This window comes from Trichosurus vulpecula, chromosome 1 (assembly GCF_011100635.1).
Source record: "Trichosurus vulpecula isolate mTriVul1 chromosome 1, mTriVul1.pri, whole genome shotgun sequence".
Taxonomy (NCBI): domain Eukaryota; kingdom Metazoa; phylum Chordata; class Mammalia; order Diprotodontia; family Phalangeridae; genus Trichosurus; species Trichosurus vulpecula.
In genome coordinates, this window is record NC_050573.1 from 358,152,491 (window position 1) to 358,291,058 (window position 138,568).

Here is a 138,568-nt window from a genome sequence, read left to right on the forward strand (position 1 = left end):
TTTTTCTGTCGGATTGTAAATATTGAAAAAAGTATAATATTAAGAAAAACTTAAAGTATGAGGCATTGCCTTAATCATAAGTAAATTCGAGGTGTCTTAGTGCCCCTTTAGTATGTTACAAAGAAATTTACTTATATGATAAAGCTTCTGGATATATTAGATGTGCCTGGCTTTTCTCTCTTTGAATTGGTAGTTGATATTATAAATCAGGAAGCCATGTGCACATTTCTTTGATGTTTGGTAGTGGGAGAGGTGGGATTGGAGGAGGAGGAATGTGAGAGGTTGTATAGGGTATATCAGTAGGCATTCATAGAAGAAAGGTTTGATGGTGTCTTTGATTTTGTGTTCTGCAGATAGCTATATCCATTATATCCATTTCAAATGATTTTGCTTATCTATATTTTGTTTTATATTTTTAGAATAAACATAAATGCATATATTATTTTTAAAGGTTTGTTGCTGCATGATTTTGGTGAGTATTAAATTACTATCAATAAATAAACTTTATTGTACTCAAAAGAGGGAAAGTTTTTGGTACCAGAACACTCAATTAGGAGAATTACACTTTGTTTTTAATGTAAGGAGTACATCTATATTTATTACCCTTTCCCTTTAATAGGTGCTTTAAAGCTTGGTTCTCCATTATCTCCCTTTTCTATTCCATCATATTAAGTGCCACAGTATATATGGTATATCTACAAGTGATTCTTGCCTGTTAATTAATTTTCTTTGTTTCCTTTTTTTTTCACATTGATGACCCACACAGGGAAAAGCTGAGAAGCTTGATAATATTTCATCATTCCCAAGTCTGTGCATAATTAAAGCTAGATCCCCAGTGGGACAGATGTCTTCAGTGGTGGCTAAAGAATCCAATGCCATGGGCCCCAAGGAAATGGAGCTCATTCTTGTTAAAGAGCAAAATGGAATGCAATTCACCAATTCAACCCTCATTAACCCAGCCCAAACCAGCATTGAAACAGAAGAAAGAGAGACTTGGGGCAAAAAGATTGACTTTCTCCTTTCTGTGATTGGCTTTGCCGTAGACCTTGCTAATGTTTGGAGATTTCCTTACCTCTGCTACAAAAATGGAGGCGGTAAGGCTCAGCACAATACTTCTGTGCATTTCTAATAACTATAACTTGGGTATTTAATGGATAAGAGTAAATAGATACACGACGTTCATGAGTTTTACGTAGTTTGTCAATAAAAAATAATGCCATTTAAATGGTGTAATGAAAAAAGCACTGGACTAAATGTCAAAAGACTTGGGTTCAAGTCCTAGATCTCTCACTAATTGGCTTTGCGACTTTGACCAAGTCACTTAACTTTTAGGGGTCTTGGTTTTTTCACCTATAAAATGGTGGGGAGGGACCTGATGACTTCTGAGGTTCTTTCTAATTTGAACCCTCTGTAATTCTATGAAGCTTCTGACCCATCATTAATAGGGCATATTTGAAGTTATTTTTATACGTCAATGTACTAGGATACTTTGAGTTATTTTTATTGGAAAGAGAATGGATTTGTGGTGATCACTATAGTTTTAGAATCTCAGAATGTTAGACATGAAAAGAACCTTACAGATCATGTTGAACCCAGAGAGATGAAGTGATTTGCCAAAGATCCTGCAACTAGCTAACAGCAGAGACGAGACTATTTTGATTTATCAAACTTATTCTCCAAATCTTATAAAGTTGGAATAAATGTACAATTCATATTGATTATATAAGGTCCCCAGTGTATTATAAATGATGTATGCAAATAAAAAGAATCCACATTCTTTAACCACCTAATATGTGTCAGATATTGATTGTGCTAAATACTTAGAAACAAATACCAAAAAATGAAACCATCTCTCTTCAGGAGCTAATATTTTCTCAGGGGAGACAAGATATATAATGTATTTACAGAAGAAATATGTGCAAAATAAATATAAAGTTTATAGTAGGCAACTATATTCAGGGTTGCTAAGGAAGGAGGCCGCTAGCATTTGGGTGGATTGGGACATAGGCCCTCCTCACCTCACACCTCAACTGTTACAATAACTTGCTGCTTCATCTCTGTGCCTTCTCTCTCCCCTCTCCTATTAATCCTCCATCTAGATGTCAAATTGATCTACTCAGGTCTGGCCCATGTCACATCCCCTATTCAACAAATTCCAGTGGCTCTCTATTACCTCTAGGATCAAATATAAAAATCCTCTCTTCTGTTTTTGCAGCCTTCTATAACCTGGCTATTTCCTACCTTTCCACTCTTTGTATACGTTACTCCTCTTTATGTGTTCTCCTATGTATTGACACTGGCCTCCTTGATATTCCTTGCACAAGAAATTTCATCTCCCAATTGCTCCTCTTCTCTCTTGGTCTCCTGGCATTAAAAACTCACTTATAAAAAGCCTTTTTCTAATCTCTCTTAAAGCTAGTGCCTTCCCTCTGAAACTATCATCTATCTATCTATCTATCTATCTATCTATCTATCTATCTATCTATCTATCTATCTACCTATCTACCTACCTCTCCATCTATCCATCCATCCATCCACTCATCCATCCATCTATCTATCATCTATCTCTATACATAAACATATATATGTATGTATATACACACATACACACAAATACCCATCTATTTGTATAGATGGGTATGTGGGTGTGAGTGATTATACACATCTTGTTTATCCATAATTGTTTGAATGTCATCTCCTTCATTAAACTGTCAGCTCCTTAGGATCATGGGCTGTACTTTGCCTTACTTTGTATCCCCAGTACATGTGCCTGACATGTCATAGGTATTTAACAAATGCTTTTGACTTGACTTCTTTGACCCATAATTTCCTCACACATAAACTGAGAGAGAGTTGAACTAATAGATCTCTGAGATCTATCACATACCTAAATCCTACAATTCTAGAAACTGGGATGCCTGACCCCCACTGTGAAGCTGCTTCCTCTATTAACTATTATGGCAGAAGGTATTGGACATGGATCTAATGTAATCTATGCCTCATAGGGATTAAACACTGATCTTGGCTCGATTGGTGAGGCATAATAACCAGTTTAACTAATGAGGCATAGACATCAGTTGTATATAAAGTATATGTTTATGTACACATATATGCATGTATACATACACATATACATATATATGTACCTATATTATAGACATGCATAATTTTACCCCCAAAGTCCCAACCTCATTTTCATCAGATATCTAAAAGCAATAATAAATGCAGGTATTAAAATTCTAATATGTGTACTACTTTACCTTCAATCATAAAGACTATATTATCATATTCAAGCCAATTTGATATAAGAACCACCATTTTTTAATTGCCTGAGTTTTATTCTGGATTTCAAAATAGAGATACCACTTTTTTTAGCAATGACTATTTTATTTTTATTAAAATATAAATATATTCAACTCTACTTTGAATTAGAAGGGCACTGCCTAGGTGCGGAATGCATCCAAAAGAGCAAATGGAGACAACATATTTAGACTGAACTTCCAGTTCCATGTTGTAATCAACAAATAACTGGACTACAAATTTAAGGGCCAATGATATGCTACGTGATCTTAGGAAAATTACCTATTTATCTCAGTTTTCTGATCTGCATTGGGGCGAACTCTATTTCTTCCTGAAGTTCTGTCTTGTAAACTCACATAACCAATTTAATTCCAGCTCTTCAAAGTAGTCTCCCTGTTTGCCGGCAATGGTGGCAGTGATGTTGCTACTGACAATAATGGCCTAATAATAGTAACTGAATGATGTCTACATAGCATTTAAAGATGGGAAAAGTGCTTTATATACATCATCTCATTTGATTCTCACAACCCAGTTAGATAAATATTGCAGCCATCATTATTTCCATTTTCCCAAGATTCAAAGATTGGAAGCTGACGGCTTGCTCCCCTGTGGAGTGTCTTCTAGGAGAATTACTTCATCCACCAACTGGCACTGTGTGAACTAGGTCAGGAAATACCAGTTATTTACTTCCCTAGATGCCAAGAAAGAACTTCTTGGGATCTCTACTTGCTTCCCTATGCGTGTAGTGATGTGAAAACTCATACCATCGCCCTGTGTTGTTGTTCAGTTGTGTCTGACTCTTCGTGACCCCATTTAGGGTTTTCTTGGCAAAGACACTGGAGTGGTTTGCCATTTCCTTCTCCAGATGACAAAATGAGACAAATAGGGTGAAATGACCTGCCCAGGGTCACACAGCTAGTAAGTGTTAAAGGCCAGATTTGAACTCACAAAGATAGTCTTCCTAACTCCAGGCCAGGCCCTCTATCAACTGCACCACCTAGCTGCCCTGCTACTGCACCACTTAGTATCCCCTACTGATGCTGTATAGAATTACCACTGCACCCTGGAGGACAAGGACCCATATCAACTGGTACTTCTCCCATATTATAGCAGGCAAACTGTCAGTTTCATTTCCCCTTATCCCTGCCATCTACTTCGCTCTACTACTTCTCCCCATAAACTCATCCTCACCCATCTCAATCACAAATGTCCACAATCTATATCCTCTTCTCCCCTCATGTTCAAGTGTGCCCTCTGGAATGCCCACTCTGTTTATAATGGACTTCTCTTCATCCTGAGTCTCTCACAAAAATGTACTTGTTCCTTCTTCTGGAGCTAACAGAAGCCTTCTTCCCTAGCCATCTTCCCCAGTAGCAGATGCACTTTCATGCTGCCCAATATCCTAGACCAGGAAGAAGAGCAGACATACTCTTTGCCTCTCACTGCCATTTCCAGACTCGTTTTCCCCATTATTGAGCGTCTTATCCTCCTTTGAGCTTCACTCAATCTGTCCATATCACCCAGCCACAACTCCAGGACAGAATTGTACACTGGAAAGAATGCTGGATTTGGAGTCAGAGAATCTAATTTGGAATCCTAGCTTCATTGTGTGATCTTAGGAAAGTCATCTAAACTCTCTGGACTTCTTCATTTGTAAAATGAGGGGGTTAGACTAAACGGACTCTGATGCTCCTTTTAACACCACATATATGATCTATTAGTCTCCAAGTCATTTTCTCTCTTATCTCAGGAAATATCACACCTGGCTTACATTCTTTCTCTCCACTCCAATATCTGCTTTCATACTCAAGGCCTTTGATAGTTCATCAGCCTTCTCAACTCCATGACCTACATCTTCACTTCACCTCAGCCACCTGTAGGAATGGATCACATCACCTATAACTGTGCTACCACCACTGTTTTTATTAGGAAATTCTTTTGTCCGATAATAAATTATTTTCTTTCATCTTTCCCTCTGCCTCACTCCCTCTAAACCTGTTCTTCATCCTGACCATAACCTCCCATCCCCCCAATTCACCTTTTTCATCTAATTCATCACCTCTATTCTGCCTCACTTTCTTTCTACACTGGGGTAGGAAGACAAGTGTTGGTAGTTCAGAGTTGTAAGACAAAGGGGACTACAAGGTCAAGTTAGATATTTTTGTCCTGGGAACATTAATAGGATATGGTTGTAGCAAGTGGAACAGGAGAAAAGTTTCCAATGGGAAATAAAATTTCTCATAGTCCTTTAGGGACTATGAGAATGTCTAGCGTACCTGTGGTCATTCACAATAATATCTAGCTTTAAAGTCTCAATTCTACAATCTTCATTTATCATTTTCCTATTTTGTATTTGCAAAGTGCTTTGAGAAGCACTGACTGGGTAATACCTTATAACATAGCCATAAAGTCAAAATGACTGACACCGTCTTGCTGATGAAATGACGTGCTTAGCACAATCAGGCTCAATGAATTGTTGAAAACTTAGAGGATGTTCGTGTCTGGCGATGGTGGTGTATGGTAGAGATATCAAACTTAAGGCATTTCAGCCACAACCACAAAACTCTCAAGTGCTGCCCAAACCAGATTAAAATGTAATTCAGCAATGTTTAACAAAATAAAAATTCAACATAGATAATGTTAATTTGTGGTTTTCTAAGTCACTATGTGGCTCTCAAGGATCTGTTTCTCTTTGATACATTGGTCTGTAATACAGACTCTATGCTCTAGACACATATGGCTACGACTCATGCCTCTATCCCCACAAACCAGTAATATTACATAGATTTCCACCAGTCCCAAGAAGTCTCAGCCCTGGCATATCTCTCCAATGGCCTGACTTCATGAGAATTTTCAGTAATTCAAATTCTTCTTTAGTTCATATGCCTATATATCCAATAGAGGGAAACATAGATGAGAACTCCTAATCCCCAAATAACCTCTTTAGCAACCTCACTTAATATTCATTCATCATGGTATAAGGGGAAGAGTGGATCAATGATTTTGATGCTGTTTAACACTGTCTCTGACACTGACCAACTGGATGATTACAGGCACCTTTGACTTTCAACTTCCTTACTTGTAAAATGAAGACAAGAGCTCTTGTGCTACTTACTTCACAGGATTGTTAGGAGGAATGTACATTTGGTAAACCTGAAGGCACTAAAAAAAGTGATCTCATTGCTTCAATGACAGGAATCTCAGCATATTGATCACCCTGGTGATCACATGTTATCCTTCTTTTACAGGAGCCTTCCTGGTCCCATACTTGTTTTTCATGGTGATTGCTGGGATGCCACTTTTCTACATGGAACTGGCATTAGGACAATTCAATAGGGAAGGAGCTGCTGGAGTCTGGAAAATCTGTCCAATATTAAAAGGTAAAGCTGCAGTTTGGGGAATGGATGAAGATCCTATTTCAATACATAGGCAGAAAGCAAGGAAGGAAGGAAAGAGAAGGAAAGAAGGAAGGAAAGAGAGAAGGAAGGAAAGAAGGAAAGAGAGAAGGAAGGATAGCAGGAAGGAAGAAAGGAGGGAAGAAAGAAAGGAAGCAGAGAAGGAAGGAGAGGACAAAGGAAGGAGGGAAGGGATAGAAGGAAGGAGAAAGGGAGAAATGAAGGAAGGAGAGAAGCAAAGAAGTAACAAAGGAAAGAAGGAAGGAGTGGAGGAAGCAAGGGAGTGAGAAGAAAGAAGAACAAGAGGGAGGGAGGAAGAGAAGGATTGATTAAACACAGTGCAGGTACAGTACTACATGCTGGGGACATAATACAAGCAAAAAAAAAGACAGTCCCTATCCTCAAAGAGCTCAAAATAAAATAGGGGAAGACAAGACCCAAAAGGGAGCTGAGAGGAGAGGTGGAAGAAGAGGTTGAAAGCACTGAATATGGAGGCAGCATGGTTTAAAATTCCAGAAGTCAATAACAGGGCTAGGAGGGGAATGAAGGTTGGCTTGGGCTCCTCCACAAAAAGGAGGACTCAGGAGGAATTTACCAGTGGGAGAAGAGGGAAAGACTTAAAAAGAAACATTCCAGGTTCTGAAGGCCATCAAGGTGATGGGATGTTGCAGGTCAAGAAAGCCCAGGTACTGAGGGAAGGTCCAAGATGAGACAGCAGCAGAGGTATAGTTTTGAGTCTGGAAGTCAGGCACAGGGCCAGAAAGCCATTTTGCAATCAATAAAAATATCAAACATTTATCTCTGTAGTAATTCAAAAAGCATGAATTTTTAACCTCATTTTACATGTATGCCCACTTGTTTTAGCCCTCTTAAAAAATTCAACATCTCTCCAAGATTTCAGCCCCTTAGCATTAAAATTCACATCAGTTTTGTTTATTGGGACGCCAAGTTAGAAATGTTCATTTGTTGTGGGTTTTTGGTTGTTCTTTGAAGTAAAGTACCATTTGCTTCCAAATCACCTGACTTTGTACCCAGAACCTTTAAATAAACTCTACTTTTCGAAAGAAAAATATGGAAATCAGGACCATCTGGGGAGAGAACCAAAAAGGGTACTCCCAGGAAAAGAGCAGTACAGAAAGAAACCATAAAGCAGAAAGAATTCACACTGGCCAGTTCTCCAGAGTATTTGGTGACCACAGGAGAACATTAATAGTTGCCTCAAACCTTACTTTTTTTCTGTGGAGACAACTTCATAGACCTCCTCCTTCCCAAGAACTGCTTCTAAGGGACAAATGCAAGGATCAAAAGGGTAGTGTAGTGTAATTGAAAGAACACTTGATTTAAAATCAAAGATTCTGGGTTTTCCACTTCCTTTTACATGGCCTTGGGCAAATCATTTACACTTAATGTCTCTGGGTCTCAATCTCCTCCTCTATAAAATGATTTCTAAGATTCCCTTCAGTTCATTGTTTTCATTGGGGATGAACATTCTTTACTCCTGACATATATCAATCTAACTGCAACCACCAATCCCAGCACTACTTTCACCTGAATTAATGAATAAACATCCAGGGCCTATATGTGATCTCCCAATTTGCTGAATAATAGCTCCTTGAGATCATGCTGTTCCTTGCCCTTGAAGTATTAACTATTTAGAACTATTTATTATTATATTATTAGTTATTAGAACTGTTTATCCATTTTAGTAAAGATGAGCATTGTTCAAAGATCAATATGGATATTTACTGAAAAGTTCTAAAAGCTACATGTGATCATCAGGAAAGCAGAAAGGCACACAGTAGGAGCCTAACAAATAGTGACTGATGGGTTGATTGCTTCTGTTTAGGCTTCTGTTCGTCAAGCTAATTATCTCTACTTCCTTATACCAATCTGGCATGGTTTTAAAGTCTATCCTGGTCACTCTTCTCTGTATACTCACCAACTTATCTATGTATTTCTTAAAATATGGCATCTCAAACTTGTCACGGGCTTCCAAAGCCTCGTGACTACGCTCGGGGTTCCCCCCAAGCCCCAGGCCTCTGCCTAAGCAAAGGGCCTGATCTCGCGGACAATGTACGGGGCGGGAGCTGAACAAGATGGTGAATGACTCCGTTTATTATTTCAGCAAGCAGCACATTTATACCTTTAGTGACGTAGGTACACTCTTTGGTTACGCGGGTGAAAGACAGGTGAAGCTAATACACCTGGGTCCTAGGACCGCCCTGACTCCGCCTACTCTCCTCCCACACTACCCAAAGCTCCCTGCGGGCAGACAGTCCAGGCAAAGACCGGAAACTCCACGTGGTCCAAGTTCCACATGCTCTGCCAGAGAGCCGGAAGTTCCACGTGGTCAGGCAGGTCCGACGTGGAATTGCCAGGGAGGCAACAAAGGCGAGACCCCTCCTCCTGGCTCCACCCACATCCCAAAGCCCTGAGTTTATCTCAGCAGGCCCTTGGGCCTGGAGGTCCGAGGAGGACAGGGCTTGGCTCTAACTCTGCCCGTAACACAAACTGAATGCAATTCTCTAGATATTATCCAACTAGAGCAGAGTATGGCAGAACTATCACCTCTCTAGTCATGGATATCATGGTTCTCTTCATGCTGTTGGCTAATACTGAACTTGAAGTTCATTAAGACCTTCAATTATTTTTCAAACCAGTGCCTGTCTAGCTATGTGTCTCCCATTTAATACTTCTGAAATTCATTTTTGAACCCAAGTGTGACTTTACTTATTTGCATTTTTTCTACTGTATTTCATCATATTGAATTTGGTCCAATGTTCTAGCTGGTAAAAATCTTTTTGGATCTTGACTATCATCCAACATGAATGTTGTCCCTTTTAGATTTTTGTCATCAGCAGGGTGGTCATGCATTGTCAACATGTACATCTGGCTGGGCCAATTCACCCCTTCCCTGCTGAAGACTCTGGTATCCCTGGTGATACTACTATGCTACTCTCCTCTGTTTTCTTCACTCTGAGCTGGGTGTCTCTCTTGACTTATGGTTAGTGGGCTGCTCTCTGCTACCATCTATTGGTCTTCAACTGTCTAACGTCTTCAAAGCCATCTACTACCCTCTGCTTTCATCTGCTATGGGTCCTAGTAAGTCTCTCCCTGGTAAGAAAGGCTCAAGTTCTTTTCATCACATAGTCTAGAATTATGAGCCACCACACCAAAAAGCCAGTAAAACTACCAGTATCAGATGAGGTATAGTCTTTTGACAAATTTTTCTTTAAAAAAAAAACCCCACACTTTAAAAAAATCAGTAAAAATTACCCTCTCTCCTCCCTTACCAGCCTCACTCTCCCCTAATTTAAAAGAAAAAAAAAAACCAAATCCCCTATTCATGAATAAACCACATATAGTCAAGCAAATCAAATCTCCAAAATGGCCATGTTTAAAAAATAATCTCTCAGATCTTTTGTCTCCCTATCAGGAGGCAAGTAGCATATTTCATCATCAGTACTCTGGAATTATGGTTGGTAATTACACCGATCAAAGTTCCTAATTCATTTATAGTTGTTTGTCTTTGCCATATTGTTGTCACCCTATAAATTGTTCTCCTGGTTCTGTTTACTTCATTCTGCATCAGTTCAAATGAAGCAGCTCCCTGGTGCAATGGATAGAACTTTGGTCCAGAGTCAGGAAGATCTGTGTTCAAATACAACTGTAGACATTTACTAGCTGTGTGACCTTGGGCCAATCACTTAACCTCTGTCTGCCTCAGTTTTCTCAGCTATGAAAGGGAGGTCATAATAGCAACTATTTCACAGGGTTACTGTGAGGATCAATTGAGATAATATCTGTATGAGGCTTAGCATTGTACCTGGCACATTGTAAGTGATTAAGAAACACTTATTCTCTTCTTTTCCCTTTCCCCAAATAAGTCTTCCCAGGTCTCTCTGAAACTACCTCCTTCATTGTTTCTTGCAATAATTTTCCATAACATTTATGTATTATGACTTGTTCAACCATCTCCCAATTTATGGGCTCAGAATTCCATTGTTTGCCACCTCAAAGAGTTATAAATATTTCTGCACATCTTTAGACTTTGCTCTGCCTAAGACTAATCCCTCCCTTGAACTACTCTCTCACTAACTCCCTTTCCCCCTTATTTTTTTTTAAATGCAATTTATTTATTTAACATATTTGGTTTTCAGCATTGATTTTCACAACAGTTTGAATTACAAATTTTCTCCCCATTTCTGCCCTCCCCCCCCCCACTCCAAGATGGCGTATATTCTGGTTGCCCTGTTCCCCAGTCAGCCCTCCCCTCTATCACCCCCCTCCCCTCTCATCCCCTTTTCCCTTCCTTTCTTGTAGGGCAAGATAAATTTCTACGCCCCATTGCCTGTGTATCTTATTTTTTAGTTGCATACAAAAAGTTTTTTTGTTTTTGAACATCTGATTTTAAAACTTTGAGTTCCAAATTCTCTTCCCTCTTCCCTTCCCACCCACCCTCCCTAAGAAGTTGAGCAATTCAACCTAGGCCACACATGTATTATTATGTATAACCCTTCCACAATACTCATGTTGTAAAAGGCTAACTACATTTTGCTCCTTCCCAACCCATCTCGCTTTATTGAATTTTCTCCCTTGACCCTGTCCCCTTTCCAAAGTGTTTGTTTTGATTACCTCCACCCCCATCTGCCCTCCACTCCATCATCCCCCCCGCCTTTTATTTTTTTTTTTTATCTTCCTCCCTCTTCTTTCCTGTGGGGTAAGATACCCAACTGAGTATGTATGGTATTCCCCCTCAGGCCAAATCTGATGAGAGCAAGGTTCCCTCATTCCCCCCTCACCTGCCCTCTCCCCTCCTCCCATAGAACTGCTTCCTCTTGCCACCTTTATGCGAGATAATCCACCCCATTCTATCTCTCCCTATCTCCCTCTCTCAGTATGTTACTCTCTCATCCCTTAATTTCATTTTATTTCTTTTAGATATCTTCCCTTCATCCTCAACTCACCCTGTGTCTGCTCTCTCTCTTTTACACATATATATATACACATACATACACATACATACATATACACATAGATACATACATACATACACATTCACTTATATATATACTTAAACATATATATATATATATGCATATATATATATGCATATTCCCTTCAACTACCCTAATACTGAGGTCTCATGAATCATACTCATCATCTTTCCATGTAGGAATGTAAACAAAACAGTTCAACTTTAGTAAGTCCCTTGCAATTTCCGTTTCTTGATTAACTTTTCATGCTTCTCTTGATTCTTGTGTTTGAAAGTCAAATTTTCTATTCAGTTCTGGTCTTTTCACTGAGAAAGCTTGAAAGTCCTCTATTTTATTGAAAGTCCATATTTTGCCTTGGAACATGATACTCAGTTTTGCTGGGTAGGTGATTCTAGGTTTTAATCCTAGCTCCATTGACCTCCGGAATATCGCATTCCAAGCCCTTCGATCTCTTAATGTAGAAGCTGCCAGATCTTGGGTTATTCTGATTGGGTTTCCACAATACTCAAATTGTTTCTTTCTGGCTGCTTGCAGTATTTTCTCCTTGATCTGGGAGCTCTGGAATTTGGCAACAATATTCCTAGGAGATTTCTTTTTGGGATCTATTTGCGGAGGCGATCGATGGATTCTTTCAATTTCTATTTTGCCCTGTGGCTCTAGAATATCAGGGCAGTTCTCCTTGATAATTTCTTGAAAGATGGTATCTAGGCTCTTTTTTTGATCATGGCTTTCAGGTAGTCCAATAATTTTTAAATTATCTCTCCTGGACCTATTTTCCAGGTCAGTGGTTTTTCCAAGGAGATATTTCACATTGTCTTCCATTTTTTCATTCCTCTGGTTCTGTTTTATAATATCCTGATTTCTCATAAAGTCACTAGCTTCCACTTGCTCCAATCTAATTTTTAAAGTAGTATTTTCTTCAGTGGTCTTTTGGACCTCCTTTTCCATTTGGCTAATTCTGCCTTTCAAGGAATTCTTCTCCTCATTGGCTTTTTGGAGCTCTTTTGCCATTTGAGTTAGTCTATTTTTTAAGGTGTTGTTTTCTTCAGTGTATTTTTCAGTATTTTTTTGGGTCTCCTTTAGCAAGTCATTGACTTGTTTTTCATGGTTTTCTCGCATCCTTCTCATTTCTCTTCCCAATTTTTCCTCTACTTCTCTAACTTGCTTTTCCAAATCCTTTTTGAGTTCTTCTATGGCCTGGGGCCAGTTCATGTTTTTCTTGGAGGCTTTGGTTGTAGGCTCTATGACTTTGTTGTCTTCTTTAGGCTGTATGTTTTGGTCTTCTTTGTCACCAAAGAAAGAATCCAAAGTCTGAGACCGAATCTGGGCGCGTTTTCCCTGCCTGGCCATATTCCCAACCAACTAACTTGACCCTTGAGTTTTTCAGTGGGGTACGACTGCTTGTAGATTACAGAGTTCTATGTTCTACGTTTGGGGGGGAGGTGCCAGCTCTGTCAGAGCCGCACTCCTCCTTCCCCAAGGACCCCCAGTCCAGGCTGGGCTCAGATCTTCGGCAGGCTGTGCACCCCTGCTGTGATCCGCCACTTAATTCCTCCCACCAGGTGGGCCTGGAGCCGGAAGTAACAACAGCTGTAGCTGCCCCACCTCTGCTGCCCCCGGGGGCTGGAAGCCGAACCGTGAACTCCTTCCACTCCCGCAGCTCTTCCCACTAACCTTCTCCGCAGTCTTTGGTGTTCGTGGGTCGAGGGGTCTGGTAACTGCCGCAGCTCACACACTCAGGGCGCCAGGGCCCCCTCCGCCCGGCTTCTCCCTTTCCCCCTTATTTTGCTGTTTAATGAAATATATTTTTGTACCCAGCTGTGTATGTGTGTCATCGTTCAAGTGTCAACTGCTCCCCTTACCCCTTCCTCCTTGTTTGTAATAGAAGTCTATTTGCAAATCTTAATTATGTGAGATAAGAGACTCTCTCTATGATCCCTATGATTCTAGGGTTCAGTGGGAACACAGGTATCATCTCTTCATATTAGAATATAAGAAGTTTATCCTTATTTAGAACTTTATCATTGTTCATTTGTATTTAACTTTTAATATTTCTCTTACTTTCTGTCTTTGAACTTCAAAGTCTCTACACAGCTTTGGTCTTTTCATCAATAAGGCTTGGAAGTCTTCTATTTCACCAAAGGTTGGGTTTTTTCCTCTTTAGGATTATATTCAGTTTTGCTTGACTACAAGGCTATATCCTTTACCTTCTGGAATATAGTATTCCAAGCTCTCTGACCCTCAATAGTACTGGCTACTAAATCCTTTATAAGTTTGACTTTTGCTCCTTGATATTTGACTTTTTGCTTTCTGACTGCTTGCAGCGTTTTGTTTTGTTACTTTTTTTTTTTACCTAGAAGCTTTGGATTTTGGCTAATGTGTTTTTGGAAGTTTTAAGTTGAAGGGGTTTTTTTCAACAGGTGACTGATGGATTCTTTTTTTTTCTACTTTGCCCTCTGATTCTAAGAGATCTGCAAATTTTTTTTTAGTTTCTTGGAATATGATGTTTTGGTCTTAAGTCATGTTTCGATCATGGCAGTTAGGTAGTCCAATGATTCTTCATTTTTTTCTCATCAATCTGTTTTCCAGGTCAGTTTTTTAGATACTTTACATTTTATTCTATTTTTTCAGTCTTTTGACATTGTTTTAGTATTTCTCATTGTTTCATAGAGTCATGAGCTTCTATTTGGTTCGTTCTAATTTTCAGAGAGTTTGTTGGTTGGGCAAGGTTTTGAACTTCTTATGCCAAACTGTTAATTTTCTTTTTCATTCTTTCTTCCATTGCTTTAATATTTTTTCAATTGTTTTTTCTTAAAAAAACCTCTCTCTTCATTTTTTCCAGAAATTTTAGTTAAATTTGTGTCCAAGCTGCACCTTTCTTTAAGGCTTACTTGATGCTTTGGAGTCATTCTCTTCTGGGTTCATGTCTTGAGTATATTGTCATCATAATAGTTTTTTATGGTGAGATTTTTTTTGTTTGCTCATTTTTCCAGCCTACTTTGTGACTTTGGACTTGATGTTAGGGACAGACTCTGTGTATTTCTAGAGGGAAAGTATTGGCTGGTCTTTTTGCTACTTTCTTGGAGTATTGATTGTTGTATTGTTCCAGAATTTCAGGGACAGCTCAGTCTGGGAACTTGCAAGCTTTTGGTGTTCCCAAAGTGGTCTGATCCAGGATAAAACATGGTTGGTGTTCCCTATCCTTGTCTGAGCTCTGCAATTTCCTGACCTGGATTTGAGTATGAGCAGCTGTAGACTGACTGGGAAGCTCTGTTGGTTCAGTGACAGAAATACAGGCTCCCCTTTGGTCTGAAATTCCTTCCCTCTACAGTCTTCAGGGACACACTGCTACTGCTTTCTACTGAACCTACTCCTCCCTTGGCACAGAGTGGAGGACCTGCTCTCAGACTGGAGGGAAAAGGGAGATTAGGTCTCTTTCCCAGCCTGACCTGTATCTATAACCCAGAACTGGGTAGTGGGTGACAAAGCTGCCAGTTGGCACCAGTCCCTGTCAAGGAACCCCAGTATGGATCTTGGGGTGCATAGTGTTGTTCTGGGAACTTTTGCATTGGTACAAACCTCTCCATGTGTGCTGGAGTCCTTAGCCCATAATGTGCTTTGTACTAGACCCCATCCCCAATGTCTACACAACTGTCTGCCTTCCTGTGCCGAACTGGGCTAGAAAAATTACTCATTGTGACTTTGTCTTGAATTTCTCCATCAGGGTTTAGTCAGGTATATTTTCTAGATCTTTTGAGGGGAGCAAGCCACTTCATGTTTTGGTGCTTTAAGCAACTCCATAAATAAAGGACAAAAAGTTGTAGAGAAAGTGCCAACTTGTAGTGGCAGAGAGTGTTTCCTCATCTGGGAGATTCTTATGCCTGTGAAATCACAGGTCCATTCCCTCCCCCCTGTACTAGCGAGAAGGAATGAGACAACAAAGTGGGGGCCAAGCTGTGAACTAGGATAGTTTCATAGGAGCTCCAAGAGAAAAGAACTTGCAGAAAACCCCCAAAGGTAGATAAAGAAAAGGAAGATGAAAGGAAAGCTGTCCCTAAACTGAAAACTGTCCTTAGAAGAGAAATAAAACCCACAGGAAGCCCTGGAGACCAAGCCCAGAACAGAAGAACCCATGTCAAAGGATTTGCTAGATCTTTCAACTGTCATTACTTTCCCATATACAGGCTATTATATTCCATGCTGTTTTGCTCTTTTTAGTATTGTAATCTGCATCTTTACAAACCTAGTAATTACAATTACAAATTACAATTACAAAATTGTAATACTGTTTTGCTCTTTTTAGTATTATAATCTGTATCTTTATAAACCTAGATTTAGGACTTGAAAGGACTTTAGAGTTTACCTATCTCTGGGATTCTTAGCCTTGTTTTTGTTTGTTTCAAGGACTCCTTTGGCAACTTGTGAAGCCAATTAACATTTTTCAGGATAATAGTTTTAAATCTTTGAAATAAAATATATAAAATTTAAAAAATAAACCAGTTATATTGAAATCATTATTAATATATTTGTAAAAACAAGTGCATAAACCTCAAGGGATGAATCCCTGATTCCTAGCTTCAGCCTCCTCATTACAGAGAAGGCAGTTCTGGAGCCCAGAGAGTTTAAGTTACTTGCCCAAGATTACCTGGACCACAAGTGGCAGAACTGGGACTGAAACTCAGATCTTCTCATTCACTCTCCAATTTTGCTCTTTCTATGGGGCCATATTGAAAAACAAAGTCATGACCATCAACGGTAGCATTCCATGGAATATCAAGAAGCAGTCAGCAGAAGAGAACCCATTGGTTTCTTAGGGGTGTCTGCTTCATTTCATCAAACGATTTGAGAAAAATAGTCACTCTTGAAAGTCACAGGGTCTTCTTTGTGTCTTAGTACCTTACTTTGATACTTGAAATAAGAGTACAATATTAGATTAGGGAGAGAATGAATGGGGAGGTGGACATCATGAAGATTTTCCTGCCAAGCATGGATTCCAGACACTTAGCACTTAGCTTGTTTTCATGGCGTTTTCATGGCTAGACTTGTTTTCACAATTATCTTTTATAACTGGGTCATTGTCTAACGGTTTTAAATGAAAATTTGTCAAGAAAGCACTTTGAGACTGGTAAGAGAACCTGAGGCAATCTGAATCTTGAGTCATGTGAAGTATTAGCTACAACAATAAGCAGGACTGTTTATTGAGAAAACATTCATTAACATTATTTATAATTATAGATTGTTAGAACCAGATGGGATCTTAGAGAGTGGCTCATCTAACCCATTCATTTTTCAGCAAATCCAAAGAGACAACTTAAAAAATTTAAAATCAGTTTGGTTGAAATACTTAGTAGAAATTTTCTCTTTTGAAAGAGAACTAAAATGTTAGGATTTTTACTTATTCCTTGTGAGTTTTCATTTTTATAGCACTTTAAAGTTTACAGAAGTTTGTTATCTCTATTGTATAATGAGGAAAATGAAGTTCAGAAAGGGTAATTGACCTGGGCAGCATTTAATTGGAAAGGGGTCATGGTTGCTCCCACTCTTAATGGATTGTAAATAATCAAACAATCCTCCAGGAATGAAAATGTAAATATATATTTAGGCTCTTATTTTAATGAACTTTTCTCTTGAAAAGCACATACCAAAATAAAAAAGGCCACAATCATCAAAGTATGGGTACCATTTTTTTTCTAGACCTATCATTTCATCAGTGTTGAGAGCTTCTGGTGAGGAACACTCTTTATCACTGCATACCATCACTTTCTCCATAACTTAAAGTTTTAGAGAGTTTCTTGCAATGCTAAGTGGTTCTGATCTGCCCAGGTACACAGACTATGTAGAGACAAGATCAGAACCCATGTCCTTCTGACTCTAAGACCAGCTCTCTACCCACTATGCCATACTTCCTGTCAATGTGAGAGCTACATTGAATTTGGTGTTGTCCTAAAGGCAGCTATTATATTGATTCATTTATAAAACCTTTCCAAAGTAAAACTATGACTTAAATTCTCTACAAAATGAAGCATATCTGGGGACTGGAGTGAAGTGGAAATTACAAAATTGGGAAACATAAAAATTCCTACCCTTTGTCCTCTAACATTCTAGAAATTCTAATCTAGACAAAAATTAGTCTCTTTCCCTTCCCCTAACCCCAGCCATAATTAGTAATTTGGTACCTAGAGCAATTCAGTTAGGGAGAGACAAAGACCCCAGGATACCATGAGCATAGACATGTGACCATGAGGCTGCAGGCTATGGAGGCTAATACTAGGAGAATAAAAAAGAGATAAGCTGAAATTTGGCCCAAGAAGATAGCTCTCAAATAACTTCTTATTTTAATTAATTATTCTTGTTAACTAGGTGCTAAACCCAATTGTTTCTATACTATAAGGAGAGTGCAAGTGCTCCAAATTTCAGCGCCCTGAAACAAACCACTAATTGTTCCACCCTAGTTATAGCCCTGCCTCCTCCTTTAATTAGTACCTATACTCAAATGGCTCATAATGAGATTTTTTTTTAAAGCTGAAAGAGCCCTTGAGAAACACTTATCGAAATTATGCCATTCAGCTATAAAAAAAAAAAATGTAATGACCGAGTTTGTAGCAACTCTAGCCATTTTTTTAACGTGTTTTTTGTTTTTTTGTTTTTTGTTTTTTGGAGGGAGGAAGGCAGGGCAATTGGGGTTAAGTGACTTGCCCAAGGTCACACAGCTAGTAAGTGTGTCAAGTGTCTGAGGCTGGATTTGAACTCAGGTCTTCCTGACTCCAGGGCCGGTAAACTCTAGCCATTTCTAAGGAATTACATAGGTTATTTCGCAAGCAGATATCAATCAGTATGGCTAGACTTTGGGTAAATAAAAAAAAGCCAATGTCTACATGCCTAAAGTGTAATTAATTCAGGCAGATGGGCCTGTTTCCTATTATAAAATGTGGAGATTGAATTGGATGTTTTCTAAAGTTGCTTCCAATTCTAAAATCTATGGCTCTATGACACTAAGTATTTTGGATAATTCTAACTAGTATAAAAGACAAATTCTGCAAAGAATATGTTACTATAAAACATTTGAGAAAATTTTAGTTTCTCTGTACAAAATCTTTAGTTTCTGACTACTTCAGAAATCAGAGCTAAGTGTGGGATTCTAGGGTTTAGAAATTCTTGGAATTTGGAGGTTGCTCAAAAAAAAATTAAAGGCAGACTAAATGGACATGGAGAATTTAAAATGAGTTTGCTTTGAACAATAAATTTAATTCAAAATAGTACTGTATTGGGATAGGTGGTGCTAGGTGGTGCAGTAGATAGAACATCAGGCCTGGAATCAGGGAGACTCATCTTCCTGATTTCAAATCTGGCCTCCAATACTTACTAGCTGTTTGATTCTGGGCAAGTCACTTAACTCTGTTTGCCTCAGTTTCCTCATCCATAAAATGAGCTGGAGAAGGAAATGGCAAACTACTCCAGTATCTTTTCCAAGAAAACCCCAAATGGGGTCAAGGAGAGTCAGACATGATTAAAAACGACTCTCTAACAACAATAACAACATAGTGGTCCTTTTCTCAAAGGAGAATATTTCTAAAATGTTACGTATATTACACAGAAAATGCTCAAGGTCATTTAGATTTCTCATGACATAAGTTTCTCAATAAAACATAAAATGGAAGCTTTTCATTTTTTTTCTGTGAGAAAAGAGAAGATTTGCAGCATTATATTTCTTGAGGTAATGAAGACATTTGGTGAGATGAGTAAGTTGCTAGTAGACTCAAAGGACTGATCATTTCTTTCATTCCTTTTTCCTCATTTTAGGTGTGGGCTTTACTGTTATCCTCATATCCCTTTATGTTGGATTCTTCTATAATGTCATCATCGCCTGGGCTCTCCATTACTTTTTCTCGTCCTTCACTATGGATCTTCCCTGGATACACTGCAATAACACCTGGAATAGCCTCAACTGCTCAGATACTCGTTTTTCCAACTCCAGTGGCAGCTTTGACATCAATGACACCTATAAAACCACTCCTGCTGCAGAGTATTTTGAGTAAGTAATCATGCGGCTGGTTCTGGGAGCAAAACACTTCATTTTCTTCTTGTGGAAACAGAAAAGATGTGACAAAATGGAACAGTCCCTAAAATAATTCTCACCCTCAGCTCCAACTTGATTCCTTAGCTGCTATTGGCTGACCCTTAGATTTCTATTTCTACCCCTTAAGGAATGGCACAATGCTTAGAGTGCAGGACTTGGAGTCGGGAAGATGCATTTTCCTGAATTCAAATCCAGCCTCAAACATTTACTAGCTGTGTGACCCTGGGCAAGTCACATAACCCTGTTCACCTCAGTTTGTATAAAATGAGCAGGAAAAGGAAATTGCAACCTACTCCAGTATCTTTGCCAAGAAAACCTTGAATGGGGGTCACAAAGAGTTGGACATGAATGAAAAATGACTGAACCACAAAGCAATATTTCTCATCCAAAGACCATTTGCCTGGATTCACAGCCTTTCCCCATGTTCTCCAAATTGGTACTATCTTTTCTTTTACCATGTTCAAGACAGTCACTGATTAGCTTATCCTTTTCTTCTCTCCCTGTTCTTCCTGTCCCCACAGTTTTTTTTTTGAGTGCTTTTTTCTTTTAAAGAAAATAGCAATCACTATTTTAGTGACCATTTTTTTGGGTGTGAGGTGAAACACCAAGATTGTTTGGATTTGCATTTATATTATTATTAGTGGTTTGTAACATCCTTTCATATGGATACTAATAGTTTATCATTCTTTTGTGAGCTCTTGGTCCATTTCTCTTGGGGAATGGTTTTTGGTTGTATATTTCTGTTACTTGTCTTTACATCTTGGACAGCCAATCTTTATCAGAGATATTTGATATGAATATTTTTCCCAGTTGACCTATTCCCTTCTTACATAAATTACATTGATTTTGCTCATGCAAAATCTTTTTTTATTTTTGTGTAATCACAATGATCTATTTTAACTTTCGTAATTGCTTCTATCCCTTGTTTGGTAAGGGATTCAACACACACCCACCCGCCCACAAATACTTATATCTATGAAAGGAATATAATCTGTTCCTTTTATAAATTCTGATGGTATGATATGATTTTGAATTTATTGTGAAATGACTGTTTTCTAGTTTTCATAGCAGTCCTTGGAAAATTAATAATTGCTTTCCTAAGTAGTTTATGTTTGGGGATTTATCGAATACTGGGTTATTGAGGTCAATTATGTCTAATTCCTTTCTTTCTACTCTATCCCATTGATATATTTGTCTTTTTTTAACAGTACTGGGTGGTTTTGCTGATTGCTACTTTATAATATCATTTGAGATCTAAAAATGCTGTCTTACCTTCATTACTACCTTTAACAAATACTTACCTAGATAATCTAGATTTTTTTATGCTTCCTAATGAATTTTTTTGTTATTTAATCTAGCTCTGTCAGGTATACTTTTGATAGTTTGGTTAATATACTCCTAGATTTGTAAATTAACTTTTCTGGTAATGGCAATTTCATGAAATTGTCAGAGCCCAGCCATGGGCACTGACTATTTCTCCATCTACTCCATCTACTTAAGTTGTTCTTTATTTCTTTGGTGAACATTTTGTAATTGTATCTATACAATATTGAATTGTTTGGTAGATTGGTTCTCCTTTTTTTCACGTTAATTGGTATTTTTAATATGGATGGAAATGACAGATTGAATCACAAACTGTTAAGCAATTACAAAAATGTTCAATATTTTATCTACATAGTTTTATGAAAAAAAACTATGAAAACCTATATATCAAATGGCTTTAACATGGAGCTTGTATTTTCTCTTTTTTGAGAGTTTTTATTTTTAGTTTACAACACTCAGTTCTACATAATTTTGAGTTCCAGGTTTTCTTCTCCCCCTCCCCATCTCCCTCCCCAAGATGGCACGGAATCCGATATATCTGCTATGTATAACACACTAGTCAAGTTGTGAAGAAGAGTTATGACCAGTGGAATGAATCATGAGAAAGAGGAAACAGAACAAAAAAAAACCCCAAAAACAAAAACAAAAGAGAAAAAAGGGAAAAAAAGGCGAGCATAAAGTGTGCCTCAATCTGCATTCAGACTCCATAGTTCTTTCTCTGGATGTAGATAGCATTCTCCATTGTGAGTCCTTTGGAGTTGTCTTTGCAAAGAGCAAAGTCTAGCATCTCCTTTTTTTTAAATTTTGTAGTTATTTTGAATGGGATTTCCACAGGAGTACTGTGAAGTTCAAACGAGATAATGATATAAGGCACTTTGCAAACTTTAAAGCACTATACAAATGCTAATTATTATTATTATTATTAGCCTACAGTCACTAGGTGTCCAGTCTGGTTATGATTTCATTTCCTGTGCCTTCTAGCACTCCTGCTGAGCTCAAGCAATGTTTATAGAACAATCAGGAGCATGCTGGTAAATGTTTAATAACTGAACTCTCAAAAAAATGTATACGCACACTTTTCAATTTAATCTATATTATTAACACTTTCCTAAGTCTTGACAATCAATAAAACAATAAACCATACCCAGATTTGTAGTGACTGCCAATTTCTGAGGTGCAAATGTTCACATGGAAAATTTAACGATTGGTCAGAGTCAGCTTCAGTGCACCCCTAGATTTCCATGTTTGTTACTACCTCCTTGATTGTTTTTTTCCTATGTGGAAGTACTGTTGCTTTTTGTGGGTTTATTTTGTGCACAGCAAATTTACTGAAACTATTTTGACTATTATCTAATAACTTGTTAGCTATTATTTTTGAGAGGGAGCTAGATGCATTAGTGGATAGAACACTGAACTTCCAAGTAGGAAGACTTGAGTTCAAATCCAGCTTTAAACATTTACTAGCTGTAGGACCCTAGGTAAGTCATTTAACTTCCTTGGGTTCTGTTTCTGCATCTGTCAAAATGAAATGGTTCCAGCTCTTAATCTATGCCATTGTTGTTTCAATTAGTTTTTTTGTTAATTACCTAAGATTTTCTAAGTAAATACGGATTATTTTGTCTCCTCTTTGTCTATCTTCATACCTTTAATTTCGTACTCTTTCCTTATTGCCATTGCTAGTCTAGTTAGAAATGCATCAAATAACTGCACAGTGAGGAGAAATTTTTGCTTTTCTCTCATATTTACTGGAGAAGCTTTCATTGTGGTTTATCACTGGACTTTTTAACCACTGTTGTCATGGAATTTGAAGCATAAAGTTTTTTTTTTCTCTTGGAGGAAATCTATGAATTCTTTTGATTAATACTTTGTTTTCGTATTCAAAAGTTCTGTGCAGTTTTCTTGTATTATTGTCTTCATTAGGATGTTCAGGGATTTTGATTTGTCATGTTCTTCTGAGAGAACTTTGAATCACTAAGTAGTCTCTTCACATCCTGTCTTTGAGATCAATGGCTTTGCCTGGTAGACAGATCATGTCTTGCTTTAATGATATTGTCCTTTGCTTCCCTTTTGCCACATTTTCCTCCACCTACCACATTTTCCTCTGCCTTAGTGTTTTGTATTGCAAATCTATTTATCTCTCTTTTCCTTCTTTGGTGAGGCTTTCTACTATTGATTTGATTTTTCTAGTTTTCTAATTGAGAGGTTTTTTTTATTTGTCTCTCTCTCTCTCTCTCAATCTCCATATACATATATGTATGAGGGTATATATACATAAAACTTTTGTCACATATTTATTACTAATTTCTTAGGCTTTCAATGCACAAATAGATTTTCTTTTCCTTTTGAATTATTTTGGAATTGTTTATGTTGTTTCAGGTTCTCTTAGGAGTCTACAGGATTCATCAGGCATTGATTCACTCTCCTTTGTATTGTAATATTTGCTGAGAGCCCTGTAGTCTCTTTGAGTGTTTAATACTCATCCTAGTTTTAGTATCTATTCTGTTATTTATCTGCTAGTGCTTAGGGTTTTTACTGTTTTCTTCCTCATAATCTTTAGTATTTCAGGTTTCCCCCCTTATTTTTCTCCATCCCTCCTTTCCTGACTTTTCTTCCTTTGCTGGTTCATCACTGAAGCTGAACTACGGAACTGCATCACTCTTTTCCCACATTGGGTGATTTGGGTTTTAGTGGCCTTGGTAACTCTACTACCCTTGGTAACCTCTGGAGAGAAAGGACTGGCCCCTGTCAGTGTTGTTTTTTTTTTCCTTTCAGGACCAGTGCAGTCACCCATGTTGCCTCAATTCCTTTCTTGGCTGTCATCCTTTCCTTCTCTGGCTGATCTGGATTAGTCTCCACCACTATGTTGGGGATTTGGGGAGGGCATGGAGGGTACTCCAGGCAGCATCTCTACATTCCTGGGGTTCCCTTTTCTTTTCTTCATGTGACTTGGCAAAACCAGTATCTGCAACTTGTTGCAGGGTAGGGGGTGGACAGGAGGTAAAAAGTGTGCTGGCAAATCTTTTGCAGCAGGAGACTATCCAAAAGTAGGCCATACAGATGTGTTTATGATCATTTGTCCCTGCTTGTAGTAGAGAGGTTGATGTGAGACTGGTGCTGAATGAGCATTTTGTAAAGATTAGCATTCTCTATGTTCATTCATAAGGATTTTATCTTGTCCTGGTTCTCTTTATTTTTTTTGGCCTGTGGATTCAGCTGTAATTGTTCTGCATTTGGCATGTAAATTCCCTTTATGAGGGTGTTTGAGAGTCAGTGGGTAATGGGGAAACTATCCTCATCTTGTTGGTCATGTACACAACAAATTTTTTAAAAATTGTATCCAATTTCTAGATGTCGAAAATATACATTATCTTGTTTTTATTTTTTTCAATCATCATCTGGCCCCAGGAGTTTGGGAATTATCTTTCTTTACAAATTTGTAAATGTTTGAATTTGATCAAAATATGCATCCATAATGTTTTGAGGGAGAGAGCTTGGGTGACCTGTTGAAAATTTAATAATATTTACATTATTCCAATAGAAATCTTCAATTTCTTTGATGCTATGAAAAAGATGGCATTTCCATTTGATATTATACTAATATAAACTGAATGCTATGTCTTGATCCACTCTTCCAAATGAAAAAGTATGCTTTCTGACCAGGAAACAATACGAGTTACAATATATCAAAAATCCCACCAAGCTCAAAAATATTTTTGGTCTCTGCTTGATTCCTGTTATATTATTCTATATATTGTTTGAATCAGCTTTCATTGGGTCTGTTCGACTGTATTTTATTAATTGACATATGCAGAAATATTTCTATTTTTCAAGTTGATAGATAGGACCTATCTATGCACAAAGAAAAACTTGATTCAGGCCTTTTAAAAAATGAAGTGAGTTTTAAAAGTTTTTACAGTTGAAAATCAGAGAGTTTTAAAAATTAACCAATAACTTCCCTGTTAAAATCAACTTAAGTACTTTTTGTTAATATTATTGTTTTTTCCTAATTTTGCCATTGATTCAGTAGTTTTAAACTAATTTTATTTTAAACTGTATTCCTTTTGAGTTTTTTTAATTTAATGAAAATATTTTAAAATTTATGGGTTTTTTTACACCCCTACATCATTTTGTTCTTCACTTGAGTATATCCTACTGCCAGATGAAAATGGGCCTCTTTTTTCATGAGGATTATACATATACATACATATATGTATATATATATATATGTATATATATATATAGAGAGAGAGTTGTATTTCATAAATATTACTCCTCTCAAGCAGATTTTGTACTTGTAATGAATCTAGGAGAACAGATGTGACTAGAGAAGGTGGAAAATGAAGGGGACCACACCTCCTCTTTGTTATAAGGGCTATCTGTCCCTCAAGGAATGTGCTGAGAAGCAAAGGAGAACACCTTTCCAAGCTGAATCTTATTCCCCCTGATGTTGGTTTGCCTTGAAGGAACTTATCCATGTCAGCCAGCTCACAGAGAGTGACTAAGGAGATGATCAGAAAAAAACGAAAATACCACATTTAGTTATCCAGATGCCAAAGAAAAGGGATTGGATTTTTTAAATAATCCCTATGTAGTGCAAGTATGAGGAAAAATTGTAAGATGTTGAAATTATTTCTGAAGGGACTTACAAAATACTCTGTATAATTTCAGATTTCTTAAAAACAAAGTTTCCCCAAGTTTTAGTTGTTTAAAGTTCAACTGTTGCATATCGCTTCTATAGCAGAGCTCTGAGGCCTGTCAACAAAAGAATCAAATTGGGGTCCTGATAGTGACCTATAATGACAGTGACTGTTCTGTTGTACACTTAGCGTGTGTAAAGGTGCGTACAGCTCATAATCCTTTTCCCTCCATATTTCTCTTCTAAAATTTTCTTTGCTCTTTTTCATTTTTTTATTTGTTATCATTCTTTCCGATATTTTTTCTTCTTGTTTTGGGAGAATGGTTCAAATAAGAATTGAGCAGCTGTATTACAAGGCCAGAACACTGACCTTGAAATCATTTGTCCCTGTGGGTTACCAGTGGGTACTGGGAGTCTGCCACATCTTATAGGGTCCTCCAATCTCACTAAGTCAGAGCTAGCAACCCAGACAGGCTCTGACAAAGGCACCACTCTGTTTGAAAAACCTTAAATATTTATTTGTTTCGTTGTTTTGTAGTAATTGACAGGATAAGTAAGGGGGAAGGGGTTTAAGGAATGAACATAGAGTCTCCCTATGTAAGTGAGGTAAATAGTATGAAATGGGACCAAAGATGACACATGTCACAATATTGCAGTTGAGGTTGAATAGCTAAGTAGAGCCTGGGTAAAGAAGATTATTTTTTATTTATCAAGTCAACTTTGCATAAAATAGTACAAAGTCATCTGACAATCCTTTCGTCCAGACTTCACAATAGGGAGCCAGGGGACAAAACTGAGCTACACATATCAGCCATGATTCCAGAGGACTAATGATAAAGAATGTGATTTACCGCTTGATAGAGCAGTGATAGACTAATATGCAGATACATTTTGGGACATGACCAATATGGGAATTTTTTATGCTTGCCTGTTCTTATTCATTGAAAGGTTTTTGTTTTTGTTTTGTTTTGTTTTTCCAATGAAGATAGGGGAGGGAAGATGGAAGGTGGGAAGGTGAAAAATAAATTCTTGATAATTTAAAAAATATTATTTTGAAAAAAATAACTACTCTTTGAGTGTTGCCCTTCAACCAACTCTGGGTCCTTCTAAATGTATTACCTACGCCATATCTCTCCATCTTCTCTATAAGAAGAGCATGAAATACTTTATGAAATGACTTGCTAAAATCTAGATGAACTATGTCCATGGCATCCTCTTCATCTAACAATTCAGCAACTCTTAAAAAAAAAGAAAAAAAGAAATGAGATTAGTCTGGAATGGATTGTTCTTGATGAGGCCATGGTTCCTCTTTGTAAGCACAACTACCCTTTCTAAATGTTCACTAACCATCCCTTTAATGATCCGTGCTAGAGTTTTCTGAGGAAGCCAGGCCAAAATCAGTGGTCTATAATTTTCAGATTAATCTCTTCACTTCTTTGAAAATCAGGTCACTTCCCTAGTTTTATGGCACCTCTCCTGTTTTCCACAGACTTTCAAATGTTACTGACAATGGCTCAGCAATCACATTTGCAAGTTGAACATATAACCTATCTGACTTAGGTGACTTGAATTTGTCAAGGGCATCAAGGTGGTCTTTTGCTGCCTCCTTACTTACAGACATCAGCTCCCTGTTAGACATTTGCATTCTGTCATTTCCAGTGCAAAGGTCATTCTCCTTGATAGAGAAAACAGAAGCAAAATAATTTAGTAGCTTTGCCTTCTCTCGGTTGGAAGTTATCCCATCTGCCCCAAAGCAAACTTCTCTGATCCTCCTCGCAATAAAGCTTAAAAAAAACCTTTTATTTTGGGAAGGGAAGCTAACCTTTCAGATCATTCCGAGCTTTAGCACTCTTGATGCTATTTTCACAAGATGTTGCAATACTCTTGTATTTCTCCTTTTGTTACCTGACTTTGTTTCCATCTCTTTTTTTGTACATTCCATTTTAAAATTTAAGTTGATCGAAAAATTCTCTGGGTATACACATTGGTCTCTTCAGACAAGTTTCATTTTTCCTTCTTGTTGGAATTATTTACCTCTATGTCTTTAGAAGTTTCCTTTCCACCCTACAATGACTCCCTTTGCAGATATTTAATCGATAGAAAATACCACTGATGCATGATGTATTGTATATACATATGATTTCTCAAATACCATTGATACATGCGTTTTATGCCATGTGTATATGTCAGTGCATGTTATGTGATACATGATGAACATATGCCCTCTGGAGGTGGAAGATAATCCATCTTCCTATTTCTTACCTATTGGCTGTGGTCCCTTAGGTCTGAACTCCAGAGTGTAGGTAGGTGAAAGGAAAGCAAACAAAACTCAAATCTCTCAATTCTACCACTTGTTTGCTGGTCTAGAGGGCCAGTTGAGACTATTGACTAAAATTGGGTCTCTGGTTCTATACAAATATAAGAAAGGTAATCCCTGCCCTCAAGGAGGTTACATTCTAAATGGAATATAATACATAAAAGAAAGCTCAAAAGGAAGTTTGGAAGAGAAGGTCCCCACATAGGAGCATGGTAGAAAAGTCTGGAGAGACAGGAGTGGAGCCTGGGAAGGAACGAAGACATGGCTGGCCTGGACAGTTTCTTTAAGTGGAGGTTTCAGAAGGAGCCCACCAAGCATAGGAAGGGGCCCCAGGGGCAGAGTACTCTTCCATTGTGATTAGTCTGAGAATGAAGAGGAGGTCTAGGGGGCAAAGTGAAGTTCCTGGGTGAGAGAAGACTGCTGTGGTGAGATGGATAAAGTCCAGAGGGGTAGCAGGAAAAACTGGAGATCAATGAAAGAGAAAGCTGTGATATAATGGGGAGAAGAAGATTGGAAGGGGAAAACAGAAGATCTTCCCTCTGAGGTTCCCTAAGGCGTTGGGTCAAAGTTGGTGAGCTGAGAGAGGGGAGGGTTGACTGAGGTTTCAAACCAGAGTAAGCAGGTGGTAGAAATAACAACTTATATTTCTACAGAGCCTGAGAGACTAGGAGAATGGCGAAGGAATTCCTAACTCATGTTTTTATATCTCCTTAGGATTGAAAAAGACTTTAAAAGAAATTGGGAAGTTGGAAGAAGGGGAAGACTTTGTAGGAGAAGGAGGGGAGAAATGATTACAGTTTGTAGCACATTAAGTTTGAGACCACCAAAGGAGAGAGTGTAGAGAGAGAAGAGAACAGATTTAAAAACAGAGTCTTGAGGGACACCCACAGTGGGGTTCAGAAGAGAAAAATAAGCCAGTAAATGAAAGTGAAGAGCTGTTAAATAGAAAGGAGAGAATCAGAAGAGAGCAGTGGATCTTAAACCAAGGAGGACACATTATCAAGAAGGTGTGGTTAATAGTATCAAAAACTGCATAAAAATAAAGGGAAGGTATGGGCTAAGACTGAGAAAAATCCAACCAGTTCACTGAATGAACCAAGAGGATTAATTTATCAAAGAGCTCACTCAGGGCAGCATCTTTTCTAATATGAGATGGGGGGCGGGGCAGATGGAGGATCACTGAACATTAGTGAAGTGTTCTCTTTATGCTTTGGATGCTTCCTCTTTTTCAGTTGATTGTTTTACAGATTTTCATTAGAGCAGGGCACCAGCATATGGTTATCTTGCCTATATTGGGCTTTGGGAGAGAGAGGATAGTAAATAATGTGTACATTTCTATTTCTAAAGCACTGATTTTATTCTCACATTGCCATTTTGTTCAAATAATACCTGAGCATGGGGAGAAAGGGAATGGAAAGAAAGGGAATAAGCATTTATATGAGGGAATAAAGGTAAGGGGTCTCAGTGGCCTTCTCTATTGTAATAGTATTCTGGTTAGTCTCCTAGTCTAAAGTCTCGCCTCACTCAAGTCTATTCTCCACTCAGCTGCCAAAGTGATTTTATTAAAATGCAAGTCTGATCATGTCATACACCCTTACTCAATAAACTTCAATGGCTCCCTATTACTTGCAGAATCAAATATGAAATCCTCTGATATTCAAAGCCCTTCCCAACCTTGCTGCTTCCAAAGTTTCCCAATCTTATTACACACTTTGCTCCACACTATGTACTCTATTATCTCTGACAATATGCTCCATCTCCTGACTACCTGTTTTTGCATTGGCTGGAATTCTGTCCCTCCTCACCTCTGCCTTCTGGTTTCCCTGACTTCCTGCAAGTCTCAGTTCAAATCACACTTACTGAAGAAAGCTTTTCTTAGTCTGTTTTTATCTTTTCCCTCTCCCAACTGCTAGTGCTTTTCTCCTGGGATTATCTTCCATTTACACTGTATAGATCTTATCTGTACATAGTTATTTGAATGTTATCTCTCCCATTAGAACGTGAGCTTTTTGAGTGGAGAAGCCATGTTTTTAACTTTATTCATATCCCCAGAGTGTAACTCACTGCCTAGAACATAGTAAATGCATGCTAAATACTCATTAACATGAATTTGGAGATATTGAAGTGGTCTTTACCCTGATCCTTTATATAGGGAATTCCCAAACAATAGTATATGTTAACAGAACAGTACCTTTTTTCTACTATAGAGTCCCCCATGTTCACAACTTCATATGAAAATCTAATCAAAAGACTTGAAAGGTCATGTTTGTTAAATTTCTTTCAGGCCAACTAGATTTTGCAAAGATCTATGGACTTATTTGATTTCCTTTATGTCCTAGACCAGGTGTGGGGAACCTGCAGCCTTGGGGCCACATGTAGCCTCCTAGGTTCTCAAGTGCGGCCCTTCGACTGAATCCAAACTTCACAGAACAAATCCTTAATAAAAGGATTTATTCTGTATAACTTGGACTCAGTCAAAAGGCCGTACCCAAGGACCTAGAAAGCCACAGGTTCCCCACCCCTGTGAACTTTTTAATTTATATGGTTAGTAACTGTACTGTTAAAGGGAGATAGAACTGTGATTATTGTATTGGAAGCAGTAGAAACAAACATACACATAGCAGGGATTCCCCAACCTTGGGGTGATAATGCCTCTCCAAAGAATGTGTCTAATTCACTCAAGGATTGTTATGAAACCCAAAATTTAAAAAAAAAAAACTCCTTGGCTCTGTTTTTTAAAATTTCCATAAGTTATTTGTCATTTCTGTGATAACTGGAGAGAAAACTTTGTTATATTAAACAAACTTTGTTATATTAAACAAAGAAAGCTATGCTGTTAACAACTCCAGAAAAACATGAAAAATCACTGTTGTGTTCTTGCATAACCATTGGCTACAATACTTGGCGTACTGCTTAGTCAGCTTTAAAAAAAATTAACTTAAGGCTATACCAGCTCACAATTTTCCTTCTAACCACCTCACTCCAAGACCTACCCAGAAAAGGAAGTGAAGGAAAATCATGTTTTTTAATACTCCTTTTGCAAATAGATGAAAGGCTATTTGTCATGTGGTTCAATTGTATCGCTTACATGTATGTTTGCACAAAAGTCACTATGATGCTCATCTAACGTATTACAGTGTCGATATGGTGATTATCAAGACTGATCTTTTTCCTTATAATTTTTTACTTTTACTTACAAATTCTAATTGAAGAGTCTCCGTATTCATTGAACATGTTTCAGTGCAGAAGTCATAAAAACTCATCAGGTATTTTCTTAAACAAATTTTCTCTTTAGTTGACCTAAATAAGGTAAAGATATGTGAAGTACAGCAGAGACATCAAAAGGGAAACAAGAATTACTGTTTACAACTATCTGTGAGTCAGTGGCAGTCTTAGGAAGAAGCAACATGATAGAATCTCTAATCACCTTCAGTTGGTAAAAGTGCCCCCTTCCACACAAAGTCTTCTCTGATTCCCTCGGACTTCTAGCACCCTCTTCCACAATATAATCTAAGCTTCATGAAGGTGAACACTATTTTATTTTTGTCTTTGTATCCCCAGTGCATTTGTTGTTGTTCAGTCCTGTCCGACTCTTTCTGATCGCATGAACTTGGCCAGGGGATTCTTGGCAAAGAATCTGGAGTGGTTTGCCATTCCCTTCTCCATTGTGTCCACCAGTGAGCTATCCATTGCACCATCTAGCTTCCTTTGACACCGAGGATGCAGAGATAAAATAAGATGCATATTTTGCCATCAAGGTGCTTATAGATACACCTGTTCAATCATGTCCAACTCTTTGTGACCTCATGGACAATGGGGTTTTCTTGGCAAAGATACTGTAGTAGTTTGCCATTTCCTTCTCCAGGTCATTTTACAGATGAGGAAACTGAGACAAATAGGAGTGACTTACTCGGGATCACACAACTCACAGATATCCAAGACTGGATTTGAGCTCATATCTTCCTTACTCCAGGCCTCATGCTTTACCCACGGCACCACCTAACTGGCCCTAAAAGTTCAGGATTGGGCTAACACTAAATTACTAACCATTATATATCAGGCTTTTACTGTATCTCATCGTTGTGTAGAGGTGCTGTGATATAGTAAAAAGAGAAGCGAGAATTGGTCCAACTGTTCTGGAAGGTAGTTTAGAACTATACCCTCCTAAGCACTAAACTGTGACTACTCTTTGGTCCAGCAATTCTACTACTAGGTATAAGTCTCAAAGAGATCAAAGATAGAGGGGAAAATCTTATATGTATGAAAATAAATATAGCAATCCTTTTAGTTATAGCAAGGAACTCCACATTTCCTAATATATCCCTTCTCCTCCCACAGAACTTTCCATTAAAACAAAGTATAAAAAAGAAAGGGAAAAAGTTTAGTAAAACTAACAAACATAGAAAAATGTCAAACCTTGTATGAGGCATTCCACCTCCCATATGCAATCTCCCAATTCTGCAAAGGAGGTATGGGGGAAAAACTCCTTCTCATATCTCTTCTTTGGGGCCAAGCAGGCTCACTGTAAATGAGGAAAATGGGGCCCACAGAGGTTATGACTCATTGAGATTTCATGCAGCCATTAAGTATTAGCCAAGATAAAAACCCAAGTCATCTGACTCCAGATCCTTCACTTTGCCGACGTAGAAGTAACAGAATTGTGTATGATCTCTTCCTGATTTTTCAGACGAGGAGTGCTGCATCTTCACCAGAGCAAAGGAATTGATGATTTGGGCCTTCCTCGGTGGCAACTAACCTGCTGCTTGGTTATTGTAATTGTGCTGCTGTATTTCAGCTTATGGAAAGGAGTGAAGACTTCTGGGAAGGTGAGGCTCATCAACAGCTAGACGTTATGGAATCAAAGAGTCACATGAGCTTGAGACATTTTTAATAATGATAGAATAGTAACGGTCGGAGCCAGGATTCAGTGTTGTTTTCTTTTTGGAAAGATGATTATTAATTAGCTTAAGTGGAACTCTATGCCTTCATTATGGATGTCAGTATAAGGAAGGGTTATCTGAATCAGCACCTATACTCTGAAATGAAAGACATATGAAATGTAAATACAACTATAGAAATGAAAGAATTTTACCTATTTGTGGAGAAAATATCAAGTGATTGTCTAGGTTATGAGGTTCTGTGATGGACAAGCCATATGGGTTGTCCATTACCACATATGTCTTGGACAAGAACTACAGATGGATCATATCTGGGGCCTAGAATTAAACAGGAAGAGGAGAGCAGGCTAGATTGCTTTTGGGAAATTACAACCCTCCTTTAATAACCCCAAACTTCTCATTGAAATAAAGACCAATCTTTTTTATAATTAATTTATTTTTAGTTTTCAGCATTCACTTCCACAAGATTTTGAGTTTTAAATTTTCCCCTTTTTTCTCCTTTCCCTCTCCCCAAGATGAGGTGTAATCTGATATAGGCTCCACTTATATATTCATACTGAACATATTTTCACATTAGAAAGACCAACCTTTTGAGGCAGCTAGGTGGCACAGTGAGTAGAACACGTAGTCAGGAGGACCTGAGTTCAAATTCGGCCTCAGACACTTGACACACTTAATAGCTGTATGACCTTGGGCAAGTTGTAACCCCAATTGCCCTGCCTTCCTCCCTGAAAAAAAAAAGAAAGACCAACCTTTTTAGTACAAACATTCTATCAGTGATGTTATATTACGGAGTCATGGAGCACTATAGTCTCCAAAGAATTCAAAATTAACATTACCCAGGGCAATGCAGAGGCATGTAGTAAACAGGCTGCAAGACTTAAAAAAAAGCAACTAAGAGGAACCAAAGCAAAGGTATCAAAGAAATACATGATCAAAAAAAGAAGCCAAGAAGGTCTTGTGGTCAGAACTAAAACTAAACAAAGCCTTTGTGCTCACTCACACACTTAAAGTGTGAAGAAGGAATGCCTCCTCCTTCCCCAAACATTGGGAGGCCCCTCTGTGGTGAACTTAAGAAAAGATAGAATAAAACTCTTACAGGACAAGCAAGCATGGATGGGTCATCATTTGCCTCCTTGGAAGGATCACAGATCCACTTCATTATTCGAGTATAAAAATTAAAACATTCTCATTTGTCGATAAATAGCAATGGCTTTAATGGAGGAAGGACGCTTTATTTAAGACAGACCAATGGCTATCCTTTACATGCAAAAGAAAAAGTAAAAGTAAAGAGGTCCCCAATTAATGACTGCGTCAATCATTTCTGTGCTGTGGAAATTATCTTGGTATTTGGTGATGAGAGAGAACACAAGCAAACATTGACCTTGGTGCCAGGAAAATCTATTTTTGTGGATTCTCTAGCTTTTCACCATGTTCTGGATAGATAAGTTTGCAGTGTAACTGAATCCTGGATTGACAAAGTATTTTTATATTGGAATGTTTCCCCATGTGTGTGTGTGTGTGTATATATATATATATATATATATATATATATATATATATATACTCTTTAAATCTAAAACAGGAACATATCTGATAAGAATTTTATCAAAACTCAAAATGGTTTAGAGATATTTGGAGGAGAAAATGCTGTCAGTTATTAGTCTATGAATCAAATGTTTTCAGTTATTTTATTTATAATCTGCCCTTCAATTTCCCCATCTGCAAATAGGTGTAGTATACTGGCCTCACAAGGACAGTAGGAGACCTTTTAATTATAATAATGTTTCTAAGTCTTTCCCAGTGTTTCTTAATCTTAGTACTTTTTCTTTGAGATTATTTCCTACTCTATATACATCCTATTTTTATATAACTATTTTATGTTGTCTTCCCTCTTAGACTGTGAGCTTCTTAGACTGTGAGCTTCTTGACGGCAGGGACTATCTGTTGTCTTCCTTTGTATTTCCAGTGCTTAGCACAGTGCCTGGCATATAGTAGAAGTTTAATAAATGCTAGGTGATTAACTGATTTTGATAACTGGGCCCGCTGTAACCTTGTTTACTTCCTCTAGTCAAAAAAAATCATCAGCATTTTAAAGGGAGAGCTAAGAAATTACCATGTACTTTCAACTTCATATGCTAGGGATGAATGATTAAATTAAATCTGTGGTCTGATCCTGCCCAAAACATTTTGTCAAATGTGGTTTTTGGCACTCCCATAAATGAAAATACCAAAAACATAAGCCAAAAATTTTCCATGTTTTTGTTGGAAGATGCATATATCTATTGAAATGGTTTAGTCAGTAGTTCACTGGACTTTTAAGAAGTTGCTAAATATGGGGGAGCAACCTGAGATGCTAAAGATTAATTGCTTGAGGCTAAGTATGTTATTTATAAAGACATCATTTATAAAACCTTCACAAAAAGAAAATCCTCATGGTTAAAACAAAAGCAACTAACTATGTCTCTGAATCAAGAATAGAGCATGAGAGCCAAGATGAAAGGAGAATGTGGTTACTTTTATTTCATTGTCTTAACGTGGCTGAATCCTGTATTTTTTTTCAGTTAAAATATGTTGGACATCTTAATAGTCACTAAATTAAAAAAAAAACCTTTTTTTCACTTTCAAAACATTTTGGGATACTGTGTTCATAAACTTGGTGCCTACTTGTTTTTAGTGGGCCAAGTTGTGAGTGTACATACCTATAGTACACACTATACTTAATCTCATGCACTCTCTATATGTATTTGTGTATGTATGTGTGTGTATGTGTATGTGGAAAGAGAGAGAGAGAGAGGGAGAGAGAGAGAGAGAGAGAGAGAGAGAGAGAGAGAGAGAGAGAGAGAGAGAGAGAAACTAAAGTGATACCAAGAACAAAAGTGGAGGATAACTATCACAATTTTCCATTCAGGTGGTATGGATTACAGCTACCATGCCGTATGTAGTCCTCACAGCCTTGCTACTACGTGGCGTCACCCTTCCAGGAGCCATCGATGGCATTAAAGCCTACTTGAGTGTTGATTTCTACCGTCTCTGTGAGGCATCCGTGAGTGTGTGTTCCTTATTCTTTTATAAATTCATCTTCTGCCACCTAGAATGCTTATGTCAAAGATTTATCTGTTCTAGGGTTAAAGATTCATAAGGGAAGCAGGATGATGGGGTGTTTTCTATTTCATCGCAATATATTTGTTGAGCCCCAACTATACACAAGACACTGGGTTAGGTAGGAAATTCAGAGAAGTACGATACCGTGCTTGCCCTGTGGGACTTCTAATCTTGTTGAGTATCTAAGGCATATGGACAGGGAGTTATGATAAGAGGCTCTATATGACAAATTCTTTAGAAGAGTTAGAAACATGAAGTGCTCTAGAGTCTAGGAGAGCAGAGGAAGGAAAGATTATGGTCACAGTCTTTGAAGAGAAAATAACACTGGTATTAAACCAAAAAATCTAGTAGTAAATGTAGGCTCTCCACAAACATCTAGGCATCATTAACCCATATTAATGCTGGTTCAGAGGAATGTATTACTAGTAAACAACTCATTTCGGCAGAACAAACTTGTATAAATCACCTGATAATCTTGTTGGAATTATAAACAGCAATCCATAACCCTAGACTACTGTTATTTCCACTGTGGTAGGTGTTATAAGCAAAATAAATAAAATTTTATACAAATGTAGCACGTAGGGCACCTTTCTCCCCATGGACTTACAGAAAGTGAAGTGACCCCAGGTTTGAGGGATTTTATGGGTCAGCAGACATTTAAACTTAGAGATCATAAGACCCCACTGATGGGTTTATTTTACTAGGCTAGCTAGAGGACACAGTAATTCACAGCAAAAAACACTTAAGCAGCATAGAAAAATCATGGACAAGATTCTCCACATAAATACATAGATCTGCTCTCCTACAAGTTACTACACCACAAGTTGGGGAAAGGTACACGTAATGAATCACCAAGGAATACATTTGGAGAAGCACACATGCAGAAAATGTGCATGGAGACAGGCTATGCATGGAGGAAATGCATGTTCTATGAGTTATAGCCCTAGAAGCTATCTTTAATTCTTTGGGGATAAAGATTCCAACCAATGACACCCATTGGCTAGCTGGAGAATCCCTCTAACATTTTAGGTCTGCACTTAGAAATCCATTGATTCTCTCTAAGCTGCCACTCTGTGATTTAGATTGAGAAAATTCTGCTCCTTTCAGTTCCCATGAGGACAGTGTTGGCCTGTGCAAGTTGTCTTTCCAGAAGTGTTACTTAGTAAAACTAGAGGGATAGGATAGGGCTTGGCAATTAAACTATTGCTCTGCACAGATAGCAGTGTGTTTTTTGTGTGTATATATATATATATATATATATATATATATATATATATATATATATATATATATACACACAATACATACATGCATATAAGTGTATATGTATATATACACACATGTATATGTGATATATGTGTACATGTATATAAATTTATACACATGCATGCAGATGTATATGTGTATATATACATAAATGTATAATGTAACATACACACATATATATACACACATGTGATTTCATCAGTGTAGGGGACTTCCAGTATAAATCTCATTCTACCATAGAAGACTGGTAACTCATTTATAACTTTAGTCTTAAAAAGTTGCCTGGTATACACATACACATATACGTGTGTTTGTGTAGTTAGGTAGGCAGGTAGATAGGTGGATGGATGGATAGATAAATGGATGGATGGATGATGGAGAGACAGAGATAGATAAGTAGATAGATAGATAGATACAGACAGACAGACAGATAAAGATAAGTAGATATTTATTTGGAACCAGACCTGTGATTTCAAACATTTTCTTAGATGACAGAAGTGCTGCCTTGTCCTTTGTGGCTAGTGGCAGTCTCCTTTCTTGTTGTTAAGTTGGTTTTCAGTCATGCCTAACTCTCTGTGACCCCATTTGGAGTTTTGGCAGAGATACTGGAGTGGTTTGCCATCTCTTTCTTCAGCTCATTTTGCAAATGAGGAAACTTAGGCGAACAGGGTTAAGAGACTTTCCTAGGGTCATACAGCTAGCAAGTGTGTGAGGCGAGATTTGAACTCAGGAAAATGAGTCTTCCTGACTTGAGACCCAACACTCTATCCACTGTGCCACCAAGCTGTCTACTAAGTATGCCTTATTTTCCTTGTCTAGGAAAGACCAAACTCATCAACATAGTAGGGGATGTTACTGTGACAAGTTTGATCTTCTCAGGAGGCAAAGTCCCCATTATTATGAGTCAATGTTTTGTGCACCATGAATAACACTAGTCCAAGTCGCTCCCTTTCCCCCTATCAATTGCCTTCTTTTAAGGAAAGTGATCCCATGAATTCGGGAATTCCCTCTATCAGTTCAAATTGAAACCCCTCTCTACTTTATCCTACATGAACCCTGTCCATATTCATATATAGTTCCTCCATAGAGGGCCTACCCAATACACTGAAGTCCTTCCTGTAGATCTTTTTCAATTTCATATATGTCAAAGTAGCATTTAAGCTCTCTCCACTCTCTCTCTTGTTTGCCTAATAGGATGAGCCCACATCCTTTTATGATTATACATTTCCTCACTGGTATACACACACACACACACACACACACACACACATATATATTGTATATATATATATGCATACACATGATCATTTTTTGAATATGGGGCATAACTGGAAAAATGATATAGCCTACCCATGTCCACACTATGTTTCTCTCTGTGGCTCTTTGGATTGTGCACAATTTTGGTCTTTCAAAGGTTGTGGTAATCCAAGGTTCTCAACCATACACTATTTCTGGGAGGATATGTTAAAAAAAAAGATGGTGTTTTACTCTGGAAAGCAGCCTGTGATTGTTAAAAAGCACTGCCCATTTTACAAATAAAATCCAGCCCTTTCTTCTCTCTGTCTCATTTTGGCCATAACTCATATGTCCATATGCAGTTCCTGTTTTGGATATTTGTACCACCCTATGACCTCAACGAATGGTTCATTCAACTGCAATTTCTACTCTGGACAACAGACATTTTTCATCCAAGAAAATGGATTCTTGGGTCAATCTCTTTTGAGCACATGAAGGAGGCTTGGTAGTGTTCTGGGACTTGATGCAATTAGCCCAATATTATCCACAGAAAGGAGCATCTGGTCCCTCACCATCAGTTGAGAATCCGTCTTCCATTTGGATCTTTGGGAAGACATTAAAGGCAGAAAAGGCACTGGATTTGGAGACAAAAGACCTGAGTTTGAATCCCAGTTCTACTGGTCATCTAGATGATAAGCTAAGCCACCCTTTGGGACTCAGTTTCCTTGTCTGTAAAATGATAGGAGTGGACTAGATGACCTCTGAGGTTCCTTCCAGCTAGAAATCTATAATATGATAATCCTCTTTTACAATAGTGAAAACCTGCGCTGAGAAGATCTTTCTGTTTTATGTCTGAATTAACGTTAACGACCAGAGGGCAGACACCGTGTACAGCCAGAAAATATAACACACCAATAGTAGCACATGGGAGACACAGACACACTACAATTATCTTGATCTCCACCTACCACTCCACCCTCTGAAGCTGCTTTCCCAGGCAGTCACCACCCAGAGCAGAGCACTACTAAGAATAGATACCAAGGGAAGTTTCTGTGTTCTTCCTCAAGACTTTTCATTCAGTCTTCTCTCTGCTATTACACCAATTCTGCACAAAAGATAGTTGTGGTCATTCTCATGTCCACCAACAAATGGAACCACCATATCTCTTCCTTCAATGCCCTCCACAACATACTGCTTATTCATGTTGGAGTGGCAGCAAAATCCCTCACAAGCATTCTGATTGGTCTTCTAGCTTCCAACTAGCTTCTCCTAGTTGCCTTACTACTATAGAGGTACTATCCATTTAGGAAAGGAATCATTTTTACTTCATAAAGGCTGAACCTCTTTCAGATGGCAGAGGACCATTTTTGCTCCTTGTAAAGGACATAACACTTTGAGTAGGCTCATTTATCCCTGGTAGTGGATGTGAGGATTCAAGTGGCTCATTTGCATAGGAAAAAAGCCAAAAAAGCTTTGGAGCAATTAGCAGATGCAACCATCTTTCCTTCAAGGCATAGATTGCCCCTATACCTTTTCTCCACTTGAATGAATCAATAAGAGAAATTTAGAGTTTATAAAACTGGACAAACCTTGAACCCTAGGGCTACTGGTGATAATTGGGCAAATGATCATTATCTAGTTATGACCTAGCCTGCAGAGATAAAGTTTGAGAAAGTACTGGTTAGGTCACCCTAACCTGGAAGAGGTGTTGAAATAGAAGGCACAAGGTCCTTAGTCTGAGGCGGCAGGTCTCTGAGTCTAGTCCCTTGGGGAACAGAAGTAGAGAAATTTGTTATTTCTAAGACCAGGAGCCCGCATAACAATAACCCAGCCAAAAACCATTGAGATGCATCTCTTAATTCATATTTTTGAGCATGCGGTGATAGCTTTCTTCCTTCATTTCCTATCTGATCAGAGTGACCACTTAACCGAATCTTGTTACTTCTGAGAGGGTTTGGTGAGTACAGTTGAATCCTCTGGTCTTTTGAAGTAGAACTTGACAACAATAAAGTCATAGATTCTTGGGTCAGTAAAAGACCTCTAGAGTCATTTATAGATGATTTGGAGCAAGAAGATTTAAGTCCAGATCCTGGTTCCTGTGTGACTTCTGGCATGTGACTCTAGTTCTCTGGACCTCAGTTTCCTCATTTGTAAAAAAAGGAGTAGGCCTAGATAGTTGTTACATTCCTTTCTAGCTTTAAATATGTCCCAATTCCACACCCATAAGTTAGTTTGCATCTAGCCTTTCTTTTCTAATCCCATTGACACCACACTAGTATAGGTTCGTCTTACCAACCATGCCAACTACCATAATATCTTCTCTATAAAGGCAGCATTTTGTAATGAATAAAGAACTGACCTTGAAATCAGGAAGGCCTGAGTTCAAATCCTTCTTCTGACCTATACTGACTGTGATTCTGGGCAAGTCACAACCTATAAAGGCAGCATTTTGTAATGAATAAAGAATTATTTCATTCTTTCTGACCCCATTTGGGGTTTTCTCGGGAAAGATACTGGAGTGGTTTGTCACTTCCTTCTCCAGCTTATTTTACAGAGGAGGAGACTGAGGGAAATAAGGTTAAGTGACTTGCCCAGGGTCACACAGCTAGGAAGTGCCTAAGGCTGAATTTGAGCTCCGTAAGATGAGTCTTCCTTACTCCAGGCCTAGCACTCTATCCACAATGTCACCTAGCTGCCCCATCATGCTATTACTATCTGCATTTAATAGATGAGGGTCATATACCTGCCCCTTGGCGTGCAGGGTATGCTGAATCTCTTTGAGGGTGAAGTGAGTTTGGATCCAGAGAGTGGAAGGACTCCTCTGCTATAGCTCCCTTCAGGAGGATAATCAGGACTGCTTCAAGCACATAGTTGCTGCTGCCATTCCTCGCCACCCCCAACATTCACCTCTCTATCTGAGGAGAATGATAGCAGCTGACTGACAAGTCATGAAGAGTTTGGTATAAATTGAGGGAGAAAAGTTGTGCTTTGCCTCCAAAAGAACATTGAATAAAGAGGCTGGAAGAATACTTACTATCAAGGCTTCCTGGTCTCTTCTTCTGATATCTTCCCAGTCTTCTATCTACCCAGTGGACTCCATGTATTTTTAGGCCAGGACAGTGGATAGGCAGGGAAAGTAAGCAGTTATCTACATAGGATTAATTAGAAAGAATGCTCAACCACAGGGTCAGCTTTGCACAGAGAACAAGAGTCCTATGAATTTGTTTTGTTTTTGTTTTGATTTAATTTGATAACTGTATTCTAACCCAAATGGTTTCCTTGGTAATCCCATGTATTTTATTTCATGTATTTAAGAGCATCATTCTGAGAAGGGGTCCATAGGTTTCACCAGCCTGCCAAAGGCAGTGCTGCCAAAGGGGTCCAGGGCACAATCTAGGTTAAGAGCTCCTGATGTAGAGAATGAGGACAAGCTTTGCATGGATAATGAAGAGTTGACTACCACCCATTGTATTTGGTTAGAACCAAATTCTTGAGAATATCTGTAAGTGATGACTCACTCTGTCAGTGTAGAAACTGATCCATGACATACCTGCACAATATCTTTCATTGAAGTATACTGACATTTCACCTAAGTATAGCATTAAAATTCCTATTCCTATTCCTTGCATAGGCAAGATAGATATGATATGAATATATATGCAAATTAGTAGTTGACCTCAAGGAGCTTACAACCTGACAGAAGAGAAAAGATGGTCAAGTAAATAACTTTCTATCTAATGGGGAATAGGATGAATACAAAAGAGGGAGGGAAGGTGTCATTAGAAGTGTGAGCCAAAAGACTGTGAACTAGCTAAGCTGGGTTTTATAAAAATGCCTTAATACACACACACACACACACACACACACACATATGTATCTTAGACCACCTCTTTTTAACATATTTTTATTACTATCTTTTGTTTTTATGTCATCTTCATTTCTGAAGATATCCCTCTACACACACACACACACACACACACACACACACACACACATACACAAGCAAAGAATAAAAAAGGAAAGTTAAAAAAAAAGCCAAAACTAAACAGCACATCCAACATTATAGGCAGTGCTCAACACCCATAGTCCATCAGTTCTGTAAAGAATTAAGAGGGAGATATTCTCATAAAACAAACCAGCACATCCAACATTATATGCAATGCTCCATACCCACAGTCCAACAATTCTCTAAGGAATTAAGAGGGGTATATTCTCATATCCAGGGGTGTGCTGGAGCGAGCTTGAAGGCAATTGTTAAATTTTCAATATGAGCCTTTACACCTTGGAAATGGCAAAAGCTACAAATTAGGACTTGGTTTATTATTCTGTTGATTGTTTAGGCTTAAGAAAGTATTAATACTATAGAATAGACTTAAAAGTGGGTTGTGTACACATTCCCTCCACCTCCCCCAAGAAATAGTTATTAAACATTTACCAGCACACCCCTGCTTCTGTATTTTCTGGGTCAGGCTTGGTTATAGACTATCTGTTTCTTCAAGATGCCAATGAAAAGTATCTCATTCAGATTTTTAGGACATGTATATTCAGTTTATGAATGGACAGATTAACCTGGGTTTCATAAATTCTTATTCTTGCAAATGTTATTATATTACTGTTTTGTTTTTGAAACCTATTTTTAATAGCATAGTAAAGTGCTATTAAACTAGCAATTGAAGGTACTGATAAATGACACCTCTTTTTAAGAATATTCTCTTTTATACTAAGGCCATAGGAAATATTTATTCCTTAAAGTCTAATTTGCTACTGATCATATTTTGAATACCATTTTCTTTTTGATAATGAGTTGAGTCTGAACTCATGCCTCTTTCCATAAGAAAGGACAGGACACAGACACAGGCACAATTCCCCTCAGCAAGAACCCGGGACATCATAACTGAAAACAATAATCTGAGGGGCAGGATTGGGTACATGCATGCATGCAGTAGTAATTTGCAAAATTACCTTGTATTCAGCTCTTATCTTTCATCTTTGAGCTGAATGAGTTTCCTGCAATTATCTCTAATAACAGCTTTCTCTCTTTCTTGCTCTCTCTTTCTCTCTCTCTCTCTTCTTTTGTGTATCTGGTTCTGGATCTGTTTGTAGGTTTGGATAGATGCTGCCACTCAAATATGCTTCTCTCTTGGTGTTGGGTTTGGTGTGCTAATAGCATTCTCCAGTTACAATAAATTTACTAACAACTGTTATAGGTAAGCTCTGAACTCTTATCTTTGAAAGTGTTTGAATGATCAAATGGTGGGTCACTTATTTTCTCTATTGAGACTTTAAAATAATGATACAGAAGTCACTGTCTGGAAGAAAAGAAAGGGAAAACTGTTTATAAAACCTAGAAACTAGGCCTTCAATTTACCCTTTTTGTGTATCATGAACTCTGGTAAGCTGGTGAAACCTATGGACTCCTCAGAGTAATGTTTTTAAATGCATGGAATTAAAAAAAATAACCCATAGAGTTATAAAGGACATAAATCACATTGAAGTACAGTTATCACACAAATTTATGGACCCCACGGTCCATAAGCCTATCTTTTTTAATAAATTAAAATTAGAATAAGGAGAGAACAGGTGAAATGTTTGTCTTAAATTGATTAAAACACACATATTACATATGAAAAACAAAGAATAAAATCAAATAACCTCTCTACTTCTGTGGGATTTTCATTTTTCTAGAATTGATGAGTCTAGACAAGAGTTGAGAGTGCCTATATGCAGGAATTGAAAACTTTTATTTAAAAGCTCTCTGTTAAGACCTACATTTTCTTTCTTTACAAGTTCAGCCTTCTCTATTACCCCTTGCCCTGTCACTTTCTACCCCCTACATTTTCCTGATAAGTTTCCTCCTAACGGAGGGGACCATCTCCAGTCGTCCTGATCTGTATCTGGCCACTGGACGCAGACAGCTCCAGAGGAGAAAGTGAGGCTAGTGACTTTGCACAGCCCTCCCTCACTTAAATCCAATTCAGTTGCAGAGCATCACCTCCCTGATGTCATAGTCCTCTTTGAGAACGAAGGACCAACAACAACAACAACAGCCTCCTAATGGTAGTCAGCAGCTTTGCATCATTATATTCATATAAATCTCTTCTAAGGGAGCTAGGTGGTTGAGTGGATAATCGTGCACTGGGCTTAGAATCAGGAAAACTCATCTTCCTGAGTTCAAATCCAGCCCCGGATACTTACTGTGTGACCCCAGGCAAGTCACTTAACCATGTTTGCCTCAGTTTCCTCACTGGAAAATGAGCTGGAGAAGAAAATGGCAAACCACTCCAGTATCTTTGCCAAGAAAATCCCAAATGGGGCCACGAAGAATCAGACACAACTAAACAGCAAGAAGGTCTCTTCTAGATCACAGAACCATATTTGAACTAAAAGGGACTTCAGAGGTCATCTAGTCCAACTTCTTAATTTTATAAGGTGATTCAACTGGGCCCTAGAGAGGTTAGGCGACTTGACCAAGGTCACACAGCTAGCAATTAGCAGAGCCAGATTTAAACCTGAAACAGAGATTTGAACCTGATGCACTTCCCTGGCTCCTTAAACAAATGATTCTAAGCATAATTTAACATTTTATTAAAGACTAAGTGTTATAAGTAAGACAATCATATAATACAATGATGCCCTCCGAGATCATTCTTCTTACAGTAAGTGACCTCAAAAGGGATCTCCCTGGCCCATGCTTTGATGTTAGCTACCATTTCTTGTCATTGCTAAGTGTTTCTCCTAGCTGCTTCACCCCCTTTCTAATTCGCAGAAATGTGATCAAATGCCAATCAATCAACCAACAAGCATTTATTAAGCTACTATGTGCCAGGCACTGTGCTAGATCCTAGGGATATAAAATCAAAAGTGAAACAGAAATATAATCTGAAACTAAAACCAATGACATTTAACCTCAGTCCAAAGGAGTAAAGCTAGAAAAATCCAAAACTAATTGAAAGCATATACCAAATTAAGGATTTTGACAGCATCCAAAATAGATATTCATAACATATTATGAAAATGATCTTTAAACTCTTATTCACAATCTCCTCTACTATGCTCACTTGTGCAGAAGAATATCTGAAATATGTTCAAAAGAGCATTGAGTGATTCTGAGCAGCACTAGACGTGTCCCTGGATGAGTCTGTGAAGTAGAACAGGGAATTTGACTGCCTTCTACTGCCATATCACCAAGTGTTTCTTCTTTCAAATGAGATCAAATTAAATGATGTCTGTGGTGACCAAATGAGATAATATTGTTAGTGCTTAGCACAGTGTCTGCATATAGTAGGTGCTTAATAAATGCTTGTTCCCTTCCCCCTTCCCTTCTCTCCTCCCCAGCAGCAATTAGGTAAGTTCATTTTGGGCTGTGTTGCCTATAGAAGCAGCTTGTTGACATGAATTCACTGGCCAAAGAATCTGACTGCAAATAACCCAGGGATTTTATGTGGAGATGCTGGTATCTTTGACCTTTATAGACTGATTGTTTACCTTCTTTTGTATCAAAAGAGAGACTGTAGACACGAATACGGGGAGGCCAAATAAATAGGAGGGAAAAATCAAAGCTTGATTTCTGAACATTGTGATTGTTTCAAAGAATGTTTATGGGGTAAAAACTTAAAGTAATAATACTATATTGAGGTTAAAAATCCCCTCCCTCCAAAAAATGATTAGCAATCAGTTCATACAATCTCCTTCCAAATTAATTATCAAGACCACATATATATATATGTGTATATATATATATATATACACACACGCATACATATATATGTATATGTGTATATGTATATATATGTATACACATGTATATATACATACACACATACATATATATATTATATATATGCATATATATATATACTTTTTTAACTAAACCATTTTTGGTCTGAATTGTCACATTTGGATTTTCATCTCAACAATAATTAGCCTTTCTAAGAAGCTAAATAAAAATAGCATAATATGTCCAAGTAATAACAGTGGCGATAGGTACCAGAAACCAAGGTTCTTCCTGTGAAATTGTGTGTTGCTTTATACCCTTCCTCCCGGCATACAAATAAGTGATTGACCAGAGGCTTGTTGAGTGAGGATGGCATAGAAGAAAGTTGTGCATTGAATTAAGGATTGGACCAGATCGCTTCTAAGATGCTTACCAACTCTACAATGGTTTGGTTCTATGATTCATGTTTCTGGGCCTCCCCATGTCCCCTACTATTTGTAGAATGAATTATTTAATTCTGGAACCTTCATTTAAGAAATGCATAACAACTCGAATATTATTTTCAGAGCATGATATAAATATACATATTGAATGTCATCAAATTACTCAAATGGATCTGTGATCTCGTTGATTTGGAAGTTTCCCCCAACAATTCAGATTGCAACCCTCTGGCTGCTCCCTGTTATCCTCTACTCTCGCCTTGGGACTAGCCATTTTTCTTTTCCAATCATACAATTCCTTGAATGCCGTTAAAATCCTTTAATTTATTCTCTCAGTCAATAAACATGTAAATGCCTACTATGTGCCAGACGTGCTTTAAATAAATTCAGGAATTTCTAGCTTTATTCCTTTGGTTTAAATATTACAGATTTTAACTTTTGTATCATACCCCTGGCATAGGGGCTGGAATGATGATTTCATTGGCATAGAGAACTCCTGGGTGGGGAAACTACCTCTATGAATACTGGTTGGCACCTTCTCTGGGACTTACAGTCTTAGAGAGTTGACCAGAAGACTGAAAATTTAAGTGAATTGCTCTGGGTTACACAGCCAATATATTTCCAAGGACTTGAACTTACGTCTTGGCTCTTAAAGCAGCTATCTATACATTATGCCAGGCTTCCTCTCTCTCCAGTTACTGATTACATCCTCTTGCTGCCTAATATTGTATGCAAATAATAATTTTCATTAGGAGACCTTTTGAAAGCTAATTTAGTTAAGGAGAAGCAGTACATTGGCTGATGTTGGTATCATTAAAACTTGGGTTCAAGTCCCACCCCTGTGGTCCACTGTCTGTGTCACCCTGAGAAAGTCACTTTACTTCTCTGTGTCCCAGGCCACTCTCTAAAACTTTAAGTCATAGAATAGTTGCTAATCTGTATTAGTAGAGACACTTTCCTACCCCAATGAAATCATGGGTCTGGTCAAAACAAGGAAAGTCCCATGAAATACTATGTTTCCAATATGACTTCATAATCTACCCAAACTCAATAATTCATTGCCACTATAAATGGCTCCCAGAAATGCCTTTTCTTATTGTCATTTTTGTAGCATGTGTCTAGGCATACTTTGTTTTCTACATACTAGGCCAAATGAAGTCATAAAACAAAGTTTCTCTAGATGTATCAGCTAAATATTATTGAATGGAAATCACAGAAACATTTTTTTCGATGTGGGTATGTGTGTATGCATAAATCAACTTAATATATGGATTAGTTAACTGGTGGCACAATGGATAAAGTGCCAGGCCTCGAGTAAGAAAGACTCATCTTCCTGAGTTCAATTCTGGCCTCAGACACCTACTAGCTGTGTGACCCTGGGCAAGTCACTTACCCCTGTTTGCCTCAGTTTCCTCATCTATAAAATGAGCTGGAGAAAGAAATGACAAAACACTCGTATCTCTGCTAAGAAAACCTCAAACAGGGTCATGAAGAGTTGGACAGGAATGAGCAACTGTTTTCTCACATGCCTTAATAGGTGAAATTTACCTAAAGAAAATGTATGTTCCCCTGAAAAAAGCCAATATGCTTGACATGTTGTTCCAAGAGAAAAACCAATGGTCAAAATGTGGCATTCCCAAAAACCTTTTGGCACAGGGGTTCTTTAATTAGCAGTGTTTGGTTAACCAGGGAGATAAGCTCAATAGCTGGCCAATGGTTCTTGTGGTGGAATGGAGACTTCCAGTCTTCCATCTTGTTGGCTTTATCTCATACTCGAGATATGGGAGTGAGAAGGAGAGTTTTTCTTTTTCCTTTTCTTTTGACACTGGCTTTGGGTTTTCTCCTGAATGTCTGAGCAGGTTGCAGTCAAGACAAAACCTGCTTTCCCTGATCCCTCTTTCCTCCTACACTCTTCCCTTCCCTTGCCTTCCTTCACCTCTTCTCCCCTCCTTCTCCGCTTTCCCTTTAATCATCTCATTTCTCCTCAGCCCCCAAGGAGCGGGTAGAGGAAGCTGTATGGTCAGGGTTGGTTAGGGACAACATTTTGGTTCATTTTGTTCCTCCCTGCTGCAAGCCCAAATTTTGCTTAAAACAAAACACTGATGGACTTTGCCATTGAAGAAGAGGAGGTTGTGCAGAAGAGTTCCCCATCTGCCCTCTACTAAGTAATAAGCAGGACCACGAGACCCTGACCTGCTCAGACTCTTGTTTGTTTGACGCCCACTTGAGCGTATTCATCAGTGGGTCAGGGGTGTCAGAGAGGCCCCTAGAGGAGAGGCTGGTACTGGTCTTCTGTGCAGTTACTCTAAGGACAAGAGAGCTGCCCTGGATAAAAAGCTTGCAGAAAACTGCTCTGTTAACCACAGAGTCAATAGGTTGATAATTTTCTTTCTGAAAAAACAGGCTCCTTTACAAAAATGCTTTAAATAATGGCCCTGCCCTCCCCCTTGGCCCCACTTCTTCAAGTCCCGGCAAATTAAGAATAATGAGTATAAAATTACATCTGCTCCCATAATCTTCCCCTGCTTCATGATGACTTGTTTTGTGTTTTTCCAGAGATGCAATCATCACTACCTCTGTCAACTCCCTGACGAGCTTTTTTTCTGGTTTTGTCATCTTCTCTTTTCTGGGTTACATGTCACAGAAACACAATGTGCCCATTGGTGATGTGGCCAAAGATGGTGAGTATATGATGATTACTAGTTCTTACACGTTAAAGTGGCTTTGGTCTGGATTCCTCAGCCATAATCTTGTCCTGACACACTTAGACTCAGTTCTCCACATAAGCTACTCTGAGAGGAAGGTGACAGACTTCCCAAAATTGGAGGAGAAATTTTTAATGTGACAAAAGGGTCTTTGTTTGAGTTATTCATTAGAATGGTTGAGAACCCTCCTAAAATACTTTCAAACTGTAGCATGGTTAAATACTCTTAAAGATAAATGGCCTCTTCTGAAAGCTTCCCTGTCCATTCCTCAATGGCCTGTACTATATTTATTCTGGAAAACAGAGGCTCAAGACTGTTCCCAGAGAATGGGATGTCTATATTATAAGAATACATTATTTTTAAAATGAATGCTGCTTTTGGGGTTAATGGGGTCAGATAAAAGGGATTCAATCAATCAACTAATCAATGAGCGCTTATGAAGTGCCTACTATGTGCCGGGCACAGTGCTAGATAGGTCCTTGGCATACAAAGACAGAAATTAAACAATCCCTGACTTTCACTCAAATAACTTCCATTTTGTAGAAGGGGAACAAAGCATACACATATACAAAATAATTACAGGTTAATTTCAGTAAAGAGGTGCTATTAAATGGAAGAATCAGGAAAGACCAGGCACAAGCTGTGAAGGGAAGTAGGGATTCTAAAGGGTGGAGGTGAGGATGAAGTTCATTTCAAGTACGGGCACGCATTTGTACAGAGACATGGAAATGGGAGGTGGAATTTTATGTATGAGGAACAGTCAGAAGATCAGTTGGGCAAGATCTTAGAATGCATGAAGGGGAGCGATGTATCAGAGTGGACTGTGGAGAACTTGAAATAATAAAGGAGTTTGTGCTTGACCCTAGAGACAAAAAGGGGGTACTAGCTGGGCTGGAGAGTGACCTGACAATAGATTCCAGTGCTCTTGTGCCCAGAGTCAGTCTGTTCAAATTCTTTGTCAGCTGAAAAGTTCAAAAATAAATGTAAATCCAGATGAAGTCACTTGACTGTATGTCTGTGAATTTCATATTTTGCCTCTGATCATCTAGAAGGTCAGCTATGTGGCAAAGTGGATAGAATACTAGGCCTGGAGTCAAGAAGACTCATCTTCATGAATTCAAATCTAGCCTCAGTCGCTTTCTGGCCATGTGACCCTGGGCGAGTCACTTAACGCTTTCCCTCAGTTTCTTCATTGTAAAATGAGCCGGAGAAAGAAATGGCGAATTACCCCAGTATCCTTGTCAAGAAAACCCCAAATGGGGACACAAATAGTCAGACACAACTGAAATATGACTGAAAAGCCACAACAAATCTAGAAGGTCATGGCAGGGAGAAGGCAAAATGGCAGGAGAGGGAGAATTCTTCATATGCTCAGATAAAAATTAAATTGGTCAAGTGGACGGAATACTAGCCTTGAAATCTAAAGGCCTGAATTGTTTGAGTGAGGCAAGCTTTAACTCCCTTCCATCTTTAACAATCTATGTATCTCTTGCGTAATTAGAGAAAAAAAGGGAAAAGAGACCGTATCAGGCTTTCAGATGTATATATGAAGAAACACAATGTCAGCTGGCATGATTTATTCCACCAGCACTTCATGAAAGGGAGAATGCTAAGCTTTGGAAAAAAGCCACCATTTCTATAAGACAACAATGATGACTTTGCCATTAATTAGCATATTCTGATACAGTGGTTTGGTAAGACTAGTAGCCCTAACCCATGTCTTAATTTGGACCTTCAGAAAGTCTCTAGAAAATTCAGTTACATCTTGAATAATTTATTTGCTTGTGGAGAGTTGGATAATGAGGTCAGGTCATCCTAAGTCTGATTTCACCCTGGGACCTTTTTTTTTTTTCCTATGTCACCACTAATTTAACAGTGTAGGCTTGGCCTTAAAGTCCTCATTCTTCTTATCTATGATGCTTGTCTTCAATGTCCACTTCAGGGCTGTTCCCCTAGGGTGCTATTTGTAGCAAGGATAATCCTTTCCACCTTAAATTCATTTAGGACCCTATACCTAAACGTGGCCAGCTGAACAAAGATTGTTTGTGTCCATGTAAATCATAGAACATTTGAAAATCTTGGGGCAGAATGAGAGAGGGAAGTAATTAAAAATAAAAACCAGGGGTGGTGGAATTTACTCACTATTGCTTTTCTGCATCTTTACTGTTGGTTTTGCCCTTTATTATGATAAATAGCAAGTGCTTACAAAAACCTCCATTAACCCCTGATAGTAAAGGTTAAAATCTTTCATCCGCTTCAGTGACAAGTTAAGTAAATGTCATTTATGCTTCTAATTCTCCAGAAAATATTAACCCACCTAAAAAAAATGAAAGAAGAGGATGTTGATATTGCATTCGGCAAAGCTTACTGATATCTTCCTGTGCGTCGTTTGTGGCATTTAAAATCCGCAGCGGTGTCTGAAGGCAAAGACTCTATTTGAAAATGTGCCTCTGTTCAATCAGGAATGGTGAGAAAGCTTAGTTTAGAATGACGTTATAGCCTAATAGGAAGCTTCAGAAATCTGTAGATGGATCAGTGTGGGTTCTGCTTCTTAAGGAAGAAAATGAAATGACTTAGTGTTCCAGCAGAAGCTTGTTCAGTTTTAGGAGACAGTTTGGTACAGTGGAAAGAAGACCTATGTTTAAGTCCTGGCTCTTCTACTTCTTACCTAGGTGACCTCACTTTCCCCATCTGCAAACTAGGGAGTTTAGAATTTTTTACTTCTGGGCTCCTTCCACTTCTAAATATGAGATCCTGCAACACCATGTTTAGGTTTGAGAAAGTTTGAAATAGAAAAACATTCATTCTAGAATCTATATATCTTTGTGAAAAGTAAAAACATACCAGGTGACTTCATGTTCTCTGTATGAAAAGCATTTTAGAATTATGGTCAATTTTTTAAAAATTATCTTTGATGAAACTGTCTGCTCTGTGGATTATATATCCATGGGTATAATTTACATCCTGATCTGGCTTCTGTTTCTTTCAATATGTCTAATTATGTTCCCTCTAATCCATTAGTGTGTGTCTACAAGGAATGGAAACCTCTTATTAATAATAGTTAGCATTTATATAGTGCTTTAAGGTTTGCAAAGTGCTTTGCATAGGTTAACTCATTTGATCCTTAAAACAACTCTGTGAGGTAGGTGCTGTTAATAGCCCTATTTTACAGATGAAGATGCTGAGACAAAGAAAAGTTGAGTGACCTGCCCAGGGTCACACAATTAGTAAGTGTCTAAGGCAGGATTTGAACTTAGATCTTTCTGACTCCTAGTCATACATAGGCCCATTATGCCACCTAATTGCCTAATATTCAAAATTTGAAAAGATGTGTGATATAACTGGTGGATATTCTTTCTCCGTGCCTTAAATAAGGGAAGGGGGCAAAAGTGGAGAGAAAGGTAAGGAGGATAAGCATTTATATAGTGGCCACTATGTGCCTGGTACTGTGCAAAATAGTTTCACAAATATTACTTCATTCGATCTTAGTACTCCATGAGTTGTTGGACCTCAAAAAATTCATCATCTGGTAACCAACATTTTATTGTTGAACCTCTGCTAGTCTTTAGACAACAGTCAGAGAGTCCATTCAGCAGCCTGTGTTCAAAGTCTTTCCTAGAACCTATTGATATGGCCCTGAGGAGAAGAAGGGGAGAGGAAGGAATAAGCATTTATGTAGTGCCTACTAGGGGAACAGCTAGGTGGCATGATGAAAAAAGCACTGGGCTTAGAAACAGGAAGATCTGAGTGAAAAGTTGGCCTCAGGACACTCTTAGCTGTGTGACCCTGGGAAAGTCACTAACTCCTATTTGCCTCAGTTCCACAATCTCTAAAGTGAGCTGGAGAAGGAAATGGCAAACCACTTCAGTATCCTTGCTAAGAAAATCCCATCATGAAGAGTCAATACAATTGAACAATAACAACAAAGTGCCTACTATGTGCCAGGCATTGTGCTAAGTGCTTTTTACAAATATTATCTCATTGGTCACCTCATTTGAGAAGTCATAATGCCATGCATGATGAGGCATTGAAGTAGGACCTGAGGGATTTTCTTTCTTAAATTATACCCAAAAAATTATACCAGACATACAAAGAAATAAATATAAAGGATCATTTAATTTTCTTCTATCTGAGGTTATTTGCACCATACTTCTTTTTGATTCCTTCAGACAAATGAGCTTCAGCATAGAGCTTACAATCTACTTCCAGAGAATCACTGGAAGTGTGTGCTCTGAATTTTTAGCCTAGGCTCAAGCCCTGCTCCTCCTTTGGATTCTACTGGAATCAGAGCTACAGCTGGAAATGATACCTATATGATAAAGACCCTGATTTTTTTACCCTGTAGGAATGGATAGGTCAACTTGGAGTTGGAAGGAGGCAAAATTGTAGGGTTTTTAGAGTTGTTTGGCACTGGCTTAGGGTAGAGAATAGGACTATTAATATAGCATTTATATTTTGTTTTCTGTTGTCCACGACTAATAGTCACATCTAAATTAATCTTCACCATAACTCTGAAATAGATGAATGACGAGTACAGTTCTCCCCATTTCACAAAGCGGGAACTTAAAGTAGAGAATGGTTAACTGTTAATATTTCTTGCCTTTTTACCAGGAGTTCAAAGGGCTTTACGGGACATCCATGAAGTCTGATTTTACTCTCCTCAACACTGTTTCCCAGTCTGAAAAGGGAGAGCTTGCCTACCTAATATCATGCTTTATTATGGCTTGGGTAGGCTTATATGGGGAGCAAAATTTTCTTTCCCAGGCTTTTGCCATCACAAGTCGAGTGACTCCAATTAAGAATAATGCATCTGTTATAGGGTAGAGGGTAAGGAGAAACAAGGAAAAACCGAGTTCAAGAACATGTTATAATGATTCTGACTTAGACCTTATCCTCATTTTGCCTCCAGGCCCACTTTTCTGTATACTCAAAGTCAGGCCATTGTTTTCTAAGCTGCCACCTCCTGGTCATATTACTATGTGATAGTGGTTCTCCAGGGTGTTGATACTCTGAGAAAATCTGGAAAAGGTTAGCGGTCATGTTTCCTCACATTTATGCCCAGGAGTTCAGATGACTGAGGGAAGAGTCACAATTCTTTGCATTCATTTCTAGTGATACCTTTTCTGTATTCTGCCACTTATAGAAACAGAGCTCCCTCCAGAAGATAATACAGTACCAGCCATCCTCTCTAGTATTGGGAATTCCTTGGGAAGGCTGCCTGGTACAGTGGAAAGAAGACTGATTCTGGAGTTAGAGGACCTAGGTTCAAAATCTCATTTCTGTCATTTACTACCTGTGTGACTTTGAACAAGTCTGTTAACTTCACTGGGCCTCAGTTTCCTTTTCAGTAAAAATGAGGGAGTTCAATTAAATGACCACTCACTTCCCTTCTAGCCCTAGATAGATGACCCTATGATTCTCTCGTGCCACCTCAAAATTCTTGGCTAGAAAGAATCATTTTCCTTGTGTTTTGCTTTTGCCTCCATACCATCCTTTTGTTATCACCCATCAACAACTTTTCCTCCTTAGAGATTCATTCTGTCTATCTTTGTCAACTGAGTCAGATCTCTGTCATAGTCATCTAGTCAGTAGTCGTTGTCAGTAAACGTTTATTAAGCTCCTACTACCTGCCAGGCACTGTGCTAAATGTTAGGGATATAAATGTTGAGAAAGAATGACAGCCCCTGCCCTCAAGGAGCTTATAATCTCATGGAAGAAGACAACATTCAAAAGGAAGCTGAAAAGTAGGGAAAAGAGCCCCCCAAAGGTGTCAGCCATAGAGGCATGCATGGTGGAGAAGTCAGAGACGTTTGAGAGTAATACAACCTGGGGGGAAAGGATTCTTTCATCTACTGGCCTTCAGGCCATTCTGGCCTCTTCCTGGGGGAGTTCAAGACCTGGCTTATAGTCTTGCTCTCTTATTTTCAGACCTCTCAGAACCCCTTTACCTCATCCAATATGATCCAGTGTCTAAGGAATATGTAGTCCTTCTCCTTGCCACAGGCAACACCCTCTCCTCCCATTTCTGCCAAGAGTTTGCTGCCTTGATCAAAGAATCAGAGTCTCAGAGTTGGATGAGATTTCAGTGACCATCTATTCCAAACCCTACCTGAAAAAGAATCCCCTCTGCAACTACTTGTTGGGTAGTCATTCAAACTTTGCTTTGAAAATGTCTAATTTGAAGGGAACCCACACCTCTTGAGGAAGAACATTCCACTTTTGAATAGCTCTAATTGTTAGGTAGTTTTTCTATATATCAAATCTCTTTGCAACTGTTTACCTCTATCTTCTAGGGCAAAGCCAAACAGATCTAATCCTTCTAGGTGACAAATTCTTGAAAACACCTATAACGTCATGCCTTTGAGCTGTAATTCTGTACCTCTACTTCTTTCACAGACAAATTCCTGGGAGTCATCTGTACTAATGCATTACTCACCTCTTGTTCACTTTTTTTTTGGTGGAAAATTTGTTGTAGGAAGAATGGGCTAGATAAACATGGCTTATATGGCTCTTATTTGTTTTTTGAAGGTACACAGCATCCAAAGCAACGAAATAGCTAATGAAGATGGGAGAGATTGAAGATGACAGTAAGGGGTGATTGATGGGTCGTGCTCTTATAATAGATGGGGAAGGTTGGAAACCAGGACATGAGTAGAAGAATTAGTTTTGACATCTTTTCCTCAGTGACTAGAACAAAAACACAGAAAAAGGCAAAGTTATAGTGGGATATTGAGGCATAGAATTGGGCATGTTGTAGGAGCTTATGATAGGTAACCATCAATTGTTTTTCTGTAACATAGGAGGTGAGAGTAACAAGGGAGGAGAAATGAAACCTGGTGTTTAAGGACAAAGGAGGAGCATAGTTAATCAGAAAAAAATAAAAGGATTGCCAGTAATGGCCTGAGATTAGATAACTTGAATTGGTCTTTCAATATGTGTCAACTTATGTAACGATCATGATGGCAATAATTAAATGGTACATAGCTTCAAGAAAAACACTTGACTGAATGATTATAGATACTAGGGAAATAGAATGAGAAAAGAACTAAAAATTTAGTTTGTCTTTTTCTAAAGTATTATTAATTACAGACAATTGTGAGAACTGCTTATTATTTATGCTTAGTTCCTATGCAGACAATAACAGTTCAACATGTCAATACACATATCAGAGAAACTTTTAACTCTTATGATGACCATAAATGTGAAATACTAATGCCCAGCCTTAAAGACATTGCTCATGTAAAATGGTTATTCTGCCTATAACTTGAATAAACTAGAGAAGACATTGCCTTTGGAGAGGAGTATCTGTCTCAGAGACAGGTAAAAGAGTGTAGAACAGGGAAGTTAATAATGAAACTGGTGATTAAATTAGATCATTTCAGTGACTGTTGGGTCTAATCTCATTTAATAGTCATTTGAAATAGCAGTCTCCATTTTATTTGTCAAATTTACTTTTAATATTTTTGAAAGTCAGGAAAACAATTTATTATTTTGGCTAAATACTGCATCTGTTTAAATAATACCAAGTACAGTAAACTTGTCTGAACAAATAGTACTGACTGAAAGATGAGTTGTGGTTGTGTTTATTTCAAAATAAGAATAAATTTAAATTGCCAAATAGACGTAAGTACATAAAAGAAATAGAAGGAAGAGGAGAGTATCTTATGTCTTTTATGCTACCTTGTTTCTAGTATAGTTTATATATAAAACATTTATTAATTTTAAAGACATTGTGAATGAGTGTCCCCAAGTCACAAAAAATATAAGCTTTCCATATCGCCTGTATCCCTGCCTGGTTTCCTCTCCCTCTACCACCTTGAACCCTTCTGTCCTCCTCTGCTGATAGTATTTGTGCAAGAAATGCAAAGTGATTTTGTATTATTTGATTAAGAGAAAGGAGAAGATAGAGGAGGATGAGGACCCAGAGTGGTTGTGAACTGACTAAATAACCCCTCCTAGAAGCCAGCTGTTCTCAGCTGCTCTTTGAATTATGACTTTGGCAAGAGGCTGCTAAAGGCCAATCAAAGGCAGTCCAACAAGCTAGCCTCATCTCTTGAGAAAAGTCCAGAAGACCATCCTCGGTCAGGAATCTGCAGGGAAAGAACAATTGGTACCAAGGGAAAACTTATCACATTGGTTCTCCACCAGTTGGCCACAAGGTCTACCAAGCAGAATAAGAGAAAACAAAGGATCTTGCTTTCAGCAAGTATAAAGGGCAAGAGTAATTTTGAAGTACACACTTTATAGAGTATGCTGTACCTTTCCACTGTGACCACATGACTGCTCTCTAGGCTTAATATGCAGTATGTTTCTCCCTTCTAGAAAAAAATGTAAAAATATTGAAGCAATGTTTCTCTACTCTCCAGGCTTTTAGGGGAAAAAATAGTTGTTCCTCAAAAAACAGAAAAGAAAAATGAAAGGACTTTAAGGTAAAAAGGGTGAAATAATTTAACACAGAGAATGAAGGGGAAAAAGTATGACCACTGAACACTTGGAATTAAATATATTTAATAGGCTCTCCTTTCTGCTAAGGAAAAACCAGCTACTTGTGGTCCTTAAAATGACAATATAGACCCATAGGTATCATCAAAAAAGAGATAATACTGAAAGAGTTAGTGGAAGAAGAGATAAGTAGTGGTGGTTGGTGACTCTCTGCTGAGGGATTAATACCAGGCAATTCTTTGTCAACCTGATGAGGTTTGCTCTTTTCTAGGGCATGTATCTGGGAAGTGATGAAGCACTCCCCAACCCTTACCCCCACCCCTACCAAGATTTGTCAAACACAATAACCATTATCCACTGCTTACTGGTGATTCAAGGGGTGGGTGACAAATAATACTGTCAAAAGAAATCTAGGAATTATTGCTAGGGATTATGAAGTCCTGGAGAAAAAAATGAAAGCTTTATGGGAACCAGGGTTTTTTTTTTCCTTTACTGCTGCTGATTGAAAACAGGAGCTTTGGAAGAGAAAACCAGATTTGAAAAGTGAGCAGCTGGATTAAAAAGATGTTGTCTGAAAATCAATCAATCAACAAGTGTTTATATAAGTACACACTGTGAGCCAGATACTGTGTTACTGAACAGATTAGTAAATGGATTGCTGAGCCAGTGACAGCAACCTCTGAGAAATCATAAAGAATGGGAGAAGTACTATAGGACTAGAGAAGAGCAAACGTACTGATTTTTAAAGAGGGAGCATGAAGATTGCCTACAATAGTCAAGTGAGATTAACTTGATTTCTGACTCTCCCCTCTAAGTTCATATATATACTGTAGTATATATATGACCTCTAAGAATCTAGAAAGTGATCACGAAGAGCCATGAAGCATGGCTTCATAGCAAGTCATGATAGAAAAATGTAATTTCCTTGCTTGACAGAGTCACTAGATAAGTGTCAAGGGAATCCTGCTGATACAGTTTACCTTGGTTTCAACAAAATATTGGACAAAATCTCTCATACTATTCTAATAAACAAGGTAGAGAGATGTGGGATGAATCATAGTACAGTTGGGTGGATTTGGAATGGATTGAATGATTAGACCCAATATTTTGCCATTAATGAGTCATGTTACCTGAAAAGAGGTCTCTAGTTGAATTCCACAGGCATCAGTGCTTGCCCCTGTGATGTATTTTTTTAATATTTTAATTGACATGTTTTGTTTTCACATTGTAAACATTTGCAGATTACCTCACTCTGTGAGAGGTCTTATAACAAAGAAAAAGAGGTGCTATAACAAAGAAAAACAATTAAACAAAACTAACAAAAAAGTGACTTCATCCGAAAGCGTATGTAATCTGCATGCAACACACCCATCACCTGATATTTTTAAATGTTTTTAATTACCAAAAATTTCTTTCTTCGTCTTCCTACTGCCCATCCCATTTAAAAATAAAAGAGAAAAGAAAAACAGCTCCTTGTAACAAATATGTATAGTCAAGCAAGACAAATTCCCTCATTGGTTGCATACAAAAATATTTTAAGTCTCATTCTGTGCCTTAAATCTATTCGCTCTCTGTAAGGTGACTAGTATGTTTCACCATCAGTCCTCTGGAAACATGAATCATCATTGCATTAATCATAGCTCTTGCAGCTTTCAAAATTGTTTGTCTTTACAGTGTTGTTATTGTATAAATTGTTCTGGTTCTGATCATTTCATTCTTCATCAGTTTATAAAAGCCCTTGAAATTATTTGTTTTTACAATATAGATGTTACAGTATGAATTGTTCTGGTTCTGCTTGCTTCACTCTGCATCAGTTCATATATGTCTTTCCATTTTTGAAATAGTCGATTTCTTCATTTTACAGAATACTAATACTCCATCATATTCATATAGTACAACTTATTCAGCCATTCCTTAATTGATGGACTTCTCAGTAATGTCCAGTTTTTTGCTACCACTAAGAGGGCTGCTACAATTTTTTTTTATGTAAAGCATCTCTCCCTCTTTCTTTGATCTCTTTTGAGGATAAAAATTGCAATGGTATAGCTGAGTCAAAGGATACACACTCTTTCATAATATTTTGTGTATAATTCCAAATTGCTTTCCAAAATGGCTACATCTCCCATCAATAATATGCCTATTTTGGGGAAGCTAGGTGGTGCAGTGAGTAGAGCACCAGCCCTGGAGTCAGGAGGACCTGAGTTCAAATCCAGCCTTAGACATTTGACACAACTACTAGCTGTGTGACCTTGGGCAAGTCACTTAACCCTAATTGCCCTGCCTTCCCCCCTCCAAAAAAAAATAATATGCCTGTTTTTCCATAGCCACTCCAACATTTACCACTTTCTTTTTTTAATATTTGTCAATTTGATGGATATGAAGTAAAATCTCAGAATTAATTTTAATTTGGATTTTTCTAATTAGTAATGACTTGGAGCATTTTTTTATATGCCTACAGATAGCCTGAGTTTCTTCCCTTGAGAAATGCTCATTTATATCCTTAAATCATTTCTCAGTTGGGGAATGACTCTTATTATTATAAATTTAAATCAGTACCTTATATATCTTTATAAGAGACACTTGCTAGATTTTCCCCAATTAACTTTATTAGATTTCTTTGTGCAAAAAATATTAATTTTATGCAATTAAAATTATCCATTTTATCTTCTTTGATCCTCTCTATCTTTTATTTGGTCATGAACTTTTCTTCTATCTGCAGATCTGTGAGGCAATTTTTTCTATGTTTCTCTAATTTTTTATAATGTGCTTTATATCTAGGTCACTTATACACTTATAGGTTATCTTAGTATAAAGTGTGAGGTATTGCTCAAAATCTCCTTTCTTATATACTCCTGTCCAATTTTCCTAGGAGTTTTTGTCAAGTAGTAAGTCCCAATAGCTAAAGTCTTTGTGTTAACTGAATATTAGGGCACTAGGTACATTTTCTTCTGTTGGTTGTAAACCTAGTCTGCTCCATTGATCAACTTTTCTATTTTTTAGCCAGTACCAAATTGTTTTGAGAATTACTTATCTGTAGTATAATTTGAGATCTGGTACTGCCTGACTCCCTTTGTTCTCACTTTGTTCATTATTTCCATTGAGATTCTTGAACTTTTTTGCCTTCTTATGAATTTTTTTTTAAAAATTCCCAATTCTATAAAGTAATCCTTTAGTAGTTTGATATTTCATTAAATAGGTAAGTTAAGTGGTATTGTCATTTTTATTATATTGACTTGTCCTGCCCAGTACAGTTAATATATTTTCCAATCATTAAACCTGTCTTTATTTCTACAAACAGTTGTTTGTAGTCATATTTACATAGTTTTGGCATGTCTTGGTAGGTAGAATCGTAAGCATTTCCTATAATCTGTAATCCTTTCAAATGGAATTACTCTATTTCTTCCCGCTGAGTTTCAGTGGTATTATATAAAAATGCTGACAATTTCTGTAGATTTGTTTAATATCCTGCAAGTTTGTTGAAGCTATTGTTTCAATTAATTTTTAGGGTTTTTAAAAATTCTGTAAGTACACTATCATATCATCTGCAAAAATGATCATTTTATTTCTCCTTCACCTATGCTCATTCCTTTGGTTTCTTTTTCTTGTGTTGTCTAGTATTATATCAGATGGAAGTATGGACAATGGGCGTCCTTGTTTCACTACTTTTAGACTTTGTTGGAAAGGACTCTAGTTTGTCTCCATTACATGTAATAGTAGCTTTTGGATTTACATATATACTTTTTGTCATTTTAATGAAAGATGCATTTATTCCTATATTTTCTAGTATTTTTAATGGAAATTTATTTTGTCAAAAGCTTTCTTTACTTATTGATAAAATTATATTATTTTTATTAATTTTGTTATTAATATCATCAATAATGGTAATTTTTCTAATATTAAACAACACTGCATCCCCCGCATTAATTTAATCTGGTCAGAGTGGATGTATAATCTTCGTGGTATATTTAGCCTCTTTGATAATATTTTATTTAAAATATATGCGTCAATGTTCATTAGGGATTTTGGTCTATTTTTTTCTGTTTTAACTCTGCTTTATATATCAAGACCATATCTTCGTCATAAATTGAATTTGGTAAGAATTTATTTTTGCTGTTTTTGCAAACAGTTTATGTAATATTTAGAAGTCATTGTTCTTTGAATTTTTCTAAAATTGTTTGGTTTCTTCCTCTGAAATTTGTTTGCATTCTCTATTTCTTTTTCTATTAATTTAGATATTTCATATTTTGTAAATATTCATTTATTTTGTTTAAATCATTGATCTTATTAAAGTATAGTTGATCAAAATGGTTTCAATAATAACTTCTATTTCTTCTATGCTTTTTAGGATTTTTTTATCAAAGGCTTGTATAAAGGCATGGATGATATTCTTATTAAATTGGAAGATAACACAATGCTGGAAGGAATAGCTAATATTGGATGACAAAATCAGGTTACGAAATGACCCCGGGGAAGGTCAAAATAATGGGCCAAATATACTGATATGGGATTTTAAAAACCAGATCTAATATTTCATTGATATAAGAAACTTCCAGTAAAAAAAAAACCTCTATTAATGAAGATTGGCATCTGGTCTGCAACTTATAGTCTTAGAGAGTTACCTGGGGGCACTGAGAGCTTAACTGATACTCCCAGTGTCACTCACCCAATGTGCACATGAGGCGGCAAGAGACCGTAGGTCTTCCTGATTCCAAGGCCAGCTTTCTGTCCACGATGCCATCCTGCCAGTCTTCTATGGCACTTAATAGAAATAAATGTAAAATCCTACACTTGGGTTAAAAAATCAACTTCTAAAATGTAAGATGGAGGACACATGACTAGACAGCCATTCTATCTGAAAAGATATAAGGAATTTAGATGTCTCTGTATCTTATGAGTCAACAGTGTGACTTAGTATTAAAAAAAATACCTCATGTGATCTTAGACTATATTAAGAAATGTAATGTCTACAATGCTGAAAGAGACAATCTCATTTGGCCTGTCCTGGTCAAATCTCATCCAGAGCATGGTTTTCAGTTCTAGGTGCCATCTTTTGGGAAGGATATTCACAAGATGAAGAGGTTCCTGGGCAGGAGTGTGCTGGAGCCAGCTCTAACTGGCTTGTGAGAGCTGATTGTTAAATTTTCAGTGTGAGCAGAAATCCACAAACACTACAAATCAGGGTTTGATTTATTATTTTGTTTATTGCCTAGACTTAAGAGAGTGTTGATAATACAGATTAGACTAAAAACGATGCCTGTGCATACCACCACCACCCCCAGCCCAGTTGTTAAAGATTTACCTGCATCCCCTGTATTACTCTGTAAACATTGCTTCAGTTTACCAGAAGTTCAATAGAAAGCTCATGGAATGAAGTCATCACCAGACTGGTGGTCTGGTCACTGTAGGCTAACAATCATAAGAAGAACTCGTATTAATATAAGGTTTGCAATATGCTTTGCATCCATTGTCTCATTTGAGCCTCACAACCCAGAGGTTCTGTGGAGGGTAAATAGGGTGGTGAAGGGCTATGAGGATACTTAACCTGGAGCAGAGAATACCCTATTGGCCCCTGATAACTATCTTTTAAAGAGAGATTCTACTTGGCTTCTTGCCTTTGGGGTTGGAAGAGCTAGAAGCAGTGGGTGGAAACTACAGACAATCAGATTTTGGTTTGTTGTAAAGAAAGACTTCCTAAAATCAGAGATATCTAAAACAGAAATGCTTACTTTATAAGGTAAAAGATTCCCTGTCCTTTAAGGTTTTTTCAGGAAAGATCTGTATAACCATTTGTCAAGTATATATAGAAAGGATTCTCATAGATACATTGGACTAGATTGCTTTATAGGTCCCATCCAACTCTGAAATTCTAGGATTTACTTGAACATCACCCTAAGCAAAACATTACTGTGTGTGTAAATGGTTTAAAAACAACCAGCTGTTTTATGTACCTACGCCTTAGTTCCCTTCCATCAATGTAGATAGCCAGATGTTCATTACATTAATTTTGTCATGTTTCATCAAAACAATGTGGCATCAAGAATCCTCCTGGTAGTACAAGGTTGCAGTTCTGTATATCAAACTGTCAATGCTAGATGATAAACTTAGGTGGCAGTAGAGAGTAACTGTGTTTGATATGTCCATTATGTATCGACTACAGAATGCATCTACTTGGCTTGGACCTTCCCCAGGTGCACCACAGATATTTAAATTAATAATTTTCATCATCTGTTCTCTCTATATTTATGTTTTTTTAATTTTTTGAATGAAGTTTGAGTTGCTCAATTCAAATACCCAAATGGAAATGGGATCTCATTGATTTGGCTCTTCCCTATATGCTCCATGCATACCTACATATCCAGGTGACTCTTATGCACGTTCTCCAATGCTCACTGCAAAGGACCTGCCCAATATATTGAAGGTATTCCTTGATATCTCCCAATACATAGATGGAAGCTAGGTGGTGCCATAGTGGTGAGCCTGGAGTTAGGAAGACCTGAGTTCAAATCTGTCCTTAGACACTTACCAGCTGTGTGACCCTGGGCAAGTCACCTAACCCCTGTTTGCCTCAGTTTCCTCATCTGTAAAATGATCTGGAGAAGGAATTGGCAAACCACTCCAGTATTTTTGCTAAGAAAACTCCACGTGGGGTAATGAAGAGTCAGACATGACTAAAACAACAACCAAGTGGATCACTCAGGCTGTGCACCTGTCATTCCCTCAGTGAGATCCCTCAGTCTTTCACCATGTGATCAGCCCAGCTTTTTTTTTCTATCCATTCATTTTCCTGATGACATCTTTTATTTCTATTCTTTCGAAGTTCCTCCTTTGTCATATGCTAGATTTAGGCCCACCCTATGCCTCTTCTTTGCACTCTGTGTGATATTTATTTTCATTTCTTCAGAGAATTTAAGGTAATCAGTGAAATAGCATTTTAAATATTTTATTTTTATTTACATTACTTTGATTTTAAATAGATCCCTTACTCTTCTGCTACCCAGTGAGCCAGTGCTTGTCATAAAGAATTTTTAAAAAAAGAAGAGAAAAAAGTAGTTCTGCAAAATGAATCAGCACATGAACCAAGCTAGTGAATGCAATATTTCACAACCTTTATTCTTTACCTCTACAAAGAAAGGAGGAAGATACAGTTTCTCATCTCTGAGGACAATTGTAATTGAGTAATTATAATTACACAGGTCAAGTTGAACAAATAAGCATTTATTAAGTACCAACTATGTGCAATGTTATGAAGGTAAGACTGAAAGAACTGGGCAACATATTGGACATGGGAGTAGGGGTGGGAGCGGGGTCATGATGGGGTGAGACAGAGAAGCTGATGATGACTCCTAGATTGTGAGTCTGGGTGAGTGGGAGGATGGTGATAGCCTCTATAGTAATGGGAAAGATAGAAAGAGAGGGGGGTCTTGGGAAAAGGATGAGTTCAGTTTAAGATTTCTTTTTTAAAGTTTTTTTAAAATTTATTTATTTGTTTTTTGTTTTCAACATTCACTTTTACAAATTTTGAGTTCTAGATTTTCCCCCCTCTTTTCACTTCCCCCTCCCGAAGATGGCATGCAATCTGATATAGGCTATACATGTATGATCATATTAAATATATTTCCACATTAGTCATGTTGTGAAAGAAGAATCAGAACAAAAGGGGAAAACCATGAGAAAGAAAAAACAAAGAACAACCAAAAAAGAGAAAATGGTATGCTTCAATCTTCATTCAGACTCCATTCTCTGGATGTGGATAGCATTTTCCATCATGAGTCTTTTGGAATTGTCTTAGATCATTGCATTGCTCAGAAGAGCTAAGTCTAACAAAGTCAGTCATCAAACTGTGTTGCTGTTACTGTGCACAGTGTTCTCCTGGTTCTGCTCACTTCACTCAGCATCATCTCATGCAAGTCTTTCCAGGTTTTTCTGAAGTCAGCATGCTCACCACTTCTTATGGAACAATAGTATTCCTTTACATTCATATACCACAACTTGTTTAGTCATTCCCCAGTTGATGGGCATCCCCTCAATTTCCAATTGCTGGCCACCACAAAAAGAGCTTCTATAAATATTTTTGTACATGTGGGCCCTTTTCCTTTTTATGACCTCTTTGGGAAGCAGACCTACTAATGGTATTGCTGGATCAAAGGGTATGCACAGTTGGGTTATCCTTTGGGTATAGTTCTACAATGTTCTCCATAATGGTTGGATCAGTTCACAACTCCACATTAGTGTTCCAATTTTCCCACATCTTCTCCAACATATATCATTTTTCATGTTAGCCAATCTGATAGGTGTGAGGCGGCACCTCAAAGTTGTTTTAATTTGCATTTCTTTAATCAATATCGATTTAGAGCTTTTTTTCATATAACTATAGACAACTTTAATTCCTTTATCAGAAAACTGCCTGTTAATATCCTTTGACCATTTATCAATTGGAGAATGACTTGTATTCTTATGGATTTGACTCAGTTCTCTATATATTTTAGAAATGCATCCTTTATCAGAGACACAGGCAGTAAAAATTGTTTCCTGGCTTTCTGCTTCCCTTCTAATCTTGGTTGCATTGGCTTTGTTTGTGCAAAAACCTTTTAATTTAATGTCATTTAAATTATCAATTTTGTATTTCATAATGTTCTCTATCTCTTGTTTGGCCATAAACTCTTCCCTTCTCCATAGACCTGACAGGTAAACTATTTTTACTCTCCTAATTTGCTTATAGTTTCATCCTTCGTGTCAAAATCACATATCCATTTTAACCTTATCTTAGTATACAGTGTAAGATGTTGGTCTATGCCTAGTTTCTGCTATACTGTTTTCCAGTTTTCCCAGCAGTTTTTGTCAAATAGTGGTTATCCCAGAAGCTGGAGTCTTTGGGTTTGTCACAGTTTAAGTTTTCCATGGGAAATCCCATAGGAAAAAGAATTTCTATGAAAGATCCAATTGACAGTTAGAGCTGTGAATCTGGAGGTTAGGATATAGGTTAGGGCTGGATATGTAGATCTGAAAATCACCAGCATATAGATGACAATTGAATTCATGGGAGCTGATGAGCTCGCCAAGTGAAAAGGTACAAAGGGAGAAAAGAAGAGAGGTCCCAGGACAGAACCTTGGGGCATACCCACCATTAGCAGATGTGACTTGGATAAAGATTCAGCAAAGGAGAATGGAAAGGAGGGGTCCAACTGGTGGGAGGAGAAATAGGATGTAATGTCACAAAAACATGTAATGAACAGTGTCAAGGAGAAGAGAGTGGTCAACAGTGTTAGAGCATTCCATTTTAAGTTTCTTTGTTCTTTCATTTGTTGTAGTCATTGTGTATATTGTTTTCGTAGTTCTACTTATTTCCTTCTTCATGAATTTATCTCATTCTTCTGATGCTTCTCTGAATTATTCGTATTTGTATTTCTTGAAGCACAGTAATATTCCATTGTATTCACATACCACAATATGTGCCTATAAACTACCTCCCTTTCAACAAGGATCCACTTTGTTTTTACTTCTTTATTACCAAAAAAAATGTGTTGCTATGAATGTTTTAGCGTACATGGGACCAGTCTTTGACCTCTTTGGCATATATGCGTAGCAGTGGGATTTCTGTGTGGGTATGGACATTTTAGTCACCTTTTTAAAAAGCATAATTCTACATTGCTTTCCAGAATGGGCGGGTAATGCACAGCTCCGCCAACAATGTTATGCCTGTCTTTCTGAAGCCCCTCCAACATTTGCTATTTCCATCTTTTGCCATTCTTGCTTATTGTTTTTCTGCACATTTCTCTTAATGATTTAGGGAGATTTTATATATGAATGTTACTCAAAAATTCAAATGGATCTCTGATCAATTGATTCAGAAGTTGCCTCCAAAGATGTGAGTCATGACTCATTTATGCCTGCCTATCTTAAGCAACTCTGGTTCATAGCTTTTTTTTCTTTTTACTCCTGACATTGCAAGGTTACTAGTGAAACACTCTGGCTATGCAGAACTAGCTAGTGTTGTAGTGGATGAACACTGGACCCAGACTCTTGAAGACCTGGGTTTAAATCTGAATTCAGACACTTAATAGCTGTGTGACCCTAGGCAAGTCACTTAACCTCTGTTTCAGTTTTCTCAACTATAAAATAGGGATGGTGATAGCACCCATCTCTTAGGATTGATGTGAGAATCAAATGAGATAAGATGTGCTTAACAGTGCTTAGCACAATACCTAAGCATTACACAAATGCTTATTACCTTCCCGCCTTCTACCTGTCCTCTTTTGTATCTGCCACATAACCAGCCCATCATCTTTTCTCAGCCTACGAATACTGGATGACATCTTTTACTCTGGGTCTTCTTTAGGGCTCCTTGTCAAGTTATATGTTGCAGCCTGCTCACACTCACCACTTATCTTCCATTGAACTATGTGTTACACTCCTTTTTCATTTTTCAGAGGTACTTTGGATTCCATGCCTTTCTGCCATATAGCAACACCAGTAACATGTTAATATTAAAAATTGAGCCTTATCTTTCAGAACATGTTGCAGGCATGAGGGACATTCAGCTCAAAGTCTCATAGAAGGAAGATGAAGTGTCATGGAACTCTGACAATTGTGAAGATGACCTATTAGAATAGGGAGAGTCTGGAGGCAAGTAGATCAATTAGGAAACCATTGCTATACTTGAAGCAAGAGTCAATGAGGACTCAAACTAGGGTCACAGTTGTGTGAGTTGTAAGAAGAGAATGCTTGGGAAAGATGTGGTGAAGGTAAAGATAGTAAGATTTGACAACTAATTGGATTGTGCGTTTGTGTGTGTATATGTGTATATGTAAGGGAGATGGAGAAGTCAGTGATGATATTTAGGTTGCAAACCTATCTGACTGGAAGGATGGAAGTGTCCTGGGCAGTTACAGGGAAGTTTGGAAGAGAGGTGGTATTATTTTGGCGGGGGCGGGGGGAAGAGAAAATAATGAATTCTGTTTTGGATATGTTGAGTTTGAAGTGTCTGTGGAATGTCCATTTTGACATGTCCAGTAGAGAGTTTGTGATGCAATGAAACTCAAAAGAAACACCAGGCCTATAGATATAGATATAGATATAGACATAGACATAGACATAGACATAGACATAGACATAGACATAGATACAGATATAGATATATAGGTCTGGGAGTTATGTGTAATAGCCCGTGGGAGCTGATGTGATCCAAAGTATGATAGTATATATAGAGAGAAAAAGACCCAGGTCAGAATTTTTGGCTATACCAAAAGTTGAGAGGATGTGATATAACAAAAGAGCCATCAAAGGAAAAATAAGGAAAAAATGGCCAGACAGTGAGGAGAACCAGAAGAGAAATCTGGTAATCACAAAAACTAGACAAGAGATATCTAGGAAGAAAGCAAGATATCTACGTAAATTGCTGCAGAGAGCTCAAGAGGGGTGAGGACTGGGAAAAGACTATCAAATTCATCCACTAAAAAAATCATCAGTAGGTTTGGAAAGAGAAGTTTTAGTTACATGAAGTTAGAAGCCAGATTATAAAGGGTTACAAGTGTGTGAGAGGAAAGGAACTGGAAGCAATGAGTAAAGACAGCTTTTTCTAGGGATTTGAGGAGAAAAATAGGACAATAACTTAAGAGGATGATTGGATCCAGGAAAAGTCTATTTATGGATGAAGGAGATTTGGGAATGTTTATAGGCAGCAGGAGAGAACCAGTAGATAGGGAGAGAATCAATAAAAAGAGGTAGAGAGATGACTGAGGAATCTAATAGAGAAGATGGGAGGGGATATGATCAAGGGTACACATAGAGGGATTGGCAAAAATAAGGCCTACTTCAGTAGACTGGAGCAAAAGTGGAGAGAGTGGGGGATTATGTCAATGGGGTTTTTCAATTAAGAAAAGAAAGAGCTCACAAAATCTATTTTCTCAATAAAGTATGAGACCAGGTCCTCAACCGAGAAGATCGGGGGATTGGAAATTATGAGAGGTTTGAGTAGAGAAGTGAAAGTTTGGATCAATTTCTGTGGGGAGTAGGCCAGAGAATAAATTAGGGAGATGTAAAAAGGATTGCCTTGCTGTAGTTAGGGTCCAAATGGGTTTATATAACATCAATTTATAGTAGACCCAGTCAGCTTGACTGTATGACTTCTTCCAGTTCCATTCACTAGCATGTGAGCAGGCACAAAAGAGACATATGGTGAAGAAATCCAGGGTCTAAGGTTTGTTTTTTTTTTTAATTTTGTTTATTTTATTCTGGACTTAAGAAATTAAACAAGCATTTCTGTAACATAGTAGAATAGGGGAAAAATGATGATTGTACATGATGTACAAATCTATTATGTACAGTTTGCTAATTCATTTTAAATATATAATGTAACTTTCTTTTTTCCCTTTGTTTTCTTCCCTCTCTCCCCTCCACATAGAGATGGCTGCCATCTGAATGCAGACAGCATCTTCCTTCATAGGTCCTTTATAATTAATTTGAGTATTTATGATAGTCAAAATGACTCAATCACTCAAAGTTGTTCTTAAAATAATATTGCTGCAACTATATGCAATGTTCTCTTGGTTCTGCCCATTTTGCTCTTCATTATTTCATGCAAGTCTAGTAACTTTGTGTTTGACAAGTGTAAAAGACTTAAGCTTGGGGGATAATTCATTATTTGGTAAAAAATGGTGGGAAAGCTGGAAAGCAGTCTGGCAGAAATTGGGCATAGACCAGTATCTTATACCATTTACCAGGGTAACGTCAAAATGGTTATATAATCTAGATATAAAAAGAGCTATTACAAGAAAATTTGGAGAGCATGGAACATATTACCTATCAGGCTTATAGATAGGCAAACAATTTATGAATCAACAGGGTTGAAGTTTGATGAGTCATGAGTAACAATAGGACAAGGAAGCCAGAGATTTGAGAATGCAGGTCAAAGTAGACTTGAACTGATTAACTATTGGGTCCAGATTGGTAAGGTAAGAAAGTGAAGTTAGAGAAAGGGTAATGGTTTGAAGCTAAGGAGTGGAGGTATTGAAAGCCATGATGGAGAGGAAGGCTTTAGAAGGGGTAAAACAGACTCATGATTTGGATATTTGGAAATTTTAGACCAGCTGATCCAAAAAAAATTTTTTTCTCAACATTAGAAATACACAAGACCATTTTCTCCTATCAGTTACAGATGAGTTAATTAGAATTTGCAATTGTTCTATTAAATATGCATTCTGTCATCATTTATTTTTAATAAGATCTTTCCTAGATTACTCGCTCCATCTAAGAGAAGGCTTAAGTTGTAGACAGTGATGATAACTAAATGTTTGGGAAAAATGGGAGCTATAGGAGAGATTAAAGGAACAAAAATGTATCAACTTGGGAAAGTTCCCAAATAAAAGGCCTCATGCAAAGAAAGGGTTGTGATTAGTTCTGGGGAGAGGAAGCGCTCAGTTTTCTTTTTTTGTACATTTAATTCCACTTTCCCATTTTTAAATAGATGTAAGTCACCTGAAGATGAGCCTCTTTACTCTTTCCTTTTCTTTTCTCTTTCCCTTTTTGTTTAAGTCTATTCCCAACCCCCAAATCCATCACCTTTTCCAGATTCTGTATGTGTGGTCTGGGAGAAGAACATTAGTTCTAATTAATGGTGATCCAAAAAAGCATTCTAACTCCTTTTCCCCATCCCAAGCTCAGTGTGATGTTTTAGAAGAAATTGTAGTTGTAGAAATTTAAAAATTAATTTCTTAATAATGTAAGGAGGTGGGGAGAATTGGAGGGAAGGGAAAAAAGAATGAGTGACAAAGAGTAGAGAAAAGGAAGACTATGTACAGAATATTTTCAACTGGAAATCTTTACAAATAAGATAACTGTCCATTTTTTTCAGGATGGCTTAGGTGAAATCAAGAGGAAAGATTATCATTCAGTGACCATTTTTCTTTCTCTTTAGGACCTGGACTTATTTTTATCATCTACCCTGAAGCAATTGCTACTCTCCCTTTGTCCTCTGCTTGGGCTGTGGTTTTCTTCATCATGCTCCTCACATTAGGAATCGACAGTGCTGTGAGTAACCTTGGAGTATCATACTCAGAGAGAGGGCATTAGCAAGCTGACATAAACTAGATATAGCTTTTTCAGTGTCATATAAGAGGAATTCGAATTAACATTGATTAGGGCACCCTTTCTCGAGATTCCATACAGACTGCTGTCCTTTGATCACTACAATATCATGCTTTGTCATTACAGAATATTTTCATAATTGTTATCATATTCAAACTCACTATTTATTTTATATTGATCACATTTGAGGTTGTTTTTTTTTTCTACTGTGCTTTTATCTCAGAGGGACTATATATCTCTAAATAACACTATAAGATAGATTATTTCTGGAAGGTTTCCTTTAGATCTTGTTCATCATGTGTGGGTTCTTACAAGCCTCTATGAGAGGATGCCCTTTCCCTGTGTAAGGTTGCCTGTTCTCTTTCTGATTGTTTTGCCTTAATCTTCTGTTATCCTGGATCTTGGAGACTTGTGCAGTTCAATTTAATATTATTTTAATAATATTGATGTTAATTAATAACTTAATGTTATTAAGTTCAAAGCTAATTAAGCCTTTACTATGAGTAAGGCACTATTTAAAGTCATGGCAACACAAAACAAAATGAAAAACAGTCCCTGCTATTGAACAGTTTATATTCTAATTGGAAAATACCACATGTATACAGCTAAGTATATCACACAGTAGGGAAGGAAAGGGACAAGGAAAAAATAAGGCAATGACTCTAGTGTGAGAAACGTGGTTTTGGGGATCACTGGACTTCCCCAAATTGTGAGAAGAACACGCAGCTTTGGGGATCATTGGACTTCCTAGGCAGGGCCAAAGTCCTGAGGAAGAACCCTGTGATAATCCCTAGGGAAGGCTGTACAGACCACAGGGCTCCCAGAGGGAGACCAAGTGGTAGCCCCCCCCCCCTTAATCTGTGGAGATCACAAGGCTTCCTAGAGGTCAGACCCTAAGGAGGACCCCAGTGATGGCCCCTTAGGACAGCGGTAAGATCACAAGGCTCCGGAGACAGAACTGGAAGTCCCAAGTGATGTCCCCTTAAGAAGGCTATGCAGGCCACAGGGTTCCCCAAGGGAATCCGGAGTGGTAGCCCTCTTAACACTGCAGTGGGGAATCACAGGACACCCCAAGGCAAGCCCTGCTGCCTATTGCTTTCCTTCACTTGACCTTAGGAAGGTCCATGTGATTTGCCCATTCTCACCCAAAGAACTCAAGACCAGAGTGGGCAGAGGAAGGCATTTTATTATGCTAGTGGGTGTAGTGATCACGGGAACACTCACACACTGATACAGCTGCAGGAGCAGGGGTAACCATTCGCTCCACTCCTGCTAGAGTTATGGTTAGTTTACAGTCTTTGTTTTTTACATAGTTTTCCTAGGTTATACAGTTTATACAGGCAGGATAATAAGGATACAAAAGCAAAAGTGAAGTTAATTAGATTTTCCTTGTCTTAGTTTAGGATTAAACTATATTCCTTTACTTCCCCTACTTTCCCTCTTTAACATATGCAAATTATGCAAATCAGTAGGCCTGGATTCTTGACCAAGACCAGACCCTAGATAAGCTTGAACTGGTTCAAGTGGGTTTGGCCTCTCTAATTCCCCAGACTGCCTTCTCAAAAAGCATGCACATGCGTACAAGCCTCTGACCTCTCACCTGACTGACCTTGAGGCCTGGTCTCTGCTAAAGCTTGGGTGGGGGAGGGCGGGGAAGCACACCTTTGGTTCTGTGGAAACAAAATCTGCCTCCCATTTCTTACATCTAGGAACATTGGAGAAGGGAAGGAACACTAGCAAAATTGAGACCAGCATGCCTTGTGGTCTCTGGTCCATAGTCACTATGTATCAATGACCAGGCTAGTACCACACTGGAAAACAAAACAGAACTCTGTTATATGTGCGTGTGTAGTGTATGTACATGTGTGTATGAAACCTTACTTAAAGAGGTCAGGCAACAGCTACAAAGCTGAACAATTATAACCTAATAACATAGTTATTAAATTTTTTCCATCAGTGAACTAATTTTTGTCCACCCAAGGGAATTTTCCTGTCATCTGAAACAACTGAGAAACCTGTTATTATCCATGTGCCTGCATATTCCACAATCATTTTGTACCTAGAGGGCACTAAATAAATATTTGTTGAATTGAGTATATGGTGAGATTTTCAGTGAGGTGGGGGAAGGGGCAGACTTGGGGGTTAGGGTGATAAGGAGGAAGAAGGAGCTCCATTGCTTTAGGGCAGACAATCATGGATCAGTATAGAATTATATGATTCTGTTTTCATCATTCCTATTCAAATCTGGTATGTAAAAGACAAACCCTGCGGGGCATAGGTAGCTTCACATATTAATTTATTTCACATTCTGTTTATTCCATTGTAGATGGGAGGAATGGAGTCTGTGATCACTGGACTGATTGATGAATTTAAGTTTCTCCACCGGCACCGAGAGCTCTTCACCCTGTTCATTGTCTTGTCAACATTTCTAACCTCCCTCTTCTGCGTCACCAATGTATGTCACCAACACTTTAAATGTTAATCTGCCAACTTGATTCTCGAACTAGGTCTTCTGCTGACGAGAGCCCCCTTTAAGCACGAGGGTATCTTTCCTTGGTACACAGTGTTTACATATTACATTTGGTTCTGCCAGATCAAATTTAAGCCCCAGAATTTACAGAAAGCAGCAACTTCTAAGGTGCCTGTGGCTTATCATACCACTCATTACTATCTCACTTGGTCACTGAACTAACTTTAACATCAAAACATTTTATTTTTTTCCACAGCATTAGAGATTTATTTTATTTTATTAATATTTAATTTATTTTCAGCTTTCAACATTCATTTCCATAAGTTTTAATTTTTCTCCCCCTTCCTTCCACTTTCCCTCCCCAAGATGGCATGCAATCTAATATGGGCTCTCCACATACATTCCTACTAAACACATTCTCACATTAGTCATGTTGCATAGAAGAATTATAATGAATGGGAGAAACCATGAGAAAGAAAACAAAACAAAAGAGAAAAGAGTCTGCTTCACTCTGCTTTCAGACTCCATAGTTCTTTCTCTGGATGTGGATGGCCTTTTCTTCCATCATGAGTCCTTTGGAAGAGTTTTAGGTCCTCACATTGCTGAGAAGGGCTAAGTCTATCAAAATCAGTCATCCCACAGAGTGGCTGTTACTGTGTACAATGTTCTTTTGGTTCTGTTCACTTCACTCAGCATCAGTTCATATAAGTCTTCCCAGGTTTTCCCAAAGTCCACTTGCTCATCATTTCTTATAGAACAATAGTATTCCATTACATTCATATACCACAACTTGTTCAGCCATTCCCCAATTGATGGGCATTCCCTCAATTTCCAGTTCTTAGCCACCACAAAAAGAGCTGCTATAAATATTTTTGTACGTGTAGGCCTTTTTCCCATTTTTATGATCTCTTTGGGATACATCCTTAGAAGTGATATTGCTGGGTCAAAAGGTATGCATATTTTTATAGCCTTTTGGGCATAGTTCCAAATTGCTGTCCAGAAAGGTTAGATCAGCTCACAGCTCCACCAACAATGAATTAGTGTTCCACTCAGAGTTGTTTTGATTTGCATCTCTCTAATCCATACTGATTTAGAGTATCTTTTCATATGACTATAGATAGTTTTAATTTCTTCCTCTGAAAACTGCTCGTTCATATCCTTTGACCATTCATCAATTCGGAAGTGACTTGTATTCTTGTAAATCTGACTAAGTTCTCTATATCATCAAGGCATTTTATTGAGAACTGCATTGCATTAAAGTGGGCTTTAGAACTTAGGAGGGATTGGAGTAAAGTCAAGTTGTTGTGTTGTGAATGAGACACACGTTTTCGGACACGGCCAATGACAGAATTTGTTTTACTTGATTAAGAATATTTGTCATGAAGGTTTTATTTTTCTTTTTTCCCCCATGGGAAGGAGATGCAAGGAAAAATAAATATTTGTTAATTCAAAAAACTTAACCCTCATAGTATTTGGCCCATTCTACTCTTAAATTTAATTTCAAGTGTTTGGAGAGAACAATGCAGATAAAACTCAATTTGAAGAATATCTGTTCCTAAAAGTTTTCATGTAAATTGAGTTCTTGTAAGCTGAATGATGATTTAATTAGTGTAGATTGCTGTTTAATGACATTCTGTTATGAATCCTTTTGTAAGTAAACAGTGACTTTTGTGAAATGAGTAATCATTAACAATATGATGTGGAAAGATCAATGAATTCAGAGAGGCCCTGTGTTCTGGTCTCTACTCAATTACTTATTAGCAGTAGCTTGTACCTGGGACAACACATTTAACCTCTTTGGGCCCAAGCTGCCTCATACATAAATTGAAGGAACTAAGAATAAGCTCCAAGGTCCTTAGATTCTGTGGTCTTTAACAGAAACAATAATAACTGACATGCTTATAACACTTAAATTTTGTATCTCATTTACTTATGACAACCTTGCGAGGTATGTAATGTATTCATTTTTACACTCATTTGGCAGATGAGGGAACTGGGTCCAAGAGAGGTGAAGTAAGTATCCGCCCAGGTCATCCTGATTTCACATTCAGTGTTCTAGCCATTATAATTTCCTTCCTCTCAATCCATATTTAGTACAGTATCTAAAGCAGGGTAGACCTGAACCCTTGAGTATTAATATATTGACCATTGATTGTTCTGAGTATCTTGAGTCTCTGAAATTCTCTTACTTCTTCCCCAGGGTGGCATCTATGTCTTTACGCTACTGGACCATTTTGCTGCAGGGACATCTATTCTTTTTGGAGTACTCATTGAAGCCATTGGGGTTGCATGGTTTTATGGTAAGGAGAGATGACACATTTTATGGTGGCATTTATGGTTGGGAGTGGGTCAGAAAACCCAGTTTCCCTGACTTCTTTGTGACCAGGCCTGAGCTCCCTTCAGCATGTTTATTAGTTGTGCTGACGTTTTCATTGACAAAGTTAACCTGAAGATGTAATAAATGTTAGCTCATGAAATTTAGTTTCTGACTCCCTAAAATATGATGGAGCGTAGACCTGGCAATTGTTTAGTTGGATAAGATCAATATAAAGAGGCTGGCTAATCAAGGCATGCAAAACAAAATTCTACTACATTGATTGAATTACCCACATAATTATTAAATTTCCACTGGACTTTGTGCTGTATCAATAGTCTAAATATGTTTCTAAGTATAGTTTTTTGGGGAAATGTAACTACAAATACTGATGGAAGTTTGAAGGTAATAAATAAATGTCAAAAGAGTAAGCTAAAAGTTCTTACTCGTCAACTCTAAGGCGGCTTGGGGGTACTTTCACAGTAGCTTCTGGCTTACCATTTATAACCCCTGGCTCAGAACCCACAGTTCCGACCTCAAACAGACTGGGTTTGGAGGAAACCTCTTGGAGGTTTCTGCATAATTAATGGTATCTGTAACGTAGGTTTGCCTCTGAATTTACCTTTCACAATTCCCCAAAAAAGTTCCCAGCTCCCATATGAACATCAGCTTTCCAAGGCATAGGATGTTGAATGAATTATTAAAGAACAAAAATTATAGAAAGGACTTCTCTCTAATCCCACAGTCAACCAACCAAGAAAACTATCCCCTCTGGTAAGAGCCATGTATAGACTCTGGGTATCACCCTGGGTTTGAAGTCTCCCCATGTGGGAAAAGAACTAAATATTCCCAGAAAGTTTAGCAATTTATTCCTTTGTTGAGCCCCTTTCCCAAAAGACTTGTGTAATTTCTCCAGGCTTGTAATGCTATCCCCAGGTTGAGGTTGAGGTCCCCACATATGAGAAAAGAACTTAGGGTTTCTACAGAATTAATTCCTCTCCCCTGGACCTGCCCAGCCCTCATGACTCAGTACCAGTGAAAGGCAAAGTCTGGGTTTTCTCCTTTTCTTCATGGCTCTTTGCCTCATTGTGCTTCAGTTACTCTGTGACTGCCTCCAGCACGCCACCCTCCCCCCACCTCCCAGCATCATTCTTTCTTTGGGGCCATCATGCAGAACAAGGTCTCGTCACTCCACTGCATTGTTAGTGCAGCATCTGTAGCTGCCATCTGCTTCCAATTGTCTGACTTTCTCAAAGAGAATTATAGCTCCTTCCCCCACCACTAACCTGCCTCTGAGTTAGTTAACAAATACCCAGCTCTTTTGTTACCCAAAAGCTAGCAGACAAGTGGATCCCTACATAGCTATGAAAACCTGGCTCACCTGATTCAGCTTGTGGTTTCCAGAATTCATCCTAGTCAAGTTAGGTGACTGCATCCTTGTCACTTCTCTCCAGACTCAGGGTGCAGTGGGTTGACCATCTCCTCAACCTTCATGGTGCTGTCCTCTGTTAAATCTTTGTGACTTTAGGTAAAAGCACTTGTGCCCTACTTTCCAATTACATTTCTAACTCCCTTCATCCTCAACCTCCACTAGGTCATATGATTACCCTGATGCTCCAAGAAGTATCAAGAAAACACTACAAAAATCTGAGGGGAAGGAGCAAACCTGAACCCCCAGTGAATGCTCACCCACCTACTGGGATGTCAATGGCTTATATCCCCATTATACTTCTACTAGTCAAACAGGCTGAGACTGTTCCTTTATATTAGAAAAATAACAGAAAATGGGCTCTTGCTTTCCAATAAGATTTTCCTTCTCTCTGACCTCCTGACATAGTCCAGTCTCTTCATTTCCCCTTTAGCCTATATTATATGTATAGAGCTAAAAAGCCCTTGCATGTTTTAAGGAAATAAACATGGTTTCTGAGGAGCAGTCGGAAAGTGGACCAGAATATTTATATGTTTGATGTAAAAAGTTCTCGCCAGGGAAGTTTTTCTGATTTCTCCCATATTTCCAGGACAAAAGTTTCACAATAGGACAGCAACATTTATACAGTTTTGAATTTGAATTGTGTTTTGAATTTGTGTGCCAAGAAGAAACTGCCAAGGTTCTTTCTCCTTCTTCCCTCTCCCTCTCCCTTTCCCTCTCCCCCCACCCCCTGCTCTCTCTCTCTCTCTGTCTCTCTCTCTCTCTGTCTCTCTCTCTCTCTGTCTCTCTCTCTCTGTCTCTCTCTCTCTCTCTACCCCCCTCTCTCCCCCTATCTCTCTCTCTTTCCCTCTCCCCCCCCCAAAGAAGATTATAGAAACATGTCTGATGTTTAATGACACTTTCAAATTCAGCAATAATTGATATTCACTATTGGGGAAAATAATTGTTTTAATCACATGCTAAGCTCAGCATTTAGCACAGTGCCTAGCACATAGTAGATGCTTAATTAATGTTTATTAATTGATTGATCATAAAGATCTTTATTTGACAAAGAGCTATTTGGTCTGGGCAGTTATTTTTTTTTGGCTCCAAAATATCACCTAGACTTCCTGCTCTTGAATAGTATATTCCTACATTAACTCAATACACTCATCTCTTGCCATCAGCCAGTAAAATCAGAACATTCCAAATGGACCCCACCACACAAGGCCCCTTAAAGACTAGCATGCGAGCAGCACCTTACCTTAGTAAAAGCCTAAATATGCCAAGGAATCAGGCCTGTTACATATATTCTAATTGCACCTCAGCTAGTTGGAAGTCTACACATGATTGATTAGGTAAATACATGATGCAGACATATTGAGGCCATGTGCCTAGGGTGTTTCTCTTTAGCTTTCCACCATAAAACAACAAGAGAAAAATTCTTGCCAAAAGATATAGTTCTATAGTTCTAGATCCACTAAAGTTGCTTCATCTTTTCGATATTTTTCTGGGGAAAATGTTTTTTTTCTTAGCATGCAGCAATTATAGTTTAAAATTAAAATATCATTTAGAATATCTAAGAGAAACGTGTGGTTGTTAATGATGTGAATTTAGGGTTATAAGAACATTATAAAATGTAAGATATAGGACCTGTAAATACTAAAAGTTCTGCATACTTCTAAACCTAGGACTCCTTGATAACAACCCGAGTGGCAGGTTTGGGGCCTCCAGAAAGAACCCCTGAATATGCCCTTTAGTGTGCCTGAAATTCTTATTATTAGCTAATCCTTGGATTAAAGCTATAATGAAATGCAAACGTTACCATAAGGAGAATGCATTAAGATTTTAATACCTCAGTTTGAATTATTTGATTGTTAGTTACCTGACTAATTTAATCCCATCAATGATCACAGTGGATGTGAATTTGGGGTCATGATAAGTGTCTACATTGGTAGGGGCCCTCCCAAGGCCCTCTGGGACTCAATCCCTGACTAAACCTAAATTTAACTCTTCTGACAGCTGCCATATGACCCACTATCTTGAATTGTGGAGGGAAGGAAAATATTTAGATTGGGATGACCCAGTCACTGTTGGGATTTAATTGATGGGAAGGGACGTGTTATAGGTAAGATTTAATGTAGGGAGAGGTGAAGGAAAAGTTTAGAGCATAGGACTCTCCCCAAAGTGGTGAAATCTCACAGGGCTGGCCCCAGGGAGCTGGGGGCGAGCATTAGAGTTCTGGATTCTTGCAAAAGGTGGGGATGGCAATGAAATGGCAGAAGAAAATACAGCAAAGGAGATAAAGGAGGACTAAAGATAGACCTTGCTTGTTTCACAGTTTTGCCTCAGAGTTGCACCTGTGAGATAGACTCAATATTCTGCCTTTCAGAGGAAGAATGAAAAACTGAGTGACACCTTCAGAGAGGATCTTAAAAACTGGTGCTTCAGATCCCCAAATGAAGTAATTGTTGGTAGAGGAAATGTACTGCATGGTCTCATCACCACAAGCTGATTAATTTCTGAGATCTGTTCCAACTCAGTTCATAAATAGGTGTGTTTGGCCTGGGTCCTCCCCATCCCAGTTTAGTTTGGATTCAGTCAAGGATGGGGGTTCCAAGATGCCTTCAGAGGGCCCCAACCAAAGTGGGCAGCTCTCAGGACCCCAAATTCATATCCACTATGATCATCAGTGGGCCCAGTGAACCTTCATTATATCTCATGACGATATTCTTGGTTTCGAATATTTTTCTCTCTTTTTCAGGGGTGGGTCAGTTCAGTGATGACATTAAACAAATGATTGGTCGGAGACCTGGCTTGTATTGGCGGCTTTGCTGGAAATTTGTCAGTCCTTGTTTTCTCTTGGTAAAATAATGTTCTTTTAGTATTTTTAAAGGATAATTGTTTTATTTTTATTTTTAAAGGATATTTTTTATTATTTATATGTTAATATATAATAATATTTAATAAATGTTTGTATTTATATATTTTCTATATTTAATATATAATTATAATAAATAATAATATATAATATTATTATATTTTATTTTTAAAGGATAATTAAAGGACAATTTAAAAGATAATTTTAAAGCACAATTTTTTATTCTTCACAGGTCTTTATCAGTGTTTACCATTTACCCTTCTTCATTGCCTTCCACAACACACACCTTCCTTTGCATTTTAAAGAAGAGGCAGGTTTTATGTAGGGAAAAGAGTATTTAGAGAGCCAGTAAACCTAGGTCCTAGATCCAATACTGCCTTTTTGATCATGGACAAGTGATTTAACCTCTCTTGGCCTCAGTTTTTTCCTCTGTAAAATGAGTACATTGGAATAAATTATCCCTAAAGTTCCTATAAGCTCTCAGATTCTCTATTAAGTAAACTGAAGGAAGTTGGAGTATATAATAAAGAAGGGTTACCAGGGCTGTTTTATAAGGAGTGAATTTATAGGTAGAATTTGTCACATGATTCCTTAGTGATATCTCCAGAAATGGTGTAGTTTTGGTATTTTTTTCAAAGCCATGCATCCTGGATCCTTCTGAGCTTTTTTTTTTCCTAATTTCTTCCTTTTGTGCCTAGCTAGAAGAATACAAATTTTTAAATCTTAAACGAGATTTACCTTCCTAATTTGACAAGCTTGTTTAGTAGTTACTGGCCATACTCTTGCTACTTCTGTTCCTATTCCTTCTTTATTAGAAATAACTGATACTGAATTGTCATTGAGGGGGAGGTGAGACAGAGTAGAGGAGTACCTTAAAACATGGTCATTTACGATCAAAATAGAAGGATTTAAATCTTCAGAATGGACCATAGTAAACTTGGAAAATCATCCTTTAATGCATAAGTAACTCTAAAATCTCAACACCTTTATCATTTCCTTTTGTCAGGGCAGGTTAGTTCCCATGGTTTCATTGTGCTTATAATGAAATAAAGGTCAATGGTTCAATCCTGGTACTGTCCAGTTTGTTTTATGCAAACAACAAAATGCTTTCATCCTTTGCTGCCCTGTGGAGTTCTAACCCTGGTCCCTCCAGCAGTCACAAAGAGAGGGTAGATGGGTCAGTGTAAACCTGTCAACATTATGAAAATAACTCAAAGCATACTTCTGCTAATGAGTCAGTAGTGTTGTTTTTGTAAGGTATTTATTCAGTGTCAGTTACCTAAATGCTCCACACCATACTAAATTCTTGGAGGACTCAAAGGAGAATTCTTACGCTCTGTCAGGAAAATAAAATTAACATAGGTGAAGCAATTAGGGAACAATTCAGAACAAGGATTGTCTTTGTTTTTGTGTCCCCCCTCATAGAGCTTAGCATGTTAACATGTTCGTAGGAGGCACCCAATAAGTATTTGTAACTGAGTGAGTTAGTGAATAAATACCATGGAATGCTCTGTGTGATGGTAGTCCAGAGCCACACTAATTTTATTTCTAAAATGATGACCATTTAAAGCAATTTCACTAAAAGCCATACTATAATTAGTGGAACAATTCTAAATTTCTCCTGTACCCTAGCTTTTTGTTTCACTGTTGAAACGTTTCATACGTAAACTCTTCGTGACTCCATTTGGGGTTTTCTTGGCAGAGACAGTGGAGTGGTTGGCCATTTTCTTCTCTACCTCATGTTACAGATGAGGAAACTGAGGCAAACAGGGTTAAATGACTTGCCCAGTTTCATGTAGCTGGTAAGTATCTGAGACCAGATTTGAATTCAGGTTTTCTTGACTCCAGGCCCAGCATTCTGTTCACTGTGCTACCTAACTGCCCTAGTTTCAGAAAAATTCAAAAGAAGAATGAAATACTCCTAAAACTTCTCATTTGAAATTCCCTTCTCTTTTTATTAGCTCTCCTTTGTATTTCTCAGTCTAAACTCTTAAAATGATTTTGCCTGACAGAGCTTTTCTGTCCCCTTTAAGAAATAACCCATCAATACCTGAGAAGTTATAGTAATGTTTTTGAGACTTATTTGAAATCAAGGGGATCTTCATATGTGAGAAATAGAATTCAGGTCACACTTTACGAGGCACATGAAAGACAGTATCAGGAGATTTTGGTAAGCCTAACAGGATGAATTTATCAGCCATTCATTTCCAAAACTTAGAGGAAATCTTAATAATCTTGCTTGTTGTAGACATATAACACAAATTTCAAAACTGCAGTCTGTAGGATGATATGATTGTTGTGCAGTAGAAGGGGATAACAATCATTATTATTCAATATTTATTATAATTATCTATGTGGCTGATCATTTGAGATTTTCAAAAAATCAAACTTACTGAGAATGGTGCACATGTGGAACAAGTCTCTCCCAGATGGTTTCTCTGACTTCAATCAGAGTCACAATTGCAACTCGTCTGAAAGATAATTTACACCAGATCAAAGCTGTTTGACATGTGAAATTACAGCCCTGTGGAAAACAGTTCTTTTTCATAAATGTAGTGCTTAATGAGTAACTAGTCAAATGAACCAAGAAAAATTGTTACAATAACAACTGATGTGAAATTCAGCTGTACCACAACCTCATCTATCCAGAACATAGTCAAGAACAAGGAAGTAAGCCAAAACAGTTTTTGAGCAGCCAAAATAATTGCAAAATCCAGGCACTAAAATTCATGCACTTTACTCCCAAACAAGCTTCTCGGGCTCTTATTTACATTTATATCAATCTGGAAGCATTTGATATAGAACAAGCAGACACATAGCATATGGCAAAGAACACTGGACTTGAGATCAGAAGACCTAGATTCAAATCCTAGGCTGTCACTGCTAAGCTGTATGACTTTGGATGAGTCACTTAACTATATTGAATGTCAGTTTCTTCATCTGTTAAGTGAGGTTGATTATAGCTCACATAGTAGAAAGAGTGCTAGACTTGGAGACAGCAAGGACCTGGGTTCAACTACCATTTCTGACATTAGCCAGACAAATATAGGTCAATCACTTAGTCTCTCTGAGCTTCAGTATTGTGAAATGGGAACAATATTACCCATAGTACCAACTTCATAGATGCTTCACACTATTGTGCATCATCATCAAACACATGAGTTCTTGGCCAACTTTCCTATTCACTATTTTTTATATTTTATAAGTAACTTTCTAGGAACTTGAAAAATTGATTCATGTAGAGATTGCTTGAATAAGTGGTCTTGTTAAGAAATGAAGAGCAAAAAAGATATTTTGTTTTTAAATATTATTGATAGCTTTTGTTTCTATGAGATCTTCATTTTTAAAAATCTCTCTCTTGTCCTTCCTATCTTAACGTATCTTTAGTCCTTCTTCTATCCAAAGAGCCATTCCTTATAAGAGAGATTCAAAAGGAAAGGAGGAAGGAAAAGGCAGTTTAGCAAAACTGAGTAACTCATAACCTGAATCTGACAGCATATGTAACATTCTACATTCATAGTCCCCTAGCACTGCAAAGAATAGAGAATGGTGTATTTTCTCATTTCTTCTTCAGAACCATGCAGTGTTTGGTTTCTTTTTTTTTTTTTACAAAGGATATTTAATTAAATAATCTCATGATTATTGAAAATTTGCTTAAGGAAAAAAATCTAACATGTTCTAGCAAGTAAAGTGAATTTCTCCTGCTAAATAATCAGATAGTGAGGCAGTGTGGCATACCGAATACAGTTCTGGTCTTTGATTCGGGCAGAGCAAATTCTGATGAGTATAGCTATGTGACTGTGAACAAGTCACTCTCTGACCTCAGTTTTCTTAAATGTACAATGGGGATATAACAATATCTGAAATACCTTTTTTTTAGGATTATTGTGTGATTTAAATGAGAACATATGTAAAGCACTGTGTAAACTTTAAAAAGTGACAGTCAGCTATTTATTACATTTTTCCAGTGTCTTGCACACAGTAAGCACCTAATCCATGCTAATTGAATTAAACAAAATTGGTTATCTCTTAACTTTTCCTCTCTCCCTCCACTGTTTTCAGTTTGTGGTGGTTGTCAGCATCGTTACATTCAGACCACCCAACTATGGAACGTACATCTTTCCAGACTGGGCCAATGTGGTGGGCTGGATAATCGCTACTTCTTCCATGGCGATGGTACCAATTTATGCCACCTACAAATTCTGCAGCTTACCTGGATCTTTCCGTAAGGTGTGTATTTGGTTAAGGGCACTGCACTGGGTACTTTGGTGCATTCCAGAAGTGGCCATGGTCTTCATATCCTGCGTTTCGGTACTCCCTTTGGTCAGGAGGGTAAAGAATAGAGATAATTGGAATGGTAGAAAGGGGAGGGGATGTTTGTGAAGGGGAATATAGAATGCGTACTTTGCATGCATGTGTGTATATGTGTATCTGTGTCTGTGTGTGTGTCTGTGTGTGTATACACATATATATACGTGTGTGTATACACATATACACACACACGTGTGCGTGTGCGTGTGCGTGTGCGTGTATGTGTGTGTGTGTGTGTGTGTGTGTGTGTGTGTGTGTAAAATGAACTTGGCAGTACTAGTATGGATGGACAGATGATTGAATGCAGGTGGGGGTGAAAGTGGAAAGAAAATGATTACCACCTCACCCTCTAGGCCCATTGGTATGACACAGATTGAAAAATATTTGAGAAACATTGGTCTAGAGAATTCTATACACACATTTTTCAACACTAACATTCTTCAACACATCTTGGACTAAAACTGGGTTCTAATCTTGGGTCTGACAGTTGCATATTCTTGGGCAAATTACTTAACTTTACTAGACTTCAATTCACTTATTATCAGTTGAGCAGAATAGATCCAATTGTCTTGAAGGTCTCTTTCTGCTGTAAAATTCTATGAATACATAATTCTTAGGGGAAAAAGCAACAACATTGAAGCCCAATATCCTCTTTAAAGGAACATGAAACCCATTTTAACATGCAGGAAGATTAGAGATTCCTAGAAATAATCCTGAGTTTTCACACTGGGATATTTCTTGGAAATTGTTAAAAATTGCCATAAGCATTGAAATAATGTTGCTCAACATCTGACAAATGGCAGGGTAGTGTCTCTAGAAGAGAGAGGGAATGGGGGAGAAGAGGGGCAAGATTTGCAGTGACCTGAGGAGCCTCCTTAAAGGGACAATGGGTTTCTTATAGGGCTTAGATATAATTTATAAAGATTGAAACTAAAATTTGGTGTCCCAAAGCTTGATTTTTAATTACTCGAACCATCTACCTAGCTGGTGTAGAATAGAAACAGCTGTGTTATTGTTTTGTGTGACTTTCATTTTCGTTGAACTGATTTGAAGTTTTATTGGAAAACAAACTGCATGGGTTAGACTGTTTGAAGTGACAGAACTGTCTAGAGCAAGGATTTCAAATCACATGTGCAAGGGCCATTTCCGGTTTGTAGCAAATTTGTGCCAATCTACAAAACTTTTGGGATAGCTAGGTGGCACAGTGGATAGAGTGCTAAGCCTGGAGTCCAGAGGACCTGAATTCAAATCTGGGCTTGTAGACTTACTAGCTGTGTGACCCTGGGCAAGTCATTTAAAACCCTGTTTGCCTCAGTTTTCTCATCAGTAAAATAAGCTGGAGAAGGAAATGGCAAACCACTCCAGTATCTTTGCCAAGAAAACCCCAAATGAGGCCATGAAAAATCTGACACCACTGAAAACAAAAACAACAAAACTTTTATTGCTAAAGGCTCTTCTAAAAACCTATGAACTCAAAAAAACAAGTTTGTTCCTTCTCTACAAATTCTGCTTATCCCACTCCTGCCTTCCGTCTCTTCTTGGGTCTCCATACCTAATCATTGCACCCCTTCACAGAGAGAGAGAGAGAGAGAGAGAGAGAGAGAGAGAGAGAGAGAGAGAGAGGCGCTGAACTGAAGCTAAATGGGGAAGGAATAAAACAGCATAAAATTTAAATATTTTACCAGACCAAAGCATAATCAGAGTTGGGAAACACTGATCTGGAGCGGCTAGAGTATCGTCTTGGGAATTACATTTGTCTCTTCCACATACTCTTCCCACCTTTTCCTTTTCCTCTTACTATTCCTAAACAAATAAGTATGGAAGCAATACCATGACAAAAGAAAGAGAAAGAGCTCAATGGCTCTTATACAGTCACTCAGAAAGTATGCTGCCCCCACTTTATAAAAGGGAGGGAGACAGATATCAAAATTGAGGAATAACACTGAAGATTATTGATTTTAAAAGCACTTTGTGTATCCGATAGTTACCTGCCATAATGCTGCATGATTTAGATGAATTGCAAGCACTATAGCTTGGAAATCTGAGCCTCAGGAAGGTCAAGTCCAAGATTAGCCAGCAATAAGAAGTAAAGCTATGGACTTAGGAATCTGCCACTCTTGCGACTGTTTAGCAAGGGAGGTCACTGTCAAGCTGTGTCTGGCTTTCCTAGAAAAGTGGGAAGAGTAATTGCTTCTCCCTCAGAAGACTAAGTTTCTTGACAAGACAGCTGTCATTTCCAAAGAACTGTATAAGGGGAAAACTGGAAAAATCTTCACAAAGTTTTTGACAAATGGAAGTGTAGGCTTTGCTTTGTGATTTGTCTATGTCCAATTTGTGTTAATAGTGATGCACAAGATGATGTGTAGTGCTTTCCAGTATGCAGTTCTCATTTTGAGCTCAGGAACCCTTACCCAGAGGAAAAAAATCATCTAAGCCAGCTAAATTGTAGTAGATGGTAGATTAAGGGAGGCCCTTGGATGGGTTCCTTTGAATTCTTCCAATAATCCACAACCGTTTCTACAAAAATCCAATTATTGGTCAACGTGATAATTGTTTTCTATGTTTTCATTCTGTTTCAAGCCTATCATTTACATGTATTTATTTAGTAGTCTCAATGATATCAGAGAAAACCTTTAAGCCAAGAGGTGTCAGCATTTTTAAACAGAATACCCAGAGAAAGTTATTTATATCAAAGTCAGGAGTCACTAGTGATAGAATTTTAGGTTAATAAGAAAGGTATTGTGGAACAAAAGTCATAAACTTTAACTACATGAATGACTATTCTGTTCATACAAGTACTATATTATAGTAGAAAATGTTTCACTTTACCTATAAAATGACTTGTAAAATCATGACATAGGTTAAAAAGAAAAGTTACAGGGAGGACTAATCTTAAATATAATTAGTTGAATTGTACAAGGAACTAGGTCCATCAGCTCTGGAGTGAGAGGACCTGGGATCAGATCTTAGTTTTACCACTTAGTACCTATGTGACTTTGGGCAAGTCACTTCTCCTCTCTGGGCCCAAGCTTATCAACTATAGAATGAAGGCTTTTGACTAAATGTCCTGTAAAGTTCCTTTAAGACAAAAATCTATGGACCTATAATCCATTAAACTGTTTCTATGAGGCTGACAATCTACTGATTTGATCAATTCCTAGACCAATAGTAATCTTTTGTTTGCTTTTTCAGAAAAGACATTGGTATAAAAATTGAGCCAAATGCAATCCAGCTCTGGATATCTTCTAATACTAACTAGTGTCTTCCATGGATTTCTTTCAGAAACTAGCTTATGCAATCACTCCTGAGAAAGAACATGGCCTGGTAGAGAATGGGGAAGTGCGTCAATTCACCGTAAGTAATTGGTGCTTGGGGGAGAAGGGTTTTTAACCCTGGGTGGTGGCAGAATTTTCAGTGCCCCCTGACCCTGAGCATGTACTGACATAGAAAGCAGCCTCTCTACTGACTTTCATGAAGTACAGCTGATGAAAACGTCTATCGCCTGATGGCCCACTTTCTGATGACAAACCCATCCACAGTTAGGGTAAGCATATACCCAATGCCTTTCTAGCTTGGTGTAGGACTTGCCAGAACTTGTGTGCCTCTGAGAACCCAAGATCACCTTTAAACTATCCACCATGAGGCATCAGGCTTCAGAGGGGGCTAGGGTTATGTATTAAATTAATAAAAGCATATTTATGTAAGATCAAACACAATGATAAAATTCCTAAAAATGGATAATTAGTTATCCATAATCTCAACTGTTTGAAGTGGAATATAATTCCCTAATAGAGATGACATTTTTTAATGCTCATCTATACAAGCCACAAGAGCAGCACATCAAATCAAAGCTACAGGACATCTTGCTGGAATCACTTGCACATATAACGATAGCTGCACCAAGTAGAAAGAGCAATGACCTAACTTGCTAATTATTGAGAAACTTTCCATTCCTGTGATTAGATGTACAATTCTGGGCCATTTAAACTCAGGAAATTTACCCTGTTATTCCCTTGACTTAAAACATTCCATTTTAGCCTCTTGAGAGAAGTCGCAGGGATGCATCTGAGTTAGAGGCAGCTCTGGGACCCACGTCACTCTGGTAGACTTTTAATATTTAAGACAGAATTGCACACAGATACCACCCTCCTGACTTCAGAGACAGCCATTTTGGATTAAACCACTATTAGTAAAAGAGCAAGAATTTTTCTCCCTTTCCATTCCCCAGGTAAGGCATGAGAGGGTGAATGTGTGTTCTACAAAGACTTAGGTTCTACATAAAAAGAACCATGGCTACTGCTTTAAACATTCCTGTAGCCAGAGCAGCTGGGCTACAGCGAATGGAGCTCTGGGCCTGGAATCAGGAGGACCTGGGTTCAAATCCAGTCTCAAACACGCACAAATTGTGTCTTGAGCGAGTCATTTAACCTCTTTGACTCAGTTTCCTCAACTGTAGAATGGGGGATATAATAGCTCCTGGCTCTCAGGGTGGTTGTAAGGATCAAACGAAATAATATTTGTAAAGCACTTTGCACAGTGCCTGGCACCTAAGAGGTACTATACAAATGCTAGCTATTATTATTAACCAACAACTGTGCATGCACCGATTTGCTGAGGTCCTGACTACATGGCTGTTGTCAAATGGATAAGGTTCAAAATTAGACCGAACCAAGAAGTGCCATAATAATAGGGTATGACATGTCACTTGAAGCCTAAATAGCTATTTGTTCAAATGCATCAATCCCGAGAAACTGAAACAGGCAGGCAGATAGTCATTATCGCTGGTTTGTATGCCTGAGATTTTTTTTTATCCATAAAATCAAGATAGAGATGTAGATTTTAAGCCTCTCCTGTTATCTGGTTGAAGAGTTAGAAATCCTTTCCGGGTCTACATCCTCAGATCCCAGCCACGCAGTAACCGGCCAGCCCTGTGATTTGACTAGTCAGGACAAAATGAGATTGAGAACTGTTATTTGGTCCTTACAGCAACCCTGTGAAACAAGAGGTCTAGTTTTTTGGTATCCTCATGTACAGATGGGAAAATGGAAGCTCGGAGAGATTGACTTGCAGTGCCGGTAATGAAATGTTAGAGCTTGGATCCAAACCTAGGTCTATTCTGACTGCAGATTCAGAGTCCTATACCACCTTATCTACTGCACTAGACCATCAGCCAGCCAGGGGTGGGGATGAGGGGCTTCTGTGGATAGAGCTCTTGGCCTGGAGTCAGGAAGTTATAGTTGTTCCATCAAGTCCAACTCTCTGTGACCCCATCTGGGGTTTTGTTGGCAAAGATACTGGAGTGGTTTGCCGTTTCCTTCTCCAACTCATTTTACAGTTGAGGAAACTGAGGCAAACAGGGGTAAGTGACTTGCCCAGGGTCACACGGCTAGTAAGTGTCAAGCTAGATTTGAACTCGGGTCTTCCTGACTCCAGGATCACCTAGCTTCCTGGAGTCAGGAAGACCTGAGTTCGAATTTGGCCTCATTTAGCATCTGTGTCACTTAATATCTGGGCAAGTCACTTAATATCTGTCTTCCTCAGTTTCCCCAGCTGTAAAATGGGAATAGTAATGGCACCTATCTCTCATGGTTCTTGTGAGGACCACATGAGATATTTGCAAAGTGCTTTGGGAACCTTAAAAGACTATGTAAATTTTAGCTATCATTATTATTATCAGCTGCCGCCCTATGATATATATGCCTTGCACTAGACTAAGGGTTCTCAAAATGTGGTCTGGGGGCCGGTGCTAGTCTGTGAGGTTCCCCCGAGTGATCCAAACAATGCTCAGAATAGATTTAGAGCTGGAAGGGGCCTTGGAGGTCATTTAGTCCAACACTCTCTTTCTGCAGATAACGAAACTGAGGCCAAGAGCGGATAATCTGAGGGGGTAGCAATGCAGCGCTGGGTGGTGCAGTGGATAGAGCCCTAATCCTAAAGTCAGGAGGACCTGAGTTCAAATCCAGCCTCAGATACTTTCTAGCTGTGAGAATCTGGTCAAGTTGTTTCACCCCAATTGCCTCAGAAACAAACAAACGAAAAAAAAAGTTAACCTAAGGCCACTCTAGAGATCGACTGTCACAAATTTATGAGTGCCCCTATACTTTTGTTTATGAATTAATAGCTAACATTTCCATAATATTTATATTATGTATACATAATTAAAATATATATGTATTTATGTGTATATGTATATGCTTTATGTGTTTATACATAGGTGTATATATACATATATGCATGTATGAATACATATATATGCATATATATGGAAATCTCATTTGACTACAATAAATAAAAGATTTTCTTTTTGTTACTTCACCAAAAACAATGCTAGTCTTTCCATATATTTCAGCTGTGTGACCTTGGTGTTCTGAGCCAGGCCTAATCCACATCAGGATAATATTTCTGAGACATCTGTAGATGATAAAATGTGATTTAAAACAACTTTACTAAACACAAGAAATTGAAAAGACTACAACTCCTAGTTTAAAAGGATAGAAAATGCTACTCTCCTCCAGCTCCATGATCGCCATGGCAACCAGCACCACTAGGTCAGGAAAGCATTCCCTCAGGCAGTAGGAGCTTTGATAAACCTTCTGACACCAATTCTCCCTCAGGCTAGGCCTTCTATACTGTAGACAGCAAGAAAGTCAAATAGCGTCCTCATCTTAAAGCACCAGCCTGCCCTAAGTTGAGGGTATTGGATGAAGTCATTGAAGAGAAAAGGGAAGAGGGGGGAAGGAATGTGGGATGGAAAGAATAAAGAGTCAGAGAAGCTCCTGCCTGGCAGTGGAAGCGTGGATATCATGCCATCTTCTCCTGCGCTCTGACCCTGCAGCTGGGCCACTCTTTCTCAGTGAAGGCACCTAATATCCCACTCAGCAGAGGCACAAAACAATAAAGTCCTACCATACTTGGGAAAGGCCCTTCAACTCTTTGGACCACAGTATCCTCAAACCTAGAATGAAGGATATGAACTGGTATGCTGAAACCAGGTTCTAGTAGCAAGCCAATTGGCAAATTGTCGATGTGAACATTTATGTCTTTGAAATCAACAAATGCTATACAGCAGGGCTTGATTTGTTGTTTTGTCGATAAATTCTAGACTTAAGAAAGTGATAGAGAAAATATTAACCAGGCAGACTAAACTTAAAAGGGTGTAGTGGGTCCTTTTTTTGTGGTGAACTGGTCATTAAACGTCTACCAGCACTCCCCTGACTAGGTCCCTTCGTGCTTTAATATTCTGTGATTTCATGAAGCTTCCTTTTACAGTTGGCAGGTAGGAGCAGAAATAGGGGAAGTGAATAGAAGGAAGCTAAGTGACCCATTGAGTGCTTAGCCTTGTTGCAATGGTTTATAGACTGAAAAAGACTGAGAACTATTGGCATCAACTACTTCCACCCACTCCTTAGAGTCCCTATGTAAAGCACTGTTCAATTTCAACGGAAATCCATTTTCTCTTTTTCCAGCTCCGCCATTGGCTAATGGTGTAGAATGATGGGAAGAAAGAAGACATGTAAGGATTATCTTAGGGAGAAGAACCAAAACATGAACTGATGGAGAAAGGAAGGCTATTTTTATTATATAACCTCTTCTTTACTGCAAAGAAGAAAAAAGAATAAAAAAGACTTTTCTCTTCTGACTGTTTACACAGTGTCTGCACCAAGGGATAAGTTATTGTCATTGTCCTATTCTGGTTAAATATAGCATACAATTAGTGTGGTGAGTTCTTTGGTTCAAATGCTTGATCACTACTAGGAAGAAAGAGTAAATCATGCTATTTATGCTATTCATGCAAAGCCCTTCCCCCAAATCACACTTAAAGTCACAGAAATATAACCTGCTGCGTCTTGTTTGTGTTTTCTTGGTGAATTTAGAGAGAAAGGAATGTCTTAGTCAGTAGCTATCAGGTACATGCTATGCTGCAAATCTGAGTGTCTATTATCAAGTTCCTAGATGATTTCTGCTCACCTACAGAAACCAACTATTTCATTTTTTATAATTGTGGAGAACGTGAAACAAAAAAAGTAATTCTTGATTTTAGAGCACTTTAAAAATCTCTAGTTCAAAGTTAAGGCTACAAAAAAATAAGAACTATGATTGTGTATAACAATAGTGGTATATTTAGGAAACCATCAAGGTCAAACATATGCTAAGTATGATCAGGGATAAAAATTTATTTTCATTTAGTTGAGAGAAAAAGATAGGTTGAATCAGCTTTATGCAACTGTACTCCTGGTAGGCTGGGGAATTCAGAACAATTCAATCTGACTTGGCTCTGAACTGAGTTGACAGAGCAGCAAGTCATATTTACTGAGCATCCTCATGGACAGAGCAAAACAGAGTTTCTGGACCGGAAGAGGCATGCAGTTGACAAATGCAGGTACAGCTGTGTGGATCTCACAGCTGTGCATCATCATAGGGATATCTAATTATGAAGTGGTCAGCCAGTCTATGCCCAGTTTTATAATATGGCCAGAAACATGGTCTGGAATATTAACTGTTCATATAACATGTGTCTTAATTTCCCAACCACAACCTCTCCTCAGACAAGGGGTTCCATTTTTGATTGATTCATTCCTTGCATGTCTGTCTTTGTAACAGTAATGTTACCATGCTACAGGCTTTAATGTGCCAATGGAATGAGACAAAAATCTTGAAATGCCACATAAATACACTTCACCTTTTGGGCATATTGATTAAAAAGTACTGTATTGTAATAGTTCAGCTTGATTGGTGGAGCCTGTCTGAAATTATGACTTTGTAGTCTTTCAGAGATGAAGTAAAAATCATTAATTGACACTGAGTGCCATGATCCTACCAAGGAACACAGAATAGCACAACCTATATCCTATAGTTTCTTTTTTTGGCTGAGCTATCTGCCAATAGATTTGTGCCTGACAGCTCAGAAATATATTTTCGTCCTTTATTGCTAGAGCAGTAATTTAGCTTGCATTTTTTTACACTGGTCTTAAGATGGTTAACCAATCCCAGACTCATCCACGTTGGAGAGTCAAGACAGGTTGTAGGGAAAACTAAAAGGACAACCAGGAGACTGATAGATGCCTTATAATCTAGCCTTGCACAACAAAGCCAGAACCCATATAATTCATGTTGCTCTAAACCAGGAGTTCTTAACCTTTTTGTGTCGTAGATCCCTCTGGCAGTCTGGTGGAGCTGACAGATCCCCTTCTTAGAATGTTTTTAAATGCATGCAATAAAATACACAGGATTACAAAGAAAATCAGTTATGTTGAAATACAGTTACCAAAATTTTTTTAAGTTAATGGAACCAGGTTAAGAACCTCTATTGTCTAGTCACAATTCACATCACAGAACATCACTTCATGTCACAGATTCACAAATGAAAACTGGATTCGAAGATCTGAAAGAAAAAAAACATTGACCTAGGAGAACAATGACTCTTAAAGAGCAATACATTCATACATTATAACTATATAAAAACAAGCAATCCTAGAACACACTCAAAATATGGGATACAATAGAGTATTTGTATTGTGTTAAAAGATGTGGATTCTAGTTTTTGCTGCATCTCTTGCTATCCTGTGAAATTTTAATAAGTTATAACCAGAGTCTCACCCATATAATATAGGGCAGGTACCTCTAAAGAGTTGTGAGAACCAAATAACTTACTTGTATACCCACTATTCATTGATTTGTGAGCAGAGCTGGATTCTAACATAAAGTTAAATGTAGAACATGCTACCTTGTAACTAGTAATGGGAAGAACCCTTTGTATTAAAAAATACCTTATATTGGTGCTGCACAATCTGAAAGAAAGGAAGGGGGGATAGAGAGAGAGAGAGAGAGAGAGAGAGAGAGAGAGAGAGAGAGAGAGAGAGAGAGAGAGAGAGAGAGACAGAGAGACAGAGAGAGAGAGAAAGAGAGAGAGAGACAGAGAGAGAGACGGAGAGAGAGACAGAGAGAGAGAGAACAAAGGAAGGAAGAAGGGAGGGAAGGAAGGAAGGAAAAGTAATGAAAGAAGAAAACCTCTATTCTAGACTGAACAGCTTTGACTTAAGGCTAAAGGTAATAATTATTAATTTTATTTCTTTTAAATATACACACTAGGCAACAATACTACTTTTAATGTTAGGAGAATGTTTTTAGAAATCATATTAGAGAGAAATACTACATAATGTGTTTGGTGGGTCTAAAAGTTTAGCACTTATTATGGCTGCTTCCAATCCTTATTTACTTAAATGTCCCTAACAAGAATATCTTATCATAGAAATTTTTCAAGAATTGTTGGGCATTATATGTGACATTTTCCGTGGAGGGAATACATGTGTCATTATTCTAAGCACATGCTGAAAGCTTTTGAGTCTGATCTGTATGAGGATTTGAACAATAGCTGTTGAAAATCGAGGTGCTGTTAATGAATGTGGAAAAATACCAATGACTTTTTTTTAAAGCAACTTCTAGCTATGTCTTACCTGTGGATTTCTGAATCCATGAGTCTATTTCTCAGCTGTCTAATGCATGTGGAGGATGGAGTCTGACCAATGCCTGTAGAACTTTGTGCGACATCATAGTTTGTTATCTACAACTTTGTTTTGTGCTTGTGGTAGAAGGGAATCCAGTTTATATATTCTTCTCAGTTTTAAGTTGATTGTTTCTGTGTACTTAATGTAGAAAACTTGATGTCATAAATGTTGATTCACATTTCACTGCTCAGTAAGTATCTTGTACGGGTTACTACTAACAATAAAATCCTGAATTGGAAAAACTGCCTTAGGAAAATACGTACTGTTTGTTTCTGTTGATTCCATTTTTCATTGTTTCTCTTATGCCTAAAAATTCTCACAAGTTCAGCGAGCCAAGGCTTTTAATAAACCGTAAGGCCTTTGGTAATTAAAGATAGGCCGCACCTGAATATAAGACATTGCACTAAAACGAGATTTCTTAGAAAAGAAGGAAAGCTTAAATATGGAGAGGTTGATACATGATGGCAGCAGAGGGAGGGCCTACAGGTGGCAGTGAGGAAGGAGCAAGGAGCATACTTCTTCCTGTCCCAGTGCACCCATGAAAGAGATTCCCTTAGGAGAGCTGGGTTTTCAAGAATGCAAGAAGACAAAAGGAGTATGGGAATAAAAAGGTCTAAAGTGAAGGGAAATTTATTAACATTAGAAGGGGGGGTAGGTATGAAATGATGCAGGGTAAAGTAAACAGACCCAAGAATATAATATACACAATTACCACAACAATGTAAATGGAAAAAGCCACTACACTCTGAAAAATTAAAAGTGAATGTAACAAAATTACAAAGATCAAGTAGGTTTCAAATGAAGAGATATGAGAGGACAGCCCCAATGCACCCCTTTGTGGAGGTGGGATGTGGGAGGATTGCAGACTTTTTCAATGTATTGCTCAGTTGTGCTATTTTTTTTTCTCTCTAAAGAAAAGATTTGTTATATGGGATGACCGTCTTGGAGGGGGTGGTGGAGAAATACTCAGGATTACTATGGTGATGTAAGAAAAAGAAGTCAATTAAAAACCTATTTTAAAAGTTTTTAAAAAGGAGGGAAAAATGAATAGGGGGAGACTGGAGGGACATAGATTGAGGAAGGCACAAGGGAATAAGGCCAAGCAAGATAGTACTTAAAGAGAGGTAACGCAGAGGTGAAGCAGCTAGATGGCTCAGTGAATTCAAATCCAACCTGAGATACTTACTAGCTGTGTGACCCTGAGCAAGTCACTTAACCTCTGTTTGCCTTAATCCACTGGAGAAGGAAATGGCAAACTACTCCAGTATATTTTCCAAGAAAACTCCACGGACAGTATTGGTGTGCTATGGTCCACAGGGTCATGAAGAGTCAGGCACCACTGAACAACATCCATGAAAGCAGAGGTAAATAAAAATAATGGAAGACAGTGGTAGAAGGGGAAAGGGTTGGGGAAGTTGTACCTCAGCAGCTAGAAACTGAATCCAAGGAATTAGGAGAGCAGGAGATATAAAATTGCTAACTCAAGGAGAAGTGAAGTATCATTTGACTGGGGTTTCTATGCATATGTATACTGGTGCTGGTACAGATACAAGTAAATTTCCTCTAAACATAAACACCTGCCTTTACACAGGTACCGGAGCTAGAAAGACACGTGGGTGAGCAGATGATACTTGCCTTCCTCCTTCAGAGTCTGCTTGGATCTCTGCACAATTATCAGAAAGCATTCCTAGCCTTCCAATGCCTGCCCCAGTTTTACCTCAACTTAGTGTAGGGTTTAAAAATTCAAATGTCATTATCGTACAGTATTTCATAAGTTTATTCAAATTGACTCACCTTATCCCCATCCCATTAAGGCTGTTGTCACCTTCCCAACTTCAAGTGACCCAAAAATGTGTACTAACTGGAGTAGTGTGCATATAGAGTAATTAATGCTCTGGGAAATTTATGCAATACAATATTAAAACTCCCAAATAGCTATGCTGCTCCAGAAAATGTCTCAGATCTCTGCCTCACTTCCACCCAGGTAATAGCTGTGCTACAGAGGCCATTTGTAGAATAGCTTTATCAGGCATTCTCCTAATCTCACAACCATAAAGAAAAGGACAGCCTTCCCCAGCCCCAAGTGGCTGGCACTGCTGTGACTCTTCTACATGGCAGCCATTCAAACTGATTGACCAGTGAATGTCCTCTCCTCCCAGTGTTTACCAGAGGTTCTCTCTAATGGCTCCAACATCTCTTTGAGGTGCCCCATGGGCCCTGGATCTTTAACAGCTCTAACAGTGATTTTTCTTCACATGATACATTTCAAGTTGGCTATCATCATTTGAAGTGATGAGATAGGTAGGTAGGTAAGTAGATAGATAGATAGACAGAAAGATTTAGAGTTTATTGAGTGCAACCCCCTCATTTTACAGATAAGGAAACAGACACAAAGACATCAAAGTGATTTGTCCAGAATAGCACAGCTAGTAAATGTCAGAGAATTTGAACCCAGAGAATCTTGACTCCAAGTCTATTGTCCTACGCACTGACTCTTGATATCACTGCTTAGAACAGGAGTTCTTAATTTGGGAGTGCAGGAGGTCTGTAGCTAAATCTCGGGGGGTCAGTAAATATGAATGGGGAAATATATATACATATATATCTTTATTTTTACTAATCCCTAATTGAAATTTATATTTCCTTCAATTATTTTGAAAACATTCTGAAATGAGGTCTATAGGTTTCATCAGTTTGTCCAAAGGGACAATGGCACATATGCATGTGCACACACACAAACACACACACACACACACACACACACACATTAAGAATTCTTGTACTAGAACTTTCTTCTTGTGTTGAAGCAGCGAATAGGAAAAGGGGAAGGAGAATGTGTCTGTCAGTACCTCATGAGACTGCTGAGATAAGAGAAGGATGTTGCCTCTTGTGTGAGAAGATTCTTTCTCATCCCTGGCTGATGAGAACTAGTAGGGGCGGTAGCAAGAGGGAGCATTTGACCGCAATCCCCTTGGCATTATTTAGGAGCATCAGAAAGTAGCTAGAACACTGGCATAGTTGACTTGGAGTTGGTTGGAGCCTGGCTGGGTGCTGTCAGCACAGTATCATGGAAGGAGAAATGAAAGCCAGTGTGTATTCTGGCTATACCTTTAGCCAGAAAGTGAGTTCTGAGCATCCTAGCAGGTATACACTTAAGCAGTGACCTAACAAAGGATAGAGAGGTATAAAGTGAATGAATGTGTAGGATGAGAGCTTGACCCCATGGAGGTAAATTGCAGGAGTACCCTGACAAGTGAAGGTGATAAGGATGAGGACAGAGACTGGGAAGCACCAGGGCCTCGGACTGACTGTAGAACTGTTCTTTATATGCCATTGTGGTACTTGCTTAGAGGGGAGAGCTTGTGATTTAATTGTGTGTCCCCCCTTTTCCCCTACCCTCCTCCCCAATGCACCCCCCCACTACAACTACAACTCCCCACTACAGTCAGTATGGGGCAAGCAATGATGAAAGCTGAATCTAAATTTTCATCTCAGACAATTTTTCTGAATCATAAGTAGCCAAGCTTGTTCCTGCTTTCACTAGTGACCAAAGAGTTGCTGGGCAAACTATCAATTTGTCTGTGGCCTCCAGCATTCCTCCAATCAGCAGTAGGCCAGTCAGTAAAACACCGTTGGAAGCTGTCATTGGCTGGAGTGACAGATAGCTTTGCCATCCAGTGACAGAGGGAAAAGAAGATGTAGAAATGCAATTTGGGGGCCCTAGTTCTGCATCACCAGCTGCCATTTAAATATATCCAACTAGATGACCAATGAGTATCTCAAACTCAGAATCTCCAAAACAGAGCTCATATCTTTGTGAGATATCTTTTTTCACCTATGACAGCGATTAAAACCAAGTCTTGAAATAAATTGAACAGGACCAGACCATTGTTGAATCACTATATCACAACATGATTTTAAAAGCACATCCATAAACATTGCTCTTACTAAAAATACTATTGTTCATATGTTAGTAAAAATGTTTTGTACCATTCATCAATATTATTTTAAAAAATTTCATCTTTAGTTCATCATTTTTAGATTGCATTTTCATATATTGATAGACATTTATCATTATAATAGTATATGTAAATAATTTATAAATAAATAAATACATATTGGAGGGTGTTTAAAAATGTTTTTTATTGATAGAGGTGTATAACCAAATATAATTTGAGACCACTGATATTAAAAAAACCAAATTCATCTCCTTCAGGAATTTTTTCTCCTCAATAATTGCTTTGCTTCTCAAACTTCTATATAATTTTTATTGATGTTGAATTGTTTATTTTATTCTTCAAATTGCCTTAACTGCTTGTATTCTTTTAATCTTTTGTCTTTTGATATCAATTGTTGATTGAGGGACAGAGACCAGACCTGTAGTTTCATTCACACAGGGAACTTCCCAGGTGAGAGTACTTCTTATACCAATGCAGATTGGCACCTATGATGAATAAACTATCAATAATTTCTGTTTTTCTTTTGTTCTCAGGATTCTGAAATAATAATATGGCTACTATTATTATTATTACCATCGCTGTTACTGTTGTTCACTGGATAGCTTCTAGTAGAAGCTGGATATCTACCTATTGATCTTCTACATTGCCAGGAAAGTTATAAGATCAAAGATATATAGAGATATAAAATTCCAAATTCTTAGTTTTAGAAAATGAAACTGAGGCCAGAGACTTGCTCTAGTCACACAAGTAGAGAATAGCAGAATTGGGGTTCACAAGTCCTCAGACTCTGAAGTCAGTCCTGTCTCCTATGTTCCTTTTACATGCATGTAATTCTAATGCAAACCTGCAATGTCCTCTCTTGCTATGCAAAGAAATGGCACATCTGGCATTTGTTCTCCAGAAGACGGATATTTCAGATAAATGAAACATGTTAATTTTATATTGGCCAAGGAATTATGCTTCTTTTCCTATGAAACACAGTGAACAAATAAGCTTGAGAAGAATGCAGGAAATATCTTGCCCATTTATCGTTTTTCATCCTATTTGAAGAGTTAGGCTTTAGTCTTAATGTCCACATTGCATTCTAACATAGAATTTTACGCCCTTAGGAGTCTGACCTTTAGACTTAAAATCTAACAGGAAGAAAATCAAGCAAAGCTTTGTAATACTTCCTGAAGGAAAATCCATCTTATTAATAGTTTGATGTCAGTGGAACAAGTGATTTAAAGGGTGAGTTCATTTGATACTTATTTCCCATTTTATTGACTTAAAAATCTTAATTTAACCCCACCCATTTGTGTAAACAGCCCAACAGCCATTATCACTTTACCTGTCTGTCATTTAACCTTGGCAACTCCTTAAGACTGCAAGTTAAGGATGAATTGTTTATCTACATTAACAGTCCCACAACTCCCCACATCAGTAAAATGCCACAGCTCTAGCCCAAATACAAACAGAGAGACACATACGTATATACATACATATTTACATACACACACACACACACACACACACACACACACACACACAAATAAATAAAGAATGAATCTAAGGTGATAGACAGAAGGAATGTATTTTTAAGCATTTTTAAACCTTTCGAAATTTCTAAAACTTGAGTAACTCAATCTAGAAGTGTATAAATCATACATTTTTAAATGGTAAAATAGCATTAATCTTGCACTTTCCCCATAATAATAATAATCTAGGTGATAGCTATTATCCAACTATGCTCAGATATTGCAAAGCATTCATTTCAATAACACTTAGAGGTAGTACCAGTTGATAATTAATTAATCTCTACTTTGTATATGTACACTGAACTTTTCTACCCTCCCCCACTTAGGGGAAAAAAAGAACCATGACAAAATATAAGGTTTCATTCTACCTAAGAAAATTCTAAAGCTACTGAACTGAGCTATCTAAGTACTTCCCTCCACTGTCTGCCTATATTCCCTCGTATAGTGGAAAGAACATTGAGTTTGACTTTGAAAGACCTTTGAATCCAGACTCTGACACTGTGGGACCTTCTGCAAATCACTTTAACTTTCAGAGATTCAGTTAAGTCATCTGAAAAAGAGAGGATTAGCCTGGACTAGGGGATTTAACTTTGTCTTATCATGGATCCCTTTGGCAATCTGGTAAAGCTTACAAGTCCTTGGAATCACACTTTTCAATGTATAAAGTAAAATGCATAGGATTAAAAAGGAAATCAATTGTATTGAAATAAAGTTGCCAAAATATTAAAAGTTCCAAGTTCATGAATCTCATAGATTAAATGATCCCCAATGTCCTGTCCAACTATTGAAATTCTATGTTCGTGTTATATGCAAGGCCCACTGGATTCAGCAGCTATGAGCTTAATTGATATGATTTGAGGGTCCCCTGGAAAGGTTCCCAGTTCCCAGATACCTACTTCCTTCTTTCTATATTCCTCTTTTGGCCAAACATTGAATAAAGTTATTAAAATACCACTTTCCTCAAAAACATGTGCTGTCATATCCCCATTAATATTGTCCTGAACATTTTTGTTTTGGACTAATGTCATGGGTATGTTATCATCACACTTCACCACAACATCTTAAAACTGTTGACCTGTCACCAAATAATGGCAGAATCAATGTTCCTATGGAACTGTCCCCTTTTATGTTGGCTTATCTAATGTCCTTTCTTTACAAAACCAATCAATGAAGGTAGACAGGTTGTGTCTGTAGTTTTGTCCATCTTACCTTCTAAAGAAAATAGGAGGATAGGGCCAAAGAGCTGGACCTGTGATTTCACTGATATAGAGAACTTGAAATGAGGGAAACCCCATTTACCAACGCAGCCCAACATCTTTTCTGCAACTTCTAGTTGGAGAGAATTGTCTGTAACACTGAGAGGTTAATTGATGTCTGGGATCACACAACTAGTATCCATCAAAGGCAAAACTTGAACTCAGGCCCTCCACCATGCCAACTGTCTTCTAAAGATGATAGCATTTCTCATCACTGAGAATTTATTTTCAGATCTGTTGTTCTTCATGAGAACACAAATCCACATAATACCAGAACATCTTGAACACCAATTCCATCTTTTTCTGAATAATTTGGTCTTTGGGGACCCCATTGACTCTTTAGACCCAAGAGCAGTTGTTTATGATCTGACTTGATTCAATCTGTTAGTTAAAAGGGTCTGTCTTTCTGTCATACTGGCACCCAGTATGACTGTTGATAACAGCCTGCCATCATGAAATATATCAACCAATCAACAAGCATTTATTTAGTGCTTACCCTGTGCCAGGAATTTGCTAAGTGCTATTGATACAAAGACAAAGAATGGAATTGATGATCTTATTGAGGAGTTTCACTCATTGCTCTTTCTATTGCATTCTGAATGACCATAAGGTTTTGCTTTTCCTAATTTGTCATAGTTTGAATGCTTAGATCATTTCAGGCAACTCACTATGGAGTTAAACAATTTTTCCTTGCCCTTCAAGGGCATCTCATAGTCTATAAACATTCTGTGGGTACAGCTGGAATACATCACTCAATACTGATGCCTACACAATGAGTAATATTGTTATCAGTTAATCTGCAAGCGTTTTTTAAAACCAGGAAGATTAGAATTTAAGAATACGACCTCAAATGATCAAGCATGTAGTGCTACTACGTGCCAGGTGCTGGGGATTCAAAAACTTAAGTGAAAGAATCCTTCCTCTCAAGGAGTACACATTCTATTGGAGGAGACAACAAGGACCTATATAAGTATATATTAAATAGATACAATTAAATACAAGGAAATTTGTGTGGAAGAGGGGAAGGGGACCAGCAGTTGAGGGGACCAGGAAAGGCTTCATGTAGAAGGACTTGCTTGAGCTAAGCTTTGAAAGAAACTAGGGTATTATAAGAGAGGGACAAATAGATGTGCTTTCCTCCATTTAAGGAGGTGGGTAGGCTAGCTATCATTTTATTTTCTATTTGTCTCTGCACTCTTTTGGACTTCTTCAGAATTGTCCTTCAAGCCCTTGTAACAACAATGCTGCTTGCAGCTGCTGTGGTTGTGTAAGGCCAGTAACACCAGCACACAGGAGGGCTGCTAGCACAGGTTCTTTGATCTGCTTTTCTAAGGAAAGCAACTTTAAGGGATTTACAATCTCACTTTAATTAAACATACATGTATCATTCACTTAGTTCAAGGGAAAAAGTCAGCACCCTGAACTTCAGAGAAAAGATAAACGGAAATTACAAGCAGAAATTATATAAACACAGCAAATAATACAACTCAGCAGACAGGGCTTCTAACTGTTTGTCCATAGCAATAAATACAGTTACCAGAGAGAGAAGCTGGGTTTTCAAAGCCGAGGGCTCCTTAACAGCTACCCAGAGTCTCGTCTGGCCAAATCACACAAACACTCTTCCAATGAGTGCGCCCCCAAAGCAAAATGCTAACCTCAGAGTATATATGCACTTCTTCAGGGTCAGCCTACAGAGGGCATCACAACCATGTGACTCAAACTCATGTGATTTGGGCTTTCTTGTGACTTAAGTAGGTCATCAAAGACTCTTAATTCAATCAAAAACTCTTGATTCAAACAAAGGCAAGGCTCGATCAAAGGCACTTGATTGCCTTAGTGCTGAGAAGCACTCCAAAAGAAGAAAACAGCAAAGTCCCACTTTGCTTGGCATTACAGCCCCATACCAGGTGCACCACTCTTCACCCACCCACTTGTCAGGACCCTTTGGTGTATTGTGTCCCCAGTTAGATTATGAATTGTGGGTTTTTTGAGGGTAGGGGAGAGAGAGGAGAGGGGGGGAAAAGGAAAGAGAGAGGGAGAGAGTGGGGAGAGACAAACAGAGGTGTATGTATGTATATGTATACATATGTGTAGTACATGTATATACATATATTTACATACATGCATGCATACATATATACAGACATATATTTGGAAAGGGAGGTTGTAGCCAGTTTGTGACAGGCATTAAATGCCAAATAGGGAAACTTGTCTTTGACCCTTACATTATGTAATTGGCATTTTGACAGGAAACTGCAATGTCTTAAACTAAACATTAGTAGTGACCTCCATTGTTGTCAATCCTTTTGGTCCAGTCTACCCCCTACAACGGAAAAACCATAGTGTTCTAAGGATGGTTATCCTAGGTAGCTTATAGTAACTGTGATAAAGTAGAAAAAATCTGGGACTGAGGGTCAGAGGACACAAATTCAGAACTCTGTGAACTCTGTTTATACTCCCCATGTGACTTTGGGTAGATTGCTTAACTTCTCCATGATTCATTTTTCTCATCTATAAATCAAAAAAGGTTGGGCTACATAGTTTCAAAGTTCCCTTTCAGCTTGAAATCCCTTGAAAAGTCACATAAGCAATGTCCATACAAATTCTTACATACAGATGTAAGCCTCTCAGAGAGAAGATGCCTCCATATCCACGAGATCACAATAAAGTATGTGCAGCCAGCCCATAGGCTCCTGAACAAAGCTACACAGCAGAGCCTCAGAACACTAACAAGCCCTGTTTATAGAGCCACCTTTAAATTTTCTGCAAAAAGGATGCTAGACAGTGTGGAGTAATGTGGTCCTGCCTGGCCATCATGAGACCTCTACTCAGATCCCGTCTCCACCACTGCCTACTGCAAGTCATTTAACTCTCTGAGCCTCAGTTTTCTCAAATATAAAACAAAGGCATTGGACTCACCAGAGGTTCTCAACCTAGGGTCTATGAACTTTGGAAAATATACATATTTATATAACTGTATTTCAGTATAATTGTTTCTTTTTTGTGTTTTACTTTATGCATCTAAAAATATTATTCAAAGAAGAGGGTGCATTGGCTTCAGCAGATTGCTAAAGGGTTCCATGACACAGAAGAGGTTAAGGACCCTTGGATGATATGTAACATTCTCTCCAGCGCTGACATCCTGTGATTCTAGAGCAGAGTTTCTTAACGTTAAGAATCACCAGAGCTTCTTAACGTTAAGGGTCACCCTCCTTAAGGGGCATGCTTGTTTACCTTATTTGTTGTCTTCTTTTGCCAGAGTCTGGCAGGACACAGCGAATCTCTCCAGCTTCAGGTGGGAATGATTATCTGATTTTTCTGGAAGTGGGCATGCCCTTGCAAAGAGCATTTTGATAACATTGAAGAGCAAATATAATGCTTCACTAGGGGAAAATTATTGTCTCCCTATTCCAGAAGAAAGAATTAACCAAAAGAGTAGAGCATATGCTTGTGAACGTGCAAACACACACACACACATACACAATAATTTTTTGGTCAGTATTTTTCCTGATGGATGAGTCATTAAATGAAATATATCCAATCCAACCAAACTATGGTTTGTGCATGAAAACCAAAAGCTGAAGCGAGCACATAGCCAGTACCAGAGTCAGCAATCAAACCACATGATCAATACAAAGTCTCTTGCAATGGCCAGAACACTGTATTTTTTTTGTTTTGGTAATTTAATTTTCTTCTCTTTAAAAAATATCAAATTAAATAAAGTTTCATCAATTTTGTTAATCTTTTCAAAGACCATTTTTTTTAGCTTTATTTATCAATTTTATAGTCTTTTTGTTTTCCATTTTATCTATGTCACTGGTCATCTCTAAAGGTCCTTATTTAGGTTTTATTAGGTTTCTTAATCTCTAATTATTAAAAATTGTACACTCAGCTCATAAATCTTCTCTTTTTCTAATTGTTAAAGTATGTTTTCAGAGACATAATTTTTCCTCTTAAAATCAGCTGTGTCTCAGAAACTTTGATAAGTTGTCTCATCATTATTGTTCTCTTTCATAGACTGGCTCATTGTTTCAATGATTTGTTCTTTGATCCACGTTATTAAGGATGTTATTAGATCTCCATTTAGATTTGTATCTTTTGTTTGTGCTTCCTGAATTAGTTAAAATTGGTGTTGCGTGATAGTCCGAAAGGGATCTGGTTGATATTTTTGCCTTATTCTATTCGCTTACAATTTCTCTGCTATATGATCTGTTTTTGTAAAGGTACTATGTGATGTCGAGATATTTCTTCTTTATTATTTCCACAGCAAAAAAACAGTCACATCTTTCAGATCAAACTCCTCCAATGGTCTGTTCAGTTCTGTATTTTCCTTTCCATTTATCTTTCTGCTAGATTTATTTAGCTCTAAGGGAGGAAGATTCAAGACTTCTGCAAGTATCATTACTATGTTCATCTTTTTGTAATTCAGTTCATTTTTACTTTATGAATTCAGATGCTTTACCATTTGTTGCATATACATTTAATACTGACATTGTTTCATTGCCCCATAGTGCCTTTAAGCATATTGTAGCTTCCCCATTTATCTCCCTTGGATGTGGTGAATTTCTCTTTTGCTTTCTGATAGCATGATTGCAATTCCTGCTTTTTTAAATCACCTGATGCATAGTAAATGTTATGTCAGCCTGCCATTTGTATTCTGTATGTTTTTTTTATGTTTCTTGCTTGTAATAAACTATTGGGTTTTGTTTCCTCATCCATTCTCGCCATTTTTAATTGTTTTTAAAATTAACTCATTTACATATAACGTTTCAATTTTCATTTTGTGTTTTCCTCTATTTGTTTCTTTTCTGGTTTTTATCCCTGTCCCTCCACATGAAAGATAGAAATCTAAACGGAAATCTAATGATGACATCCTGAATAAAGAGTAGGCCATAGAACAAATCACAGAAACGATTAGTAAATATAGGATCAACAATGATAAGACAACATATTAAAAAGTCTGGAATATAGCTAAACCAGTTGTCAGAGGAAAAAGCATATCTCAGAAAATGTTAATGATATGCTTTCAGTCAGCACATTATTCTGGTAATTCATTTTGCTTACATTACTTTGATGCTAATCTTCTTCCATAGGTTTTCCCCCCTCCTTCCACCACTGCTTCCACTAATCTGTTCTGTAACAAGTTCATTAAATTTACTTCGTTTCTCTTCCTTTGTCTCTCCTCTTTTCCCTTTCCTTTTCCTACCCAAATAAACATGTTATACAAAATCATCCCTCCCCACCCACAACATTCTTTTGTGGCACTCTTTTCCAAGAGGCTTTCATTTACTTTGTCCTCCTCTTCCTTATTTCCCTCCCCTTCTAGGCTATTTTGGATTTCTAGTCTACTCTTTATCCCTTTACTTGTCCCTTCTTCACTCTTTTTATGTCCTTCATGAAGATAAAGCTTCTGTAGTGCCAGACCTGAGCTTCCTGCTCTATCCCACTTCTATGTGATTTCATTTGTAGATCTCCCCTCATATTTTCTTTTCTCTTGTACATTGATTGATTGGTTGATTCTTTTGTTTTGGCTGGGCTCTCCTTCTGTGTTTTACTCTCAGAAATAAAGATTCTTGAAGGAAACAATGTCATATGGAGGAAGTCACTTTCTGTCATGAGTCATGAGGACTAGCTCTATTCCACTTCCCCCATCACTCATTTTTCCTAAGCAAGAGCGCTGAAGCCAGCTCCAACCAGTTCCAGAGAGCTGATTGTTAAATTTTCAGTATGAGCATTTACACCTCTGAAATATGCAAACTACAAACCAGAGTTTGATTTATTGTTTTATTGATTGTCTATTTGTTAATAAAAGATGCTGTTAATAATACAGATTACCCTTAGAAGTGTGTCAGAGAGATGATTGTTGAGCATTTTCCAGCATACCCCTATTCCAAAGGTTCTCCTAGTTCTTGTTCTATGTTCCACTTACTATGCAGGCTGTCCCCTGAGGAAATATACATCTCTTCTCATGTGATGTTATGCAGGCCTTCTGTTCAGAAAGGGTAGTCAGAATCTCATTTTTAGATGGATAAACAGATGTCTAAAAGGCAAAATTACTTATATGAGATCACATATCAAGTTTGTGGTAGAAGTAGGACTAGAATCCAGGTTTCTTAACTTTCAGTCAATTCTAGGGTCATTGTCACTAAAACAAGTCTGTCTCTCTCCTGAGAGCAGAGTAGAAAAAATGGGTGGAGTCATATTTTAACCCTGTTTTAGGATATGGAATAAGCCGACCATGAAAAAATGGTTCCCATTATTACAGATGTTCAAACAGAAGTTAAGATAACCATTTGTCAGATAAGTTACAGAGAATTTTCATGCTTTAGGTCTAGATAACGTCTGAAAACCAATTCTGGGATTTTATGATTCTGTAAACTTCATGATCCACCCACAGGTAAAGCCAGCCCTGTTTCATGGTGTACTAAGCATACGGTATAGGAGAGTGACTTTCCCTTTTCCCCCTTAAGTCCATTAAATTTTATTTGTTTGTTTGTTTTATATGTGTAATGGCAAGCAAAGTGGGACTTTTTGTTGTCTTTTCTTTTGGAGTACTTCTCAGCACTAAGGCAATCAAGTGCCTTTTATTGAGTCTTGCCTTTGTTTGTAAGAAGGTCACACACACCCTTTTGTTAGTTAGGTCATGAGAGATGTGAAAACCTCAAGAGGTGTGAAGCCCTGGAGAGGTGTGATGTGCTCTGACCCTGAAGAAGTGTATATATACTCTGAGGTTAGCATTTTGTTTGGGACTCACTCATTGGAAGAATGTTGGTGTGGAGATTCTGGGTAGCTGTTAAGGAGCTCCTCAGCTTTGAAAACCCAGATGTTGGTGTATCTCTCTCTGGTATCTATGTATGTATAGCTCTGATCAGACAGTTAGAAGCCTGTCTGTTGGTTTGTGTTATTTGCTCTGTTTATATTTTTTCTATTTGTAATTTCTGTTTGTATTTGCTCTGAAATTCAGGGTGCTGACTTTTTCCACTGAACTTAGTGAATGATATATATATGTTTGATTAAAGTGAAATTGTAAACCCCTTGAAATTGCTTCCCTTAGAAAAGTAGATCAAAGAACGTGTGCTAGCAGCCCTGCTGTGTGCTGGTGTTATTGGCCTTACACAGCCACAGTAGTGGCAAGCAGCATTGTTGTTACAATATGAACTGATGATTTTCTTAGAGTGGTGAACTCCCATTATGGAAATTCCCTCCACCAATGCAAATCAGCAACTTACCTATAACTTTAAAGTCAGAGAGTTGTTTAGGGCACTGAAAGGCTAAACCACAAAAGTAGCTTCCCAGATTAAGACAGCCAATATATGTCAGAGCCATGCCTTGAGCCTAGGACCTGCTGCTCCATGCTACCTCTCTAGATGCCTTTATCTGACTTTCATAGACTGGAGTAAGGTGGGGTGAAATGAGGAAAATTCAGTTAACCACTTTTTAAAATCTTTTTCCTTCTGCAGACTCCCTAAGCTACCTGGATCCCTTTTAATGAAGAAAAAAAGGTTTTAGGGTGACTCAGCTAATGACTTCCTTTTACTGTAGAATCCAACAGGTGTTCTCTAAACAACTCTTTCACACCTGTGACTGCTACTTCACTCAGAAACTGGGCTTCAGAACAATGTTCCTCTTAAAAATGATCATTAAAGGAGCACATCTAAGATTCTGGACTGGAAATTCAGGTCTTCTCAAAACAGAAAGCATTGATTTTTGCCAGCTCTTCCAGCAAGCTTTGAAGATATGGGCTTGTGCCTCAGCTGTAGCACTAGCATTGACAGGCTATTAGTCCCAAATAGATGATTTTCATGGCAATTTCATCTACAGCCAAGGCTACACATCAAACACCACCCATTTAAATGCCAATTGGCTTTCTTTCAGGTAATTCTGACATTAGTGACGAAGGTCAGAAGATTTTAGCAAATCAGTGGGATTTCAGAATTGTGACTAGGTCAAGTTACAGCTTAGGATAGTTGTGAGGAGGACCTCCCGTGACCTCCAGGTCATCCCTGTGCTCTCCCTTGCAACAGTGTGACTGTGTGTGAGCGTGCCAGAGCCCTTATTCAATTGCTACTGTGCCCCAACACAAAGTAGCAATGCCCCTGGAGCACAAGGACACTGTCACAGGGAAGCAGCTTTGCACGGTGGAAAGCACGCTAGATTTGGACTTAGGACACCTGGGATCAAATGCCATCTCTAACACTTACTAGCTGTGTGACCGTGAGGAAGTCAATTAGCCTCTCCCCAGTCTCAGTTTCCTCATCTCTAAAATGGGGATAATGAAATTCACAGTCTACTTCACAAAGGCCCTCATAAAGAAAGGTATTTATAACCATTATGAATATTAACTATCCATGCATAACAGCTTTTGTTTTTATTAGTAGAATGCCTCTGCACACAGTGACCAGATAAAACATAGCACCATCCGCTGAGAATAAGGGAACTGAAATGAGGAGAGAGAGAGATGGGGTTTGCCACAGTGAAGACAGCGGTTGCTTTGCGGTTCATGATTTTCATGCTAACAAAAAGGCTGTGGTTCAGTTTCCTGATAGGGATTTTGTATCTTCACTTTAATAGTCCCAGAGCAAAAACATTTTTTGCTCACAACCTCACAGGCTTTTTCTAATAGGCTGAAAATATTTCTCTCCTTCGACCAGGCTGAATAGCAGAAGTCAGCAGAAGAAGGACTTTCTTCCTCTGTGCACAGAATAAAAGAGCAAGCCAGAACACCCAGAAATCATCCCTTATAGTTTATACTCAGCAATCTGTTCCTAGCACAACACTGCACCTCTCATCTTCGCAGATCTTAAAGTTCTGTATTATAATAGATAGCTAGGTGGTTTAGTGGATAGATGTTGGGCTGGGAGTTAGGAAGAACCAAGTTCAAAACCTGCCTCAGATACTAATTGTGTGACCCTAGGCAAGTTACTTAAATCTTTCTCAGCCTCAGTTTCCTCATATTTAAAATGCATACAATAACAACATTCACTCCACAGGGTTGTTGTGAGGAACAAATGAGATAACATGTCAAAGAGCTTTGTAAAGCTGTGACGTTAATGGAATAGGAAGATCTTCCCCCTCCATGAATAGGCCTATGTGACCTGCTTTGAACTCTGGCCCAGCTCACAGCTGTGATACAGCCTGAGTCACTTGGAGCCTGAGTCACGTGGAGCCCATGGTGGGAGGAGTTTGCCGAGCGGGAATTAGGAGTGAGGTAGCGCAGCTGGCATGAGTGAGAGAGGGAGGAATTTTCCTAGGGGCGCTTGTTTGTGGGGAGCCCTAACTTAAAGAATGGTTGAGACGTCGGTGCTCCCTGGATTGGTGATGTGTGCAAACTTTTTTGTTACTATGGTAAATCTTGCTTTTTGGTATCTGAATAAATATTTTGGTTTTGTCTTGGAGGAAGAGAGTTTATTACATTTTGCGAATCTACCCTGGAAATACATCTGTATATTCATAGCAGCTGCTATAGGCGTAGCATTGGTGTTACAAAAGCTTAAAGCAATATACAAATACTAGTTATTATTACCGTGTCTGTGCCTCAGCCCTGGCCATCTCTCATACCTAGGATGCCCTCCCTCCTTACCTCCACCTCATAGAGTCCCTCCCTTCCTTTAAGCTGCAGCTCAGATGCTAACTACTGCTTGAAGACTTTCTTGACCCCTTGCCCCTAGTATTTTCATTCTCCTTCCCAAACTACCTGCTTTTTAACCGCTTTGTATATAATTGTATCTATTCATCTTATATTTGTAATACGTAAGCATACACACACTCATGTATGTACTTATGTCGTTTGTTGTTGAGTCATTTTCAGTTTTTATTCGACTCTTTGTGACTCCTCCCCCTTTGGGGTTTTCTTGTCATAGATACTGGAAAGATTTACAATTTCCTTCTCCAGTTCGTTTTAACTGAAGGGAACAAGGTTGAGGGACTTGCCCAGGCTCACATAGCTAGTGTCGGAGGCCAGATTTGACCTCAGGAAATGAGTCTTCCTCACTCCAGGCCTAGCACTCAATCCATTGTGCCACCTGGCTGCCCATACATACATATACATACTTGTTTTCTACTTCATAAGAATATATACTTCTTGCAAATAGGGATGGTTTTATTACTTGCACTTGTATTGCCGATGTCTAGCACAGTGCCTTGAACATAGTAGGTTTTTAATAAATAATTGCTTGTTCAACTGATTAAGGCTTTATCTCTCTCTTTCACTCCGGCCAATTTCCAACCTCAAGGAAGTAAAGCCAGTAGCCAGGAACATCCTGCCTCTAATATCCCAAGCAGATCTTCATTTTTGATATTAGATTGGTTCAGAGGAATTTTCACAGTCTGGTGTCTTCTCTCCCCTTCTCTCCCCTTGGTCAGGACAATACTCTTTGAAAGTCTAGATACTTAACAGTGCTGCCCAATTTTCCCTTCCAACAGTACCTTCAAGCCTGTGACTTTCTCTGGTTCCTAGTGGGTGCAATTATTCAAATTACTCAGAGCTATTTCCTGTGCCATCCAGGAAAGTGGAAGAGCCAAGCACTCTCCTGGCACTGCTAAGCACCAGGGAAGAGAAAACTATACTATTAATGCTATATTTGTTGGTAACTTTCAGCTTTATGAAAGCATCTTCACATTCATAACCTCATTTTATCCTCACAGCAGATGGCAGTTAAGTGGCGGTGATGCTGTGACATTACACATTTTATAGATGAGAAAACTAGAACCCAGAAAGTTGAAGAAACCTCCCTAATTTGGCACAGCTAGTTGGTGAATAGTGTCAAAACTAGAAACCAGCTTTCCTGACTCAGTTTTGGTATGCCCAGAACAGACGAAACAAAGATGAAAAATTATTATTTGAAGGTAAAAACTGTTCAAAATTGCATATTATATTTTGACTTGAGGTCAAAGAGGTAAATTTTGGAAGCTATTCTATTTGTGTGACATGGGCTGCACCCCACTGAGCATACACTTAGCTGCCCTGCCTGTATGTGTGTTTAAGTGCTGAAAAGACATGGCACCTCTATATGATCTTCCTCCATCCTTTTGATAGGAAAGGGTGGGAAGGGGATTGCTGCATCAGTCAAAAAAGGAGAACTCTCTCTCTCTCTCTCTCTCTCTCTCTCTCTCTCTCTCTCTCTCTCTCTCTCCCCACCCCATCCTTTTCTCCCCCAATTCTCTAGTATGCCTAATATTACAGTTCCTCAACAGACTTCCTGTGAGGTGATGGGGCAGGGTCAGCACCCTTTCTCCTACTCTAGCAATATAGTAACTGAGGGAATATGGTAGTTAAAACTGGGACTGAACTAAGTGAGCTAAGCCTAGACCTGGGACCGCTGACTGCCTTTTTGGCTTTTTGTTTCTTTCTTTAATGGTAGATGACTGAACAATTGAAAACCAACAATTCTGAAATGTGTCCAGCCTTTGAAACAACTTTGCGAATTTTAGAGGTCCATAGATTCTGGATGCTTCGGTAATGCTCCCGAGTACTAGTTTCTGCATTGGAAAGGATGATCATTGAAAAGCAGAGGAATTCAACTCACAGCCAAGCTTCCAGAACACATGAACCTGGAGAATGATTTGGACAGGGCAAAACCAAGGAGAAATATAAAATGCTTATTCAGCAGTCTCACAAACTACTTCACGTTCTGAAGTTTAAGAGCTTCCTTGTAAAGTACAGTAGTGGCTAAAAGTTACTGTTTTTTGTTTTAAATCTTTAATCATGGAGCACTTACTATGTGCTGCTGACTAGCGGAGTTGGTTGGTTTCTTCAGATGATTCAAACAATCTCAACTAGTTGCTAGTTGTAGAGGAATTGAGGTTCTTGATCAGTTCCAAAATGAGTGGGGACCACTCTCTCAGGCTGCGGGATTAGAGCAAAAAGATATCGAAGTTGGTAGTCAGCATATCTGAGCCTGGAACTAATGATGAAGTATGAAGTTGAGTAATGTGAAGGATACTGCTTTGGGGGCTTGGTTTTAGGAGGTCAGACTTGTGGGCAGAGGATAGCAACCTCAGTCAGTCAATCGGTCAATAGAAGCATTTATTAGGCACTTGTTATGTACCCAGCATTGTGCTAAGTGCTAGGAATATGATTACAAGCTAAAAGATATTTGATATAATATAAGCTAGTGGAGAAGATAACACATAAAAGAAAGCTTAAAGGTGAGTGGTGGGGGAAGAATAAAAGCAGGGGAATAGTGGAGAAGTCCAAGAGGATTGTAGCCTGGTAAGAAATGAAGAGATGGCTAGCCTGGGCACCCTCCTTAAATGCAGGTTCTGGGAGGAGATATCCAATAAGAGAAAGGAACCCTAGGGGCAGAAGGTACTTCCAATGTGTGAGTTACAGGGCTGCAATGATCTTCTGAAACATGATGGAGCAGTCCAAAGGGAAATGAAGCCTGGGGGGGAAAGAAGATGAATTAGTGTTTGAGATTAATTCTTTGAAGACTTCCTACCCATTAAGCCTCAATAGTTCCTTGAGAAATGTCTCTATTCTCTGGTCTCTTTGAGATATGCCCAGTGGCAGATCACATACTCTTCTCCATGACGCTCACCTAATTGTCTGACACATCATATCACAGGGAAGCTGAGAAGGACCCTCCAAGCAATGGATTTGATATCAGGGGATCTGGGTTTGAATCTGCACTCTGTCATCTGCCAAACACAGAAAACTTTTAAAATTTATCTCTGTGATAATTCACATTTCCCCAAATACCATAGAAAGTTCTGATTCAATGGAGAGTTTGGGGTTTCTCCTAGCTAAAAAATAAAGATGTTCTCTGTCAAAACAACCCTGGCTGGGTCTCCCTTCTGGGAGCATAAGGAACTAGAAAGTGTTGGGATTCCTGCTGACATCTGCTGGGTACCACTAGGAACTGCAGACAAACTCTTCTACGAGGTTTTCCCCTGATCTGTTTCAAAATCTGAGGTATAAGAGGATCATAGAATTAGTGTTAGAAGGGACCTCAGACATGAACTAGTCCAATGCCCTCAGGTTATAGACAAGGAAACTGAAGCCCTGTGGTGTGATGTAATTTGCCTAAGGTCATAAAGTTTATAAGGTGCAGAGGCCAGATTCAAACCTACTTCCTCCAAATCCAATACCTGAAAAGTTTTTCTGTTTTTTTTTTCTGATAGAACGTATCAGACAACTAGGTGAGGATCACTGACAAAGATTATTGGATGAGCCACTGGGGGAATTCCAAGGGACCGGAGCAGATAGATACACACATACGCACATACACACACACACACACACACACATACACACACACACACACACACACACACACACATGCCAGAGAACATGGAGGCTTGATGGGAACAGAAAGTCTTCGACCCTGATAGGAAGATGGAATGCCCTTCTTATCCTCTCTTCTTGCGGACTTTCCTTTCTCCCCAACTAAGAATGAGGATACTGTCAGCTACAAGAGAAGGTGAAGCCCAGCCCAGACAAGGCAACTCCAACTGAAATGCCTTCCAGATGTACGCTCCATCTGTATTTTCCTTTACCTATTCAGAATAATAAGGCAAAGGTGAAGAAGATTAAAATTCAATTTCATTTTCCTATTAGCTTCACCCTTCCTCCAGGAATTACAGTTGGTATTTATACCGTGTTTTGTACTTTTCAAAGTATTTTTGAACACATATAATTGACTTTCACATCATACAGAAGGCACAAAAATGCTTTGGGGGATTCCCTCACTCTTGATTCATAATCCCAACCCAGGAAACCTAGGAAATTGACCGCATGGCACTGACTAGTATCCCAAAAGTATAGACAGTTCGCAATAATACACAGGAAAGTTTTATTTAAAAGGAGGGTAAACAAATAGAAACCCTGGGATGAGAAAAAGGGGAACAGAACAAACATTTATTAGGCACCTACTATGTACCAGGCATTGTGTTAAGTGCTTTACAAATATTATTTCACTTGATCTTTACAACAACCCTTGGAAGTAGGTGCTATTGTTATCCCCAGTTTACAGTTAAAGAAACTGAGGCAGGCAGAGGTAAAAGTGCCTTGCCCAGGATCACACAACTAATACATATCTGACATTGGATTTGAACTCATATCCACCTGACTCCAGGCCCAGTGCTCTAAGCATTGAGTCACCTAGCTTTCTCTAAGTGATTGACCACTAATGCCAAGGACATACATCTAAGTGTGGTTCATTGGCAGTGATTCTGGACTTATAGTCAAGAGACCTTGGGTTCAAATCCCAACTCTTCCATTTAACAGCTGAGTAAACTTGAGCAAGTCACTCTACCTCTCTGGGCCTCAATTTTCTCAAGTGTAAAACATGGGAGTTGAATTACTTGGCCTCTGAGACGTGACATTGTAGAAAGAATTCTATACGTGAAGCCCGGAGATCTGGCTTCAAACCCCAGTTCTGTCACTTCCTACTTATGTGTCCTAGGGAGAGTCACTACCTCTCTGAGCTTCTGTTTATTCAACCCTAAAATGTAGAGTTAGACTAGATGAATGACCTCAAAGTCTCTTCCATTTCTAAATCTATGATTCGGTGATCCTAGTTTCTTCTAATCTCTATCTAGACTGATGATCTTACATATGTCATGAGGATCATTGCTAGATCTGACCATGAGGGTTCCTCTGCTGGAGGACCTCCTCCTCTTCCTCCTCCTCCTAAGTTCTACACTGGCTCACTCCACTCTGCTGAATGAAGGGAGGGGGCCTAAGAGTGGGGGTGGCGGTGGCATTACCCTTTCTCTCCAAATTCGCACAAGTCTTCGTGGCTCTGTAGAATATAGTCTATAGTTTCTCAGTCAGGACCAATAATTCTTCATAGAGTCCATAAATCCTTTGATGCTATCTCCCCAGTTAAAAGGTAAAAAGTGTTCAGTCTTCTTTTCTAGTTTCCTTCCATTCTCTCAACACAGGTGCTTTCCTCCCACTCCTGATTCAGCTACTCACCTATCCATCCCTATCCATCACTATTTATATCTCTTGGAGAAGATACTTAATTTTTTTAATTACTCAAAGGGAAAGAGAGATTGAAGCCCCCATCATTCAATACTTATGATTTCATTTCATCTTTATAAAACTCCTCAAAGATACAAAAGGCAGGTCTCTCCATTTGAAAAATGGGGAAAATTTAAACCCAAAGGGGTTATGTGATCTACACAGCAAATGAGCAGCAACAGACTCAGGACAAATATCCAGGTCTTCTAACTTCCAGTTAAATATCCTTTCCATTACATCAGAGGTGTTAAACTGGAACCACCTGGCAGCAGGTAGGCCACAAATCTCCCTTGTGCAGCCAGAATCAAATTAAAATGTTTAACAACATAAATAAAAATACAACATAGACTGTGTTAATTTGTGGTTTTCTAAGCCAATATGACATGAGCAGTATCCATTTCTAGTTGAGTTAGATACCGCTGAATTAGATCATATTACACCCCTATGGGGATTCATCCCTGTATCAGAGCTGTTTCTATATAAAAGTATTGACTATGTTTGACTTTCTGCTGTGGAATATAACACACAAACTCAAATTTATTAATGGACATTTATGGTTTATAATCAAGATATTACTTCAATAAACTGTCAGTCTTATTTATTTGATGTGCAAATAGAGAATTATTCATTAATTTGCCAAATATTCTTCCCCATAATCACAAGAAATAAATATTTTCTGTCTTGTCATCATACATTTATTAAGATTGTGAAAATTTTCTCCTAATCTCTTATACTTATAGTTCCAGGAAGGGGCATAGCCTGGAATATGTTAAAAGCTTATGAAATTACCCACCATATACCACCAGTGAATCTGGTGGGATACTAAAACTATGTTCCCTAAGTATACTTATCATGAAACTCTTTCATAAACCACAGAGAAAAAAATCAGTTAAAAGCCAAGCAACTTCATGAAGCAGGAGGAATTAATTGCCCCTTCACGCCTAGGGAATGTATACTTCCTGGAATTAAGAGGAAAAGAAAATCAAACTTATTTTTATTGTTAAAATTATAAAAAGGAAAAGTAGATTGAAGTTCTAAATAGTGGGTGCAGTTATTGCTTTGAAGCTGACAATCCTTAGCTCTTAAAAGCTATCATTGTACAACAAATCTAAGACAATGACAGCAGAAAAGACTGAATTCTGTTCAATGTCAATTCCATGTAAAATATTTATTGGAGTGGATTGAATTGACTAATATAACTGCTCATACTTAGAGAATAATTGATTTTCTATCTTCCAAAGTAATGCTATGATTTTGAACATATTAATTTCATTTACAGCCTTTGTATTTGTACACATTTTCTCATTTGCTGTTGATTCTAGAGCAAAGTAGAGTGTATTAGAGAAAAAAGGCCACTGAAATAATGTTAATATTATAGAGCATTCTGCAGCTCAAATGAATGAAAAGAAAAACATAACAATATGGAACCAAGGAAATGCGTCTATTTGACCTTTTAAAAGGCTGCTATCTGGTAATGATGGTCTCTATGGACCTTTGGACTCTCCAGCTGCCTTGGAGCTTCCCAGAATGCTATGGATTTTAATGAAGCAAGTGGCTTCTGGGAACAATACCTACTGAAGGGAAGCCAAGTGAGGCTGGTCACTTGTGACCCGGACTAAAATCTCCTGGCTCCTTTGGGGGTCAGAAGTTGGGGCAGTCTGCGATCATTCTGTTTAGTTCTGGTCCTTTGACTGGTTGGTGCCAAACTCACTAGACTTGGAACCTGAACCTTGAACTTTGCTTCTCATTATCTACCTCTTGGATCTTGTTGAGATTCATGGCTTTGGTCCTGCTTCCTCCGGCAAGTTCCATCTGCCTCGTTTTTATCCTGACCTGTTTGAACTATGTTCCTCACCCCGTGTCAATACAAGAATTTCTAGGCTATTTAATCTTCCTGCTCGTTAAATTAGGTTTAACATCATACACCTGACTCAACTAGAGCTCCCGCATTCATGTTCCTGGCCTTGATCTGGGGCAATATTTGGGGAACAGGGCTTTTTTGTTGGACTCTAGGCAAATTATCCATTTCTAGAAATGGTGGAATTGGTAAGCAAGATGCTTGTCCTTCACAATTATTGAAAATTTTGCAAAATTTCTGGGGGTGGGGAGACAGCCCCAACTTTTGCAGAATGCTAGAATTCTGAAAGACTATGTAATGTCCCTGGGGGGAGGTGGTGCTCACTGGATTGGGAGTCCTCTTAATCGATTTGTAGAACATTTCTCTTTGGGGCAAGCCTAAACCACAGGGTGGCAGCAGGGCCCTACAGGAAGGTAGGATCACCAGAGGGAAAGAAAACTGTCTTGACTGTGGGCTTCTGTGAGTCCATTGAGTTTTAATGTTCCTCTAAGTAAAATAAAGGTTGTTCTGTATTCAGCATCTATCTGTTAGCCTGGGTACTTGCATAGAGATTTGAGGTCCATCTTACGTTTCCTATAGAGGCCTAGATAAAAGCCAAGTTCTGATGTCCACAGAAGAAATTCTGGGCTGGCAAAAAATAAGTCAAATGTTGAGGCCCTTAGAGAAAACCCAGGTGGGATCATGAGGCAAAGAGTGATTGGCGGGGAATTCATGAGGATGCTTCCAGTGGTGGGATTCAAATGAATTAACAACCAGTTCTCCACACAACCGAGCCAAGGCATTGCCCCTGCTGCTGGCGTGGTGGGTACAATCCTTCCCCTTCCCCCCAACAACCAGTTTGTGGAACTCAACCTAAAATTAGGTACTTGTTCCACCAAACCGGTGCAAACTGGCTAAATCCCACCACTAGATGAATCCAATCTATGCGAACTCAGAGCCACAAGGTACACATGCATTTTCCCTATACATATGGGTCTGCTCCCACACAAGTTGAGGAAACTGACAAGATTATTAAAGAACTTTTTTTAAAAATGCTTCTTTGAACAGTGAGGTGGTGTGGAATAGTGGTCTGCCTTCTTATCACCTTTGAGGAATTCATTACTGGTCTAGGAAGGCTAGTTGGAACCCTGTGTCTCCCAGGAGGCTACAGTGACCTTAGCACTGTGGTCTGGGCAATATAAGAAATCAAGGGCAGTGATTACCACTCTCCATCAAAAGAGGCAATTATGCTAACGGTTGTAGACCTCAGGTTGAAATTGGGACTAAAAGCATAAACACTGAAAAGAAGATGTTTGATAATATGCGGCAGCAACACAGAATCGATTTTCTCCTGCCAAGTGAAGAGCAGTTTCCATTAGTTTGCTGGCTTTCACACGTTGTTTGGCTTTCCATTTGCTTCAAAAATGGGTTTCCTGAGGTAACTACAAAACACTTAATATTGACATTGTCATATTTAAATGTTAGTGCTGCTCACTAACAACCTGGATTTTTTTTTTTTTGGCAAGGCGATGAAATGATTAGGGTTCTGAGCCGGTCACCTGAAACCTTCATTTGTACTGATTTCTCCTCCAGTTGGAAATTTAAATATCAGTGAGGAAATGGAACTAATACACTGTTATCTTCTGACAGATTTCGCGTGTCAAATTTGTTTTAGCACTAAGAATTGAGCAGATCTAAACTTGAAATACTTTGGAGAAAATCCAGCACATACAACATACTGACACTTCCTGACCCCATCAACCTGCCTTCTCTCTCCCTCCAATTGTATGTAAATATACCATGCACATATATACTTACATAAATTCATACATATGTATACACACACTATGTACAAAGACACTTACTATAGCTAATATACTCTGACATTCATCACCTATAAAACATTCATGTTTTTCAGCTTTTACCTTGGGAATATTCCAAGCCCCACCTATTCAACTGGGTCCAATTAAGAAATTTAGTCCATGTTTAGGGTTGAACTATTTCAGGGGAGGGGAACCTGTGGCCTCATGTGGCTCTCTACATCCTCAAGGGCAACCCTTTGACTGAATCCAAACTTTACAGAACAAATCCCCTTAAATAAAAGGCTTTGTTCTGTGAAGTTTGGATTCAGTCAGAGGGCTGTACTTGGGGACCTAGCTGGCCACATGTGGCCTTGAGGCTGCTGATTTCCCACCCCTTTTGAGACCATCTCTCATTGTTAAAATCATTCAAAATCAGAACTATAGGCCCTGAAAAATGAGGGAAGATATAAGAAAATGTTATAGTCTCCTTTCACAGATATATTCCCAAAGTCTTAGGAATGTAACATCTTGGTAGTATTGTATTTTTGACAGCATATACAGTAACTCATGCAAACAAGTTTCTCCTTGAAAACTGGGGTTTAGCTATCAAAAAAAAAGAATATACATTGAGCATGGAGAAATTATAGTTCAAAAGCAAATGTGTAAATATATGTTCATCGAAAAATAGGAAGTTATCTCAGCCAGATAACAGCTTTGGACAGAAAACACTTAAATAATCCTAACAACGACCCACACTGTACAGTCTTTGAGAGGCAGAGATGTACAGGGCTAGAGCATAGGGGAGGGAGAAAACATACATACGTATAGAACAGTAGAGAAAGAGAGGAAGGCTGCCATTTTTAGAAAAAAGTAACTCTCAGGTGATAGGATAGGTACCTTGCTCAGGTACCAATGGACTTTTCTTGGAGGAAAATGGGTTGGAGCACATTGGGATTCCTGGTAGGTTAAAGTAACAAAAGGAGGAAAGGTACCAAAAAGAAAAGGAACAAAATGTCAATCCCTGTTTCCATTTGTTTTTATAATGACTTTACTTCTTCCGGGAGTCATGATGTCTCTTTCTTAGAAAAAGAAAGGAATTTGGGAGACAGATCATTAGAACTGGCTTCCAGGATGAGAAATCCTAACTTCTTCCCTTTTAAAAAGTGCAGGTTAGAATGGCAATGACCTAAGAGGAAATGCCTTCACCCTTTCTGGTTTGGGGTGAAGTCTGGGTCTCTTTCATTGTAGTAGATCTTTATTTCTCCTTTTCCTCTTTTTTTTTATACCTTTTAAGGTTCTTCACAACAAACCTGGGACACTGAAGGAGAAGAGAAGGAATGAGAAGAGGGCTAATCTTCAATTAGTTAATGGGTAGTTGGATAGATAGATAAAATAAAGCATTGTGGTAAGGTAGGCAGATATAATTACAAGGAAAAAGATAATCCCTGTCCTTAAGGAGATTAATGTAAAGGCAATCAGTAAGTGAAAAGATCTTTCCCATTGAATAAACTTCAGTTGGGGCTCCAGGTGCGACCAACCAAGGGAGGTTTGATTACATCTTTGTTCCTAAGTAGGCCCCAATAGGTACTAAACCAATGTGGGAGTGAAACCTTCAGGGCCCTAAGGGGAGTTGCTAAGACCAGAGCCTATATGTATGTGCCTAAATTCTGGTTGATCAGACGATCACATGATGGATGTTCTATTGAGAACAAAGCTTGGAGAAACAGCTGTGGCAGAAGCAGGAAAGGGAGAAGCAGGAGAAGAAGGAGCAGTGGAAGCAGAACCAGCAGAAGCTGGAGCCATAGAAGCTGGAGGAGCAGCAGAGGCTGGAGAAACTGAGATTAGGAGGAGCAGAAACTGAGGATTGAGAGTAGCCAAGACCCAACTTCTGGAGTGTACAGACTAGAGAGTGCTGAGCAGGAGCTTGGGACCCTTGAGTGATCTTCTTACAGGAGGGCCCTAGCATTAGGGAGAAGGACAAGTATGGTTTGATTTGCTGCCATAATATTTTTCTGTAACCTCCTGGTTACTATTGTGAGGTGGGTTTATTAGTTCTGGAAGGTTTTTGCCACAATTTTGAATTGGGGGCATTGGTCCTTGGGTCTGGTCCTTTGGAGCTTGAATAAACACTTTAATTCCTCTGCCTTCTACTTAGAGAATTCCTTATATCCTGAAATTCCAAACGATTTAGTCATGCTCATGATCTTCTTTTAGGTCATGAATTTTGCCTTAATGATATGTCTGGTGGTGAGGGTGGGAGCATGAGGTATAAGATCTCTATTTAGAAGCAGAAGGACTTCAGAGGAAGAGATGACTATCCCAGGGTAGGAGAATCCATTTTATTCTTCCCTAGCAAAGGAATGGGCTAAAGGAGCTGAACTCTGTGAAAACTGGGAACCAAGGCTACAGAGAAGAGATCCTAGGGATTTGGAAAGATGTTTACAAGAGGTTAGAATTGAGTCAGGGGCATCACAATCTAGGCAAAGCTGGTGGGTGTTATTGGCCTACAGGCTAGCATATGAAAGATTGAGATTAAGTGAAAGAAATAGGGGTACTGCTACACCACAACAAGATGAGAAATCTCAGACAGCAAGAGAACAAGTTGTTGCTCAAGAGTCTACTGACTCAAATGAGAATTTTTCCATTAATGTGGCTAGGAGCAACAGGAGGCCAAATAAGCCAAGAGTGCATTTCAACTCAGCCCAGGTTGAGCCTGACAATGGTGACAGGGAAAGGGAGTCGAGAGAAAATGAGACAATGTCAGCGGCTAAGGCACAAAATGCTACTAGGGTTCAGGATGCCCCTTGAGCAGAGAATGAAAGATTGTTAAATACTCAGAAGTTTGTCCTATACATCGGAGGGTGGAAACCCAAGATGATGATTCAGTTATGAGGAAAGTTTCGGAAGATTTTTCACAGCAAGAAATCACAGACATTTCGAGTAGATTCACCCAAAAAATGGGAGAATCATTAATATCTTGGATGGTAAGAATCAGTGATCAAGGGGCCGGTGGGATATCAATAGATAGGGTGGATTGTATGAGATTCATAGGTATCAGTCAGGATCCCATAGTTCAGCAAGCTTTTAGGGATTATCATCAGCAAGAAGATGATGATAGCAGGACTAATCTGTTAGCTTTAGCCGCTGATGGATGTAATAAAAAATATCCTGCTGATTCTATGTGGTCCACTGGGAATAAACATTGGTATTCACTTAGAGAGTATCATAAAACTAAAAGAGGAGGTAATGAAAATTTCTATAATGGCAAGAACCACAGATACATATTACAATGCTCCATTAGGAATCTCTCATAGGAATTTAATAATTAAGGCAGCTCCTTCTGCTTATGAACACCTAATTTTGACTCTGCTACTTGGGGAAATAGGGAGCCATCTTTCTGTGGTGATAGATAAGATTTCACAGTTAAATGACTTAGGAGACTGGGGAAGAGATAGAACTCCTCAAGAGAGGAGAGTGGATAGCCGGCAGATGAGGCGCCGAAATAAAGTGACGAGAAAAGAAATGTTCGCTGCTCTGCTGGTTCTGCTTCCACTGCTCCTCCTTCTCCTGCTTCTCCTTTTCCTGCTTCCGCCACATCTGCTTCTCCAAGCTCTGTCCTTTCTTTCTATACAGTCCTTACCTGTCATCCGATCCATAGACCGATCAACCAGAACTTAAGTACATACCATTGGCTCTGGTCTTAGCAACTCCCCTTAGGGCCCTGAGGGCTTCACTCCCACATTGGTTTAGCACCTAGTAACTATGGGTTTGGGGCCTACTTAGGAACAAAGATATAATCAGACCTCCCTTGGTTGGCACCACCTGGAGCCCCAGCTGAAGCCTATTCTTTGGACAGGAAAGATCTTTTCACTTACTGATTACCTTTACATTTACATTCTAATGGGAGAAATTTGGGTAGTTGGAAAGGAGGCGGGGCATGGATTGTAGATAATGGCCAGAGAGTAGTGAGAAAGAGGTCTAGTTGGAAAAAAGATATGGTGAAATTCACATATATCAGAGGTCAGAATGGATTCAGGGGTAGAGGAGTACAAAGTCCCCGGTTGTCGGAAGTGGGGAGGGTGGACAGAGTTGAAGTTTTATGTTTGGAAGCAACACAAAGGATTTAATAGCCAGATCCAAGAGCATTCGTATGTAGTGCTGATTCCTCCCTCACCCCCTCCAGATCAGTGGAATCTCAGAAATGTCCTCCCCCTAACTTTGTGTAAGCACTTCTTCAGATCCTCACCCTGTTCCTTAATGTCCAGATAGGATCAATTCGATGGTCTGTTGAACACCTCAGGACTTTTATTATGTCTGCTATAGGCCACTGTTAATGATCTAGAAAGCAGCTAGAGTACACTGAAAGACATGATAGCGTAACGGAAAGAGTCTAGCTCTGGGAGTCAGGAGACAAAAGTCCTAAAATTCCTACTGTCCATTGAACTGATTATGTGATGTTGGGCAATTCATTCAATCTTTCTGAGCCTCAGTTTCTTTACTGGTACAACAAAAGGTTAGGATTAAATGACCCGAAAGTTCCTTTCCACTTCTGATATTCTAGAATGTCAACAGGTGTTTCAACAATCCAGCTAGCAGCTGCTGTGGGGGTGTAAAATCAACAACAACCAGCACACAGAACGCTGCAAAAGCCCAGGTCCTTTTGATCTGCTTTACTAAGGAAAGCAGTGTTAAGGGGTTAACAATCTTACTTTTAATCCAGCATACAAATGTCATTCATTCACTTAGTTTAGGGGAAAAAGCCAGCACCCTGAACTTCAGAGCAAATACAATCAAATTACAAACAGACCAAATATAATTCGTAGTTACCAACATCTGGCTTCAGCCAGGAGCTCAACAACGGCTGGCTCAGCCACATGTCACTACTGCTGCAGCTCAGACCTCCGAAGAAAGAAAGCCAACCTCTGGTTTCATATCTTTTTCAGGGTCAAAGGTGAGTCACACTTGCAACTCATCCACATGACCTAGAATCATCACAAAAATGCGACTTAAACTCATGTGGTCTAGAAGCCTCTGATGACACAAACATGTCACTCAAACCCATTTTGATTGCCAATATAACAGGTTCATCACGGACTAGTCCAAGGTTTAATAGCCGGGATTGAATATTGGAGCTGGAAGAGACCTTGGTCAGACATTAGCTAGGCCAATGCCTTCATTTTACAAATGAGGAGACTAAGGCCCATAAGGGTTAAGTGACTTACCCAAGGTCACAGAGGAAACTAGCAAGAAGGATGGAGTTTAAACCCAAGTCCTCTGTTTTCAAATCCACTGTTATCTCTAATATACTAAGTAATTTTGGAATTGGATATATCTTGGGACTTTTCCAGCAAACCTTCTGACAGTCAAAAACACATTCAGTTAACATACCTAATTAAACTCATTGGCTGTCCTGGTTATACTGCTTATAGGAAACTAGGTGGCACCAAAACTGCATCTTTGTCACTGGTTTCTGGCTAACAAATTCCCTTTTCAGACTAACCTTTTTTTTCCTATGTGACATCCAGTACATAGGACAGCTCCCACTTCTGGTGCAATGGGATTAACTAATTGTCACTGTGGTAATAATAAGGATCCCTAGGTGCTGAAAATATAGTAAATGTTAGTGAATTTCAGAGTGATGATGGTTTTAAAAGGGCAAATAAAACATTAAATACAGTCAGAAAGATTTCTTGGCAATAATTTGGAGTGGGGTATGTGTGTGTGTGTATACATGTATGTGTATATATATACACAAACCCATATATATGTAAATATACATACATATATACATATATATCATTTATATATTATATATAATATATAAATATACTTTATATTTTATATTATAATTATTTATTATATAATCTTTATATTATAACATTACATATAACAAGCATATATAATAATATAATTGTATATTATATTATAATAATTATATAATATAAAATAGTACAATAGTTATATATGAATATATCATATAATATAAATATATAACATCATTTTTCAGTGATGTCTGACTCTTTGCGACCCCATTTGGGGTTTCCTTGGCTAGTGTTTTGTTGTTTCCTTCTTCAGCTCATTTTACAGATGAGGAAACTGAGGCAAAGAGTTAGGTGACTTGCCCAGGGTCACATAGCTACTAAGTATCTGAGGTAGGATTTAAACTTAGGAAGATGAGTCTTTATGACTCCAGGCCCGGGGCCCAATCCACTGTGTCACCTAGCTGCCTTTATACATATTTACATGTGTATAAACATTTTAGAATCGCAAATATACATATATACACATATATATGTATGTATGTATATGTATGTATGTATATATATATGTATGTATGTATGTATACACACACACACACATATTTACTTAGGACCACAAAAGCTTAATCCAACCTCCTCATTTTACTGATAAGGAAAGAGAAGCCCAGAGAGGTGGAATTGCCTCCCCCAGGTCATTCAAGTAGGCCAAGGAAGGTTAAGGAAGGTCAAGGAAGCAGTACAAGGTTTGAATCCAGGTCTCCTGAACTAAATCCAGTGTTCCATGACAATAAAACTGTACTACTTTAAATATATGCTGTAATTCTGATTTTTCTATAATTCATACCAACCTTTTCCTAATGTGTACAAGTTAATGATATTTTACTGTGCATTTAAATATAAAAATAGTATAAGCCGGTAATGACTTATTTGAAATTCTTGACATTTGATTCACCTCCACTTTAACCAGACTAGGTCAGCCTCCAAAAGCTTGGAGGGTATATATATATAAACAGATTAGTACTTAAAATGATATCTGCCTCACTAATACTTCTGAGGATTCTTTATTTCCATTTTTCTATACACCATCTCTCACAAATGCGCAATATGCCCTGTTTGCTCCCCTATTGCCAGATGCCTCTGACTCAGGAAAACCTACATCCATGACATTTGCTTAGAGCCATCCACAGTCTTTATCCATAGGTTGTGCAAATAAAAGTCAAGGATAAACTCTTTGCCTTGGGGGCTGAAGGGTTTGTAGTGAGGGGATTTGTGAGAGTCAAGGAGACAAGAGCCAGAGCAAGACTTGAGGCAGGTTTCATATCCTCTTCTGTGCTGTTTTGTGAGTGTGAGGGGAGATGGTACCTAGGGGTTTGGTGATTTGAATTTTTTTTTTCAGTTCTGAGTGAAGGAAAACCACTTCAAAGGACCCACCTCACCCTCTTCCTCACCCACCATTACCCTCTTTTACACAAGAAACAGCATGGCACAATAGGCAAGTACCCCAGAATGATATGAGTTTATATCCCAGCTCCGATGCTCATGCCACCCTCCTTACCTCTTCTTCTCCTTCCCAAGAATCAGAATGGTATAGTGGACAAGCACGCCAATGCAGAACCAGAAGATCTGTGTTCAAATCTCCATTCTGATGCTTCCTTGCTTCCTAGATACATGACTGTCACCCAATTACCCAACCTATCTAAGCCTCAGCTTCCTGATCAGTGAAATGTCAGGATTTATACTACCTACATCCTTGGGGCTGTTGTAAAGAAAAGCACTTTACCACCAAACGGAAGGTGTTATTCTTTTTCCTCCTTGCTCCTCTCCCCTTTCCCAACCAAGGATGAATGAACAAGAGGGTTGATGGTCAAGTAGACATGATTCTAACTTGAGGAGTATCATTCCTCCTCTCTAATTCCCTCTCCTTCAAATCCTCAGATGCTCCAACTAACCTCATCTCTTAGCAGTACAATTTTCCCATTTGTACTTGATTGGCTCGTTTAATCACCATTGCACTCTTTAGAAAAATGTTAAGGATTCCTTTGAGGTGTCTACTGCTTTCATTCATTCACTCAATATTTATTAAGCACAAACTAATTATATTTTCACTGTGAAAATATAAATAAGACACAGTCATCAGGGGGCTTAGAATACCAGTTGCACATTTGAGTTTTCATTAATTAAAGCTTCTGCCCTGGTTCACTTGTTAGCCTGTTATGCTGCACTGGCTCTTGTGGCACCCTAGTCATGTAACTATAACAGCTGAGATTTCTGTAGCTCAGTACAGTTTACAAAGCACTTTCCTTACAACAGCCCCCTGAGGTAGGTAGCAAGCATTAGTCTTCCTATATAACATGGAGAAACTGAGGTTCAGTAAGTGCCAGGATCTCACAAAACTAGAAAAAGGCAAAGCCTGGACTCACACCTTTGTCTTCAGATTCCAAGTCATAATCTGCTGAACTATTTATTTTTTTTCCATATTGTTCTTGTCAACCAGACACTAAAATTTCTTTCTACCCTTCCAAACCCCAGATAAAATCCTCTCTTACATAACATATATTCTACTCAACCCTGGACTCTTACCACTACTTAGGTTCAACATGGTAGCCAATATTCTATTGATGTCCTTGTCCAATGAATAGGGATATAACCCCTGTCTGCAAGCCTTCTCCTCCCAAGAGTCTAGGCTGACACAGATTGGGTTCAGTCCTGGGGACTGACTTCAACCCAACCCCTCCACACATACACACACACACACACACACACACACACACACACACACACACACACAGAGTCAGCTTTTCGCCATCTATAATTAATCTTAGAAAATCTCCAAAATAAAGTCTAGTTATAGCTTGTGTCTAGGTTTCTCCATATATTGGTAACAGGGTCTTTAATTCCTCAACAAGTACTAAGGGTAATAGGTATGGGAAAAACTTTATTTCACCCCACAGAAAATGCATGACAAAAGGACTCAGAGTAAGGTAGGATCTAATGCAAAAACATAAAGCATTCAAACTTCAGTGGCTGTCAGGACAACCTTCTCTCCCTTTTTCTCACAGCCCAATACATTCTCTTCAAGACTGGTTATACCACCTTGTAAGACAACAAGCTGTCATTACTGCTTCTAGGACGAAGCAGGAAAGGAAGAGCCCTCTCCTGCCACTTTGCAGCACTCTGGAAGAAGATATAAGTATGAATTTCGTTCATTTATGTCTTCCCTGCCCCAGTAAGTTGGCATCTCTTGCTCTTATATGCTCTTAAGAGTATATAGATGGCTTGGAAATGTGATTTTTAAGAGAAGAAACCCAGAGTATCTATAGCTATGTAAAAAAATTCTCTAAATCACTACTAGAGAAATGCGAATTAACCATTTCTGAGCCTTCACTTCATTCCTATCAGAGTGGCAAAGATGACCAAAAAAAGGAAAATGACAAATGTTGGAGGGGCCGTGGGAAAATGGACCTGTCAATGGGTACAGGCACTCTGGAAGGCAATTTGGAATTATGTACAAAAAGTTACTAAATACTTCATGCCTTTTGGCCCAGCTATACTACCACTGACTCAGCGAGACCTATACCCAAAATTGATCAAAGAGAGAGGAAATAGTTCTTTACTTACAAAAATATTTATTTTAGTTCTCTTCATGATGCTGGCCCCCCCCAAAAGAAACTGAAGGAATGCCCATCAGTTGAAGAATAGCTGAATAAAAATTGTGATAGGTAACTATGATGGAATACTATTGTGCTGTAAGCAATGAGGATATTAATTATTTAAAAAAGATATGGAAAGGCTTCTGTGAATTGATGCAGCAAAGCAAGCAGAGCCAGAAGAACAATTTATATAATAACACTGCAACTTTGAAAACTGTAAGAACTGAGATTAATATAATGATTATTCATGACTCTGCAAGACCAAAGATAAAAAACATGCTATCAGTTACAGAGAGATGATGGATTTAGGGTACAAATTCTAATTTCATATACATATGTGTGTGTGTGAATAATATGTCTGTGTGTACATATTGTGAAGATATTATTAGGAGACATCCTGTTTTCTAGAGCTAAAGTCCAGCAAGCAGGCTGTGCACTGAGCTTAGCATAACAACAATCCTTTGCACCTTCTAGATGATCTATTGTATTGCTTTGACCAGCACCAGGTGTCCTCTGAGCTCAGACAAGCACAGGACAAGCTCAAAACTGCCCAGACAAGTTCCATGTCATGAAGCCCTGCTATGATCAAACTTCTCTCGTTGTTGCTCTTACCTCTCATTGTAAAGGCTAGAGCTCACCGAGCAGCCATTGGTGTAAGTACTGAGATCTCCCCACCCTGCCTAGAGTTGCTCCACTATGGGCAGGGTCCTGACACACGTGTCTAGTTTGCCTCCTCTCTTGCAATCCTTTTCCCTTACTTTGAAATTAAACTTGTTTGATTCCAGACTCCTGTCTCTAGCCTGCTCTGTACAGCTCTGGCCATCCATAGGTTAGAGGCCAGTTCAGTCCAGCTGACAATATGTGTGTGTGCGTGCGTGCGTGCGTACTTGTGTGTGTGTGCGTGCGTGCGTGCGTACTTGTGTGTGTGTATAGTTTTGCTCAACTATATTTGTTACAAGAAATTTCTTTTTTTCTTTCCTTCAATAGAGTGGGGGGGGGGGAGAAAAATACATTTTTTTTTAATAGAGAGGTAGGAGAAGGGTGCTACAAGTGCAAAATGCTACATGCACTTTCAGATGAAGTCACTGTATTATTAGTTTTACTTTACTGTTTTATTTTGTTATAAGGGACCTCTCATTAAGTGAGAGCAATTTGTAAGTGTCTGTAATGTGAAAATGAAACATATCAACAAAACTTTTTTTAAAAATTTAAATAAAGAAAAAGTGAGAGCACAGGCCTGTGTTGGCAACCAAAAATGGGCTCCTTAGCATTTAGTCAACAAGTGCCCTTGACTAGTTTGGCTTTTTCCCCTGAACTGAATGCTGTTTGTATGTTGGACTGGAGTAAGCTTGTCGGCCCCTTCACCTTGCTTCCCTTGCTTAAGCTGATGGAAAGAACCTGTGCTTTCCCAGTCAACCCCTTCACCTTGCTTAAGCTGATGGAAAGAACCTGTGCTTTCCTGGTCAACCCCTTCACCTTGCTTAAGCAGATTGAAAGAACCTGTGCTTTCCCCGGCGTACCTTACACCTCCGCAGAAGCCGGATGGTTAAAAGCAGCTCCCGTTGGAGCCAGAGGCTGCTATAGCCACAGCCACAGCCACAGCCACAGCCACAGCCGAAGCAGGAGCTGCCAGTGGCAGAGCTAGAGCTGACCTACGGGAGGAAGCTGAACAAGGACTTCAGGCCAGTGGGTAATCTTTTTACCATAGAGGGGGAAGCATGATTTTGCTTTATGCAATCATGCTTCTCTGTAGCCTCCTGGTTACTCTTGTAAGGCGTACTTATTGGGCCTGGAAGCTTTTGATCAATATATCAAAATGGGGTTGCTGGTTCATGGGTTGGTTACTGTGGAGCCTAAATATATGTTTTGATTCTTCTGCCTTCTACTTTGAGAGTTTCTTATATCCGGCGGTTCTGAACCTTTCAGACATATATATGATCCTCTTTGAGATTATAAACTCTGCCTTCCTAATACAAGGCCCTGGAGTTGGGAGGACCTGAGTTCAAATTTGGCCTCAGACATTTGACACTCTTACTAGCTGTGTGACTTTGGGCAAGTCACTTAACCCCAATTGCCCTGCTTTCCCCCTCCAAAAAACAAAACAAAAAAGAAAAAGTGGCTCTTAAAACTAGAGAGGTAAATCTAGAGCTAAATTTTAGGAGCAGTTCCAATACAAAAAGGAGAGCTCAATTTCCAAACTGAATAGGTGACAATTTTTAAATTGAGTAACCATTTTGATATCCCATTCTTTTTTTTTCCATTAAATCAACAAATCAAGGAAAATGATTACTTAAGAATTCTTTGTGTTTCTTCTTTACAGATATCTGATATAAACACAGGCACATAGCTGCCAAAATATTGTTAATCACAATCATTTGATTTATTGACAAAACAAAACACACCAACCCTTGGTTTTCCTCTTGGTCAAAGGATTGCTTTATCCATCTCTTGTTTTAAGAAGACCATTGCTGTTTACTTCCTTCTTTGTGGATTCTTGGGAGAAAAAAACAGTGAACTTCTGACGTCAAGATATATTCTCTACCCAGCTGCCCAGTTGCTATTTACGTTTTCAGCTCCTGGCAAGATAAGGTGGCTCATGTTTCATCTTCTCCACATAGCAGGATGAGCAGCGGATTGATTCACCTCTGATATTTGCAGTTCAGGCCTATCAGCTGTACCCACTTCATTCATCCTTTAAACAGATTTTTGCTCCCAATGTCGTTAGAAAGGCCAAAGAGTAAGTGGTGCCGTAATGGTGACTGATGCTGAGGTTAGCCAGGGTCTGTGAGCTGCTTTCCAAGCATAGCCAATCACTACTATGAGGTGAATCAACCTTTCTAGGGCACTAACACCATGCTAATAAAGAATGTTGATTTCTCTAGCTCCTTACTATTTCATAAGTATTATCCCCAGTTTATAGATGAAGACACTGAAGCTGAAAAAGGTTAAGTGGGGCTCAGTCTCTTTCCTGTCTAGTCAAAGTTTGGGTGGGAGAGATGATGATGTATGGGAAGAAGTCTTGCCCTGCCCTCACCCTTCCCCAGGTCAACAGTGTGGCCTGGGAAAGAGAATGGGAGTGAATATGACTTTGAACTTAAAAAGACTAGGAGACAGAAGGGAGGGCAGACTGGGGAAAGGGGTAATCAGAATGCATGCCATTTTGCGGGGGGGCCACGGTGGGGAGGAGAGAGATGGGGGAAAAGTCTGGAACTCAAAATCTTGTGGAAATGAATGTTGAAAACTAAAAATAAATAAATTTATTATAAAAAAATAAAAAGGAGGCAACTAGGTGGCTCAGTGAGTAGAGCACTGGCCCTGGAGTCAGGAGGACCTGAGTTCAAATGTGCCCTCAGACACTTGACACAATTACTAGCTGTGTGACCTTGGGCAAGTCACTTAACCCCAAATGCCCTGCCTTCTCCCTCAAAAAAAAAAAATAGAAAAATAAAAAGACCAGGAGGGCAGTTCACCAGAATGTCTGGGAGTAAAATCTGTATTCGGTTTTGCAATGAACCAGTTTAGTATTGAAGCCCTGAGGAACCTATGGAATCAGGCCAACGGTGGCTAAGACATGGAGTCCTTCAGTGGCTATACTGAATTTGGAAGTTAACTTGGTGATACCAGGGCAATGCAGAAACTTTGTTACCGTATCTCCCCATGTGTAAGACACACCTTTTTTAGAAAAATTTGGGGTCTAAAAGCTGGATGCGTCTTATACAGTGGTTGCAGATGTTTTTACTTGCATTTCCCACCTTTTCGCCCTTGTTGTCTTTGCGCTCATGGTTTCACATTTGTTACCAGTACATTAGGTTACATTTTGCCACGTTCTGCCCAGAAATGGCTCAGAAAAGATTTTCATACAGTGCTGAATTCAAGTTAAAAGTGATCCAGTTTGCAAAAGTGAATGGAAATGGTGCAGTTGAAGATAAGTTTGGTCCTCCTCCAACTGAGAAAACAATCCGAGACTGGCTACGGGAAGAAGAAACCCTACTGAAAATGCCAGGGCAGAAGAAGGCCATGAGAGGCAAGAGTGCAGAAACCAATTATAGGAGAAGTTTGTACTTGGGTAAAAAGATCCTGGCGTAATATCAAGATTGAGATCGTTGTCAAGTCATTTAAGAAGTGTGGCATTTCAAATGCCATAGATGGAACTGAGGTCCAGGCAACGTATAAAGACAATGATTCGTCATCAAACACAGATGAGGACAAGCTAATGGATGGGTGTTTTGACAGTGATGAGGAGTTGTATGAATTTTGTGATTAATAAAACTGGAGTTCAATAACTTTATGTAATACATTTGTTTTTCGAATTTCAGGCCCCAAAATTAAGGTGTGTCTTATACATGGGGAAATATGGTACCTCTGAGTTCACTCTTCCCAGGGGATGGAGCTGGTATTAGGAAGGATGTGTGTCCTCAAGCAACGGGGAAAATATTTGGGCTATTCTTATTATATTTCCAAACTAACTGTTAACTGGTTTTAAAAAAAAAGGAGCGACTTGCCCAAGGTCACAAAGTAAATAATAAAGTCAGGATCTGAATCCAAGTCTCTGCTTGTCTCAAAGCTAATACTTTTTTTTTTCATCATATTAGACTATCATTGTAGCAAAGTATAACATAAGCTGTTTACAAACTTAGCCCAGTTTCTTGCATTTAAAGTTCTTCACAACTTTTCTCCCTTCCAACTTCTTATTTCCTCCTCCTCTCACAAACTCTATAATCCAGTCATACAGACATGTTCATTATTCCTCAAACATGGTCCTCAACTTCACATCTCACTGCCTTTCTACTAGCTGTTCTCATGCCTAGAATGCTTTCCCTCCCAATGTCTCTCAGTCCTTGGCTTCTTTTATGAGCCTTCTTAATCACAACTTTGTACCCACTGGCATTTCTAAGTCTCTAGAGTAGCTAGTACCATCACCTCCAAGGTTATCTTCCATCACCTTTGTATTTATTTTGCATGTACTGATTCGTACGTGTTGTCTTCATTCTAACATAAGCTCTTGGAGGGCTGGGCTGTTTTTGCTTTCTCTTTGTATTTCTAGCATTTGTGTGGGCTGTAGACCCTCACCAATTATAAAAAATAATAATTTTAATAAAGAGGCATCTCAAGGTAGGAACAGAAATCAAATTTTATTCAGTTCTCAGAGAAAAGGGCTTCCTCTGCCAGAACGGGACTAGCAGAAGGAGGCAAGGCACAAGGAACAAAGCACCAGTAAATATACCCCTAGCGCAAGAAAATCCCGCCCACCTCTATTCCTTCTCACCATTGGCTGGGAGGTGGGTTTACAATCTGAGCTCGAAAACCTAGACAAGAACCGGGAAAACAAGCACAAACAATCTAACCCCCACTTTCTCTAATTAAGGATTGTTGCTAAGGTGACATCTATAAATCTAAAGAAAAAGAATAAGGTAAGGGGAGGGGTGACTCTCTCCTTCTTCTCACAGTAAAAGAAAAAGCAGGTCATAATGACCTTATTCTCATCGGGTAAATCTTTAAACCAGAACCAGAAGAAAGAACAGGGACTTCAGGGAAGAAAGGCATTCCTAAAGGCTAAGTAATCAGGTTCTCATAGACTCAACCTTATCCCATTTCCCCTTTTTCTGTATATTGATCCTCAAACGTTTTAGATATACATGTATGTATGTATGTATATAGTGTATTCCCTGCAAAGTCTTCACACTTTACTCACTCACATTTAACACAGTGCCTGGCACAGAGTAAGCACTTAATAAAATGTTGATTGGATGATTTTGATAGCACACAGTAAATGCTGAATAAATACTTATTGAATTGCAGGGAAGGCAGAGAAAGTTTCAATTTTGCCTTTTTATCAGTACTACCTACTGCACTGCCATGCATATAAAAGGCATTTTGTACATGCTTGTCGAATTCATTGAATTGAATTAAGGATGCCCTGATATCTTCTCCTGTGAAAAAGAATGCAGACTCATCTGTGAATATTATATAATTATATAAAAATGCCTTATACTAAATGGGAGATTACATGAGAGATGAGGGAGGCATCTTTTCTAAATTCATTTTTTATAGCAAAATGATCTCGATAAACAAAGTTCATAGAATTTAGAGCTGGAAGTTAAACTTAGAGGCAGGGGTTTGCTGGAACCAGCTTGTATTAACCAATTGTTAAATTTCAGCATAAGCATTAACAGCTCAGAAATCTAAAAACCCTTAAATCAGGGCTTAATTTTTTTCTTTGTTTGCTAACTATCTAGACATAAGAAAGTAATGGAGAACCTGTTAATATTGCAAATTGTAAGAAATGGGAGGAGGAGTTTTGTTTCCACAGAACTAAAGGTGTGCTTCCCTGCCCTCCCCCACCCCAGCTTTAGCAGAGACTGGGCCTCAAGGTCGGTCAGGTGAGAGGTCAGAGGCTTGTACACATGTGCATGCTTTTTGAGAAGGCAGTCTGGGAAATTAGAGAGGCCAAACCCACTTGAACCAGTTCAAGCCTATCTAGGGTCTGGTCTTAGTCAAGAATCCAGGCCTACTGATTTGCATAATTTGCATATGTTAAAGAGGGAAAGTAGGGGAAGTAAAAGAATATAGTTTAATCCTAAACTAGGACAAGGAAAATCTAGTTAACTTCACTTTTGCTTCTGTATCCTTATTATCCTATTTATATAAACTGTATAACCTAGGAAAACTATGTAAAAAACAAAGATTGTAAACTAACCATGACTCTAGCAGGAGTGAAGGGAATGGTCACCCCTGCTCCTGCAGCTGTATCAGTGTGAGTGTTCCTGCGAGCAGTACACCTGCTCTCCTGGGGAGTGTAATAAAATGCCTTCCTCTGACTGCTCTGGTCCTGAAATCTTTGGGTGTGAATGGGCAAATCACATGGATTTTCCTAAGGTCAAGTGAAGGGAAGCAACAGGCAGTGGAAGCTTGCCAGGCTTACTCCTGGATCTTGTCTTGTCCTGTGATCCCCACTGCGGGGTTAAGAGGGCTACCAGTCTGGATTCCCTTGGGGAACCCTGTGGTCTGCATGGCCTTCTTAAGGGGACATCATATGGGACTTCCGGCCCTGTCTCAGGAGCCTTGTGATCTTACTGCCATCCTAAGGGGCCATCACTTGGGTCTTCCTTAGGGTCTGACCCCCTAGGAGGCCCTGTGATCCTCACAGATTAAGGGATGGCTACCACTTGGTCTTCCTCTGTGAGTCCTGTGGTCTGTACAGCCTTCCCTAGGGATTATCACAGGGTTCTTCTTCAGGACTTTGACCCTGCCTAGGAAGTCCAGTGATTGCCAAAACCATGTTTCTCACAAAATTAACTAGATTGGTGCTGCTTCAAATCAGTGCCATATTCAATAATCCTTCTCACAGCTGCCAGTGATTTTCCTTGCTCTTTTCCTTCTCCTCTCAACTCCAGTGACCTTCTAAATTCCTCTGCTTGGTGCTTAAAATCCTTCACAAACTAGCCCCAATCTACTTTACATTACTCCCCTGCACGCACAGTGCAACCCAGCCAAACTAGCAGTCTCTTTATTCCTCATACAAGAATTCTCCATCTTTGCACATTTGTACCGATTGTCCCCATGCCTGGAATGAAGGCTCTCACCTTCACCTCCAAGAATCTCTCCCTTCAAGATTCAGTTCAAACACCACTTTCTTTCTACCTGAAGTTTTTCCTGATACCCCTAACTGCTGGTGCTCTCTCTCATCAACTACTTTGTATTCATTTGAATTTATTCTCTTTATATTTATTCTGTATATACTTACATACATATATATAGATATGCACACATATCTATATAAACATGTACATTCACATACAAAATGAGTTGATAAGGGAAGATTGCCTAGCAGCAGTGAGGACCATGGGAATACCGTATTTTACAGGTAGGCCTTCCCAACCTCTCTTAATTCTAGTACCTTCTCCCTTTTATTTCCCATTTGTCCTACATGTAGATTGTTTATGTATATTTGTTTGCTTATTATCTCCCCCATTAGACTGTGAGCTTCTTGAGGGCAGG

General features: G+C 38.6%; 1 protein-coding gene across 1 annotated transcript; it reads left to right on the forward strand.

The window, feature by feature from the left end:
* Positions 1-829: 829 nt before the first annotated feature.
* SLC6A3 (solute carrier family 6 member 3) lies at positions 830-92,807 on the forward strand. The gene is made up of 14 exons (XM_036740872.1): positions 830-1,094; positions 6,549-6,680; positions 19,493-19,724; positions 32,733-32,871; positions 35,855-35,989; positions 43,654-43,757; positions 49,261-49,385; positions 71,764-71,876; positions 74,260-74,388; positions 76,604-76,703; positions 80,890-80,990; positions 85,069-85,236; positions 88,600-88,671; positions 92,784-92,807. The coding sequence occupies exons 1-14, from the start codon at positions 845-847 to the stop codon at positions 92,805-92,807; spliced, it is 1,824 nt and encodes a 607-aa protein (XP_036596767.1). The 5' UTR covers positions 830-844.
* Positions 92,808-138,568: the final 45,761 nt, after the last annotated feature.

Excerpts from the sequence above, each read along its gene's own strand:
- SLC6A3 (XM_036740872.1), top strand. The coding sequence starts at position 845 with ATGTCTTCAGTGGTGGCTAAAGAATCCAATGCCATGGGCCCCAAGGAA. Across the intron at positions 1,095-6,548 it reads CTGCTACAAAAATGGAGGCG|GAGCCTTCCTGGTCCCATAC; the intron begins GTAAGGCTCAGC and ends CTTCTTTTACAG. Across the intron at positions 43,758-49,260 it reads TTTACTAACAACTGTTATAG|AGATGCAATCATCACTACCT; the intron begins GTAAGCTCTGAA and ends GTGTTTTTCCAG.